The sequence below is a fragment of the Lagenorhynchus albirostris genome, chromosome 19, assembly GCF_949774975.1.
Source record: "Lagenorhynchus albirostris chromosome 19, mLagAlb1.1, whole genome shotgun sequence".
Classification (NCBI taxonomy): domain Eukaryota; kingdom Metazoa; phylum Chordata; class Mammalia; order Artiodactyla; family Delphinidae; genus Lagenorhynchus; species Lagenorhynchus albirostris.
In genome coordinates, this window is record NC_083113.1 from 21,626,224 (window position 1) to 21,759,831 (window position 133,608).

Consider the following 133,608-nt stretch of genomic DNA (forward strand, 5'->3'; position numbering starts at 1 on the left):
CTGTGATCTATAATATAAGCAAATGTTCACAGGCTGCAAAAGAAGGTACATTCACAGCCTGTTAAAAGCAGCATTTCAAGGAAAAATGGAATTTTCTCAAAGAAAGGTGTCCCCCTTTATAAGTTTCATTATGACATGAGGAAAGAACTACCATATTTCTTCATAATGGGCACTATCAGTATGAAAGTTTGAAAGCTGGAACATACATTTATTTAAAGACTACAACACTAAAACACTGTTAATCTGTTAATCACAAGAGGCAAATGGTTTTTTAAAAACATTAAACAAAAGACTCGGAGATCTAGGTTCCAGCATAGGCTCCCCTTTAGACAAACCCATTTGGATTATCTCAGACTATAAAATTAGGACAATATCTGTTTTGCCTACCTCACAGGATTGCTGTGAGGCATGGTGAAATAGTGTACATGATGGAGTTGAAAAGGACCAAGGAAATATTAGACCTCAATTCATTACTGTCATCAAGTGTCTGATTGTGCATTTAAAACTGCTGTTCCTAAACAGTATATCCCATGTAAGTACACTTCATGGGGTTAATAAGTAGAAAAGGTACCAAAGGAAACAACAAACAGAACATTAGTAGAAAACTCCATCAATCACCAAAGAGTGTTTCTGAAGTCCAGGTGGAGCCATATTTAGAGTTAGTTTTTATAAAATAACACAACTACAATAGGATTAGAAGTAAAACTAGAGCTTCTGTTCTCTAAGGAACAAACTTTCAGACTACTTTACCCAGCTCACCATTGGGCACACAGCATAAGCACTGCCTTTCTTATGTACAGACTTCTTGGCTGGGCTAGGGGCTGGGAAACTTAACATCGCTGCAGATGAGACTGCCTGTGAACTGTGGACTCTAGTCTTGTCCCACTGAAGACATAAAGGTTACCATTCTTTTCTATCCTTTCAATAATATTACATGACTTTTTTCATTGACTTGCAGGGAAAATCATTTCTTTAAAGCATCAATTGCATCAATGGCATCAATTGCATTATATAAAACAGAACCTCTCAGTCACATCATCTTATGAGCTGAAGCCTGAGAGGTTAAAGCATACCACATCTAATGCTTCAAGGAATTATAAAATGTTCCAAAAGGCCCCTAAGGGCTATGTGCCATGGTGGGTCTGTGGACAACAGCAAGGCCAAAGAATTTGTACATTTGTACATTTTCCATGGTGACATTTTCAGGGACCAATAAAGAAAAGCAAATTAAGAACGATAAAAATAGCTATTTTTTCTTGCCTACCATGTAAATTGTACTTATTTCTAATCCACACAAACTCTGCAAGCAAATATTGCTAGAAAACATTACAGATGAGAAAACCAAGACTCACAGTTAAGTGACTTGCCTGACTGAAGCACACAGACGTAAAATGGCAGCAGGGGATTTGACTCTAGGACAAGCACAACAGGGGTACACATACCCCTGCTAATACAGACTTCCTAAAGGGTACATGGCACAGTTCAGTTTTAGGGAATACTTAGACACTCAACTTCCATATGTGCTTTCATAAAACAGATCTGCCTGAGATGTCCTTCCACATCACAGAAGAAAGCCCACTTCTCACCCACCCAAGGCTTACAGAGGTGTCCAGGAAGTGTCCTTAATTGAGCCACTACTGAGTCACCCACACTTCCTCCCAGAAGGAGGTGCACTGCCTATACAATATTACTTTTTATGTTTAACAATTATTCATCACCATTTGTAATACTTGTTATTTTGATCAATTATTGTAGAGAAGTATGATAGTGTGATCAATAAAAGATTTGAACAAAATATTTTGTTAGGATAAAATTCCGTGGGTAAAGAGAAATGAATCCCAAGGAGTTAAAAAGAAACAATGTAAATTTTCTGACTCAAAGATAAATTTGTTCATATATTTTTAAAACATTTGGTAGTGGCTATCAAATAGCTGTTATCCACATTCCACTGTGTACACTCAAAAGCAATTTGAGGGGCTTCCCTGGTAGCGCAGTGGTTGAGAGTCCGCCTGCCGATGCAGGGGACACGGGTTTGTGCCCTGGTCCGGGAAGATCTCACATGCCGCAGAGTGGCTGGGCCCGTGGCCCATGGCCGCTGAGTCTGCGCATCCAGAGCCTGTGCTCCGCAATGGGAGAGGCCACAACAGTGAGAGGCCCGCGTACCACACACAAAAAAAATAAAAAGCAATTTGAGTTTTTACAAATTGAAAGATCAAATATCAATATTTATAATTAACTGGAAAATACAACCTTTGCAACTACTTAAACTTTGAGAAAAAAATTAGATGCCAAATTAAAAATATCTAAGGGGTAAAGATACTTCAGAAATTCTTTTAAGGAAGTACATAAGCAAAAAAGTTAGGCCACTGTAGTATATATACCACAGTTCAGAGACACAGAACGTGTCAATGGAATCAAACACTTGAAGAGATTATAACAGCACAGAAGAAACTAGAAATGGCCAATGCTTCTAGTTAACAGGAAGGCTCCAGCTCACCTCCATTAACCAATCTAGAAGAATCGCTCGCATTTTAGGCTGCAGAAGAGGGTGCCGCTGCATAAAGTGCTTATCCCTCAAGTATGTCTTTTCCTTGTTTAACATGATTTTCCATACTTCCTCTCTATTTGCCCAGCTACAAAAAACAAAAGCAAGCAAAAGACAGGTGTCAGTATGCATCCATACTAGTGAGGCAGGAGTGCACACAGGGAGTAAGAGATCCAGAAGGCACTCAGCAGTCAGCTTACTTCAGTACAGGCAGTGGCGAGGCTCTAGATGGTGTGCAACTCTGAGGCTTATACGCAGAATTCGGGTATACGAGCTCATCCTCTTCTTTGTCAGGTGTGGGAATCAAGGAACAGGGGTTTTCACAGACTGTATTACTGTCCCAAGGCTGCAAAGAAAGACACATTAAAAAAATGTTTGATGTAAACCAGCTGTTTTTACATTCATTGATTTGTCAAACAGCCAGTAAAACAGAAAATGTCTTCACGCTGGAGAGAAACCTCTAGGCCTAAGTCAATATTCTGGCCTAAATTAAGATGGAGATAGCACGGAAGACACAGAAATGACTCCAAGCTTTCATTTCATTTTGTCATTAGCTTAGGAGTCTATGCAGTAAAACCTAAGAAAACTACAGTCAGTAGCATTTTACCCTCCACATCATCATCCTCATATGAAGTGATTGAGCAGCAAAATAGACGCAGGAAGGGTAAGACAAAATGCAAACAGCTCTTACGTTACCAAAAAAACAAAAGAATAAAATCTATTGGCAGCTCAGTAAGACACTGAGCATGACTCCTAAAGTGTGTTGTGAGATTATTTGGTCACAATTCAAAGATTTGTTTTTTTTAATAAGTACAACTAACCTAATTAAATGTCTTAAAAGTGAAAGACAATTTCCAGTAAAAGCATTTACATAAGCACTCCACAATCACAAGTATAAAAAATGTAAACTGATTGCCATCTATATTTAAAGTCTCCCCATTTTAAAACAAAACCCACCAAATGTGACATCTTCCTTTGGTTGCAGGTCAAGCCAAAATTATTACAAAACGGGGACCTTTCCTTTTCCTTAACTCAAAATGAAACAAAAGGAGCATCTGCCTAGTTAAAACCGAATCAAGCAATAGTCACAGGATATATTAAAAAGTCTGTAGAGATAAAGCCTAGATATTCCTGAAGACCTCTAAAACCCACCCCAAAGCCTTGCAGAGTGATAAATGCTAATTGAATAAACCATCATTAAAAACCCAAACAGGGCTTCCCTGGTGGCACAGTGGTTGAGAATCTGCCTGCCAATGCAGGGGACACGGGTTCGAGCCCTGGTCTGGGAGGATCCCATATGCCGCGGAGCAACCAGGCCCGTGAACCACAACTACTGAGCCTGCGTGTCTGGAGCCTGTGCTCCGCAACAAGAGAGGCCGCGATAGTGAGAGGCCCGCGTACCGTGATGAAGAGTGGCCCCCGCGTGCCACAACTAGAGAAAGCCCTCGCACAGAAACGAAGACCCAACACAGCAAAAATAAATAAATTAATAAACTCCTACCCCCAACATCTAAAAAATATATATATACCTATTAAAAAAACCCAAACAATGCTTCTTTTAAAGATTTCAGATACTTAATTTAAGTCAATTTTTAATATTTGGAAAATAATGTCATTTTGCCATTTAACATTTTTCCTTTTAAAGCTACTCTATTATCTTACTCTAAAGGACTATTATTGATTTTTAAAATTATAAAATAGTAATTTTATTGAAGACAGGGCATGTTAACAATCCTGCCAGTATGGAAGCTCTATAAAAAGTCTGAGACTCTTGGCTTTTTTTTTTTTTTTAAAGCAGAGAGACCATTAATATTGACTAGAAAAGAGACAACGGAGAAGACTATATATGAACATAGAAACTTGGGCTCTAAGTGCTGCCTGGAAGATATGGGACAGGGTGGCTATCACAGCACACCGGTCACTTTCAGAGGAAGCCAGAAGCACTTTCAGGGTACTGAGAAGAGCAAAGCAGGATAAAGCTCTTCTCCATCCAACGTGCAAAGAATTGGGCATGCAAATTAACCATGACAGCTCTTGCCAACAGCTGTTGGAGAAGGGCAACATCCACTTCCAGTTCTAGTATCATGTGCTGGTAGTATTTCCTTGACTCAAAAAGGGTCACATTACAACTGCTTTAAGTTGCTCTTCATTCAACAATGAATTCTAGTTTTGAAAGCAGAAGCTGGTTGTCACCCTCTACAGCCACATGGCTGAAATAGCTGAGAGGAGGCTTTTGGAGATAAAATGGTAACATTTCCCTACCTGTAGTTCACAGAAAAATTGGGTGAACCACAAGCAGACAAATGGTTCCCAAAGTTGGCCTTTTAGGAACCAGTGGATGAAGCAGAATAATGAAGTCTGTATCATTTAACTTGAGTGTATACCATGTCTCAAAGAAAGCAAGATCAGTCTGACTTTAGGAAGGAACTGGGTAACAGCAAGACACCAACTTTTAACTGAGAATAAAACTACCTTATGCAAAATTATGTTCTGAGAAGTAACTAATAGAAATTCCAGGACTCCACTTCAGTAAAAAAGTTGGGTCTCATGCAAAAAATTGAACAACAAAAATGGATATATTAAATAGACTTTAGATAAAAGAGTATTATCTTCATTGAGAAAAACCTAAGGTAAGAATCAAAGGTTCCATGTGGTCTTGACGAAGCAGTTTCATGGAGTTGAGCATGAGGGCTACAAGTAGCTCAGAGCTGTTGAACAGGGCTGAACTATGATAACTCCAGAGAAAAATTCTGTGTAATTAATTGGCAAAAAGGTTGTTACCCCAAAATTCTAGCTTCATGAATCTACACAGAGAAATAACATAAGACATTGATTGCTCCATAAATGATGGGTAATTTTCAAGCTATCTACTTTGCAAAATGTGTAGAAACCTGTTGTCATTAATCTCTGAAAAACCATGAAAACGCCTTCTAGTGGGAAATAATATGGCTATTCATGTTATCACATCTATCAACTCTCTGCAGTCCAAGGATAGGACCAAAGCCCCACCTTAGGCACCCTAGGCACAGCTCAGGTTATCTTTGAGAACAGAAACTACCCTAAAACTCCAAGAAGTCAACAGGGACAGCTTTGCTTCATCCTAAGTTAAAAACTTCAATTCTGGGCTTCCCTGGTGGCACAGTGGTTGAGAATCTGCCTGCCAATGCAGGGGACACGGGTTCGAGCCCTGGTCTGGGAAGATCCCACATGCCGCGGAGCAACTAGGCCCGTGAGCCACAACTACTGAGCCTGCGTGTCTGCAGCCTGTGCTCCACAACAAGAGAGGCCGCGATAGTGAGAGGCCTGCGCTCCGCGATTAAGAGTGGCCCCCGTTTGCCCCAACTAGAGAAAGCCCTCGCACAGAAACAAAGACCCAACACAGCCATAAGTAAATAAATATACATTTTTAAAAACTTCAATTCAAAACACAGGTGGGAAAATAACCAATCTTGAATTTCACAAAGTAGAGGTCCATTTTAGTAGAAATCCACAAAAATTAACTTGCTTGGTTTGAAGTCTTTACAGGGAGAAAAAAGGAAAAAAAGGAAAGAACTTGGAATGCACTCTCTTATTTCCTTTCCTAAAGTAAAGTATTTCTTCTTCTAATACAGTAAGGAAATCATCAAGCCATTGTTCAATATTCAGTGGAACCTCCCCAGAAATACTAATTACTAGGGTCTTATGTGCAGTAACAACTTTTTACAAATAATGTGCCCCTCGACTTTGAAGCCCTTCACTCTTCCAAACCCAGTTGCTATGGCTGTTGCTCACTGCCCTACAAAGTGATGTGCTTCCACTGCTAACCTAATCAGGACCAGTATCCTCAGCTCAAATACTATTCCTGCTCAGCTTTTATCTGCTATAGCGTCAGAAAGCCTAATCAGCTAGTTTGGAGATAGGCTGCTTCCCCTACTAGAGCCATAACTACAGTCTCCAGCCATTTCTGGAGGCAGAGAGATAATACAAGCTTTTTCTGCTAGGAACTTCTGATATTATGATGATACCATGAGCATGTAAGAAATATGGCGGGAACTCCATGAAGGAGGGGCAAGAGAAATGGACTAGTCAATTTTAAAAATGTGTTGAGATGCACATATCATTACACAGAATGTCCTCCTAATACTCTGGTGGAGGACAGATCAAGCTCCAGGTGACAGTGACCACTGTAGGTAATTGCTGGATGGGCTAGAAGAACTTTCAGAAAGGGGGAAAAAGTTTGAAACATGACCTAAAGGGGGTGGGAGCAGGGACGGGAAGTCCTTAAGCACCATGACGAAGAAACACAAGTGTGGATGTGTGCTTATGTGTGTACACACAAACCCCCATCCTCACAGTTACCCAAAGAGCTCTGTCTCAGGAGCCCTCCCCGCAGTTCACCAGCCCACAGAGAGGCTGTAGGACAGACTCCGCCCCTGGCTTGCACAGGACTCTGGGTTACTTTCTTCCTCTAACTGAGTCTCAGTTTCCTCAAGGGCAAAAGGAGAGGACTGAGTTATGTGAGGTCCATTCTGGTTCTTCCAGACATCGGCGCATATTTGTCATCTCAGGGATGTCAGTCAGGAACACAGACCTTCCTGGAATCTCAAGGCTGGCAGAGGTCAGTGCCCACTGACAGGCACAGCGCTCAGTTGTATGGACTGTGGCCACAGTAAGAGAAAAAGCCTTCAGCAGAAAGCAAGGAAATATGAGACTTAATGTGACCCCAAAATAGGAGACCCTCAACTTAGACCTAATCAGAAAATGTACCTACCTGACTGCCACACTGGTGTCTCACGGTCCTGTCAATTTTGGCAACTTCTTCATCTGGATCCTGCAAAAACTAACATAAAACAACCCACACCCCAAGGAAACACACCAAACAGCCCAAAGACAAAAACACAGAGAGAGAGAAAAAAAAGAAAGCTGGTAAGGTTATGAGCACCATTTCTGCCAAACGCACCCCCCTTGACCCCCTATCAATATATATGTGGTCAGAACCCAGCCTGGTACCCAGGTAAGAAGGGGGGTGGGGGGGAATCCTCCCCCACCTGTCTCCTTTGTACTCACAACGGCCACATTTGCCTTCCTTTTCCTGGAGCGAACAGAGACATCGGTGCCGCTTTCCTCTTTCATGGTGCCGGGTTCCTTCCCATCCCTGAAAAGCCAGGATGGCACAGAGGTAAGAGTTCTCCCCAAATCTCGGCCCACCCCTCCCCCACCACTGCACACCTTCCCTTTCCCCGCAGCGGCCAGGCCACTCACCTCTCCTTCTTTTCCCTCGGCATGGCGCTGGGCGCAGGATCAGACCTCAGGCCTGGGGGCACGAAGCGGCAGTGGGGTGAGGACGGCCGGCGGAGGGGACCAGGGCCCGCCGGTCCGTCCCGGGCACCCCTCCCCCTCCCGCGCGGGCGGCAGCAGCGGCGGGAGCCTCCCGGGCCGGTCGGGAAAATGGCCGATGGGCCCGGGGTGGCCTGTCACCCGCGGCGCCGCCAGCGGCCGGCGATGCCGGGTCGGAACCCGGGGTGGGGGGGGGCCCTCGACGCCCCCCGAAACCCTCGCCGGCCCATCGCCTCCCTCGGGGCCCCGGCTGCCTCAGTCTTCCCCTCAACACCTCCCCGTAGCCTGTCCCTGAGTCACCCTACCGGGGCACCCCGCGCGGACGCCTCCAGGGACCCGGCGACCCGGCCTCGCCCCACCCCCACCCCGGCCCGGCCCGACCCGGGCGCTCCAGGAGTCCCAGCCTGCCGCACCGTCCGGCAGCCCGCGGCGGGGTCCTTACCCGAAGCCGTCTCCGCGGCAGGCAGGCGGGCTGCACGAGCCGAGGCCGGAGGCAGGAGGCAGAGGCGAGCGGGAAGCCGGGAGGCGGGAGGCTGCGGAGGGCCGAGCGCGCGGCGGTGGCGGGATCCGCGCCTGCCCCCACACCGCGCTGGCGGCCGAGCCGGCTGCTCCTGCGCCCGGCTAAGAGCGGGACATTTAAAAATCCCAGCGCGCGGAACGGGCCCCCGGCCCGCCCTCGCGCCCTCCCGCCACCCTCCGCCCCGCCCCGACCGGCTGGGAGCCCCTCAGCGGCCGCCCGAGGGCCCGGGCCCGCCCAGCCACCGCCCTCAGGACCGCCCCGTGTGGCGCTGGCCGGCCCCGGCGCTCCGGACCGCCAGGGGCGGGGCCAGCGCGGGGCGGGGCTAAGTGACAGGGCCTGCGCGCCGGAGAGGCGAGGCCCGGAGGCCGGGCGGGGCCTGCGCGGCTAGAGCTGCGGAGCCCGCGCGGGGCCGGACTCGTGGGCTGGCCCGCGCGCGCGGGGGGGCGGGGCCGCGCAGGCGGGACGCGGGGGAGCTCTGGCGCGAGTGCGGCGGAGGGGTGGGTCGCAGGGCTCCGGGGGCGGAGCCGAGCGGCGCTGGAGCGGCAAAAAGCCGCGTGGCCTGCGCGGGTGGAATGTAAACACGGCTGACGGCTGGGGTTCGGGCCCCGGCTGGGGTCTGCCAGAAGACCCGACGTCCGTTGGCCTCAGGCGCGCGCCCTGTCCCTCCTTGTACGTCCTCCCCGCCCCCGAGACGCAGAGTTCCGGGCCCTCAGTCGGGGCGGGGATGTGCCCAAGGTCACAGCGCCTGGTCACAGAGCCTAGAACCAGGGCCTCAGGCCGCCTGATCTGGGGCCCCCCTGGGGAACAGCTGTTACTCCTGGACGCGCGTCCATCCCTCTGTCCATGCGTGCTTGCGTTCATTCAGCTAATAGTAGAGCACCTTCCATATGTGCCCCTTCCCCCAAAATTCTTCAGAAGACCTTTCTGATTCTGGGATTTCACGCAGACCTCTCTAGCTTAAGTGTTTACATCGACGGGCCGCAAAATCAAATCTACACTCCTTGTCCTACAGGACTCCGCGTGGACCGGCCCTCAACCCCTCTCAGACCATTCCTTCAACCCCCTCCCTTCACAACTCTTTTGGCCACCCTGTGTCCTTTCTCATGTCAGGGCCTTGGAGTTTGTTGTCCCCAGCTCTAGCCCCTTCTGGCTGCTCATCCTTCCTGAGAACTTCAAGGTCTTCAGTGACCACTTAATTTAGAGCACCCCTCTCCCCAGGAGTTCCTGTTCACCTCATTGCCCTGCTGTGGTTCCTTCACAGCCCTTGCCACCATATGTCTCTTGCTCCTGTCCATGTTTGGTGCTCCGCTCCCTACCTTGTCTGTCTTGTTCACTGCTGTATCCCCCAGCTCTTGGCAAAGTCCCTGGAAGGGGGGCACTTAAATCTTACTTGTGAAGGAATGCTTGAAAAACACAATGACCAAGCCCTTGTGGAGTTTACAGGCTAAGAAGAGAGACAGGTATTGAACAATCATCACTTGAAAGTACCTACTGTACTAAACTTCTAGAAGAAGCATGTAGCAGAGGGCTCCTAAACACTCCTCAGCCCCTTCCTGATTTACAGTCCCAGTCTTGGACCTCCTCCCTCCATGACTGTCTTCTTGAAGTTAGAGACTAGACCTTATTGGAGGGCCTGACTTGTGTCATCCTCAGAGGTCCCTGCTAGCAGATTGTTGACCTTCCAGGGGCTCTGAGGTCAAGGCTGCTGAGATGACTTGCTCAGATTGGCTTAGGTAGGCATGGGAACCCAGGCTCCTGAATTCCCAGCCCTTAGGTAGTAACAATAACAGGTATCACAGACATTTCCAAAATAGCAGATTTGCCCTAAATCCTTCAAAGTATTATCTCAACTAAACTTCACAATAATCCTGTGATGTTGATACCATGATTGTCTTATTTCACGTATGGCATCTATCTACTTCTTAGGGTCATTGTAAGGATTAAGTGAAATAATGCAGATGAATTGCTGAGTACAGAGCCTGGCACATAATAACTATCAAATAAATGACAATTGTTTAACAATGATAGACAAGACAGTTTTCCATAGTGGTTGTAGCAATTTATACTCCTACCAGCAAAGAATAAGAATTCCTGATGTTCTATACCCTAGCCGATATTTTCGTCAGTGGTAAAATGGATAAGTAAATTTTGGTATATTCATTCAGTGGAATACTACACAACAATAAAAAGGACAAACCACTGAAACATACAGCAATATGGATGAATCTCACAGACATAATGGTAAGCACAAGAAGCCAGATACAAAAGAGTATTCCTGTGTGATGCCAGTTATTAGAAGTTTAAGAAAAGACAAAAACTGTGGTGACAGCAATAAGACCCCTCTGGGGTGGGGGTTCTGGGTACCACCATACACATGTTTCATATCTTGATCTGAGTGGTGGTTACATGGCTGTGTACATATATAAAAGTTGAATCACATTTGTGATTTGTGCACTTTACTGAGCATATGTAATACCTAAAAAATAAAATAGTTATTTTTTTAAAAAATAATTTAAAACAAAGTAAAGCAAGACTTTAACAATCCCTACCCACTCGGGAACTTCCAGTCTGGAAGGGAGGCAGTCATGTAGGTTGGCAGTTACAGTACAGAGTGATAAGGGCTAGGATGGGAAAATTCTGGGGGCTACGAATTCACGTGGAGTTAGGGGCAAGGGCATCCAATCTACTCCTGGACACTAAGAAGGCTGCTTGGAGGAAGCAGCCTCTAGGTCGGAAAGATGAATGTATTTGGCAGGAACAATGGAAAAGTTATGTCTGAGGCAGCAGAAACAGCCTGCACAAAGACTTGGAGTCTTCAGAAATCAGTGATGGCTACTCGTCTGGAGCAGTTCACCTTTGGCTCTTTGAGTTCATTTCATTCTGTGTCCAAACATTGACACAGCCTTGAGGGAGACTGTGCATTACACTAGAGGTGGTGGAACAGCTGCTGTGTAGGGAGGACAGCACCTGCCCTCTGCCATGAGACTTTGGGAAATTCCTTAACTTCTTGGTGCCTCAATTTCCTCATCTGTAAACTGGGTGTGATTTTAATTATTCCAACCTCCAGAGTTGCTGTGAGGAATAAATGTATTAATACCTATAATGCATTTGCTATAGTATCTAGCATAGAGTAAGTGTTCAATATGTATCAACAATTATTATTATTATTCATTAAAAAATTGGGGGCATTGGCTTACCTTCATATGTGCTTTAGGCCCTGATGATGGTGGAGGGTAAGGAACCAGGATACAAGCATTAAGAAGTAATCCCATGGGGGTTGCAACGGGAAAGTGCTTCCCAGATACGATTCCTTAACCCAGGGCCCCCAGGCAGCCTTCAGGGTCCCAGGAAACTGCCTGCTGACAGTGCCGGCCTATCAGGTGCACTTTCCTGGGCAGCTGGTGCATAACTGTTACCAGCTCCGTGCAGGCACCTCACAAAAGTTATGGAGCACTGGAGAGGGCTGATGAGGGAAGGTGTGGGCTGTGACTGGGAGTGGAGCTGGCCCAGGCTTTGCTCTCAGGCAGAGCTGGACAACTGTGGCTGCCTGGCTGAGCCAAAGCTGGGGGGTCTTGTGAGGCTACACACAGGAAAACCAGAGGAAGAGGGGTCAGACTAGCTGCACCACTGCACCGGTGTGGGCTGTGGCATCGGGGCCAGGCAGGATGAGCAGGACCCAGGGCCAAGGAACTGAGTGTGGGAAGGCCTCAGAGGCTTGGCTCCTGTCCTCCCGCAGCCCTGGGGATCTGTCTGCACAGCCTGCCAGGTCAGCCGGAGTCCCAGGCCCAGCCCACTCCCCAAAACTTGATTACTGTTCAGATCGAGCTCACACTGCTATGGATTCCGAGGGGGGAGATTAGCAAACCAATAGGTGGCCCAGCCCTGGCCTAACCCTCTCTTACACTGGAAAGCAAGTCCAGTCAACACTTTAGACAGAGGCTCTGGTTAATTAAAAAACTCCAGTGAAAACTAAAACCTTTAAACTGAGTATATGATAGAATAACGATGGCAGCTGACAGTTATGGATTCTGTCCTAAGCTGGGGGTTGCCAGGAACAGAGTCAAATTTGAAGACACTTCAAGGAGTGGGAGTGTGTGACCAGGTTGCTGGGGGAGGGGCAGTTATGCAGCAACAAGCAACCCCCCCAGCATGGGCTAAGACACAAGAGTGCTTTGTTCTGTGTCTGACCACCATATTCCCAGCTTTCAGCTAAATCGCCTCATCTTGGGTTTTCTGAAGGCAGGCACAGCTGCAGGACACAGAGCAGGGGCTTGGAAAGAGGAAGCCCTGGAATCTTTTTTCTGATCAGGGACTCACATTTTCCTTGCAGCACCACACTCTTGAACTTGATGGGGGAGGGGGACTTGGCCAATCAGGGCACTGCATTCCTGACTGTGTCATTGGTTCAGGGGTAGGCACGTGACCCAGTCTGGACCAGTGAAAATCCTCTGGAGTTGCTAAGCTGATGGGAAGAGGTCTGGAACTAGGAGGCCATCTTGCCACTCAGGGCGACCTTCCTTAGAGGGAGGTCCTCTGGGGGGGGGGCGGTGCACAGGGAAGCAGAGCCAGAGGAGAGGGGAGGCAGCCTTCTGATTTGTTGAGCTCCTGGATCCAATCAAGCCCAAGACCAGATTACTAGGAACTTTCTGGATGCTGGAGCCAATTATTCTCATGTTTATTTAGACAGTAGGGCTTGGATTTCTCATAACTTGCAGTCGAGAGAGTTATGGGTGTCACTTGTGCCCATCAGAGGGCCTCTGGTGGTCCCCTAGACCCGTGCAGGCCCTTCCTGATAAGGTCTGTAAATCCCCAGTGGCATGGCTGGCTGGCTGGCATGTGGTTCTGGTGGTGCCAGACCTGGGCCATGGTCTCAGTTCCCCAGGAATCCTGACTTCCATGGTATCTCCCTCCATCACTCGCTGATATCAGGCACCTAGAAATCTACTTGTTAATCAGTCTGGCAGCCTCGGGACCCCCAAGAGTAGGTGGGCCTGGGGTGCACTGGCTTGACTCTGCCCTCTAGGAGTTCCCAAGAGCACCTCACACCCTCTGGGGGCAAGCGGACACTAACTGAACAGGACTCACTCCTAACATGACCAGACAGAGGTCACAAACTGATGCTGGTGGGCCACAGAATACTAGCAAAAAGTTGAATTCTTGTACACGTGAGGGTTTCCGACTCGTTGAGCAACAGGATTATTTGGCAAAGTTGGGCTCACATCTGTGCAGGGGAACGGCATGCTGCTGACCTCTTTGGGTGGGGCAGCTTCGCCCTATGTCCATAATCCTTTAGGTATCAACATTGGCCACGTAGTTGCCTGACCTTGAGACCCTGCTAGGAATTCAGAGCTGAGCCAGAGCCTGCATAGCAGGGTCTTGGATGAGAGAGGTCAGGATTAAATAAACAAGAAGGAAAGAAGGAAGAAGGCATGGAGGAGGGGGTAGACTGGGATGAACCCAGGCCTAGAGGCCTGAGCATTCCCCAGAGCCCAGCACAGAGTCTGGACAGCCAGGTTTGCTGAATAAATAAGTGGATGGATGAATGGATAGGGGGCAAAGGTGAGAGGTACAGAAAGCCTTTTCCAGATGGTGACGGGAAGCTGAAGAGGCCGGGTGCATGGAATAGGGAGCACATTCTTTTGCCGCAGCCCATGTGGGGCTGGTATCAGGGTCAAAGAGGGCTCGGCACAAGTAACCTCCACGATCAAGGCTGGAGCTTCCCCACCTCCCACCCTCCCACACTCTCTTCTCTGTCTGAGAGCCTCTCTACCTTCAACCTTTCACTATGAATTATTTTTCCCACTTAAATCTGTTTATATGAAAAGGGAAACCTACTGTCCCTACCCTAAATGGAAAACCAGCATCACCAGCCACAAAGAGAAGGGAAGCATCGAAGTGTTGATAACCACAGACAGGACAATGTGAGGCAGGCCATGAGCCTGCGGCCTGATCTCTTTCTGTTTAAAACAGGAGATGACAGTATGGGTATGATTCCATTAATACCAGGTACTAGGGTGGTCAAATTCGGAGAGACAGAAAGTAGGAGGGCAGTTGCCAGGGCTGGGGAGGGGGGATGGGAGTTATTATTTAACGGGTACAGGGTTTCAGTTCTGCAAGATGAAAAAGTTCTGAGGATGGCTGGTGGTGGTGGTTGCACAATATTGTGAATGTAATTAATGCCACCAAATTAAACATTTAAAAATGGACAAGACAGTAAGTTTTATGTTATGTGTATTTTACCACATGTTTTTACAGGAGCTGAGCAGACATTAGAGAGGTTTCAAAGCCATCTCCTTCAAACTGAGCCTTTCTCCTGATTAAGCAGAACACGTGAAGGAGAATTGAAACGAGAGTGACTCACCATGTGACGTGGTATTATTTCAAATTAATATGTAAAACCGTGGTCAGAGGAAGAAAAGGGATAAGTAATGGGCCAGGGGTATAGGAAGGTGTGCGGAGGGACAGCCCCTCTGCAGTGCGAGCATTCTTGTGTCCTGCAGGAGGATGCCCTCGGTGGCTGCAGGCTGGCGTGTGCCCGTGCTGCGGAGACAGGGGTTGCAGCTGCGGGGTTCCTAGGTCAGCGTGATCTTGGGGAAAGCACTTCACCTCCTGCTGCCTCAACTTCCTCCTCTGGCCAAGAGGAGGTAAAAGGGTGGCCATGAGGCTGCAGCGAGGCACTGTGTGGGAGAGCACCCTGCAGGCTCTGTCACCTGGCTTCCACAAGCACCCCCCTTCGGCTCTCTCTGATCAGTTTTGGTGAGGAGATCTATGAATTTGGTTCCAGTGTCTGGGACGGTTAGTTGATCAAACTCCCTGTTTTCACATCCTTCATGATGCTGGACAGCAGAGGAATTGGAGATTGTGCCATTGTAGTGGGCCCATGAGGTGCCTCGTCCACAGTGCTCTTTAAGTGTCCGTTGACTGATTTCAGGGAGGAATTCTGTTCCAGGGGCATGTAGGTTGAACAGGCGTCCTGCCCTCAAGGTGCTCACCCCCAGTGGAGGAGAAGAACAACACACCTGTCATCACACAGCAGCAAGAGAAATGCAGGGGAGGGAAGAACCTGGCAGGAGGGGTCCTGGTCCAGCTCAGGGAGAGGAGAGGGGCAGGAAATGGAGTCACTGATACTGCCTTTCTCAAGGTCAGCAATGCCCTCTATCTTGCCGACTCCAAAGGGCACTTTCCAGGCTTCGTTGCACAGCCCTCTCAGGAGTGTTGGGCATGGTGGCCCACCCTCTCCCTCCTGCGAACACCACTGCCCTCTCCTGGTGTCCTTCCTCCTTCCCTGGCGCTCTTCCTCAGTGCCTTTGCTCCTCCTCTACTCAGGCAAAGGAGTTGTTCTCCCTCCCTGGGTAGTCTTACCATCTCCAGCTCACGCCTCTGCCCAGCCCACTGGACTTCTCCACTTGCCAGTCTCCCAGTCTCTCAGTGTAAGGTGCTCAAACGTGAACTCTGGTTATCCCCCCCCTCACCTGTTCCTCCACCTGGTGCCACCATTCACTCAGTTGCTTAAGCCACAAACCTGGTATTCATCTTTGATTTTTCCCTTTCTCTCATCCTCTGCATTGCATGCATCAGCAAACCGCAATAGCTCTCTGCCCCCCAAATATTTCCAACCTGTCTACTTCTCCCCTTCTCTACCCCATCCTGGACTGAGCCACCGTCTGCTTTCTGGACAGCTGCAGAGTCTCCTGAACTGCTTTCCCATCGTCACTGCCTCTTCCATGGAAGAGCTAGTCATCTCAAATTCACTTCCGGAAACCCGATCAAACATGCCCCTTCTGAAAACCATTTGTCAGCTCCCCACTGATTGCAGCAGCATCGGGCCCTGCCTGACTCAGCTCCTGATACTGCCCTCTCGTCCTGGGGCCCTGGGTCCTCTTCCCAGCCCTGCCTCTGCTCCAGCCTAGCAGACTCACAGTCCCTTTCTCTGCCACGCCAAGATCTCAGCTTCTTTAGTGTGTTTGCCCCTGTTCTTCACCCACTCCCCACTCTCCCTCGGTGACAGACTCCATCTCCTTCAATATCCCCTCCTCAAGGAGGCCTTCCCCAGCAACCCCACTGAAATTAGGTTGTCTTCATCGCAGGACAGGTACTTTCAGTTTTTTTAACTTTTTGACCACGCCGTGAGGCTTGCGGGATCTTAGTTCCCCAACCAAGGATCGAACCCGGGCACCCGGACTGAAAGTGCTGAGTCCTAACTACTGGACTGCCAGGGAATTCCCAGAACAGGTATTTTCTTTCTCACCTCTCGCCAGTTTTCTCTTGGCATCTTTTTTCAGTTTTGTTTTCTTAATTATAAAAATTTCACACATACACACAAGTAGAAAGATAATAGTACAATGAACCCTCATACACTTAGTCTACAGATTTAATAATTAAGATTTTGTCATATTTGCTTCAAGCCTTCAGCATTTTTTCTTTGCTGAAGTCTTTTAAGGCAAATTCTAAACATTATGTCGTTTCACTTTTACATGCTTGAGTATGCATCTTTTAAAAGTATGGTCATTTTCTTACATAACCACAATGCCAGTAACACACATATAGCAGAATGGACAATTCTTGGTGTTGTTCAATACTCAGTCTAAAATCAAGTTTCCCAGTTATCTCAAATATGTCTTTGAACCATTGGCGTGAATCATAGCCTAAACAGGATCCACATGCTGCATCTGGTTCCTGTGCTCTTTGTTCTCTTTACTCTAGAGCAGCTCCTTCTTTTCCACATTTGCCACAGAAGCCAGGTCAGCCTCCTGCAGGATCATTTCATGTTCTGGTTTTGTCTGTTTGCTTCTCCATGGAGCCATCTAACGTGTTCCTCTCTTCTCTGTATTCCCTGTGGGTGGAAACCCACTTACGTTCACATCTGTAGGTGATGCCATGTGCTTGCTGTGTCATCATCCCTGGAGGCCCACGGTGCCCTGCTATCACTTCTTGTGTTGCTGAGACTGACCAGTGTGGTCCGGTGGTGACAGCCTCCTCCCTCAGTCCTACAGCTTCCTGTCAGCCTTCACCTGTTAGTTTCATCCACTGATAAGTGTTTCCTGAATCAGTTATTTGATAAGGGTTTGCCAAATGGTGATTTTCTATTTCTTTCATTTCTTCCAAACTAGAGGCACACCCAGAGGGGAAAGTATGTGGGAGCAGTCCACTCTGAGGCAGGCAACTGGGGTGGGGGCTGTTGTCTGTAAAGAACTTTAAAAATAATGAAATGGACTAAAAGTCCTCTGCTCTTATCAATACCATGGCCTTGCCATCCTGAATAATGTCAGTGGTGGACCGCTTCTCCTCTAAGGGGCAGAGTGCACCTGCCCAGCCCCCCACGAGGTACATCACTGTTCCGAATTTACTCACTGGAGTCTTCTGTAAAGAAAATTTCCATATCAATTAGGGCTATTTGGTTGCCCTGACATACAGCTCATATGGTGGACATAAATGCTGAATTCTCTCCTTTTTTTAAAAAAAATTAATTAATTAATTTTTGTTTATTTTATTTTTGGCTGTGTTGGGTCTTCATTGCTGCGTGCGGGCTTTCTCTAGTTGCGGCTAGTGGGGGCATTTTCATTGCGTTGCACAGGCTTCTCATTACGGTGGCTTCTCTCGTTGCGGAGCACGGGCTCTAGGCTCACAGGCTTCAGTAGTTGTGGCACATGGGCTCAGTAGTTGTGGCTTGCGGGCTCTAGAGCAGAGGCTCAGTAGTTGTGGCACACGGGCTTAGTTGCTCTGCGGCATGTGGGATCTTCCCAGGCCAAGTCTCAAACCCGTGTCCCCTGCAGTGGCAGGCGGATTCTTAACCACTGCGCCACCAGGGAAACCCTGAATTCTCTCCTTTTAATTAAGCCCCATATTTTCGTTCTTCATAGCACTTGAGACATTTCATAATTGTGCGTTTGTTTACTTGCTTGGGGCCCTTCATCCTTGAGGAGTAAGCTGCACAAAGGCCCACAGGAGGCACTCAGTATTGACACATTTGAGTGAAAGATTCATAAATGAAGGCCAGGAAGGGTGAGCAGACAGTGTTAGAGGTGGGGTGGCAGAGGAGAGTGTTTGGGGAGAAGACCCAGAGGCTCCAGACATCAGGGCACATCCTGGGAGCGACAGATGTCATGTGTGTCTGGGGTCAAGGGTGAGGTGGGAAATGGGGAGAGCTGAGGCTGAGGGGGGCCCAGGAACAGGAGCCAGAGGAGTGCCCTCTCTGCCATGCTTCATGAGCAGCTGGACTCTATTCGAGGGACGTGGCGCCATAGAATCTCTGTGGCCACCCCACCAACACACACCTGCCCCATGGCCTCCCAGATGGAGCCCGCTCCACGGGAAGCACACACAGTACAGAGATTTGGTTGTGCTCTACGCTAGCTAGTGCTCGCCTTGCTCCTCTCTAATTGCTCTGTTTTCCTTCCACTTCACAAGTGGGTTGGCTAGTAACACCAAAGTCTGTTTTATGTACATATAGATAGCAAACACAAAATGTGTGGTAACGAGAGAGACTATAAAAAAAAAAAATGTGTGGTAAGCTGTGTTTCATCTTTACGTTACTAACACACAAAAGCAAGAAAGCTCCAAGTTAGACCATCTGCAATTCAGCCGAGTATGCAGCGAGCCATATGGTGAAAACATGAAATGGAAGACAACAGAAGCGCATCACCCAGCCTTCGTCTGAAGGCTCCCTTGGCAAGCGCCCTGCTGTCCTCTCTGAGGCTGGCCAGCCTTCATCCATCCATCCATCCATCCATCCATGCATCAAAGCTTCACTGAACTCCTGTCACATGCCAAGCACTGTTCCTTCACTAGCAATAGAGGAAGCATGACAGCAGAGATCTGTCCTCAGTGGGGAGAGAGGATCAGGACAAAAGGAAGTAAACCAACATGTGAAAAAGATGTTTCCCACCGGTTATAAGAGCTCCTGAAGAAGTGACTGGGTGATGGGACAGAGTGAGCAGAGCAGAGGCATATCACCTCAGCTACGTGGCTTCAGGAAGGTCTTTCTCAAGAAGAGATGTTTGAGCTAAGACCTGAAGCATAAGAAAAATGCAGCAAGTAGAGCTGTGGGGACGGTGTTCCCGGCAGAGGGAACAGTGTGTGCAAAGGCCTAGAAGTGGGAAAAACTTCAGTGCTTTAGTGGAACAGCAAGAAGGCTGGAGTATAGTGAGTGAGGGGGCGTGGGAGAGAGAAGGTGGAGGGAGAGAAGGCAAGGTGGCTGCTGTGGGGTCTTGCCAGATGCATGTAGGAGGAAATTTGGATTTTACTCTAATGCTGTTAGAAGCCCTTGAACAGCATCTCCTTTAAATAGGAGAGTGGTTCGTTTGATTTACATGTTTAAAGGTCACTCTGCTGCTGAGGAGGGTGTGGACATGGGAAACAGGCATATCCTAGAGCACAGGGACGAGTGGTCCAAGCCAGGCAAGATGGCAGCTTGACCAGAGTTGGCACAATGTGGTGTGGACACGGGGGTCAGATATGTTTGCAAATAGAGTGAGAGCAAGCTGCCCATCGCCTGCTGAGAATGCAGACCTATGGCCTTGGGACCCTGGAGGCTGACAAGGGCCAGACAGCGGTAGCTGGGCAGAGTGTGCTGTGAAAACAAAGCTCTCTGCAGGCAAGGTGCCCCATCTGTGTCATTCTTTGTGGAAGGCCTAGTTTTCTTTCCTGTCTCCTCACCTCTGTGGTCATAATCGTATGACCGCAGGCCATATGATTGACAGGCCATAAGAATGACAGGCCACTGTCATTCTTCTGGCAGGTGGAGATCTAGGGAGGGGAAGTGACTGCCTAAGACCACACAGTGACAGGGGCACCTCTGGAAGATCCTTCTTCAAGACTGCAGCTAGCCCTGGGGTGTCAGACTGCCCTTCTCAGGGCCCGCCTGGCTGTACTGCACTCCAGTTGGTGAAGGAAGGCTGGTCCTGTCCATACCAGCAAGACCCCACATTCGTGCCTAGCCCGGAGCCGCAGGCTTTTCCATCTTAGTTGTGTGAGTGCCCCTTTGCCTTATTCTAGGATAGAGGTAGACTGCATGCTGCAGTTTGGGTTCTACAGAAGCAGAGTTTAATGTGCAGAGGTGTGTTAGGGAGGCATGTTAGGGAGTGCCCTGGGGACCAGCACCTGGGGACAGGAGGGAGCAGAAGCAGGAGTGGGCAGGGGGCTTTGAGCTCTGGAGCTGCCGGGTGCTGGGCCAAAGCATCTGGAGCTTGCTATCCCCGCCTCCATCGGTGATTGCCTGGCAGGTGGGGCTGCGGCAGTCCCAGCCGACTAGGGCTGGAGGCTGAAGGCCCGCAGCACTGCCAGCAGCCTGGGCAACAGGACCTTCTTCAGAGGGGTCTTGAGCGGTGCAGCTATGTGTTCATCACACTTCACTAACTCAGATGTGGCTGATTTGTAAACCAGCAGTTGGGGTTGTGATGAAGTGTCATCTTCCTTTTCCTTAAGCAGGACTAGCCAGAGGTCCAAGGACATGAGCAGCAGACTCAGTGGGAGCCCCATTTACATGCCAGCAACTAAAAGAGCAAAGACAAATGCCCCTTCTCCTCCATCGAGCCAGGCCCTATTAGACACCCCTGGTCAATCTAATTCAGTTCTTCAGAAGCATGCACTGTGCGTCTCCCCAGTGTGCTCAGGGCTGTCCTTCCCTCGTGGAGTTGACAGGCTCGTGGTGCAGGGAGACATCAGTCGAATGACCATGCTGAGGACCACATCATGAATACTGGTAACAGCAAGAATTCCTGTTTTGGTGCATTGGTTGTATCATCTCAGCAAGTACGAGGTATAATGCAAGCACCATCAGCAACCTGATGCTGGTGTTAGCATTAGCCTCTCTTCAGATCAGGTCACAGCAGCCCTCAAGGCCACCAGCTAGGATGCAGTAGAGCATAGATACCTGCTCTGAAAGCAGGAATGGAGTTATTTGGAACCTGATCTGGGCTGGGGAGGCAGGAGAAGGGAGGAGGTCAAGAATGGCTCCTCTGAGGAGCTGGTGCTTGAGCTGAGAGGTAAGGGGTGAGAAGGAATTGAGGAGAAGGGAGGAGCTCCAAGTGGAGGGAAGGACATGGAAAAGGCCCTAGGGCTGGCAAGACCAAGGATCGTTTCAGGAATGGGAGGTGGCAGGGGCCCTGGTGTACTCAGGCCGAGATGCCAGCCACGGTGAGTTCTTCCTTCTTCAAACTGAGAGCCATGGGAGGCAATCAGAGGTGTGTCCTAGAAAGACTCCTTGAGCCGCCATGTGGAGAATGAGCTGAGGGAGCTAGGTGCTGGAGACTACTGTGATCATCAGGGAGCTGGTGGCCACTGGGGTCTGGGTATAGCAGGGCAGGCAGGAAGAAGCTGGATTCAGTGCTGTTTGGAGTAAGATCAACTTGGCTTGGGTGGATTTGTGGCGGGGAGCAAGGGTCCAGAGATCTAGTGTTCCTGGCCTGCAGAGCTGGCCTCTAATGACACCCTTCACTGGGGTGGAGAACCCAGGACATTCAGTATCTTGGGAAGTAACACAAAGGCAAAAGTGACATTTTCCCCTGACTTTTATATATCAAGTATATTAAAACAACAGAGGAATAGTGTAACGAACACCTAACTTCCACTTAGAATTACCGGTTGTTAATATTTCGCTACATTTGCTTTTCCTCATTCTTTCTGCACACACACACACACACACTTTTTTTGCTGTACAATTGCAGACAACATGACTCTTCACCCCTAGATATTTGTAACCCCTAAGATTAAGGACATTGTCCTCAATAAACCCAATGGCATTTTCGCATCTAAGAACATTAACAATTATCTCATGAGACCATTTGATACCTAATCCATGTCAAAAAGCCCCAGTTGTCCCCAGATTTTGTTTTTAACCAAGATCCAGTCAAAGTCCCCGCACTGTGTTTAGTTGTCGGGTCTGCTCTTTGGTCTCTTTCAACACAGAGCAGCCCCTACCCCATGCTCACCCCTTTTCTCCCCATGACTTTGGCTCTTTGACAAGTCCAGGCCAGCTGTCTTGTAGGACATGGTGCACTCTGGATTTGTCCGATGGTTGCAAATGTTTTGCCTTTTCTTTATAAAAGAGCTTTATTGAGATACAGTTCACATAGCATAGAGTTCACCCATTTAAAGTGGACAATTCAATGGCTTTTAGTACATTCACAGATAATGTGCAACCACCACAGTCAATTTTATAAAATTTTCATCACCTCAAAAAGAAACCCATTAGCTATTACCCTCCTAAGCCCCTCTCATTAGCCCTAAGCAGCCACTAATTTACTTTCTGTCTCTAGGTTTTCCTAACCTGGCTTTTCATAGTCTGGAATCATATAGTATGTGGTATTTGTGTCTGCCTTCTTTCACTTAGCATGTTTTCATCGTTCATCCATGTTGTATCATTCCTTCTTATGACTGAATAATATTCCACTGTATGGATATACCAGATTTTGTTTTGCGTTGTTTCCACCTCTTGGCTAGTATAAATAATCCTACTATAAACATTTGGGTACAAGTTTTTGTAGGAACATACGTTTTCGTTTCTCTTGGGTATATACCTAGGAGTAGAATTGTTGGGTCATATGGTAACTCTATGCTTAATCATTTGAGGACCTACCAGACTTTTCCCAAAGCAATTGCACTATTTTATACTCCTGTCAGCAGTGTATGAGGGTTCTGATTTCTTTACATCATTTTCAGTGTTCCACAATGGAGGCTTTTCTCTAGGCCCACCTGACTGTCCCCTCCTGCAGCCCCACCTCCCCGGTCTAGCCCTCCTCAGCCCCAGACCATGGAGGATGCAAATGGCGCACTGGACTGGATGGTACTCTTTCTTATTTTTGTAGTTTGCCAGATCCTGTGCTTTCCTACCACAATGTCACTCCATGCCCCAAAAGATCCTCAGGAAGCAGCCAAGGCAGAAGTTCTTAAGTTGGGGAAACTGAGGCCTCAGAGAGGTAAAGGTTGTGCAAGTGAGCCAGTGCCGGTTCTGGGCCTGCCCTCTGGATGCTGAGGCTGCTGCCCTGAAAGCTGTAATGGGTGGCCCTGGGGAAGGTGGCAAGAAGGAGGAGTTTCCTGAGAGCAAGTGAGCCCATCTTCCAAACTGCATCCTAGAGCCCTTTCCCACAGAATGTCTACCAATGCTCCTCACTGCTGCTTACCAAGAAGGTGCTCATGCTGTGGGGAGCCTGGCATCTCTGAAAGTGGCCAGGGCAGGATGAAACAGCCCATGAGCCTGGCCCTGAAGGCCGAGGGCTCAGCTGGCTTGAGGAAGCTGGGTCCAGCATGTGGATCGCAGGACCTCTGCTGGCTTGTCCAAACTGCAGTCCGGCCCCTCCCCTCAAGATGGTGCTACATCAGACTAGGCTGCCTTCCTGAGATGTCTCTTCCCCTTGGGCGGCAGTGTTTAGGTGTTTGCTCGCCCCTGACCAGGTGAGGCTAGAGCAGGCAGATGTTGACCCTGGCAGGGTCAGGCCCTCCTAGGGCCCAGGTCTCCCAGCCCACCACTGCACCAACTCTGCTACTTGCGAGCCAGATGCCTCTGAGAGTCTAACCTCCTCTTCTTTTCTCCCGCTGCTTTCTTTCCTGATCTGTGCATCTGTCTGTCTTCAACTGTCAACACCAGATTCAAGACCCGTTCAAATGCCACCCTCCTCCAGGGAGCCAGCCTCTCTTTGCTCTCCTCTGAATGTCCTGTGTGGCAGTACATCTGTACCTCGTTTTGACTCCTAGTGCTCTGTGCTCTAGGTGGCCTGTAACTTCTGGTCCTAACAGATACCAAGGTTCTCCTTGAGGATAGGACCCCAGTCCCACTCACCTCTGCCTTCTTTTTTGAATTGGTCGGAATTATTTTGGTTGCCAGTAACAGAATCTTAGCGCAAATTGGCCTAAGGAAAAGGATTTACTGATTCATGTTACTGAAAGGCTGGGGGCTTCAAGTATAGCTGAGTTCAGGACCCCATTTATCAGTACTGTGTCCATTTCTTGGTCCTGGTGTCTGGCAGGCTCTCCTTGGGTGGTGCCAGAGATGGCCAGCTTAGCTATCCCAGCAGAAGCCCCAGACTTGGTGTCCATTGATCTGGCTCAAATTATGTGCTCACCTTAGGATTGGGGGTGTTGCCGTGAACCAAGAGTGGGAGGAGGGGTGCTTCCCAAGGGAAATCCCAGCCATTGGCAGTCAAAACAACAGGAGCACCCTGGAGGTGATCCTCCCTGACTCCTTCCTCCCTCTCAGTGCCCCATTCAGGGGTCTGCACTTACTTACCTCCCTCAACCTAGTCCTGTCTCTACAGGCTTGGGCCCCGCCTTCTCCTTCTCCTCCCCTCTCCCTGCTCTGCCCTTTCTTTGTCTCCTCCTCTTCCTCCTGTGCCTTGCTCCCCACCACGCAGCAGGTGGCACGCAGCAGTGCAGCAGCTACCTGCTGGCTGATTCCATCGACAACACTGCCTCTTTTTCTTCCTTCATCCCCAAGGTTCCTGATGCCGAGTAGCTAGGCATCAGTCTGCCCCTTCTATTTCATTTGGGTCACCTGTTTATCCACTTGTCCACCCATCCAGGCATCCACCCATCCGTCTATCCATCCATCCATCCACTGGGCACGGAACGGCCGGGCCTTAGGTTAACGTGGCACATCAGGCAGGGTGGAGAAACAAGACAAATGCACACCCAGGTGTACTGTGAAGTGGGGACTACAAACTCAGGTGCCCGCAGGAAGTGAAGTAGGCTAGATGTAGGACAGCCAGGCCTGGTGCCTGCACGGGTATGAAGCCTCTCAGCCCACCAGGCTGATACACAAAATACCCCTCAGCCTGCTAATCGCCAGCTGGCTGCCAGTCTGTGACTCTGTCCTGGAGCTCCTGGCAAGAAGCTCCACTGGCGGGGGGAGGGAAGGGGGTGGAGAGCCCATGTGTTTGGGGCAGGAGTGGGGACACTAGGCAGGGCTTTCAATAAGAGGGGGCATTTGAACTGGGCCCGAAGGCTGAGTAGAGTCCACAGGCCCAGGATAGGGATTTCACAAGGAGAGGCAGTGGCCTCCTGTCGTCACAGTTCCTGGCCAGTGTGCGATTTTCATACACTCAGGGGCAGCCATTTTACTGTCCTCCTCTTCCCCACCCCCTCAACTCAGGACGAAGGTAAACAACTGTCTGTTATTCCTCTCCGCCTCTCTGCAGGCACCCAGTGGGGTTGTGGAGGAGCCACACATGCATGTGCGTGCACACACACACACACACACACACACACACACACAAATGTGAAGTCCTGGCGCAGGGACCTTGTCAGTTTGTTCACTGTTGCAGCCTAGAACTAGGAGTAGGTGCTCAGTTAACCCTTGTTAAATGAGCAAATGACAGGAGAAGGGTACCTATTGAATGAGTGAATGAATGTATGAATGAATGGGAAAAACAAGTAGGGCTTCATAATGGTTCAGGTTGGATGGACTGTCCCATCTCACACAATTCTTTTAAAATAATTATTAATTTTTAATTACAGAAACAGGCATGAATACATTCTCATAGTAAGAAGTATAATGCAAACACCACAGATAAGCCTAAGGCACCCCTTTCTCACCAGCTCCAGAAACCCCCTCACCCCAGAGGTAGATATGGTTGATGCTGTGGAGTGTTCCTTTCCACAGCTCTCTGCACGTTTGACATTGTGTGTGTGAGTGAGTGTGTGTGAGTGTGTGAGTGTGTGCGTGTGTGTGAGTGTGAGAGTGTGTGTGAGTGTGTGAGTGTGTGTGTGTGTGTGTGTGTGCGTGCTTGCTCCTGATCACAGTGTATGGCACCGTTTTGTAAGATTAAAAAAATAAGTAGAATCACATTGTGAGTGTTGTTTGCACCTTACTTTATCTTAAATGTACTTTCTTTTTCAGAAATAGCATTTCCGGAAGCTTCCTCTACAGGAGCGCACATCACGTGTTTCTCTCCCACTGCTATCGTAGCCTGAGCTTCCACAGCTTATCTAGCCACTCCCTTCCTGATGACAATTTAGGAGGTTCCTAAATACTTGTTCTTACAGAGAGAGCGTCAGCGAACTCTTCATGTTCCCGTGTCATTGCTGGCTCATAGGTTGGCGTGACTGTCATTTTCCTGACGATCCCAGTGGAAAGAAGGCCCCCTCCCTGCTGTCCCTGCCCACAGCCCGCCTGTTCTCTGAGCCTCGGTGTCAGTGAGCCCCTGAAAGAACAGGACTTGGAGATCCAGGAGCTGCAGGACCCGAGCACCAGTGTGAAGGGCCCATTCTTCAGAGGAGGGGTCCTCTGACTAGGTCTTGACTCAGGTTGGAGGTACTTTTCTAGTACCCACTACGTGCCAGGCCCAGGCAAGGCAACGAGACATCTTGGCAGCCTCATTCTGTCCATGGGGCTCCCAGTTCACTATGCCTTTGTGTCAGTGCTGGGCTGGAGGCCGAGGCAAGGACCAACGGAACTGGAGTGAGTGATTCCTCTGGGATCACAGAGGCTAGGCGCACGAGGGGTCAATGGTCGCCTGGCCCCCTCGTTTCCAGCATCTCAGCAACCTGATGCCCAGCTCTCACAGCTCTGGTCCTGGATGGTCCAGTGGCAGCCCAGCCCAAGCCCTCCACCCCTCCCCTGTCCTCTGCCCTCCCTTCATCCCGCGCTAGAAAGCATCTCTAATTCCAGTGGGCACCACTGTTTGCAGTTCCTCGGGCAAGCTCAGCACAGGTGCCAACTGTTATTTCACTCTCCCAGCTTCCATTTCCACAGCTCGGCACCTGCAAAGCCCCCCATTAGAGTCATGCCAACGAGAGGGGGCTGCGGCTGGATGTGTGCGTGCCCGCCTGCAAGCCCACGTGCCCGTCTGCCGGTGCTTGCAGGAGGCCACGAGGGAAATTTCCAGCACAAAGACCGTATGCCTGAGAGAGGGGGGAATCGCTCAGCAAACTTCAGAAGCGATCAAAATGTCCTTTCCATAAAGTCCCGGCTTAAAAAATGTTAGCAGGTGCGTATACAATAGCGAGTCAGTTGGGATGGATTACTATAGAATACCATTTCCGCTCATTCCAGATTATGAATTCAGAGCATAATTTTCTGTAAATTGTCATTCTTGTCTGGTAAGGAAAGCTAATTTTTTCCTCATATGGAAAAAAAACCCACCACTATCCTGGGCCACTGCTCCCTGGAACAGGGCCTGCTGAAGCCCCCATCTCCCTCTGGGACTGCCCGGATGGGCTGAGGCAAGGTCCCCCAGAGCAGCTGTGGCCAGCAGCATCTCAGGAGGTGTTCATTCCGGGAGCTGTCAGGGGGCCAGCCATGGGCTGGTGAGAGGACTCTGGCAAGAGAAGATAGACCCCTCATCATGGGTGCTAGGTCTTCTCTGGAAGAAGGGTGGAGAATGAGGGTGAGTTGCTCTGATGTGGTGCAAGTGAAGACGAAGGATGAGGGTGGGTGAGCAGGAGACGTGGGTGTCGCTGGCAAGGCATTGGAGGCTCTGTTCACCCTACGTTCTTTCTTCCCTCCCCCCTCCCTCCCTTCCTTTCTTCCTTCCCTCCTTCCTTCCACCAGTGTCTGTTTAGTGCCCAATGTGTAGGGCCCTTGTCCAGGCCCTGTGGTCACAGCAACACTAATGTCTTCTGTTCCAGGGGAGAAACAGGAGATTCACAAGGGGCGGTGGGAAGAAGCCATGGCTGCTGCCGAGAAAGGAAATCACAGAGTGACTGGAAGGGGCTGGTCACGGAAGGTCCCAGGGGAGGTGACAGCCAGGTGGGGTAAGAGGCATTCCCACTGTGCTCAGCAACTGGGAGAGTGAGGCCTGGAGGTGGAGCAGGCTGCTTCTAGATGAGAGAACAAGCCAGAGGTGCTGGAGCCCAGGGCAGGGCGGAGAGTGGAGAGACCAGGCTGGGGTCACGGCACCGGGCTGTTTACGATGTAAATGCGTGAGAACTGGATGGTTCTGAGCAAGGGAGAGACACGACCGGTTTCTGTTAGAAGCTTCCTCAGGCTGCTGGGTGGAAAATTGACAGTAGAGGGTGCTGTGGTGGGAGAGGGTCCTTCTGGCTGTGAGAACCACAGGCCCCTCACTGGACCGCTGGTTCTTAACCTTGGCCCCCAAGGCACCCTCGGGGGTGTGTGGGTGGCTTCATGCCAGCTGCTTCCTCTTCCTCTTGATGGAACTCACGGAAGGACAGTCCCTCCAGGGTGTTAGAACTGCTCTCTCTATTGTGATGGCAGGGGAAAGCTTGGAGCTTATTCTAGTATAGACCCCATAATCGTCAAGATTCATTCAGATAAAAGTGACAGAACCCTGAGTCAACAGGCTCAACTGAAAACGGAAGGAACATCAACAAATTATTGGCTCTTGCTATCAAAAAGTCTAAGAACTTCAGGCATGGCTGGTTCCAGGGGCTTGATTACTATTGACAGGACTCTTTCTTCTTTATCTCTGCTTTCCTCTGTGTTGGCGTCATTCTCAGGTAGGTGATCCCCAAGTGGTGGCAGAGATGCCATCAGCAGCTCCAGACTTAACCTCCTGTCAGCTGAGGAGAGGCATTTGCTCAGATGAGATTCCTTTTGGGAGTCCAGGAGGTAAAGGAGAACAAGGGGTGCTGCTTTGGCTGGAGTTGGAGGTGCCCCTTCTGCTTACTGCCCTTTTCCCCTTAGACTCGGGCTCTGGAGACCACACCTGCAGTCCCTGCCTCCCCCGGCATCCCATCTGTCTGCTCTGGCTCCCTCTGCTGCTGACCCTGAAGATCCTTCCCAGCCCCCTCGCCCGTGGTGGGGGCCTGGGCCAGAGCAGCCTCTGGGCATTGCACACACACCCTGCTGGGGTGGGGGAGGGTGGCCCTGGAAACATAACATGCTCCTACCCCACGGGGGACCAGGATCCTGTCACAGGGCCCTCATATTCACATGGAAGAGGAGGTTTCATATAGGGAAGTTCACTTCATCCATCTCCCCATTAAAGTGTACACCCAGAACCCCCATCCTACTTCTGCCCCTAAGATGCCAAGAAACCACTGTGCTTTTTCAAGTCAGACCAGTGTGCTCATCAAGAACACAGAATCTGGGCCTCCCTGGTGGCGCAGTGGTTGAGAGTCCGCCTGCTGATGCAGGGGACACGGGTTCGTGCCCTGGTCCGGGAAGATCCCGCAGCTGGGCCCGTGGGCCATGGCTGCTGAGCCTGCGTGTCCGGAGCCTGTGCTCCACAGCGGGAGAGGCCACAACAGTGAGAGGCCCGCGTACTGCAAAAAAAAAAAGAACATAGAATCTGGGCATAGATGACCTGAGTTGCTAGCTGTGTGACCTTGAATGGGTTCCTTAACCTCTCTGAGCCTCAGGATCCTCATCAGTGAAGTGGGGATAGTAATATAGGGCTGTTGTCAAGACTAAAGTAGCAAAGAGGGCATCTGGCACATAGCAGGTGCTCCATACACATTAACTATGATCATCATCAGGTATGACTGATCACAGGGCCATGTTGGTCTGGGGTTTGGTTGAAGAAACTGATTCCAGCCTTTTCAAACCAAAAAGGGCATCCCTGGAGAAATCTGACTTCCCAAACAGACACTCCCTTCCTTGTTGTATCTCTCTCAAGACTCACAGCCCTGGACTTCCCTGGTGGCGCAGTGGTTAAGAATCTGCCTGCCAATGCAGGGGACATGGGTTCGAGCCCTGGTCCAGGAAGATCCCACATGCCGTGGAACAACTAAGCCCACGTGCCGCAACTGCTGAGCCTGCGTGCAGCGAGCCTGTGCTCCACAACAAGAAAAGTCAGCGCAATGAGAAGCCTGCACACGGCAACGAAGAGCAGCCCCCACTTACCACAACTAGAGAAAGCCCGCGCACAGCAACAACGACCCAACATAGCCAAAAACAAAGGAATAAATTTATTTAAAAAAAAAGAAGAAAAAAAAAACTTACAGCCCTGAAAACAGGCATGTGGTCTGCAAGTCTAGCTCAAGCCATCTGTGTACACAAGTGGTGGGTGGAATCAGGTGAGGCCACCTTGGTCTCCATAGTGTGAGGCAGCAAGAGGCAGGCCAAGGGAATGGCCCTCTTGTTAAGACTATACCCACGAGGAAATTCCCCTAAAAGGGCAACTTTCAGGAACAGCTAGAGACTAGAGACCCAACCCCACACATGTACAGTCTGGGCTGTTTGATTTAAAAGTCACATTTTTGTTCACTACTCAGCTCCTGCTGGCACTAATGTGGTGAAATGCAGGGAGTGTGGGCGGGGAAGCCTAGGGCTTGGGTGCTCCAGGGGCTGGCCAGGCATCCTGGCGTTAGCCCTGAGAGTCCCACCTGTAAAACGTGTGGGTAGGGCCAGGCCTTCGGAGCAGTAAGATTGCCTGAAGTCAGGATGATTAATCAGCGTCACACTTGGAGTCCTGGCTCCATCTGCCCCCATCGCTGAGCTACAGGCTCCGGGGCACTTGGTAAGGTACACTGCACAAGGAATGCGGGAAAAGGCCAGCAGCAGGCCTGCCAAGGAAGAGGACAACTCCCACCTTTGTCCTGGAGCATTTAGACTCTGGGGGAGACGGCACTGAGGCTGGCCTCGTCAGTGTACCACCTTCTTTCCATCCCCAAAGTGGGGATGAGACCCCTTGCTCATCAGCCACTGTGATGCTGTAAGGGTCCCACACCACATGCTCTGAGCATCATTAGAAAAGACATCGGGACAGCCGAGGTATTATTACTATTATTATTGACCATAGAATACTCGACAAATGATTGCAGATCTGCAGGCAAGGAGGAGTCTTCCTTCCTAGGGAGAGGTTTGAGGGCTGGTTTAAGTCTTTTGGAGCCACAAACCCTGGCAGAGGGAGCCGGCTCCATGGAAGCCTTCAGGAGCAGAGCTGTTCGGGGCTGAGACGTCTTTGATTACTTACATCTGTTTTTATGGAAACTTCTGGGAGCTGCAGAGGGGAAAGGGAATAGCGCAGACGGCAGTGGCCTCCTCACCAGATTGTTGATGGGGACTTGCCCTCTTGGCTTCCCTGTGCCCTGTGCAGATTTGGCCCTCAGTCTGCGGCAGGAGTTATTAAATGCTAGGAGCACACGGAGAGCAGGATCGAATCACAGAAGAGGAATCAGGGTTTTATGCCCCTTGGTTTTGCGCACTAAAAGAAAATATCCCTGTTAAGTGCGAAGTAATTGGCTCCTATAATTGGCGTGTGGTGCTTCCTCTGGCCTCTTGGTGGGCTGGGAAGGAGTCAGAGGCCTATCCACTGGGCGGCAGAAGTCCCAAGGCCCCCGAACAGAGTGCGAGCCCACGCAGGCCCACGTGGCTGATGAATTGCTTCCTGGGGCTCTGCTCTCTGCCTGCTTTGAGGAGGCTGCACAGACCTGCCTGCCCATCAGCTGGGGCTTCTCACCCATCAGCTGGGGGGCTGCCATCCTTGCTCCCATTTTCATGTTGTTGCTGCAGGAGGGCTGCGTCCTGGTCAGGCTCTGCAGGACACAGAGAGGCTCTCCTCCAGAGAGGAGGCCTCCACGGGCTGACAGGGTCTGCCCAGTCCAGTCCCGACATCCTGGTCATGGTTGCACGCGCTGTACACAACACCATCTGGCCAGAACCCATTCTGCACTCATTCACCATGCATCTGCGCCGGGACTGAGCTAGCCCAGGAGGGCACCTTTTCCCAAGAGCACCAAGCCAGCTAGCAGAGACGTGGTTCTGATGTCTGGTCCCCTGACTATAGTCCCCACGGTACAGCTGCACCCGAGGATCCCCCCGCCCCAGATATACCGCAGGGCCTGTGTCTACACCATTCCTACTGCTGTAGCTCTCCTGTCCTCTTCCTGTGCATATGAGTGCTTCCCACCCTTCGAAGCCCATGCAAATGCCCCCTCCTCCTCTAAGCTTTTCCTGTTGTGCTTTGCCTGTTGCCCCCTGACTCCCTTCTGGAAACAGAACCCCCACACACACACATGCTCTTTTTGGGGAATTGCTGCTTCCTCACCCCAGCCTCACGGGTCTGACAGAGGCCACAATCATCTTGCCTGTCCCCACCCCACCCCTGCAGCCGCTGATTGGTCCCAGGTGGTCACACCACCCAAGCCAGGTCACTCAGAGCTATTCCCTGGGCTATTTTGAAACTGCAGCTAGAACAAGGGATTTGGTCCTTTTGTGAGAGGTAAGGATATGAGAGACTGCAGGGGCCTTGCTTCCTTCCCTTGCTGAGGAGGCTGACCTTGGAGACTTATGAAAACGGAAAGATGAGGCAGTCGTGGTCCCTCAGGCTGGTCCCTGGCTCAGAAATCTCTCCTCTGCTGAGGTCCTGTCACCGGACATGTAAGGGGCTAAGCAACGCGCTCTCGTGGTTCGGGGTGTCGTGCTTACCCGAAGATTGTGGGCAGCCCGGGCTCCTGAGAGGGGTCTGGAGGAAAAGTGGGTCAAAAGATGTAGAAGAGTGTGGCCTCAGAAACACAGCCCCTCCTCTCCCATCCAGAGAGACCACCGTAGCCCCCAGCTTCCCCTCCCACCCCTTCAGATGGGCACAGGCCAAAGCAAACCATTAGAAACAGCCCACAGAATCTTCTCGAAAATTCTCAGGGCCATCCATTCAAGAGTCAGGCTGGAGCAAGGCGTGTGGCAGGGCCAGCTGGGCTATGGGCTGTGGGCCTGTGAGGTTGGCCCACTGTGGGTGTGGGGACTGTGACACAGGGGTCCTCATCCTCCCTGTTCTCTGATCCATTTCTGGGGAGGAAGTGGCAGGAGCAGTGTTCTGGGTCCCTGAAACATTGGTGATGCCTTGGCTGTGGTGCCCAGGAAATGACCACGAAGTGTGGGGTGCTGAGGCTCAGGCCCTCTAGGCCCAGCCAAAGTGGGTTCAGGTGATGGCTCTGCCACTTACAGCTCAGTGTGAGCTCATGCAAGTGTTTCCCTCTCCCAGCCTCAAGGTCCCCAGGACAGGGGCAGGGGCAAGGTTTTGTCAGGATGTGGGACAATGCCAGCCCCTCACACGCACCTGTTCCTTCCTTCAGGAAGCAGGTGCTAGGCTCGCAGCTTTTGCCGGTTCACGTCCAGATGAGCCCTCCACATTACCAATCAAATACCCCAAGCCAGAGAGGTGAAGGTTCTCCGGGGGAAGCCCCCCCAGCACCCCAGCCGTACCTGGGAGCCACAGGAGGACATAGCATCATCTCCCCCATCCCTGCTTCTGCCGCGGAAGCTGCTCCCAGTGCCACCCGCCCCTCTGAATTGGATGGAGCTGTTGGAAATTACAGGCTAAGCAATATGTTGAAAAGTATCCAATTGTGTCTACAATACAGCAGATGTCTCCATTGCCTCATGCAGAAGTAGCGTCAGAACTTTGCTCTATGGCAGCGGGACCCTGGGAGGAGCCCTGTGTGTTTATAAAGTCTGCAGACTTTGGGGCGCTTCCCGGCAGACACCCCCTCTCCCACCACAGAGTCCTGGAATCTCAGAGCTTAAAGGGCTTTCTCTCCCACTAAACATCCTCCAACAGCTTCTCACAGGTCTGGGGGTAATACCCAGCTCCTTTCCAGGACTCCTGCTGCCCCCTCCCTCTGCTCTTGTGGACTCCCATGCTCCAGACATGAGAACCTTCTTCTAGAACAGGCCACACTCATTTCTACCACAGGGTCTTTGCATTCGCTGTTTCCTGTTGGAAGAGCTCATCCTCCAGATACTGGCATGCCCGACGCTTTCTCCTCATAAGAGCCCTTCCTGATTTAAAAGAACTGCCTCACCCCCCTCCCCTCACTCTGCTTTATTCTCATCAGACCATTTTTTTCTACCTGCTTTCCAAGCTTTATTTAGGTGTTGGCCATTGTACCCTTGCAGTCAGACGTGGCCTCTGTGACAGCAGGGGTGGGTGCACCCTTGTATCCCCAGCTCAGCAGCTGTCCCCTGCGTGGAGAGAACTGTGCCAGGCAGGGACAGGGCTCTGGCACCTCTGATAGGGCAGTCTAGAGTCTCTGCTGTTTCCTTCCATACCGCTCGCTCACTGCTTCCTGGTGGAACCCATGGTGTCATCTAGCAGCTCCAACCTGAGCAAGAGCTGGGCTGTCCCTGCCTGTCTTCTACCCTGGACAGGCCTGCAGAGACGTGGGTGCAGAGGCAGGGTGCTTCGGCCTTCACTAGGGGTGGAAGTTGTTCTCGCTTAGCTGGTAGAAGTTGCCCCTTCCTGGGGTAATTCTCATTCGAGAAACATACTTCTTTTAATCTAAGTAGTTCAAGTGGGGCTGTCCCCATGGCCCTCCCCAGTTTCAAGATGAACCTGTGATGTAGACCTTGCCAGTCACAGATTTCCTTTCCCCTGGATATACGGTCAGCTCTGTGATGGTCATGTGATGCAAACTAAGACCAACAAGAGCTTTCATTAGCACTGTCTGTAATCGCAGTTGTGATAAGTGTTGCTATGGAGAAAGGTGGGGTGTGATGACAGCCCTTAAGGGGAGATCTGAGCTGCTCTGGGGAAAAGGGAGCATGTCAGGGAAGGCTTCCTATGGAAGTGAGCTTTCAGATGAGACCTGAAGAATGTGCAGGATTTACCCTGAAGAGGGAGTGAAGAGGATTCCAGACAACAGCGAGAATAGCATGTGCAAAGGCCCTGAGGCAGGTATGAGCACATAAAGACTGGTGTGCCTGGGGTGTGGAGCATGGAGATGGGAACAAGGAAAGACTGAGAGGTGGATGGTCCAGACCCCACAGGGCCTTGTACTCTAGTGCAAGGTCTCTGGGAAGGCCCTACAGGTTTAAAGTATGTGTGTATTTTGAGGGGTGGAGGATTGGATTTGCCTTTCTGGCTCCTGTCTGTCCATGGCTGCTATGAGAAGACACTTCTGAACTTCAGCCTTCAAGGAGATGAGCCAAGACTGCTATGGCCCTGAGCGTTCTTCTAGGGTCCATGATCACACTCCAAGACCACTGACCAAAAGGTTCCTTTTACTATCTTCTCTGGCCCTCCCCACCCTTTCAACTCTCAGCCACCTTTCCTCTTACAGTCACCAGAATCAAAGGTGCCAGGCAGCTGGGTTCTCCATGAGGGGTCCAGGACGAGGGGCCCTTAGCAGAGCTGAGGCAGCACTTCCTCTTTCCACAGAAGACACACTCCACCACTCCACCCCACCACCCACTCCCAGGGGTGTGGCTTCCATAGCCATCAAAGGGTGAAGTAATCTCACTGTACCATCCTTACCCAGGCCTCAGAGGCCTCACAGGGCTGAACTGTATGTGTAGGTGAATTAAAATTTTTCTAAACTAGAAGAGGAGGATGGAGAGGGGGAATGAAAGGGAACAGTAGTGCTGAGGTTGTATTGACCTGGGGGGAAGCCTGGGCTGCCTCAAGGAGGAGGGCCCAGCAGGTGGGCAAAGCTGCAAGGGGCAGACTGCACAGGGGACCATACAGAGGGTCAGCACCAAGAGTTATCTCTGTGGGGCTCCCTTTGGAAGCCTGAGCAGAGAGGCTACCCCTTGTGCGGGACACAGAGCAAGTTACTTAATCAGGGTCATGTGGCCCCTGTCCCGGACCATCACTGGCTGGAATCCTTGTGCTGAGAGCTGCATAGACCTTCTGGGTGCAAGGATATTTCATCTGGGGAAAGAGAAGAAAGGCTTCAGCCTGGGCTCCAATAGTGGAGTGAGGCTTGTGGTCAGCTCTGGGCACATTCCCTGTATGAGTCTCCCAGGGCTGCCTTAACAAATTACCTTAGAACAACGGACATTCATTCCATCACACTTCTGGAGGCTGTCAGTCCAAAGTCAAGGTGTCAGCAGGGCCATGCTCCCTCTGAAGGCTCTTGGGGAGGATCCTTCCTTGCCTCTTCCTGGCATCTGGTGGCTCCCCCAAATCCTGCCATTCCTTAGCTTGTAGCTGCATCTTCCCAATTTCTGCCTCTGTCTTTACGTGGCCTACTTGCCTGTGTGTGTGTGTGTCTCTCTCTATCCAAATCTCCCTCTCCTTAGATTCAGGGCCCACTCTCATCCAGTGTGACCTCAGCTTTACCTGATGACACCTGCAAAGACCCTGTTCCAAGCAAGGTCACATTCATAGATAGTGGGGGTTAGGACCTCAACACATCTTTTTAGGAAACACAATTCAACCCACCATGTTCCCCATCCAGAAACCTTCTGTGTGGTCCAGGCAGGAGGTGAGTCAGCCTCCGTGTTTACTGAGTGAAGCCATTTTGTTGCTATTTAAACCTAATTGAGCAGAATGTACTAAAATTGAAAAAGCATGCACCTGTGCCGCAGCATTTGCACCTCTCGGTGCCCGCGTGGAGGGGACCTCTCCCACACATGCCAGGAGGCGCCAAGGCTTCTCACGTGGCAGGCTCATGCACATGGACAGTAGAGGCAGGGCGGGTGGACTCGGGGCCCTCACTGCGGGGTAGGAAGGAGCACTTTCACGCCTCCTGGCCTGGTACTTACTGCGAGGATTATTCTGTGTGCATAGATACATGTATGTAGGTACACGGGAGCAGTGCTGGGACAGACATCCCCAAAGATACCAGCATCGGGGTGAGGGAAAGGAAGAACAGGGCCTTTAGCCGTATTTATGATATTTTTATTGTTCTACCTGGAGAATGTCTTTATAAATAATTTAAGAGAAAAACCATAATCTCCACTAGCCACGGCAACTTCAGTTCAGGCTCTCCCTTCTCTCATACCCAAGGGCTCCAGAAACAGTCTTGAGTTCCAGATCTCCCGACCACAGGGTCTTGAGCTCCAGATGCATGAAGGAGGGGTTTGAAGAGGGGATAGGGACAGGCCCAGGCAGCCATGGCACATACAGTGTGCCCTGGAGGTTGGTCTCCGTTTTTCTCACGAGGCTGAAATTGATCTTGCAGCTTTTGTGTTCCTGCCCCCTGAGTAGAGGCCACCCGAGGGTCAGGAAGTGCAAGTCCTACAGGCTGATATGAGAAGGGGGCGTCCACCCCTCTTGGCTTCTCAGCTGCCACAGCTTGGAAAGAGCCTCACAGTCTGCTGCTCCAGATTATTCCGATTGTCAGCTGCAGGGACAGACAGCCTGGAAGGTACGTGGCCTTCTCCGGTGGCTGCCCTGAGGTAGTGTCCACCTGATGCTGAAGGAATATTTCACAACTATCAGCCATGTCGATGTGAGTTTTCATGACTTCGACACTTTCCATCCCAGCTACAGAATTTGAATCAAGAATATCTCATCTCCAGAGTTCCCTGGGCTAGTAGCTAGTTTAATCTAGTTGTGTAAAGTGCAGGGAAAGACAGCTCCTCTGATACTCCAATAACCAGGACTCCCGGTTCACCAGCATGTGTGCCCATCCACAGGACCATGAGGATAGACTTGTGACCCCAGGAATCTGCAGGCTGGTGGGGCATCTTCTGAGTTACCGACAAAACATTTAAAGAGTTCCATATACATTCAGGAAACTATTACTTACATCACTAGTGTTTTTGAAAATGGTCATACAATCCAGTGGCTATGCCGTACCTCAGAGCCGCCAGCTGTTCAGGCAGACGTGGGCAGCAAGGTGGGAAGAGAAGGGCACTCTCGGTGTTACCTATGCTCCAAGGGTACAAATCGTGGCTGGTTACTTGAAGGAGCCTTAGGTTCCTATCTGACAAATGGAAACACACATTGATTATGTTGTGAGGAGTCAATTAATCCAACTACAAATAAGAATCAAGAGCATCGTATGGGATTAATATATACACATAACTATATATAAAATAGATAATCTACAAGGACCTACTGTATAGCACAGGGAACGCTACTCAATATTCTGTAATAACCTATATGGGAAAAGAATCTGAAAAAGAATGGATATAAATATATGTATAACTGATTCACTTTGCTGTCCACCTGAAACTAACACAACATTGTAAATCAACTATACTCCAATATAAAATAAAAATTAAATTAAAAAAAAAGTGCATCAACCGAAATGGCCCAATCCTGGCATTCAGGTGAAATGGGGGATGGGGCGTGAGTGTGTGTGGGGGTCACGTGTGCTCCTGTACATTTGTATGTGTCGAAGCTTAGGGGATGTGTGTGGGTGTGTGTACATTGGGGCCAGTTTTGGGGGGTTGGTGCTTGTACATATGGCAGTTGTATTAGTCTGCTCGGCTGCCACAACTAAATGTCACAGACCAGGGGGCTTAAACAACACATGTTGATTTCTCACAGTTCTGGAGTCTGGAGGTCGAAAGTCAAGGTGTAGTCAGGGTTTTTCCTGAGGCCTCAGTCTTTGGCTTGTAGCTGCTGCCTTCTCCCTGTGTTTTCACGTGGTCTTTCCTCAGTGCGCATGCATCCCTAGTGTCTCTCGGTGTCCTAATCTCCTCTTCTTATAAGGACACCAGTCAGATGGGATCAGACACCTCACCCCTTAGTTTAACTTAATCACATCTTTATTAAAGGCCCTATCTCCAAATACAGTCACATTCTAAAGTACCAGTGTTAGGGCTCCAACATGAATTCTGAGGGTTCAGTTCAGCCTGGAACAGAGGTGCTAGTTGTATGTGTTGGGTTGGTGTGTATGTGTGTGGGGATGGTCAGTGTGTGGCCTTTGCTCCTTCACCACCACCTCCACTCCCTGCTGCCTCTAGTTACAGGAGCTGCTGTAAAGAACAGGGCAAATGCCTTGATTATCACCAGACAAGACCCTTTTGTCTCAACTGGGATATACATTGCTTTATTTTCTTTGAATTTAATTTAACTTTGTGTAATGTGACTCTGGGTACCCATCCCATCTGCCTGTGAGAAATTTTCTGTCCTTTAGGAGCTCCCTATCCCCCAGCATCATGTAAAGTGTTTGGTATCTTACATGAACATTTGGGGGTCCCCTCTAGTTATGCCGAGATGCCTCCTGCTGGCCTTGGGGGTCTCCACCACTCTCTTGGGCATGGGCTTTTGGGGGCTCCAGAGCAGCAGGGCTGAGGCCCAGCTGTCCCCTCCCCTCCCCGAGGTCCATGGGTCTGGAAGCTGAACCCCGAGTTTGCTCCCCCACCTCTGTGCACGTGGGGAATGAGTGGTCCCGCAGCACAGCTCCCCACATCGGGGGCGGCAGGGAGTGATGGGGACTGCAGCAGACTGCAGAGGGCATGCTTCCCTGCCGCCTCAGTAACCACCAGACGTCCGCAGGGCGCTTGCGGGCTTGGCCCAGCCCAGCATTACCACATCTTTTCATTTTCTCAGATAAGCAGGGAATCTTTAATTTTTAACATAATTTCTCCCAATTTTTAAACATTGTCAGCTCTTGCAAATTCTTTTAAACCATTGTTTTACAACAAACAAACATGTGCCAAGCAGATATAGCCTTGACCCAGTTTTTCCCACTGGGGGAAGAATTCAAGTCCAGGGCCTGGGGACTCAAGGGGGTTTTTGGTTGGGGTGGAAGGCTACACCCTTCTTCAGAAAGAATTTATGAATATGGGATTGAGACCCAGGACTCACCCTAAGGAGCTTTCCTGTCTCCATACACAGGATGCGTAAATGCTGAAGACAGGGAGCCTTTGGGGCCCTGTTCATAGACCTCCTGCTGTTGCTGTTGTGTTTTCAGAGCAGTGGCCCCAGTGGATGGGAGAGAGGGTTGATGGGGGTGACGGGGGGTTCTGCCTTTTCTAGGCCAACTGGAGCCCCCAGGTGCTGGGACACATTACACTCCCCCGTCTGCTGCACCACTTGCGGGCTGGGGTGGAGCACGATCAAGGACTAGAATCTAGGACTCCAGAGTGGGGAAGGCTATAGGATGGCCCCAAAGACGTGATGCTTGATGTCACTGTCACCCAGTTTAGCTCCAGGCATGGCTGCTGCTGGGCCAGCCGACCCACTGACCTCTCTATGTCCTGTCCCCACACCACACCTCAGCCACCGGGCCTTCATGCCATTCCCAGCCTATGCTGAGCATCTTCCAACCCCAGACCTTTGTGCTTGCTGTTCCGCTGCCTGGAACACCCTTCCTCCAGATCATCACACGGCTGGTCCTTTCTCCACATTCAGGAGGTATCACCCACAGAAAGTCCTTCCCTAACTTCCCTCCCCTCCCTATCGGTTACGTCACTTGTGTTGTCTTCATAGGACTTAGTGCTTTACAAAAGGATCTTTTTTATTGTGGCCTCCCTACCCCTCGAAGTTCAGCTCCATTCAGGGATCTTGGACTGTTTCGTTCACTGCCCTGTCCCCAGTGCCTAGAATAATGCCTTGTACATTGTAGGTACTTGATAATTATTTATTCAGTGAATTATGCATAATGGATGGATAAATGGATGGGTGGGTGGATGGATGGACAGATGGGTGGGTGGATGGATGGATGGATGTGTGGGTGGATGGATGAATGGCTGGTGGATTGTGGATAGGTACACTGACAGAGAGAGAGAGGGAGAGAGAGAAAGATGGATGGGGTTGTGGGGTGAGCTAGGTTGAGAGAGTGGCCGTGGCAGCCACGTGTAGGGGTCCCAGGCTTGGGACTGTGATGGACAACAGGACCGCTGTTCAGAAGCTGTGCTCCAGCCCTGAGCTGAGCGAGCTTAATGCTTGGGGCTTGGTCCCAGCCCTGTTGCTCACTCACCAGCTGACTTCAGGAAAGTCCCAGGGTCCCCTTTGGTGTCCACAATTTACAGCACCCCAAGCTTCCTTCCTCACAGGATGGGGGAGACTCAAAAAAGACCTACTCTGTGGCCACTTTGGCAAGCCCAGAGTGTCTGCCTGGAGACACGTATGCCCAAGGAGGCAAGGGCAAGGATGTTTGTGGTAGGTTTGTGCACGACCAACAAATGGAAACCGCTTAAATGTTCAGCTGCTCAAAGTGGGATCCCCACTTGCTGTTGGGCACTGGGCAGCAATCAAAGACCTGCCAGCCCCTGCGGTACCTGTGTGGGTCTCAGAAAGGCGCCCCTTCTCGGCAGATGAATTACAAAGAGGCATCCCTGCCTCTGTGCTGACACAGCCAGGTCTGGCCAGGGAGCAAGGCTGATATTTAGCCCTCACTCGCCCCTTGCTTCAGGGCACTATGTGATAATAGTCCACGGCAGGCAAAGAAGTACCTCCAAGGCACAAGACTGGGGAAAACGGCAACTTGGGGAACAGTATGCACAATATGGAGCCATTTATAGCTGGAAAAAAGCCCCAGAAAACAATTTCTGTGACTGCAAATCTATCTACTTTATCTGTCTATCTATCTGTCTATCTATCTATCTATGTAAATGCATAGGATAAAGGTCCGGTAGTGACACCCCAAACTGGGTAATAGCAGAGACGTCTGGGGTACTATGAGGTTGAAGGGATCTTAGCTTCACTGCCAAGTTCAGGTATCAACCAGGTGCTTAAACAATAATAACACCCTGAGCCCTCCCCAGCCCCAGGTCTTGGTAGCTTCTGGAAACAGAAGTCCGTGCTGAGCATTCAAATGACACCACAAATGTCACTCCTTCTCAGCTAATTGTCAGGAGAATTCTGTAGCTGCCTGTGAAGATGGAGGAGCTCTGTTACCATGAGCTGTAGGTGATTATATGAAGTTTGTTTGGAAGCTGTTAGAAATTTGCTGGTAATGATGCTTTGGTGAAAGAGGCTGTTTTTAAAAACACTCAGGAAAGTTGCTGAAAGTCACATTCATTATGGGAAAGTGAAAACCTAACATGTGGCTGGTGTTGCTGCAGTATTGGCACTCCCTGGGGTGTCACTGCATGGGGCAGAGTGGGTTCTTCCAGCCTTCCTCAGGCCAAGGCCCTTTGGACAGGAGTGTGGGACAGTGGTGACAAAATGAGCCCCTGGCACTCCCCCCACCCGAACCCCACTGCTGCCCTGGAGACACGGGGGAACAAGACAGACCCAGGCCCACCGTGGTCCACTCTGACCCTCCTTTATCCCTCTCTCTCTGTCTTTTCACTTACACGACAGTACACAAATGTATTCTTCTAGGAAATAAAGTGAAAATATTACCCATAGGATTAAAGTTCTCTTTGACCAGCACCCAAACCCCCCAGGGTACCTCTGTCATCAGTTTGACTTGTGTCCTTCCAGACATTTCCCCGCATTTAGAGCAGGGTTTCTCAACCTGGCACTATTGGCATTTGGGGCCGATGATTCTGTGTTCTGGAGGCCATCCTGTGCTTTATAGGATGTTTAGCAGCAACCGTGGCCTCCACCCACTAGGTGCCAGTAACAGCTCCTGCCCAGTGTGACAACCAAAACTATCTCCAGACATTGTCACATGTTCCCTCGGGGCAAAATTGCTCCCCCTTGTGGCCCTAAAAAGTTCTTTGCCCAATTCCCAATGTCTGTAGAGGTTAGGTGTGTGGAGTGGTTTGCACACCTACAAGCAATGCTCTGACACCAGCTGGGTGTCCTACAATTTAACTCAGTTCTGACACCATCTACCCGGAGATAGCATCAGATCCCACAGGGTAAGGGTTCAATCCCACAACCCCCCACTTCCTCCTGCCCCCTCCCCCCGCCCACCCGCCACTTAGTATGTCAATCACAAGTCCAGGCTGTCACCTGTGCTTCTGACTGACTGGCTATAGATCCAAGGTTCCCACGACCTCCTCCCTGGGTTTGATTAATTTGCTAGAGCGGCTCACAGAACTCAGGGAAACATTTTACTTACTACATTACCAGTTTATTATAAAACGATATAACTCAGGAACAGCCAAATGGAAGAGATGCACAGAGCAAGGTCTGGGGAAAGGGTGTGGAGTTTCCCTCTGAGGGAGCCCTTCTCCCTGCATCTCCACGTGTTCACCAACCCGGAGGCTCTCTGATCCCGAGCCCATCCTTTTAGGGTTTTTATGGAGGCTTCATTTACAAAGGTAAGATTGATTAAATCATTGGCCAATGGCGACTAATTCAACCTCCAGCCCCTCTCCCCTCCCTGGAGGTCAGGGGGTGGGACTGAAAGCTCCAACCCTCTAATCACTTAGCTGGTTCCCTTGGCCATCAGCACTCACCCTCAAGTGACCTAGGGGCCTTCCAAAAGTCATTCATTAACACAACAAAAGACAGCTTTATAGTTCTCCACACTTAGGAAATTTTAGGAGCTCTGTGCCAGACAAGGGGAGAGATCAAATATATATTTCTTATTATAAATCACATTGTCATAGAACCACTGCCCAGATGATTGGTAGTATTACTTTGTGGGATGGTTTTGTTTAAAAGAAAATTAATAAAAAAAACACAGTCTTGTAATGTGCATGTCATTTTTCAACTGTTTCCCAGCCCAATGGTGTGTCAGCACAGAGAGGCATACCTCATGCTTCTTCACTGCTGTATCCTGTTCCCTCACAGGGACCTCGCACTGGCTGTTTAACCAACCCGCTCTCAACATCTAGGCTCTTTCCAATCATTCACTTTTATAATAGGGCTGCAGTGAGGTTATTGCATGGGCCTCTGTTTAAGATTTCTCCAGGTAGCTATGAAGAGTGAAACTGCTGGGTCATAGAGCATGTGTGTTTAGAATGTTTAAATATTCCACAAATTGCATCAGAGAGGTACCAATTTATACTCCCACCATTGACATGTGAGAGTATTTTCCCACGTCCTCTCCAAGACTTGATACTATCATACATTTACATTTTCATCAATTTAATGGGTAAAACATTGTATCACATTCTTTCCCCCTTTCTTTTCTGCTCAGCTAGTGCTTGCACAGTAGTTTATTTGCACGTTAATCAGCTCTACACTCATACATTTTAGGCTCTCTGCTGGGTTCTGGGGCTATGACACCTAGAAAGCAGAAGCAGTTCTTGCTGGAGACAGGTCAGCACAGAGGCCAGGGTCAGAGTCAGGGCCCACTTCCCTGAGGTGGGGTTGGGGAGAGGAGCATGTTCCAGGCCAGGGCTGGGAGGTAGTGGAGCCTGGTGCCCTGGAGCGCTGCGACTCGTGAGTAGGGCAGGAGCTTAGGAAGCACAGACATACGTGAGCAGCAAGAGCCCAGGTCCCGAGGGGCTTGCAGGCTGTGCTGGGGACCACAGGAGCCTCTTAAGAGTCTGAGCCAATGGGGTCAGGCACAGATGAAGCCAGAGGGGCACAGGTCGGGGCCACTTGCCACTGAGTGTCTGAGCTGCTGGCCATGCCCATGTGAGTTTCCTGAGGCTGCCTAACAAATTATCACACACTTGGTGGCTTAAAATAATTGAAACGTAGTCTCTCAGTTCCGGAGGTTGGAAGTTGGAAAGCCAGGTGGCAGCAGGACTGCATTCCCTCTGATGGTTCTAGGGGAGAATCGCTCCAGTCTCTGCCTCTGTCGTCACGTGGTCTCTTCCCCATGTCATCCTCTCTTCTGTCTCTTATAAGGACACTTTCCATTGGATTTAGGGCCTGTCCGGTTAATCCAAGATATCTCCTTATCTGGGGAGCCTTAACAAAATTACATCTGCAAAGACTCTTTTAACAAACAAGGTTGTGTTCACAGGTTCTCTGTCTTCTAGGGGAGCCATATTCAACCCAGCACAATGCCCACTAGGGCTGTGAAGCCCGCCATGGGGCATGTCCTGCCCTGCCTGTGCCCGGCAGTGGGGCTGAGAGCGCAAGGAAGCAGCAGCCCAGCCCTCAACGCTTCCTGTCTAGCTCAGCTGACCCAGGGAAGCAGGGCAACCATCTCCCTCACAGCCCAGGCTGCTTGTTGCCAGGTGGGGATTTGTCAAGGAGCACTCCAGGCCTTTAAGTGAAAAGGCTAGATTTTTTTACATGGTTTCAAAACTTTTAAAAACACCAAACAAACCCTCTGTGGCCCGGCTCTGTCTCCCAGGTGGCTGCTTGCTCTTTCTGTCCTAGATAGAGCTTTACATTGTACGCCCCGCTTATACCGGTCAGGCTAAGCCTAGGCCCCTGCTGAACTGACACCACCCCTACAGGGACAGTTTTATTGTTTTCATTTCTCAGAGTAAGCAGTGGATGCTCAAATGTGAGGTCACCTGTCCAAGGTCAGGTCAGGTGGAGCTGGGATTTGAACTCAGGCTGCCTGATTCTCAAATCATTGGGTTTCAGAGCAAACACCACAAGACAGTTGAGAATTCCTTGGCAACTTCCTTGCTGAGTAATGTGCTCCATCTGCATCCCTAATCTACTTCCTCTAGGCTCTGTGATCCCTTGTCCATCTAGTCACCGTCTCTGAGCCTTAGTTTGCCCAGCTGCAGTGTGGGGCTAATGTTCCCAAGCTTGCCCACTGCATAGAATTCTTTGGGGGCTCCCAGAGCTACAGTGCCCGAGGAAACACCTTGAAAATAGCCTGCGCTGTACATGGAGAGGGAAGCAGAGTCAGCTTGCATTTAGGGTAGCTCTGTCCTCGCTGTTCCTGTTACTAATCCAGGGGGCGTTAAAGGTTGCAGCACTGATATTTTCTCATCCTCCTTGCCTAATTTTCTCAAACATCAGGCAGATATGAGGAAAGCTGCATTTTCAGATGCAAATTTTTCTCTGAACCAAGGAAACTTTAAAACCACCATGAATGATAGAAAGTACTTGACAATTTCTCTCAGAATCTTTCATTCTCTGGGTTAGAATATCGCACGTGAGTTATATGTGTGTGTTGTGTGTTGTTTTAATCCTGCTATCATGAGCAGCAGGTAGCAAAATGTTGATCTTGAATGTGTTAGTAAAACAGCATACATTTGAATATTGGCTTTTTCTGCCATCTGTACCAGTTGACACTGTTTTTCATACGAGCTTATTACATTTCTTGTACAAACATACTTTTGTGTGTCTCTGTTGATTTATGCTAGAGTTGCTCTGGTATTTGTGTTAAAATAACATTTTAAAACTTATAAAATATTGCTATTTATTCCTTCCTTGATTCTTTGCCACTTGACAAGCGCTGGAGCAACTTACGTTTCCCAAGGACTAAGTTTTGATTGTGGTTCTCTGGTGGGGACAGTGGGCTGGGAGGGGTCAGCCAAGATGGCTCAGGTTCAGGCCGCTGGGCACCCTATGGTGCTGGACTTACCAACCCCCACTGGGTTCGCTGGCTCTAGATTCTCCAGGGTTATTTCTAATCCCTAAAGGAGAAAAAGGAAGGCAATGTGGTGGGTCTTCCTAAAGCTAAATCTGCTCAGAAACCTTTTAGTCTTAATTCTGTCCTTCTTTCCTTTCAATGTCAAAATTTCCTTTCTTTGCTGAATTGAAGGCGATCTTGGATTGTAGTTTTCTTTTCTCTCTCTCTCAAATAGCTTTCCTTGGCAAAATCATGAATTTTCCAGTTGGTTTCGGGGGTAATTTTACTGGTCTGTAGAATCCACAAATCTCGCCACTTGTGCAAAGCAGAGGTAGGTGCTGAGGCCCTCTGCCAGATTCACACTCTGCAGAGGCAGTGGGTGGGGCTGGGGCTGGGGTGAGAGGTCTGGTCCTCACCTTCCAGGCGGGGGTTGGTTTACTCTGTGACGCTGGAGGGCGCCTGCAGCTGGCTGGCATGTAGATGAGGCATTCTGCCACTCTAAAAAAAATCTGTGCAAACTGCCACAGATGGGAGGAAGAGCCAATATTCAGACTGGAGGCTGTTTTGCTTACACGTTAAAGATTAACGTGCTTTTACTGGCTGCTGCATACTGTAGCAAGATGAGCTTTTTTTTCTGAAAAAGGAGAAGCAGCAGCAGCCAGCCAGGGTGGGTGTGCTGGGAAGCCCCTTGCTGCCTCCTCTTGCGCCCAGAATGCTGAAAAGCAGCCCCATCTCCGACTCTAACGCCCTTGCCATTTGGCTCAGAGACACTCAGCCTACCTTTGTGCCTTTACCTAGGCTGTGCCTCCTTCCTTCCGGCTGGCGGATTCTAGTACCCTTTTATTTTTTATTTTTTATTTTATTTTTTGGCTGCCTCACTCGGCTTTCAGGATCTTAATTCCCTGACCGGGGATCAAATCCGTGCCCCCTGTGGTGGAAGTGCGGAGTCCTAACCACTGGACCACCAGGGAAGTCCCTCTAGTACCCCTTTATTAAGGCTCAGCCCAAATATAACGACGATACATACGCCCATATATAATGATGAATAGAGCTAAGATTTATTACATGCTGACATCCATGCTAAGCATTTCCCTGCTTGGCCCTGCTGAATCCCCCAAGAGACACTCCAATCGCCCCCACTTTACAGAGGCGAAAATGAGGCATAGAGAGGTTAAGTAACCTGCCCGGGGCCACACAGCTGGGAAGCGGCATTTGAGTCCGCACAGAGCGGTCCACGGTCAGTCTCTAACTCCTACAGCAAAGCTCAGCTGCTCCTCCCTGCTCCCAGCCTCTCACCCCCCACCAGAATGACCCTCCCTTTCCTGAGCCCCCTCCCATAGTCAGCTCACATTCTTATCCCAGGGGCAGGGGTGCAACACTTGCCTCTTGCTTGACTCCCAGACTGAGCCCAGGGACAGAGCAGGGGCTCCGTGCTGCTTCATGGGTTGAAATAGGACTCTCTGTGAGGAATCTAATTTTAATGTTTTGCAAAATGGAGAACAAGGTGGGGACCTGGTCAGGGAGGTTTAGCACCTAACAGAAGTGATGGCAGAAAGCCTGACAAACAGAACTGCCAGCTCCCAGCAGGCCAACGTGTGTGAGGGCGTGGGGTGGGGGATGGCTCCATTCAGAGGTCTCGGGTCCAGTCCTAGTTGTTTCCTTCTTGAAGATGCTATGGGCTCTTCTTGGAATAAGGGCCCTCTCTGAGCCTTCCACCTTCTTTAGGAACCCCTGGGCTGGGTGCCCTCTGATGGTCAGCGGTGGTAACACAGCTGACCTCAGCTCCAGGACGGCTGGGACCTGGGGTAGGTGGGCATCAGGCAAAGAAGGGCCTTCCAGTGGGGAGAGAAGGGCCTGGTGGAGAAATGAGCACTTCCCCCTACTCTCCCCAGGCTGCCCACTGGGGAGTAAAGCCCCCGACAAGCCCATCCGCTGTGCCCTCTGTGGGTTAGGGCCATCCCTCATGGGGCCAGTGGTAGGTAATAGGCCAGGCTAGGACAGGGGGACACTAACGGTGGCTCTTTAGTGAAGCAGAACCAGGACCAGCCCTTGGAGATTCAAGAATGCTGATGTTTGGGAAAGCCCTCCCCACTCATGTCCTGGGGGCAGCCCAGGTGGGAAGGGATGTAGCAGGCGGTAGAGTGCTATGCAAACCGGCTAATCTGGCTAAACCAGGCCCCTACCACTCCCTCCGTGCATGGCCTTGTACGAGTTGGAGGCTTGGTTTCCTTATCTGTGAAATGGGCACACTGGTGATCTCGGAGGTCACTCACTGCTTTGTGTGTCTAGACTCAGATTTCAGTGGACACCTCTCTCTAGGGTGATTCTGGCAGGGCCCAAGTCTGGTCTGAAAGGGGGAGACTGCATCTGTGGGTACAGCAGGGCAGAGTGGCCATGTGAAGGCCCACGTGCCCTGAGGTAAGGACTCAGCAGGAGGAAGCCTGGAGCTCCCCAGAGCTGCAGGCCCCAGTCCTGGGATCTGACAGTGTCCCACCATCTCCTTCACGTACCCGATGACAAACATCATTGGTGGGCTTTTGTCCTAGACTGACTGTAAGCTGCCCCTGCATCCAGCAAGTTGCCTGCACACAGTTGGGGTTCAAGTGAGGAATCCTGGGGAGTGAGGAATCTCAAAGTCATCCCAGGCAAACCCCTGCCCAAAGAGACCATGGGGCCCGCTGCAGGGCCCATTCCTCACTCTCCCTGGGTCCCTGACAGAGCAGATTTTGAGAACGAGTGTTTCACAGGTCCTCACCCAGAGCAAGATTATAAGCGGAGGCCATATACCGCATGTCTAAATATTTAAGTTATAAGCCAAGATGAAAAAATGCTAAAATAAGATGTGCTCTACCCCCCTGCTTTAATGCATATAGCTTCACAAAGACCTGGAAGGCCAGGTTCCACTTTAGAAATCTCAGGCTTTGGGGCTTCACATTGGAGCATGGCAGCTGGGAGAGCGACCCTGACTTGCCTCTCACCCACCCTCCACTCTACCCTGTGTTCTCCCACTTATGTGTGTGAGGGCTGGGGAGCCTGGGTGTCCCAGTGCCGACCGTCTCTCCCACAGACATCCCTGGGGCCGAGGGCAGAGCTTCTCAGCCTGGACCCTACTGACATTCTGGGCCTGATAATGGGTTGTTGTGGAACCATCCTGTGCATTGTAGGATGTAAGCACCCTACGCTCTCAGCCTTTAACCACCAGATGTGAAAATCCTCCAGTTGTGAAAATCAAAAAATGCCTGTGGACACTGCCAAACGTCCCCAGGGGGGCAAAATCACTCCTCCCACCCCCTTGGGAACCACTGACCTAGAAGCATGCAGCCCTGAGGCCCACTCAGGCCAAGGGCCATCTGGGCAGGGAGTCCCAGGGTGTGGTCAAGAAGGGGCCAGGCTTTGGGTGGACACACCCCCCTGGCCAGGTAGAATCCTCGCCCTGTGGGTAGGGGCAGGCCCCCACCCCCAGCAGCCTTCCCGGGTCCTAGAGAATAAGTGACTCCCTCCTCCCTGACTGCCTGTGGGGTCTTTAAGGCTGTGCAGCCCCCAGGTCACCCCTCAAGTCGGCTCCTGACCTCACAGAGATCCCTGATTCCTCCAGTGATTCCCCAAAGGTGACAAGTAGCTAAGTTTTGGCAGTGCAGGGGGAACAAGGCTTATTCTGATAGTTCCAAGTGCTTTGCATATGTACTTAGAAAAAAATTATAGCACTTCAGGCCTATGGTTTCACTTGTATCCTAGGGAGAGGAGGGAGTTTAGAAGTGTTGATTTCCTACTGGCCAAAGACGGTGCAATGTGAGTATCAGTAAGAATAATGGCTGCAGTGAATTGAAACCAATGAAGTATTCTTAAATCAGTGACTTTATAATGACACTTAAAACAAAATGAAGCCTCACGGTCGCCGTTGGATAGGTTGAATGTGCATTAAGGTTTGCCCGGAGTGTGCTGATTTACACCCATTGCCCTTTTACTTGATATCCTAGTTTGCACAATAAAGTCACGATAAATTATATGGTCATCCCTGCCTTTGCCAGATGCAGGCTAACTAAATCATTATTTTGAAAACTGGCAAAGTGAATGGATGCAGCATTATTCTACCTTTCCTCTCCAAACTGGACCTCAGGAGAACCAAGTAATTTTTGACATAACAGGAGCAAATTCAGCTTCACAAAGCAAATAAGCTCAAGAAGCCCAGTCCCTCCTACTGATGAAGACACACTGAGGGGCCAGCCCCAGTGGGGGCCGCTGAGGTTGTACAAGACACTGAGTGCCCCTGCAGATGCAGCTTTGCAGGAGACACGTGCGCAAGGGCCTTCTAGTGCCTGCCCTCCCCTCTCCCCATGCTGAAACTCACAGCTGTAAAGATGAGCTTCACATCCTTGGATGTAAGGTCACACGAACAAACTTAAAAAAGACAAAATGTAAAGACCAACATCTGGGCCCCAAACCCAAGTGTGTGACACAGAGTGGAGGACATGCTTCGACACACAGTCATGTGTAAAGTGGAGTGCAGGGTGTTCAGCCACAGCAGCCAATGTGGGGCTACAGAACAAGGACTGACAAGAGAGCCAGTGCTCCATTTGGTTGCATTAAAAGAAGCACAGTGTCTGAGACAAGGGAGACGAAAGCTTTCTCCCTGCTGGGTTCCTCAAAGCATGGCTGAAGTTCCGGCACAAAAGGTATTCAGGTCCTGATGGTGTTGACGTTATGGACGAGGACTGAGGAATGCTGGAAGCCGGCTTGCCCCCTGCCCTACCCCTTGCACAGAGGGGAGCAGAGAGAATGGGAAATGAGGAGCTCCTTTGGTGTTAGCTGAGACAGCCCAGGGCCTTCACAGAGCTCTGGCCTTGCTACCAGGCGAGGGGGTGGTGAGAGGAAGGAAGGGGGTGTGTGGAGGGAGTACATGCCTCCAGGCCCCCTTGGTGGAGCCTCTGAATTTGTTTGCTGGGGCTGCCATAACAAAGTGCCACAGGCTGGGTGGCTTAAACAACAGCAATTTATTTTCTTCCAATTCTGGAGGCTGGAAGTCCAAGATCAAGGAGTCGACAGTGTCGGTTTCTCCTGAAGCCTCTCACCTTGGCATGGAGATGGCCTGAGTCTTCATACGGTTGTCCCTCTCTGTGTGTCAGTGTCCAAACATCCTCTTCTTATGAAGACACCAGTCATCCTGGGTTCTGGTCCCCTAATGACCTCATTTTAACTTAATTACCTCTTGAAAGCAACTCTATCTCCAAATACAGTCACATTCTGAGGTACTGGGGGTGAAGACTTCGACATATGGATTTTGGAGGGGACGCAGTTCAGCCCTAAGCCAGCCCAGGGACAGGCCTGTGTGGAGAAACTCACCTTGTTTCAGAGAGGGAGACCCACCGCTGGGCACTGCCCAGCCCACGTTCTTGTACAGCCACAGCCCACCCCCAACCACGTTACCCTGAATGTGAGGCAGGTCCCCCAATATGTCCTCGTCACCAGGCAGGACTGCGTCTGGGAATTTGCTCCTGTCGTGTTCTGTGCCCAGAGCCCCGGGCAGCATCCTCTTCTCCACGCTGTTCCTCTCCTCCAGTCGGTCCCCGCGTCTGTGCACGTTGCCTTCTGGGTCACGTCAGGACCAGTCCCAGGACCCCAGCAAGCCCTGGCCCCCAGTCCAGCCCTTGCTGCCTCTCAGTTGCAGTAGGAAGAGGTCCGGCATTGGGCAGCCCCAACTCTGGTCCTCCGGGCACTGCGGGACTGTGGCTCACCTGGCAGGTGTCGCCATCCCAGTCAAGGTGCCATGGCCTCGCTTCCCTGCCTATCTCCTCCTCTGCCGGCCAGAACCCGAGCGAGGATGGCTCTTCCAAGCCCTCTTGTCAGGGCCACAGACGCAGGCCCACCTGGGGTGTGCGGGGCCCAGGTGTCGGACCCCCCAGGAGCCAGGCCTGCTGGAGCGCCACTGCGCAGGCAGGGCCTCAAAGGACTGAGGCTCCCATGGGCCTGCCAGCGACGGATGGCGTCCGCACCCTGAGCGCCGTGGGGAGAGGGCTTTGCTTTGATGAAATGTTTGTTGGCTTTTTTTTCTTTTTAATGTTCAAGCTGTCAAAAAAGTATGTTTGCTGGGTTTGGAGGCTTGTTTTGCATTGTTGTTCTCTTGAGCAACACTGAAGGGAGGAAGCGCCTGCCCCGCATGGATGGGATGGCAGGCTGTGAGCCGCGGGGATGGCGGGCTGTGAGCCGCGGGGCGGCCGGCGCTGCCAGGGTTGGCTGCCTGGGCTGTGCTGATGGAGCACAGCCACCGGACTTGAGGGACCGGGTGTCCGTGCGTGGCCCCCAACCTGGGCCTGGTGACAGGGTGTGACGCGCAGGCCCGAGCAGAGCCCGCAGTGCTCGGCCTCAGAGTGGCCCCGGCCTCCTGCAGGCAAAGCCCCGCTGTGTGGGCATCGCCTCATCACTGCTCTCTTTCTGGCTCCACTTGCATCCATCTCCCTACTCCGTGTGGCACCTGGGCTTAAAGTGACACTTTGTGTCATCAGCTGTAAAACACACCACTGATAACACCAGATTTGGGAGAACCAGGCACACATCGATCCTAAGATACACTCTGATATCAACATTTAAGGGGGTGGGAAGGCGTTTATAACCAGAGAAATGTGATAATAATCTCTTTGCTCAAGGCCCCACAGCCAGGTGGCCGCAGAGCTGAGAGGATACACTGCTTCCTGCCTGTCCCAGCAGCCCCACAAACTCCTTCTCCTTTATTGAGGATGCTGCTGTTAGAAGGCAGGAGAGTTAAGATTGGGAAGACTGCTGACCCCCGAACTGGAGAAGGGGGCAGACATGCAGGGCCACAGCACCCAAGCCCTGCCCCTATGCTGGAGGTGACTGCACTGCTGGGACGATGGCAGGCCTCCTGGGATGGTGACTCCACTCTGGGCCCTTTGTCCCCGGCAAGTGGACATCTGCTGGTGTGGGCAGCCCCAGGGTCCATGCCACCCTCACACAAGGGCCTCACTTTCTCTTCCTTCTCCATTTGAATGGGAGGGGATTTTAAAGTCTGGGGCCGCTGCAGCAAGACAGGCAGCCTGTGTGAGAATGGCCAGGCAAGCAGAGGGAAGCCAGGAGGTATTAGGAAACTTGATGACATTGGTGGAGTTTCTGGCCGAAACTACCTGAAGCCAGAACTTCCCCAGAAATTAGTTACAAGAGCTAATATGTTTCTTTCTTTCTTTTCTTTTCTTTTTAAAATTTGCTTAAATGTCAGTTTTATTTGGGTTTTCTAACTTGCAACAGAAAATATACCCACCAATACACTGGATTGGATTCCTATGCTCTGCCTGAATCTTACTGCAACCTGTCTCAGCTTCCTCATCTGTGAAAGGGGGTTGATAGCAGAGCCTACAACGTAAGTAGTTTGTTGGGACAATTAAATGAGTTAATACTTAGAAGGACTTAGAAGAATGCCTTGGGGCATAGTAATTGCTACAGGAGATTATCTGTGATTGCTGTGATTATATTATCACTGGCTGCTCATGCCCTCCTGTGGTTCATTCAGCCCCAGACAAGCCTAAATTGGTCTTAGGCCTCACCTCTGGAGCCAAAAAAAATAGAGAAACCCCTGGGCTGGGGCTTGTTTGAATTTCCAGTAATTTATCAAGAATTGAGAGCCAGATTTCCTCTGGGAAATATTAGTTCTTAGGTTTACAAAGTGCCTTGGTTGTAAATATCCATAAAAACGACAATTTGTTGGGCCATATTTATTCTTAAGCCGGTCAAAAGTTCTTAGCACGTCTGACTGTGTAAATCTGCCGGCTCCGGAGCCCCCTCGTGCTCTCGGCGTGCCCTCCCATATGCGCACGGGCAGGCAGGACACCCCACCCTCAGCAGGAATGGGGCACCTGCCTGGTGGCTGAGTCCTGCAGGCAGAACCAGGGCAGGCTCTGGCCCAGTCAGGGAAAACCTCCACACGGAGGGGTCTCCGGGGCTGGGAGAGCAGGGGACAGGCCAGCTGGATCCGACTGCTTCGTGGAACGGCGTGGAAGAAGCCAGCCTTCCCCCTGTGGCTGAGAGAGGGCTCACGTTGACTCTTACCAGAGTACCTCCTGAGCAGCAGCCCTGTGGCTCCGCAACACCCATGTGCTTCACCTCCAGACATCCTCCTTCCATCCCCCAGACTGCCTTTGCCTGGCTGTGCCCATTGCCCAGAATGCCCTCCTCTCTCTGCCTGTGCTCACTCGGCTCGCTCCCTTCTCTCTGAGCTGCCCGAGCACTAACGATACCACTGAATATTTCCTCCTTCTTTCCATGCACGAGAACCAGCGTAACCTCCTTGCGGCAGGGCCTGGGGTTTAGATCTCTCGGCCCTCAGAGCACCTAAGACAGACCTGGGCATGCAGTCTGTCACCTGGTCATACTTTTTGTTTGTCTCTCCGATGATGATGAAAACCAACAGACAATTACCAACAAACAGGTATTGTCACTATTTACTGCCTGCCCAACATGGTAAATTCATTTAATCCTGATTCCATTTAACCATCAGAGGCTATGGCAGGGTTATACTCATTTTGGAGATGCGGAAACTGAGGCTCAGAGAGACTGTGACCAGCTAGTGACTAGTCAAGCTGGGATTGAAATGTGGGGCTCCATCCTGCCCAGCTTGAAGGTCTTCCTCTGTGGCTGTGTGCAAAAGGCTAAAACAAACAGAGGAAATAGTTCCTGAAATGACTTGGGTAATTCAGGAAGGGAGGGCTGCTGTTTAGGAAATATTTAGGGTTTGGACTGTAGTTTCAGCCCTCTATTTGAGTGTAGACATGGCTCCTGAGATACTGGGCCAATTTCTAGATATTGATTTCTGCCTTGGGAAATACTGAGTTGTATGAAATGCAGAAATCATATAGGCATCTGTAAGCAACCACTGACACAGGTGCATGCACACAGCTGGCATTCAATAAAGGCTTGTACATAGTACTGATCAGTGAGTGACCCTAAGGCCCATAGCTCCATGTGGACTCCCTGAAAACAATGCCCAACCACGTCACAGGGCATCCATCTCTTCTTTTGATGGGGTGGAGGTGCAGGCGGGGTTTTTAAGTGCAAGAAAGAGATCAGAACAAAAAGAGCACTGGGGGCACAATTTCGGTGGCCTGGAAGGAAAGCAGGATAAGTTGGATACCAGCTTTCATAGCTAAAGACATCGGGGATGGGGGAAAGGGCCTGGGCCCCCTCCCGTGTGTGAAATCCTCACCTTTCCAGGTAAGCACTGCCTGCTTTCCATCTGCCAGATTGCTGATAAATCATGACTTCTTCCTCACACATAGACACTCTCTGCATTTTTATTCCAAACATTTAACTTGCTGAGTTGACAGAAAGGCTATAGATTTCCCCCCAAATATCCATTTGCCTTGCCATTTATCTACTTCGATCTGAAATACAGAACATGATGGGTGCCCTAGGTAAATCACGCATTTCCTGTCTTCCGAAATGGGTTTGCAAACGCTTATTTCATGCCATTACGATTTTTCTGTTTCTAACAGTAAATCAAAAAAGTATGACCCATTCATCCACTTTAAAAGTAATGCCTTTCTTATGCGTAATTACACATAGCCAGTGGAGATCTGTGTGTGTGCACTGTAAATCTACTCCTTTAAAAGGTTTCCCCTTAAGTACATTGGTGACATAAATTGGTGTAGAGCAAATTTATTTATTTAATAGGTTTATTCTTTTAACTGGTCTGATAACCATTACTGTTCACTGTTTGGTTTGGGGCGAGGAGGGAGTTCATATTAATTTATCTGATTTATTTCTACGGCAGATATTTATGTAAAAGGTTCCTCTGGAAATAAGGGTGAGTGTAATTTATTGGTTTAGCAGGTTTATTCTTAACTGGCCTTCAGGCAATTGGCACGGTATTCACAGAAGCCAAGAGTCTCTTAAAATAATTGAAGTAAGTAAAGGAAGTGCAGCTGACCAGATGGGGAGAATTTTGGAAGCCTGCATTTAGAAAAAACTTTTCCTAAATACTAAAACAAAAAGAGCACAAGTCACAAAACTGAAGTGATTAAGGAAAAAAAGGAAGGAAAGAAGAGAGAAAGGAAGGAAGGGATGGAGGGAGGGAGGGACGGAGGAAGGAAGGAAGGAAGGAAGGAAGGAAGGAAGAAAGGAAGGAAGGAAGGAGGGAGGGAAGAAAGGAAGGAAGAGAAAGAGAAAAAGAAAGAGTGAGCATGTCTCAGTAATAAGATCCCCAAAATGTTTTGGCAAATTGAAGATAAAATAGAATCTGCTAATCAGGCCCATGTAAACTTGTTCACTTTTGTAAATCTTGTTTGTAGCTCCTGATGGTGTTGGAGTGAAAGCAGACAGGCCCAGCTGGTGGAGGCGAGGGAGAGAAATGCTGAATTTTTAGTAGTTCAGGTTATTTTTAGGCATTTAAGAGTATCTTTAGCTTCCCAGTAAATGAGTCCATCAGAAGGCTGTACATGAAATAATCAGGATGTAAAAATACAGAGCAGAAATCAGAGGGTCCCCGACCAAAGTGTGCAAGGCAGGCCCCTCCGCCCGCACAGGCCAGAGGAGCTCACTGCCCCTTCCTGACCCAGGTGGCCAAACCCGCCAGGAGGAGGCCACAGGGGCAGACACACCCCAGGCACAGGCTCACTGCCTTCACTGCTCTTTCTCTGTCCTTGCTTGAGGGACAGTGAGCTGGGACTAGAGGCCGGAGATCAGTGACCTTCTAGGAAATGGGAACTCTGTCCACGGGGACGGGGCTGAGAGCTACGTGGATGACTGTGGCCTGGAGCTTACCTGGGAGGGAGTGGGCAAGGCTGGGCCGTCACCATCCAGAACGAGCCTTTCTAGATAGGAAAGGGCAGGTGAGTCTTGGAGTATCTTTGGACTCCAGAAAGACCTGTGAGGTCCTGAGGTCCTCTTCTCCCGAGGCCCTGCTCAGCAGAGGCCCAAGGCCCTCCCGAGGCCCTGCACCAGCAGAGGCTGGTGACCAGAGATGACCTATTGGCTGGGCCCACATTTTGACCCAGCCCATCTGTTTATGAAGAACTGAGTGGCACATCAGAGCCTCAGTTTCTTCCTGAACCCCTGAGTCTCCCCTAGGAACGCAGGCCCTGTGCCTGCTCCTGACTCAGTCACATTCCAGAAACACTGACACATCCTTTATAAAAGAAAGAAATATTTAAGCATGTGATAGGCCCTGTGCTGGCTTAGAGATGACACACCTTTTTCAAACTGTGCTCAGTCCCTGCCCCTAAAGTGGGGTCCATGCCCTGGGGGAGATGAACAGACCAACAGTGACGAGGTGGGAACATTGTGTCATAAGCCAGCCACTATCAACCTCTTTGAAGCATTCATCCACCCATTTCTCCCATGACCTAGAGGCTGGTCGTGTGGTAGGTGTTCTTTGTTGAATGTTGAGTGATGGACAGAGCCAGTGAGGCAGGCAGGGCGCAGAGTGGCATGCCCGCTTCACAGATGGGCAAGCAAGGGCATGCTAAGAGCTGTGCAGGACCACCTGCAAAGGGCCCCGGCCCAGCTGCCCAGCCCTGCCCTGAGGGCCACAGATGCTGCTGCTTGGGGCCAGCCTCCACATCTCTTCCAGGTGGCCTGGGACAAGGCTCGGCAGCCTGCTGCGTCCCTGTACGTCTTCTACCTTTATTGCCGCCATCTCGGCCGATGTTCCAGAGCCTTGGGGTCCTGTGCCTGGTGACTCCTTAGGGCAACAGAACAGCTGGCTTCCTGAGCAGGCGAGCACGCTGGGAGGGCCCTGAGAACACAGCCCAAGCCTTCACTGCAGTAGGAGTCAGGCTTGTCAGTGGGCATGACCTTCAGTGTTAAGACGGTGAGCAGAGGCCTGGAGGTTTTTGTCGGTAGCCTGGACAAGGCTCTGTGACCCCCAGGCCCTTCCCTGTCTGCCTGCCTATGTTTTAAAATCCACCCTCCAGCCTGTACCATCATGGTACCACCTGGTGGAGGCCTGGTCGTTTTCAGAAGACAGCTTCCAATTTCTCTCTCTCTCTCCCTTCCTCTCTCATCTCTCCAGTATTCCTCTCTCTCAGGAATCATGTTGTTCTGTTCAGCAGCTTTTGTTCTAAGTGTGGGCATCAAAACACCAGGCAGGTTACAGCCACCACCAACAAAAAGGAGACATTGTTATGGTCCCACTCGCCCCCCCACCTGACCCTTGGCCTGACCAGAGGCCACTTTCAAGCCTGTTAGCAAGCCTGGGCTGGTCAGATTCTTTCCTAAAGTCAGAGAATTGACAAGACCCCCAGGGTCCTGCCCTGTCCTGCTGAGGATTTAAAGGGGATGTTCTGGGTAAGAAATGACGAGCTTTGCCAACTTGACAGCTCTGCGGTGGTTTACTGTCTGTCTGCCTTACATGTCTACTTTCTTGTTTGAGGAACAACAACAGAAGGGATTGTGTGTTCTCAGGACAGTACTGGGGGAGCCGGCCTGGCTCCCCGCGTGTGGGTCCAGGTGCCCCCGTGTGCTCAGGGAGCCACTGTCAGGGGCGGTCAGCCGAGGGCCAGAGAGCCCCTCAAGAGAGACCCAGCAGGGGCCTCCCCAGAAGGCCGCACCTTCCAGCCCAGTGCCTCTGTCCTCGGTACCATCGCTCTGACTGTTCCCTCTGCCTGGACGCTCTATCCAGATCCTTGCACGTCTCCTTGCTGTCATTTGGTGCTTAGTACAGGTATCACCTCCTCAGGGAGGCCCTCCTGGACATCCTGCCCCAAAGTGCCTTGCTCTCTCACCTTATTTTCTTTTCTTCCCTGCCTGTATCATCATCTGAATTATTCTTCTCTATTCCCGCCATCTCCTCTCTTGAGCAGAACCTGGGCTCTGTGACAGCAGGGACGTTTCCCTGTCGTTTCTGCTCAGAACATTAGTGAGCACAGGGCCCAGCACCCACAGCAGGAACCTGGTAGCCGTCTGTGGAATGAGCAGGATAAAGGAAACACTCGCTCCAGAGGCCAGCCATGCTGAGCCCACAGGTGAGCCAGGAAACCAGGGCTCCAGGCCATGGGACCTGGACAGCTACACAGATGACTTCCCTCCCCGGTCCTCCCCCCAAGAGATGCTTTCCCAAATTACGCTGATAATTCCTCCCTGAAAAAAATCTAGTTAACTGAAGGATAAGGTTTGAGTGGAGGGTAGTTTTTAAGACTTGTTTTCATCGTGGTTGCCTTACTTCTCTAGTCCTCTGGTCTCTGAGTGCTCAGGTCTCTCTTGCTCCATGTCTTTCTCCACGTGGCCGCCTGCGTCCATCCTCTGACAGGTCGGCCAGCCCTGGTCTCCCAGCTGGTTGAACCGGCCGAAGCAGCCAGCCTTCTCTTCCTTCTCTTTCTTCTCCTCCCCTAACTGAACACAGTTCCTGCCCAGCCTCTGTTCCTCTCTTTCTGGTGAGAGCTCCCCAGCTTTCCTGGGGAAGGAAGCCCTCTTTCCACTCCCAAACCATGCCCTGGGGATCAGTTGTCATATTCCACACCCCGTCCCAGGCCACAGTGAAGGTTTTGAGGTGCCACAAACTGGGCCCATGAGAGGGAGGACCCCAGGATTTGAGCTGAAGCCACAGGAAGGGGCTCTGGCCTTGGCCGTCCTGGGTGTTGGCGGCAGAGTGGGGCTGTGGCACAGGGAGGAGGGTGCCCAGCAGAAGGCACGAGGCCCTCAGGCAGCCCAGCCTTGGGCTTCAGCTGCGACGGGCAGCGAGCTTCCTTCCACGCTCGAGCCGGCTCGAGTTTCACGTTCTGCCACTTGCTGCCAAAAGCCCCAGGTGGACATGTACCTCCCCTTGTCCCATGCCCTGTGCAGACGTGTCCTGTAGACACAGAGCTCCGTGGTCCTTCAGCCATTCCCCAGAGGGGAGAGACCTCCCCCAACTTCCACAGATGTGCGGAGTGATTGTACCCAAGAACTTCGGTGACCTCGGCCGCCCATTTTAGGCAGCAGCCATGATCTCACACACACAGAGCCTTGCCAGACCCTGGACATGGCTGTGAGGATGTCCTGAACCCTATAGGTGCCCAAGGGAAAACAGTCCAGAGACCTCAGGACAGAGAAAAGGATGCGTGTGGGCATGAGGAGGAGTTGGGGGGCTAGAAATCACCCCACACCCGGGCCCACCAAGCCCTCTGGCCTATGAACCTTCCCCTACCTGCATCCTACTGTCTTCGTCAGCCAGGTTATCAACGTGGCCCCGGGGGAGGCAGTGTGACTGAGACACCACCAATCAGGCCCGCAGGTTCCCCACATCAATCTGCGCTGATGGCAGCGCGCACATCTTTGTCTGGGTAGAGGCTCATCTTCACACTCTGGAGTGTGGAGGTTAAGCATTTTAAGCTGCAAGTATTGTTATCCATAATAGTTGGCAAATATTTTCAGATTAAGCTAAGTGCCAAACTCTGGAATTATGTCAGTGAATCCTTCAGCTTTCCATGATCATTATTCTTGCTTTGTTCTTACGCTGGGAGGTCCCCAGAGCGGGGAGGCCTGTGCAGTCTGACCTCCCCCCATTGCAGGAATCTCCTCACTCCTTTCCCAGCCCTGGACAGTGTCCATGCATCCTCTGCTTGGACACCTCCAGGGATGGGCTGCTCACTACAGAAGGGCAGAAAGCATTGCACCGTGGGGCTGTTCTGACTGGCAAGTGATGTTTCGGGTGACTTAGCCCAGGCTGCCAATCACGTGTGCTGATGGCATGCACTCACATAGTCATTCAGCAAACTTTCCTCGCTCGTTTACCAGGTGCCTGACCCTTTGCTCAGAAGCAAAACCCTCTGTTCAGAGCACGGACCCTTGTTTGTGAGAAGCTCATGGCCTGGGGACACAGACAAGAACACGCTCAACTCTTGTGCCAGACAGAAGAGGGGCACGGAGGGGCTGGGGAGTGCAGAGTAAAGAACTGGGGACACTGAGGAAAGCCTCAAGGAGGCAGCATGGATCTGTGGAGTCGGGAGTGATGGTTCGAAACTAGGGAACCCTCCTCACAGATGGGGACAGCCAAGAGGGTCCCTTGGCCCAGAGCTTAGGCTGCTTGAGCAGCAACGTGGGTCGGGGGGAAGGTAGGGGGGTGAATGCACTGAAAAAACAGGCTGAGAGGTAAGGCCTTACCATGGTGATTGACTGCTGCCTTCTCCTGGAGATCCTCTGCGTGCCAGCCTCAGTGACTCCCCGCCCTCCCAACGGCCCCCCACCCCTCAGGTCCCTCCTTGCTCTAGAGCCAAACCCTACACGACAGATCCCACAGCCCCTGCTGTCCTCCCCAGAACACGGCACGTCCACCTCCCCTACGGCTCCAGCCCAGACCCAGGAGTCACTCCTGATGCCCCTTTCCTCCCAGCCCCTCGTCCAAACCATCACCGGGTGGGTGCACCCTATAGCATGTGTCTTGTGCCGTGTCGGCTCTCCTCCCCACCCTGCGGCCACTGTGCCCTAAGCCTCCCTCATCTCTCACTCGACCAGACCCCTAGCCAGTCTCCTGTCTCTGTCAGCTCAGGCTCCCACAACATACCACAGGCCAGGCAGCTTAAACAATAGAAGTGTATTTCTCACAGTTTCTGGAGGCTGGAAGTCTGAGATCAGGGTGCCAGCAGGGTTCATCAGCGTGTGCCGCAGCAGGATTCTGGCGAGGACTCTCTTCCTGACTTGCAGATGCCACCTACTTGCTGTGTCTTCACATGGCAAAGAAAGAAAGAAGGAAGGAAGGAAGGAAGGAAGGAAGGAAGGAAGAAAGAAAGGAAGAGAGAAAGAAAGAAAGGAAGAAAGAAGAAAGGAAGAAAGAAGAAAGAAAGAAAGAAAGAAGAAAGGAAGAAAGGAAGAAGAAAGAAAGAAAAAGAAGAAAGAACGAAAGGAAGGAAGAAAGAAGAAAGGAAGAAAGAAGAAAGAAAGAAGGAAGAAAGAAAGAAAGGAAGAGAGAAAGAAAGAAAGAAAGAAAGAAAGGAAGAAAGAAGAAAGGAAGAAAGAAGAAAGAAAGAAGGAAGAAAGAAAGAAAGAAAGAAAGAAGAAAGGAAGGAAGAAAGAAAGGAAGAAAGAAAGAAGAAAGAAAGAAGGAAGAAAGAAAGAAGGAAGAAAGGAAGAAAGAAAGGAAGAAAGAAAGAAAGGAAGGAAAAAAGAAAGGAAGAAAGAAAGAAAGAAAGGAAGGAAGGAAGGAAGAAGAAAGAAAGAAAGAAAAAGAAGAAAGAACGAAAGGAAGGAAGAAAGAAGAAAGGAAGAAAGAAGAAAGAAAGAAGGAAGAAAGAAAGAAAGGAAGAGAGAAAGAAAGAAAGAAAGAAAGAAAGAAAGAAAGAAAGGAAGAAAGAAGAAAGGAAGAAAGAAGAAAGAAAGAAAGAAAGAAGGAAGAAAGAAAGAAAGAAAGAAAGAAAGAAAGAAGGAAGAAAGAAAGAAAGAAAGAAAGAAGAAAGAAAGAAAGGAAGAAAGAAAGAAGGAAGAAAGAAAGAAAGAAGAAAGGAAGAAAGAAAGGAAGAAAGAAAGAAAGGAAGGAAAAAAGAAAGGAAGAAAGAAAGAAAGAAAGGAAGGAAGGAAGGAAGAAAGAAGAAAGGAAGAAAGAAGAAAGAAAGAAAGAAGGAAGAAAGAAAGAAAGGAAGAAGAAAGAAAGAAGGAAGAAAGAAAGAAAGGAAGAAAGAAAGAAAGAAAGAAAGAAGAAAGAAAGAAGGAAGAAAGAAAGAAGAATGGAAGGAAGAAAGAAAGGAAGAAAGAAAGAAGAAAGAAAGAAAGGAAGAAAGAAAGAAGGAAGAAAGAAAGAAGGAAGAAAGAAAGAAAGAAGAAAGGAAGAAAGAAAGAAAGGAAGGAAGAAAGAAAGGAAGAAAGAAAGAAAGGAAGGAAGGAAGGAAGAAAGAAGAAAGGAAGAAAGAAGAAAGAAAGAAAGAAAGAAAGAAAGAAAGAAGAAAGAAAGAAGAAAGAAAGGAAGAAAGAAAGAAGAAAGAAAGAAAGGAAGAAAGAAAGAAGGAAGAAAGAAAGAAAGAAGAAAGGAAGAAAGAAAGGAAGAAAGAAAGAAAGGAAGGAAAAAAGAAAGGAAGAAAGAAAGAAAGAAAGGAAGGAAGGAAGGAAGAAAGAAGAAAGGAAGAAAGAAGAAAGAAAGAAAGAAGGAAGAAAGAAAGAAAGAAAGAAGAAAGGAAGAAGAAAGAAAGAAAGGAAGAAAGAAAGAAGAAAGAAAGAAAGGAAGAAAGAAAGAAGGAAGAAAGAAAGGAAGAAAGAAAGAAGGAAGAAAGAAAGAAAGAAGAAAGGAAGAAAGAAAGGAAGAAAGAAAGAAAGGAAGAAAGAAAGGAAGAAAGAAAGAAAGAAAGAAAGAAAGGAAGAAAGAAAGAAGAAAGAAAGAAAGGAAGAAAGAAAGAAGGAAGAAAGAAAGGAAGAAAGAAAGAAGGAAGAAAGAAAGAAAGAAGAAAGGAAGAAAGAAAGGAAGAAAGAAAGAAAGAAAGAAAGAAAGAAAGAAAGAAAGAAAGAAAGAAAGAAAGAAGAAAGAAAGAAAGAAGAAAGGAAGAAAGGAAGAAGAAAGAAAGAAAGAAAAAGAAGAAAGAATGAAAGGAAGGAAGAAAGAAGAAAGGAAGAAAGAAGAAAGAAAGAAGGAAGAAAGAAAGAAAGGAAGAGAGAAAGAAAGAAAGAAAGAAAGAAAGAAAGGAAGAAAGAAGAAAGGAAGAAAGAAGAAAGAAAGAAAGAAAGAAAGAAAGAAGGAAGAAAGAAAGAAGAATGGAAGGAAGAAAGAAGGAAGAAAGAAAGAAGAAAGAAAGAAAGGAAGAAGAAAGAAAGAAGGAAGAAAGAAAGAAAGGAAGAAAGAAAGAAAGAAAGAAAGAAGAAAGAAAGAAGGAAGAAAGAAAGAAGAATGGAAGGAAGAAAGAAAGGAAGAAAGAAAGAAGAAAGAAAGAAAGGAAGAAAGAAAGAAGGAAGAAAGAAAGAAGGAAGAAAGAAAGAAAGAAGAAAGGAAGAAAGAAAGAAAGGAAGGAAGAAAGAAAGGAAGAAAGAAAGAAAGGAAGGAAGGAAGGAAGAAAGAAGAAAGGAAGAAAGAAGAAAGAAAGAAAGAAAGAAAGAAAGAAAGAAGAAAGAAAGAAGAAAGAAAGGAAGAAAGAAAGAAGGAAGAAAGAAAGGAAGAAAGAAAGAAGGAAGAAAGAAAGAAAGAAAGAAAGAAAGAAAGAAAGAAAGAAAGAAAGAAAGAAAGAAGAAAGAAAGAAAGGAAGGAAGGAAGGGAGGAAGGGGAGATCAGGGTGCCGGCAGGAAAAGGGGGCTGGCACCTCATTCCCACCGAGGTGTTTGCTGAATTCAGGACCTGCAGGCCCAGCAGAGGAAGCGAGCTGAAGATGTGTTCCTGGGAGCCAGGAGCTTCTGTGGACCCAGAGATGGAGTACAATCTTTCTCTAAAGGTGGAAGACGCTGGAGTGTCCTGAGAAGTGGAGCAAGTCTGCAAAGAAAGATGTGGGCACACGCCCACCTTAGTTCCCTGAAGCCCTCTGAGAATGGGGACCTCAGCAGGTCCTCAGACACCAGGGAAAGGGACATGGAGGACGAGGAGGGTCAGGGGGGCGTGCGATGCATGCGTAGGTAGAAGACAGCCCTTGTGGGGCAGAAGGGATCCCAGATTGCCCCTCAGAGGGAGGCTTTAGGTATAGAAGGGGCCAAGGTGATGTTGATATATTGTCCACTATAGAGACGCCCCAAGGGATTGAAAGGAGAAACTCAACATCAAATGGCTGAAGGCAGTACTTGGTAAAATAATTTTACTTTGTACATTCATGAGATGAGATGCCATAGAGAAGTAATCACAGACACAAAGCTGCCAGCCCAGAGCTGGCAACACACAGTAAGTGGTGGCTCTCTTGATCATCTCCAATTTCAAGTACTGACATAACTTTTAAAAAATTCTTCCATTTTTATAGACAATTCTTTTAGAGCAGTTTTAGGCTCACAACAAAATTGATTGACGGTAGAGCTGTCTCCTTTACCCCCTGCCCCTGCATGTGCATAGCCTCCTCATCAGCAGCACTGAGGCCAGCGTGGCCCATTCGTTACAACTGATGAACCTACACTGACATCCTTATCACCCAAAGTCCATAGTTTACGTTAGGGTTCACTCTTGCTGTTGTACATTCTATGGGTTTTGATAAATGTATAGTGACATGTATCTACCATTAGAGTATCATACAGAGTATTTTCACTGTCCTCAAAATCCTCTGTGCTCTGCCTAGTCATCCCTCCCCTGCCCCCCTTTTAAAAACCACTTTTTAAAAAGCCCCAACCTTCATTTAACACTCCTTGTTTTGAGTGTTAAGAATTGAGGAACTCCCAGGAACCAAGTAGGAGGATTTTGACTACATAATTTGAACCGTTAGATGAGAGAAGCCACTTGCATTTTATGAAAGTCTCCGCTTCTCTCTCCTATCACGCTCCAGCAGAAAACAGAGGCCATCAGACCTAAGGGTCCCTGATTCCAGTTAGAATTACAAGGAAACTGGGTGAATGCTAAACTTCCTACCAACTCCTCAGGAGAAAAGTCTCCTCCACTGTTCCACATCCCTGAGGCTCAATCTGCTTAGAGAGAGGAGCCCTCCTGACCAGAGAGGTCTGCAGCTACACAAGGGAACAGCACACACACACACACCCCCACCACCAAAACAACTTTTTTTTCTTAACACCAGAGCCTCTCCCGGCCACATGCCAGCATCTTGGTCTAAATGTACACCAATAAAATGAACATGGAATGCAAATAATTTATGAGGGAAGGTTGAAAATCTTGACAATGATGAAGGATTTCATGAAGTTCATGAAAATGATGGTGGAGAGTTTCTGGAATCATACGAAAGCCTTTGAGCATATGACTAAGTTAGACCAGATAAGTACCAAAAGAAAGAAAATCGACAAGGACGTTGATGTGATAGGAATTCAAAAGAGAATTATTTGAATGTCAAATAGTCGAAGCCTCACATATTTTTAGAAAAATGATCTTTTTGCGATTGTCCTGTGGAAGTCAAAAGTAAAGGATGCGGTATCATGTCATCATATACTTTTGCCAGAAAAGCATTCTACCCCTAAAAGTAAAACAGTTATAAATATAAAAGTTGTAAATAAAATGTAATAAAATAAATATATAATAAGATAAAACATAAAAGTTATAAATAAAAATAGTTGATTCATTCTTTGCCCTAAAATTTAGAGAGCATAGTGGAGGTATAATCTAGATCTTAGTTTAAGTAAAATATTGAAAATAAACTTATTTTCAATAGTTGATAGGTTCAATTTTGAAGATAATAACCAAATCATGTTTTGTATTTATTTTAAGTGGACTCTTTTTGGGCTTTTTGTCCACTTCTAGTTCCCAGCGAACAAAGATGTTCCATATCCGCTATATGGAAGAGATATCTATCTATATCCAAGAGATATCCATATCCAACTTATGGATATGGATGTCCAAGAGATATCCATATCCAAAAGAGAACATATTCTTCTCAAGGATATGTTGTTTGTTTTTTGCTTTTTACTATAATGAAACTAATTTATAAATGATTTGCTAATTAAAATTATTAATGCATTCATTACTAACTTTTATTTTGAAATTATCTCAAACTTACACAAAAGTTGAAAAGATAAAACAAAGAATTCCTATATATCCTTCACTCAGATTCTCCAAATGTTTTCGTACTACCGCATTTGTTTTATCATTCTCTCTTGATAGATAATTTCCTTCCTGAAACACTTGAGAATAAGTTGCAGATATAATTCCCTTTCTTCTTAAAAATTTCTGTGTGTATTTCCTAAAAACAAGGACATTATTTTATACAACCACAGTTCAATTATCAAAATCAGGAAATAACCACTGATTTGGTACTGTAATCCAATCTATGGATCTTATTCAAATTTCACCATAAGTCGCTGTATTTACCCTGTGGGAACCTACTTTACATGGGCAACTTGACTGGTGTTTTGGGAGAAGTTCCAAGGAGATGGAAAAAAATCCATTCCTATATTCATCTATCCATCCAACCAACATTTACTGACCCCTTGCCATGTGCCAGGGACTCTGTGTTTGTGTGTGTGTGTGGCGGGGGTGGTGGCCAGAAAGGATTCCTACATAGACACTGTCCTTAAAATGACTTTTTAAACTAAGAATCAAAATATGAGTAAAATAATACCTCAGGGTTCTCCATCACAATGTAGCCTGAACAGCACAGGGGTACCCCATTATGACATTCTGCCAAGACGACCTGTCAAGCAGAGCAGCAAACACTGATGTCCCAGTGAGAAGTGACTTACATGCCAACGGTAGGAGGTAAACTTAGAAGTATTCAGGGCGCTGCCACATTGGCAAGGTTTTCAGAGGTCCCACTGGTCTGGGACGGGCCAGACATACCTTCTAAGGTAAAGCACACGTAGCAGAAATGTCGAGTCATCTACTACCAAGAAAGAAACACAGTGCTAGGTGCACCCACCTCCTGGGACTTTAGGAGCTGCCCACTTGGTAATATTTCTCCAACCCACTTATCAGAGTTCTGAGGGAGCCCAGAGCCAGAGAAGGCTCAATAACAATCTGCTTTTCCACTCAGGTTTACCATCTGGCAGAACTGATGGCAACAGACTCCGTACCCACTACGATGGATAAGGATGCCTCATCGCGGCTCTGGCAGGCCCCATGAGGAGAGTCACAGTGTAGACCTTTAGCATTCTGGAGTAAGGCCATTCCTTCTACTGCAGAGAACTACTCACAGCTTGAAAACCTGCTTGTGGTGTGCGTGCGACTGGGTCCTGGTAGAGACTTAGTGCCTACCCCTAGGAGAGTAGTGACTGATATTGGAACTGACCATAGTGAGCTGGGCATTGTCAGGCCCATCGAGTCACAGACCGAGAAGGCACAACTGCAATCCATCATGCAAGATGATGCATTTGGGATCAGGCCCAAGGAAGTCCAAGGGGAACATACATACAAGTTACATGAACAGGGGGCCTAGACCCCCCATAATCATTTATCTCTGATGCAGTGACACTTCCCCCTCAGCTCACGCTGTGGCCTGCTATGATCTGAATGTTTGTGTTCCCCCCAAATTCATACATTGAAATCCTACCCCCTAAAGGTGATGGTAATTTGCAGGTGGGGCCTTAGGCAGGTGATTAAATCATGAGGGTGGAGCCCTCTACCACGGGATTAGTGCTCTTTTTATAAAAGAGACACCCCTCCCAGCCCTTTCCACCATGTGACAACACAGGGAGAAGTTGGCAGTCTGCAACCCTGAAGAGGGCTGTCACCAGACACTGAATCCACTGGTGTCATGATCCTGGACGCCCCAACCTCCAGAACCATGAGAAATAAATGTTTGTTGTTTATAAGCCACGCAGTTCAGTTCAGCAGCCTGAAAGGACTAAAATATGGCCTTAAGGGCATATGACAGGGGAGCGGGAGAGGTGTCCCCATGCCCAGCGGAACTAAGAGTAACTGCTGCCCTCAGGGCTGGAACAAGGGTGGCACTCATCTTGGGTGAAAAATTCATCAGTAGTCAAGATAAATAATATGTTAATATAATATTTAAAAAGTCAAAAATAATGCAAAAAAATCCATGATGAGCAAAATATCAAAGTTTTAAGTAAAGACAGGATCAGTAACAGCGCTCTGCTGAGCCACACTGGAGCCTGAGGCAAAAGGAAAATCAGTGATACTGATCTGTGGAAATGGGCACGAGTGCACCAGTCTTTGGACTTATGCAAAGGCCCCCTAGAAAGCATCTTCTGCAGAGGAGGCATTCAGCAACTAGGTAGACAAGATAATGCGTCCTATGGATTCAGCATCAGCAACCTTATGCTTGGGCAATAAATAGTTCCATGAATGGTGTGGCCATGGTGGCAAAGATCGGGCTATGCATGGGCCTAACGTCATGAATTCTCTCTTATTAAGGATGATCTGGCTACTGCCACTGCTGAATGCCTTACCTGCCATCAACATAGACCAATATTGAGTCCTCAATATGACACCATTTCTTAAGGAGACCAGGCAGCCACTGGTGAGAAGTTAATGACATCAGATCCCTCTACCATAGAGGAGACAGTGATTAGTTCTCACCACCTACTCTAGATAAGGATTTCCTTCCCTACCATAGTGCATCCACCAGCATAACCACCCAAGGACTTACACACGCCTGGTTTATTGGCATGGGATTCAAGCAACATTGCCTCAAGCCAAGGGATCTGTTTTGTTTCACAGCAAAGGAAGTAGACAATGGGTTCATGACAAGTTTCATCGAGAAGCAGCTGGCCTAATAGAACATCAGAATGACCTATTTCAGGGCTGTGTGAAGGTGAAACCTTAGGGACAGTACCCTGTATAGTTGGGGTGCTATCCTCTAGACTGTAGCATGTATGCTCTACCACACATTGGTCCTATGTTTCCAACACCTGAAACATATAGGTCTGGGAACCAAGGGATGGGAGTTAGATTGGTTCCCCTCCCCATCGCTCCCAGTGACCCACTGGAGAAATGTGTGCTTCATGTCCCCACCCTGGTTTGGGCCCTGGCAAATGAGCAGTTTTGGTTCTCGATGGGAGTGGAGGAGTGGAAGGAAGGTGGACTCTTCCACTAGGGGACATCACAAATTCCACTGAACTTAAAAACATAACTACTGCCTGGTCACCTTGAGCTTCTCATGTAAGTGAGTCAGAGCCGGGGAAAAATAGGAGTGATTCAGACAACTGGATTTCCACATGCAAAAGAGTGAGGACAGATCCTGTACCTTGCACAATATACAAAATTTGACTCAAAATGGATCAATGGCTTGAACATAAGGGTTAAAACCATAAAACTCTTAGAAGAAAACGTAAGGGTAAATCTTTATGACCTTGGATTTGGCAGTGAATTCTTAGATATAATGCCAAAAGCATGAGCAACAAAGGAAAAGATAAACTGGACTTCATCAAAATTTTAAAATTTGAGCATTAAAGGACATTATCAAGAACTTAAAAATATAACCTATGGAAGGAAGAAAAAATTTGCAACTCATACAGTTAATAAGAGTTTAATATCCAGAATATATAAGAACTCTTACAAATCAACAACAAAGACAAACAATTCAACTGAAAAATAGGCAAAGGACTTGAATGGACATGTCTTCGAATAAGATAAACAAATGTCCAAAGCACATGAAAAGATGCTCAACATCACTAATCATGAGGGAAATGCAAATCAAACCATAATGAGATACCACTTCTCACTTGTTAGAATGGCTACCATTAAAAAAAAAAAGAAGAACAAGTGTTGGCAAGGATATGGAGACACTGGAACCCTTGTGCACTGTTGGTGGTGATGCACAACTGTGGAACTGCTATTGGAAACGAAGTACAGTGGCTCCTCAGAAAGTTAAAAATAGAATTACAATCCAGCAGTTCCATTCCCAGGTATATACCCCAAAGGATTGAAAGCAGGGACTCAAACAGATACTCGTATGCCAATGTTCTTTGCAGAATTATTCACAATAGCCAAAAGGTGGGAAAAACCCAGTATCCATCAACAGACGAATGGATAAACAAAATGTAGTACAGACACACAGTGGACTATTCAGCCATAAAAGGAATGAAGTTCTAATACCTGCTACAATATGGATGAACCTCACAAACATTACGCTGAGTAAAATAAGCCAGTCACAAAAGGACATATATTTTCTGATTATATTTATATGAAATATCTAGAATAGGCAAATTCATAGAGACAGGACATAGGTTAGCAGTTACCAGGGATTGTGGGGAAGGGGGAATGGGGAATTGTTGCTTAATGGGTACAGAGTTTCTGTTTGGGGTGATTAAAATCTTTTAGAAATAGTGATGATTGCACAACACTGTAAATGTAATTAATGCCCCTGAATTGTACACTTTAAAATGGCAAATTTTTTTGCGGTATATATTTTACCACAATAAAAATAAAGGCTGTGATTACAGTGTGATCCTGCTTATCATAAAGAGATAGAGTTGTTGCTCTACAGGGAGCGCAGACCGGGTACATCTGGTCTCAGGGGATCCACTGGGTGTCTCGGTGAGTCTGTGTCCTGCAATAAAGGTAAATGGGCAATCACAGCAGCCATGGGCCCCAAGACAGATCAGCTGAGGACTTAGAACTCTCAGTGGTGGAGGTGTGGTCACCTCACCAGGCACACAGTTTAGACAAGCTGAAGGCTGGCCAAGAGGGAGGGAAGTCTAGGATGTCTGCTATGGAAAGGAGATAATGACTATCTGTAACAGCTCTGGGACCATCCATTTACAGTAGAGATTTTGGTTGGCCCTCGCCTTGAAGACTTGGTGACAGATTGGATTTAATGCAGGGCATGAATGGATCTGACTGGTACAAGGGATGGACTGTATTAGACATATCTTGTGCTCTGCTCCACATCCTCATGGCTTCAACTCTGCTCCAGCTACGGCTGTGGTGGATGGTCTTGGGCAAGCTTCAGGTTACCTGGTCCTGACTGCACCTTGCCCCAATTGTGTTTTTGCTTTTGGCCCCGGGGTTTCCTTAATGCTGTGGCATGCAATGGCGGAAAGACCCCATTCAGCCTGCACCCCACATGTGCAGCCTGGAAGTACAGGAAATTAACATTCCCTGGGAGTTGTCAACCAATGTGGGGCAGGCAGAGATTTCTGAGAGGTCTTTTATATGTCCCCACAGGATCCAGTCCTGGTTGCCGACAGCAGTGACCAACTAGCCTTAATAATGCATCTCCCCCTTCCCTGTCATTTCCTCTGGTTCCTCATTCCTGTTCCTGGGATCCCCTCTCAAATAAGCTACCTTCCTCCAAGTCTTTTTTTTTTTCAGGTTCTGCTTTTGGGAAGGACCCAGGTAAAGACAGTGTCTCCAAATCTGACTTCCCCTGGAAAATAACTGAAGTCCATGAGTGGGATTTCTGTCTGTGTCAGGCTTAAAAGGATAAAAACATAAAGTACTTAAAATACTTGGTGTTTATCATAGAGACCAGGGTTCTGTAACTTTCAGCCAGTCTTGAAATTCCATGTGATCACCGGGTACACAAATTTATCAAATTGAGAACATATAGAAAAATTTCATCATAGCATAAATAGTGAAGACATAGGTCATTTTCAATGTACAGTTCTAAGTGAAATGCTTAGTTTGTTAGATTAAAAGCGGCTGTGTTTGAGCTCTCCCAAGTGCCAATGGTTCCTAGATTGCCTGACCTCTAGCACCCCCTAGTGGTATCTTCAATTCATGTCCTGAGCTCAGCACCGAAGTTTGACTTCGGCAAAAGCTGTTAGTGGAAATTTGTTACAGGAGAGGCTACTTTTCATTGTTTTTCTCTAAGGAGAGATCATCAGGTGTTTGAATCTTTGGAGAATAAATGTGTTCCACCTCTTTGTTTAAAATAAAATTTCAGGCTTCCCTGGGGGCACAGTGGTTAAGAATCCTCCTGCCAATGCAGCAGACACGGGTTTGATCCCTGGCCCGGGAAGATCCCACGTGCCGCGGAGCAACTAAGCCCGGGCTCCAAAACTACTGAGCCTGCGCTCTAGAGCCCGCGAACCACAACTGCTGAAGCCCGTGTGCCTAGAGCCCGTGCTCTGCTGCAACAAGAGAAGCCACCGCAATGAGAAGCCCGCGCACCACAACGAAGAGTAGCCCCTGCTCACCGCAACTAGAGAAAGCCCCCGCACCGCAACGAAGACCCAACGCAGCCAAAAAAGAAAAAAAAGTCATGTTTTATGCTTTGTTTCTCCGGCAATTAATTGCTGAGTGTCCCTGTGGTCTGTAGAAGACACCATGCCAGATCATGAGGTTTCAAGTGAAAATGCAACACCTTCCCAGGATGAACATGAGGAAGGGTGTCAGACCAGTGTCCAAACAGGTGTTTGCAAGGAGACAGATGCCGCTGTCTGCCTTAATCCCTCATCAGAATTCAGCATCCTACCTGGCTCAGGAACAGATACAGGGAGCATATGCTCTCTTTATAGTTCCCCCCACAATCGATTTCAGTGCATCTGTACACGGTGATGTGAACTATCCTAAATGTCTTATAAAATAAAAAGACACCTTTGCCTTAATCAGGGCTTAGCAGCTTTCAAGGCAGTTGAGTTAAGGCTTTAGCACACTCCAGTGGGGTTGATTCTCATACACTTCGGGTAATTCATATGCATGAGAAGACATCATCATTTTGGGTGCAGTTCTGAAAGGAAGTATTAAGGGCGAGAATTTGATTTTAAGTGATGGGAAGAAATAAAAAGGTGTGAATTTCACTCCAGACTCTGCAGAGGATGAAAGAAGATGTTATATTTCTGTTTGAGGAGTTGCAAATCACTCCAGAATGCCCTCTGAACTTCTTCCTCAGTCCTCCTGTCTACAGAATGGCTGGGATTCACTCAGTTGTGCCACCTGTCTGATAAACAGTCTTTGAGAACAGACAATCTTAGAAAGCCCCTAAAGTCACTGCATGGACAACAAATTGTTTTGCAAAGTGACAGTACACCAGAAGATCTCGAAAAAATGTAATCAGCAGTCTTGTGGGTATGTATGTATATCTAAGTATAACCAGAATGAAAAACTGCTATTAAAAAACCCAGAAATTTTGTGCCTTCTAAAGAGAAGGGGGAGTGTAATTCATTACGGGAACAGAGTAAACCTTTATACCCGTGGCTTCCCTCCATCTAGAAGAATGCTGGGTATGAAGCCTCAAATTTTGACGATGCTAAAGGTAAGGCCTTAGTTCAGAGCTTTGGACTCCTAACTACTGAGGCCTGGATGAGCATGTTACTGACATTGGCTATGGGAACGGGAGTCTAGGAAGAGTGTGGAAATGAGTTGAGGCTGGTCCATTGGGAAGAGAATAGTAAGAGACCCAATAAGCTGAGGAGAGCCTGGCTGGGCCCCAGTAACTGTAAAGAATCCGGATGACTCAGTATTCCCTCTCAGGCCACTTGATGGACCATGCTGTTTCATGTAACTCTCTCTGGAGGCTGCAAGTCAAAGTCTGCAGCACAGAGCAACTTGCATTAGAGATGCTTTGGGGAAGTTGGTGGGAAGCTCTGGAATTCCCTGTTCATTCAGTCCAGGGAAGCTAAGCAGGAAGAGGGCTGCTGACGCAGGAGCTGGGAAGGGAGGCTAGGAGAGGGGCCAGGAAGAGCCAGGCCCCAGGGACTTCTGCTCAGGAGAAATGGAGTTTGTTTTCACCACACCTATCAGCAGTCTCTAGGATTCAGTGCTGCTGTTCTACTGTCCGTGGATTGAGAGCTTGAGTCACTTTTATTTATTAATGGGTAACTTCCATTAAGACTGAAAGACTTGGGGAACCAACAGGCTGATAACTATTAAATAATTATTACTAACAGTAGTCATTAGTGAATACCAATTACATACTAGTCATTCTTTAGGCACTAAAGACCCAGGAGTAAATAAAACATAGTTCCTCTCCTATGGCTCTCACATTCTGGAAGGGAGAGTGTTGTATACATGAGGGGTGGTCCATGAGGGCTGTGATGATATCAAAAGTCCATTTTATCTAGGCTGTTATTCTACTAAAGGTTTGGCTTGCAGCCACCTTAATGCAATGCCTGCGTCATTGGAGATTTCCAATTTGGGGAGGACCAAGGTATACAGACTGCCAACCATGGCATTCAGGGCTTAGTGTCCTTCCTGAATCCCCCAGGTGACAGCACTGCCTATAGCATTATAGCCCTAATTGCCATGTGTTTGTCTCCTTATGTCTCCTCTCTCCAGAACGTCAGGGAGCCAAGAGGGGGATCTTGTCTCCCTTGACTACTGCTCTATTCCCCAATCTGGAGGTGAGGCCAGCACTGAGAGGACCCTGAGTCCATGTTTATTGCACAGATAAACCGGCTGTGCAATAAACACAATAAACTGGCTGGGCTGACATGGAAGACCATCAAAGGTGATGGACCATTTAAGTTTGCATTGACAAGAAAGACAAATAAGAAATGTTGGCTTTAGGCATATAGTATTCTCCTCCAGACCCTCAAAAAACCCCTGCCGAACAATATCAGTGATAATCACTTGTGGTAACCAGTCTCTAAGATGGTCCTCAATGATCCTCCAGTGCTTGTATGTGTACCTTTGTGTAATCCCCTCCCATATTGACAAATGCTGGACTGCTTAACCAATAGGATGTTGAGAAAGTGATGGTGTGTAACTTTCAAAGCTAGATCCTAAAGATATTGTGGCTTCTGCTTTGTTTCTTGGATCATTGGCTCTGAAGGAAGCCCACTGCTTAGTTATGAGAATGCTCAAGCTGCCCTGTGGATAGGCCCAGGTGTCAAGGAACTGAGGCCTTGGAAATGGACTCTCCTGCCCCAATCAAGCCTTCAAATGACTGCACCCTCATGAGAGACCGCAAGCTAGAACTGTCCAGATAAAGCACTCCAGAATTTTGTGAGAGATATTAGATGTTTATTGTTGTCTTAAGCCACTACGTTTTGAAGTAATTTGTTATGCAGCAATAATAACAAATACAGTGATGTTATGCTGCTCCTGAATCCAACTATTGACACTTCCTCAGTCTTATGAAAATTTTAGAAAAGGAATTTTAGAAAATATTCTCCTTTTTAAAAGTTGCAACATAAACCCTAGTAAACAGTGTGCTTAGTTTGCAAATACCACTTTAAGAGAAGCCCTTTAACCGTCCAGCTCTTTCTGACCACATTGCCTCTGAGCCCCTCCTACATGGAGATTCTGGAGCTTCCACCGCAAGAAAGGGAGGCTTAAGAAAGGAGAGGGCTGATGTTCTAGTTTATTCCCCCTGCTACGCGGGACAGCCAGAACAAACGAAGGGCGTCCTGGGAGTTTACTATCCGGCTCAGCAGACAGGAAGCTGGGATCTGGCCAGCGGGAGAGCTTCCCTTTGCCCACTGTGCACCCTGCTCAGGAAGAACTATCTCAATAATAAAGGAAAGGAAGCCATTATTTAATATAAATAAAACAAAAACTCGGCCATAATTCATTTGTTTTATTTAAAATGGAATGCAAATTACTTGATGAAACTGAGCAAAAATCAGCCCGGTGAAAACAACGGGCATTGTTGGGAGCGCTTCCCATTGGTCTCAAATCCACACACGATATTCCAACCGAGCTGCACTGCTTCCCCACCGCGCGCACCCGCGGGCCATGCCCTTTGTCTGCTTGCTCTGTTTGTTGCTCAAGCGGAGCCAGCACGGCCCTTCCCCCCGCTGCCCCGCAAAGATTGGCCCCGGGCCTTTGTTTTCGGGGAGGAGCAAGGCACTGGGTGAGCCGGCGTGCCGCCGACCTGGGCCCGCGCGAGTGCGGGCGCCGATCATCCCCGCGCGCTGAGCATCCCTGCCGCGACCCCGCGCCCCGCTGTCTGCCGCATTATCGGAAGGCGCTTTGCGCGCATTGTGTGGGCGGTGTAATCTCTGAGGGCTCAGGAGATGCTTTGAGGAGCTTACTTGGGTGGAATCTCTTGTCTCGCTCTGATCACTCTCCACTAGCTGCTGGCACCGGCAGGGCCTTCACCAAGGCGTGGGCCTGTGATCCCAGCCAACGTGGCTGTCTCCCGCCTTGGGCCGCGACAGCAAAGCGTGATGGCAACTGAGGAAGGCAATCCTACGGCGGGGATTTCGACCAAGGAGAGGCGAGGGCCTAGGACCTGGCACCTGCCTGAGCCTCGGGCAGGGGAGGGGATCCCTGGTAGAAACGACTACTGGGTGCCCTCTCCGCATGCTTGAAATCCTAACTTACAGAAACTGCCAGAGATAATATATGTTTATCTCCCCAAACCATCGCCCCAAAGTCTGCCTTATCAGGGCCTGAACACTGAGGTGAATGAAGCATCATTTACCTGAGGTCCACAAGCGGATAAGCATTGATGGGAACACAGGACAAGTCTCTGCTTGCTTAACAGAAATGTGGCCCAGCAAAGGGGCCAAATGTGTGCAAAGCAGTTCCCTTTCCTCACCGGTTTCCATCCTGAAGTCAGGATTTTATTCCCACAAGGCAGTTGACATTTTGCAGTGGACAGCCACACTGTGGGATGGGAGTGGGGGGAGGAGAGGAGGTAAGACCCCAGAAACCCCATCTCCCAGTGCCTCTGAGCCTCAAAAGAATGCTTTGAATTCCAAAGTCCCTCTCTTCTGGGAGCTCCAAACTACCTGATTGTTTTCTACGTTGGAAGATTCCCTAACAGTCTCCTCCCTGATTTTCTCCACGTTTACTCTGTGTGTGTGTGTGTGTGTGTGTGTGTGTGTGTGTGTGTGTGTGTGTGTGTGTGTGTGTGTGTGTGTGTTTACCCACCTCCCAGGCTTCAAAGGCATTCAGCACCCAATGCTCAGCACCCCCACCCCCAGTACCCTCCAGGGTCTCCTCCCTTCCCTGTTGGAGCGTGTGCTGTGGGAAGAACAGAGGCTGGGAAACCAAGAGGTTTAGACCTTTGTTATGATTCTGTTACTAATGCCATAACCATGGCAAATCCCTTCCTCTCTCTTTCTTGGGGAGCCTAAAGAATCATCTAGAAACCCAGGAGCATGGATGAATTAAGGTCTTTCTAGTTAAAGACCATGACTGGAGAGCCTCTGTTTTCCCCAGGGCCCAGGACTTGTCCCTCCATCAATAGTTCTGGACTCTAAGCCGGGGAGTGTGCTCTACCAGGGGCACGTGGAAATGATGGCTAAACTCAGAGGCAGGTCCTGATGGTGCTGGACCTGTGCACAGATATTTTGGGACTTTTCATAGTTCTTAAATCCTACAATGTGGACAGGTCCACTGGGTCTAGAGCTTGACCTGACGTCTGAGATTTCAGAATCACCTTGCACCTGAGGTGGAATCTTCCTATGGGCCAAAACCATCACGCTGGAGCCAACAAACATGCTTCCAGACCCCAGCTGGGGGTCTGAGGCCAGTAAATTTATCAAGAAAAACTTCAGCCCCCATTCTTCTCCCCCAGTGGGGCCACCATCTGAAATAGGCTATTACCAACTCTGTGCTTGAAGTCTCAACTTCTCTGTTGTCATTCTCACTAATATTATTTATTCCTTCTCAAATATAGTTTATTAACTTTATTTAATACAAGGGCTCTGGGAATTTCTTCTGCAATAATAATAAAAGTTATGCAGTGCTGTGGACTGAACTGTGTGTCCCCAGATTCATGTGTTGAAGTCCTAACCTCCAATGTGACTGTGTTTGGAGATGGGGCCCGTAAGGAGGTAATTAAGGTTAAATGAGGTCATAAGGGTGGGGCCCTGATCTGATAGGATTAGTGTCCTCATAAGAGGAGATAGTAGAGAGCTTGTTCTCTCTCCCTGAATGTACATAGAAGAGGTCATATGAGCACACAACAAGATGGCAGCTGCCTGCAAGCCAAGAAAAGAGGCCTCAGAATGAAACCTATCTTTGCCAGCACCTTGCTCTTGGACTTCTAGCCTCCAGACTGTGAGAAATAAATTTCTGTTGTTTGAGCCACTCAGTCTGTGGTATTTGCTACGGCAGCCTGAGCAGGCTAATGTATGCAGATATATATAGAACAATCTAGATGGCATTTAAAAAAAAAATTTCTGTGCACCACACGCTAAGAACAAACAAACAAACACCAGGGGTAACTTTTCATCCACAGTATGTACTGGAGCAAAAGAACACATTCTGCCATTGAACAAAATCCCCAAAAAAGTTTAAAAAACCCAAAAAGCTCAAAGCACCATTAAAGTAAAAACTACTTGGGAGAAAGAATTTCCATCCTATGAACAATTTGAAATAAAAACTTCAGAATCATAATAGTGACTCTACCATAATTTTCTGTAATAAAACATCTATTATAACAGATATGGCAATACAATAAAAGTCCTATTGTTCCAGAAACTGTATTATAACTGAAACAGGGTAATTATAGAAATACTTGCATGAGAATTGCATGTTCAACAGAACCATTGAAAATCATTCTTCTCAGACTGAAAATAAGTCTTCTGGGTACAGAAGAACTCTTCAGTGAGATCTGAAATGGAAGACAAGGTGGATTAAAAAAAAAAAATCTTTTATAGCAGCATAACCTTCCAAAGCCTCCTCAGGGCCATCTGTAACATGTCTCCAAGGGCCCATCCAGCTCTGAGTTCCACACATTTTTTTGGAATACAAAAATCTAATAGTAGATTTTGAAGTAGGGCATCTCTATATTCTTTCAACAAACAGATTTTAGGGTGAATCTCAGTTCTATCAAGTTCATTTTGTAAATTCTAACTTAGAATTTCTAGCTTTTCAGAACAGCTGACCCCTGGAACTTTCTGCAGAAATCTAATCGTATGTTGAAGGCATTGCTGGTACTGCCACTCCCCCTGCTTTGTGGTTTACAAAGCACTTTTCCACACTCTTCCTCATGTAGTCTTCACAGTAATCCCAGGTTGCTGAGAGCGGGAATTCTTATCCTTATTTTATAGTTGAAGAAATTGAGATTATCCGGATGAAACCAGGGACAGGGAGATTTGTCTGGAAACAGTATTTGCACTGTAAGCACATTGTTTTTACTTAGCTTGTCTATTTATTTGATGTGGCTTTGGGGAAACCGACAAAAATGACAGAGGAGTAGGGGGCCAGAGGGCCTGCAAGCATCCCTTGTCACCACTACTGACTTCTAATGTTCCATGCCAAGGAACTTGTTACTTGAAAGTCTGGGGACCTGAAGGAGAGTCACACAGTGGTGATGGTGGCTGAGGGACCCAGGGAGTGGGCCAGGAGGAAATAATAATACTAAGCATGACAATGAGGAGAGCACACACTCAACACCATGGCAAATATGTAGAGTGGTGCTAAGTAATGACTAAAGGGACAGGATAACCATCTACAAATATGTGAAGGATGTAAACAGCAAGGAAGAAGATGAATTACTTATTTAGAAGAACAATGATGAAACCCAGGAGGAGCTCATTACCAGTCCCAAAGCCACCTTGTCCCTCAACAACCCTTTCGGAATTAAGCTCTCCCAAGACTAAAGGCAGGCGGCTAGATGGTCACCTGTATACAACAGGCTCGACACAAGGCATGGCTGAGAGTGGTATTTTTAGCATGCTTGCAGGTACCATGTGCATGCTGTGCATGCTTGGATAACAATCATCATAGCTGGCATTTTCTGAATAACTGGTGTTATGGATTGAATTGTGTCACCCCCAAACATATGTTCAAGTCCTAACCCCCGGTACTTATGAATACATCCTTATCTGGAAATAGGGTCTTTGCAGATGTAGTCAAGTTAAGATGAGGTCAGTAGGGTGGGCCCTTACTCCAATATGACTGCTGTCCTATAATAAGAGGGAAATTTGGACACTCACACAGACACACAGGGAGAACATCATGTGACAGAAAAGGCAGAGATGCAGCTGCAAGCCATGGAACACCAAGGATTGGTGGCCACAACCAGAGGCTAGAACAGTCAAGGAAGGATCCTCCCCTACAGGTTTCGGAGGGAGCATGCCCTGCCAACTCCTTGGACTTCTTTTTTATTTTTTTAACACATTAAAAACCGTTCACTTTTATTAATTAACAATGGATTAATTGTGGATCTTCAATGATCCTCAATCAAAATTCAGATTATAAGAATTCAGAAACATTCTTGTTCCTCTGATATAATGATCTGAGAATCGTGATTTTTATGGTTTACGTAACAGAGCTAATTATTTAGTAAACAAAGATGTATATTATTGTTAGACAATAAATTTCCCTTTTGAGCCACCCAGTTTGTGGTACTTTGTTATGGGGCCCCAGCAAACTAATACACCTGGTATGTGCCAAAAAGTGTGTTGAACACTTCACAGGCGAAAGGAATGGAATGCATCCTGGGGGAAGGACTGGGAGGTGAGGAGACCTCCTTTGCCTCCAGGGCTAAGGACTCAGAAGTCCTTTCAGCCCCACATGTGCTGGACCCAGCATGTGGGGCTGAAACCTCTCCTGACCCAAAACCTTGGCTCTGTGAGTGCCTTGGGACAAATGACTGTCTGCGAGGCTAGATCAAGATCCCCAGGAATCCTTAAGCACCAGACAGACTATGGTGCTTCCTTAGAGGTCATTTCAAATAAAAAGAACACGTTTTAGTTTTGAAAATGACATCTGGTTTACTCGTATGCTCTTATTAAGAGATTGCAGGGGTTTATGTGTGTGTCCTGTGCTTGGATCATCCAGCCCTGGGTCCGGGTAGGCTTATCCTGAAAGAGCTGCGAAAGTGGGGAGCTGCCTCACTCATCCTCTGGAAAAGGGGAGGATGAGGGCGCTGGCCTCAGGGGACCCCACCTGAGTTCTGGCTCCATCTGGCTCTTTGAACAAAACCTAGCACCCTGGGAGATTGTTGGGCCTATCAGGAAGAGGGTGCATTATGAAGGCTGGGGTGGAATTGAATTTCCTGCCACTCTGGGCATATGAGGCTCACATTTGGGAATTGGAGGTTCATTTTCATAACCTATGATGTAAACAAGAATGATCTAGATTCCTACACATTACCTCCTTTAACCTTCAGAACAATCCTATGAGACAGGTACTATTATTACTGTCATTTCCCAAATGAGGAAACTGAGGCACAGAGAAGTTTCCCAAGGTCATCCAGCCAGACCTTAAGACTATAAGCATTATGAAGGCACTAGCTGGATGCTGGGTCAGTACACAGTCACCACACCAGGATGGAGACCCCACTGTGCACCTCATTCATGGGACCTCCTCCACTTCGCAGGAGGTCCAGCTGCCATTATGAGAATGTGGTACCATGTGTTATATTTATGGGCTTTGGTGTGTGCATTTTATGACTTTATTCATATCAGAATGAAGTTCCCAAGTTGCTGATGGGTTGTATGTTTGCATGACTTCTTATAGTTAACCTTCTCTAGAGGGTCCCCACCTTGAAGTTTCTTTCCCTTCCAGCATCTTTCCTTCCCCACTATCCTCTCCTCCCCATCTCTGGGGAAGTGAGCAGGCCCAGTTCCTTAATGTGCTGCCAGAGCGAGCTGCCTGCAGAGGAACAGGAGAATCTCACCCAGGCCCATGCCTGGAGACACCCCAGGGAGTTGGGCTATTCTTAACTTTGGTTAATTTTCACTCTTGAAAGTTACCCAAACTCATACAAAAGCTCCTATTCAGGAACAAATGGGGTTATTTCACTGTGGCCAGGGGAACTCTGGTTAATGCTTTAGGCCCTTTCTCACAATGGGGACAGAGGGGAAACAGAAGTGACAAAATGATGATAAAGAATACAAAGTTTCAGTTAACTAAGATAAATAAGTTCTAGAGATCTAATACAGAATAGTATCTATAGCTAACAATACCATACTGTACACTAAAGTTTGCTAAGAGGGTAGATCTTATGTTAAGTATTCTTACCACATCCCCAAACACAAATCATAATAATAATAAAGGGGGCTGGACGAAACGTCCAGAGGCGATGTCTGTATTTATGGCCTTGATGGTGGTGATGGTTTCACGGGTATAAATTCATCCCTAAACTCATCAGGTTTTGTATACATTGAATACGTATAGCTTTTTGTATGTCAGTCATACCTCAGTAAAGTGAGATATGTATCTATATATCTATAGTTCACAAACAAACATACCCATAGTACTTACCCATTAAAAAAAAAAAGAAAAGTAACAAAATTGTTCTGGTAGTGTGAAAGAGGCTCACCCTCTGGATGCCCACAGCACCCGGGAAAGCAAGGCAGAGTGCTGGTTACAAGCAGGGGCTTTGAGGCAGGTGGACCCAAGATGGAGTCTGGACCTTGACACTCACTATCTTGGCGGCCTTGGGTAGATCAATCTCTCTGCGCCTTGCTGCCTCCCTTCTCCTATCTGTAATATGGCAGTGGCAACCATGCCTATGTTGCAGGATTGCTGTCAGGATTGAGTGAGACAGTGCAGTGTAAGCCCCCAGAAGTCTTTTTCAGATTTGGGATGGTTCCAGGCCAGATCTTGTCTGAAGGCTCGGAGGAGATGGGGGGAAGCCTTCTCCATATGCCCCCTAAAGTAGTCCCTGGCCCTTCTGTTACCCACCACCCTCAGCCTTTGCACCCTCCCAAGAGCCTCCCCAACCTCAGCTTTGCCCCGAAACTGCACTTCCTCTTCCCTTGGAACCCCAGGAGCAAAGGTGGCGCTAGGCCTTTGCAAAGCCCCAGACCCAGATGCCGCCGGTACCCGCGCTGCGGCCAGCTGGTGTTTGACTCTGCCCCGAATATTCACCGAATATTAATTCAGCGCCTTTACTTGTCAAGGCTGCCGTGCTCTCTCCCGCGCCGGAAATGGGGGGAAGGGAGGGGGTCCTTAGGTCCTGAGCGAAGGGCCAAAGAGTCTCCCAGGAGGGCCCCAGGCTTGAGCAAGGTCCAAGGGAACCTGGACCTAAAACGGATGTGGGCGGGGTGGAAGGCAGGGGTGCGCGCGGCCACGGGGCCCCAGCGACCCCACTCCAGGTTCCGCATCCGGCAGGGCCGCTCCCGGAGCCGGGCCTGGGCCGAGAGCGCGGCGGCGGCGGCGGCGGCTGCGCGACCAGGTGGGTGGCGCCCCGGAAGGCCCAGCGCTGAAGAGCCGGAAGGCGGGAGGGTGGGGCCTGCGCGCCGGGAGGGGCGGCCTGGTGTCCCTGCGCCTGCCGGCCTGTGACCTCGCGGCGCCGCCTCCGCAGGTAAAGGGCTCCGAGCTGCTGGAGCCGGGAGGGGGAGGGGCGCCCGGAGCGGCTGGCATGCCAGCTGGTCGCGGGCCTGGCTCTCCCGTGCTTGGCGCACGCTCTTCGTGCATTCATTTTCCATATGGAGAATCGGGGTACACGGAGGGCTGTGTGTGCGTGTCACCTCCTGCAGGAACTCCTGTGTGTGCGTGTGCCCGCGCGTGTGACTTCCCGCAGGAACCGCGGTGCGTGTGGCTGGTGTTATATCCGCAGGGCGGAGCACCCTTGGCCTTGCCCTCTGGGAAGAGAATCTGGACGCTAGTTTAGAGGTGATCAGGAAGGGATGTTACTGATTTAGGGGCTGGGGGAGATTAACTTTGTGGGGACTGGTAGCTTCTTTAGCCTTTAAAACAAACAAACAAAAGAAATAGGAATATTTTGAGAGGGTGTGAAGCGACTTGCTCATGGGCCAGGTAGGTAGGTAACGTGTGCTCTGCTAGGGTCCTGCTCGGCTCTGGCCTGCGTTGCTGCAGATGGCGGCCCCAGTGTGGCTTGTGCTTTTGATTTTTCAGGAGAAATCACAAGTCTGAGGTGTATGTGAAATCTCTTGATTTTAAAATTCTGGCAACTAATTCATTTTTAAAAAGTCTGTGGGCTAATCTGACAATGTTTGCTGGTGGGATCCAGTCTTTGCCCTGGGGCATGGAGAGGTGGAAAGACACGGTTTATAGGAGCCAGTGGGCACACTGGAGCTTTGTAAATTTCACTAGCAAAGTAGAAAGTACTGAGGATTGCAGGTGGGCAGCATCACTCTGATTCTTAAGTGGCCCTGCTTTTCTAATTTTTAAAAAGAGCTGTGTGCATGGAGGTCTGTGTTAGCTCTGCAGCCTTCCTCTCCTCATCTCTCACAATCTGGTCCACCTCAGAAAGCCAGGCTATAGTCTCAGGGACGGGCTCATCTCCCTCTCCCCCAGATCCCTGCTGTAATCGGCAGACCAGCCTGGGTGCTTACAGGAAACCAGGGCTTCACGTTGGCATTTGCCTTCCCTGTGGCTGGCAGATGGGCTTCCTGTGACCGGAGCCTGTTTCGTGGACAAATCTGATTCTGAAATAGGTGTGATATGGGGGGAGGCACACTCCCGCCCCATTGAGGTCTGTCCCCATCAGAGTGCTCCTGTCTCCTCCCTCCTCACCCACTTCTCTACTGCTTACAGACAAAGGCAGCTGGAGTGGGAGAAGGAGAAGCAGGACCGGCTTCCTTCCTCAATCTGGCAGCCCTGGAGAAGTTGGGAGGCTGAACTTTTTAGCAAGGGCTCAGGAGATGGGGCTGCAAACCTTTCTTCCACAACAAGAGTCTATTGATGCTCTAACTTCTAAAATGATTCTTACAAGGAAATTAAACCAGCATTCCCTTGGATGGAGGCAGCCACAATGCCACCTCTCTACCCATGGTGTGGAACCATTGAACCCAGCTGGAATCAGGCCACTTCCTTGCCTCCCCTCCCACACACCATGACACCTGCTGGCTCTCCAGTCCTACAGAGCTCTGGGCTTGTGCCTTGTGCTGGCCCAGCTGGGCTAAGTGGAGGTTGGAAGTGGCATTTGCACAGTGATGTCTCATTAGCCCCTGTGGGTTTCGACCTAAAGTCATTCAGAGCAGGTTGGAAACTGTTTTTTTGGTTTTTGTTTTGTGGGTTTTTTTAATAGACAGTAGAGGGTGAAATGGGTATATATCTATTTCCTTCCTCTTTTACATACCTTTTCTTGCTGTGCAGAAACCGTTTCAAGAATACAGATCCATAATTCTGCAGAAAACCTGTTTTAGGAGTGGCATCCGGGCAGAATACACTGGCCTAGAAGCCAGACTTGCAGATCAAGCATGGCAAGGCTCAAGGTCTTCATGCCTCTGGGAATGGGAGGCTCATTGCAGCCTCCAGAGGGTGCTTCATCTCCCTTTTTTCAGCATAAGTGACAGATAAAAAGCTGGATATAAACCAGAGCTAAGCTAGAAGGTGACTAGATATTTTACAGGAGGATTTTTAGCTTTTTGAAAGGTTTTACCATGAAATTAATTCCTTTGGTTATCTTAATATGTACTTGAAATTAAACATTTTGTTTGCATAGTTTTACAGGACCATGGCTTTTGGGTAAATCAGGTTACTCTCTCTCCCCCCATTTCTGAGTGCAGTTCCTTCGCTGTTATTAATGCTATAATGTTATCTTGACAGTTGTGCCTGGAAAATTCTTGACCTCTGGAAGGGTGGAAGGGGGCTCTCTTGCAGGGAGGAGGAGGGGGCATGTGCTCTGTCTACACGTGGTCACCACTGGTGAGCAGAGGGACCTGGAAGCTAGCAGGCATTTTAGCAGATCCAGGACACTTGGGAGCCAGAGCAAGGACAAACACACTTGAATTCTCCTCTAGTCCCTTGGGCAACCCTGCAGGACTGCCCCTCCACTGCCTCTCACACCCCTGGTGAACAGACACATCTGGCGGATGCCTCTTTGCATTTCTGAACTCAAGGACTGAGTAACAGACGTCAAACATCTTGAGTCATGCTCTCATAAGACTCCTGCTGTCCAAAGTGAGGGCAGAAGATCACCTGAGGGTGCTTGTAAATACAGAATCTCACCCTGCCCATAGGGGCCGTGTTTAACAAGATCTTCAGTGACTCCTATGCACTGGTGGAGAATCACTGATGTCAAGAATATAAAAGGAAAAGAGGGGAAATTTACAGGGGCTGGAGCACAGGATCCCTCTTACCTCTCCTGGGACTACAAAGACGTTCTGACTGGTGATACAGGAGATCCACAGATTTGTTCTAAGGGCTGAGAATTCTCTCTCGGGATTGGGAGGGTAATTTTACGTTAGAGACTAATTCTGGATTATCCTTGCGTTTAAAAAAAAAACCTCATCTATCCAAAGGATATTGAGTAATAGAGTCTGCTCCAAACTTCCACAGTCGAGTTCCTTTAGTGAACGTTTGCATGTCTCAGCCTTAAATGAAAAGGGGAGTGTTGGTGAGAAAGGAAAGTGCCCACCGAGCCTTGGGTCTAGCCGAAGCTGGAAGGAGAATCACCTGCTCATTGCTGCTTTGATTTTACTTCCTATCCTGCCAGGTGGCCCATCAGTGCCAAAGCTCTCCATTCCCACCAGCCTTGGGGCGGAGCCTGACCTGCCCTCACCCTTGCCCCTGCCTGTCCTTTTCCTGCTAGTGTGGCAAACAGTTTCCTGACCCCAGAGTATTGTTCTAAAGGTCATTGTTCCAAAGTACACCCATCCATCTGTCATCTGTCCATCCATATGCAAACCCCTGGAATTCTTTGATTTATTTTATTCTCTGGTTGTTTCATCTTACTACATCATCCTGTCCTTGCCTTTGATGTCTCATAAGTAGAACTGGATTGACTCTATGAGTGGTTGCTTATAGAAGCCAGTGGTGTATGTTAGGAACCAAACGTTTATTTAGAGCCATCATGTCTGAGAGTCTGCAGTGTTCCAGACTCGCTCCAGGCACTTTGCTTCCATTCTACTTACACTTTGCAAGAATCCAGCCTATAGGTGGTTTATCTCCATCTTACAGGTGAAGAATCTGCCATTCTGCTCAGGGTCATCCAGTGGGTGAAGGCTGTGCGGTTGCAGAGTCCTGTGCTTTCCCCTTCTCTGGCTTGGCGTGGGCAGAGATGCCCTGTCACACAGGAGACGACCAGGGGCTGGGACTTTGTGCACTCGGCCAAGGTTTGTGCTCGGGGATTGCCTGAGCCAGCTGCAAGGCCCTGACGCAAGAGAGCTCAGACTTGCCTCACTCGTGATGAACTGGTGGAACATGTGGCCAGCGTTGCTCCTTAACCTGTTGTAAATCAGAAGTTAATCAGAGGGCAGAGAAGACCTTTCATCCACCCTGCTGATTCTGTCTGCTTATTAACTGAAAGCTGCCCTGCTTTCTCTTTGGCAAAGGACTTGGCACATGACTGGGGAGTGCTGTCATCGTGCATACAGCAGAGGTATTGTTCTGTACCAAAAATGGGGAACCTTCCTTAAAACTTTAGGAAGAGCAACATTTGGGTAGAAATATGCTTCACTCATTAAAACTCTCCTTTGGAATGCTTCCTTCAAGGTCTGCTGCAATGCCCGTCGCGGTGGAGGACATCATGAGGCTGCTGTGCTCCGTCTCTGAGGAGAGGAAAATGAGGGCGGCCGTCAGGCACTCCGGGAGGGGCGCCCTGGTCACAGGGGCCGTGGCCTTCGTTGGTGGTTTGGTGGGCGGCCCACCAGGACTAGCCGTTGGTAAGTGCAAGTGCCTCACAGGGACAGTGCAGTTGTTGGGAAAAAAAGACCTTTGAAACTTCAGAGACCTCATAAAAGCCTCTGTCCTGTGTGAGAAGTTTGTTGAGTTGAGGTTGCTTCTGTGAAATGATCTTTGGGTACATAAGTCGTCCTGTTAAAAACACAAGCTTCTGTGTGAATGTCTCAGAAGTGCAGGGCTCTCTCAGATGGCATCTGTCATGCAGACCTGGAGGACACCTTTCCCCCCAGGGATGTGTCCTAGAGTCTGAAGATTTCGGGGTGTCCTGGGTCCCTTGGACAGTCTCCCTCCCCCCATCACCATTACACATCCAGAGAGGAAGCTGAGATTTGCCAGGCACCTACTGGGGGCCGATGCTGTAGAGCCACTTTACATAAGCTCGTTCCCAGAGCGCTTCCCCATTCTGAAAGCAAGCAGTCCAACGCAGGAAAAGCAATAAGCTAACTCGTGGAGTGATCACCCCTGTCCCCTTCTTTTACCACCTGCTTCTGTTTGGGAACCCGTTTCTGGCAATAAATGAAACTTTGGCTGATTTTCCCATCATTCATTGTTGCTAGAATGAAGTTGCTTCCTTTGGATTATGAACCGGAAGAATTCCTCTGTGGCCCAAACCACAGGGCTAGGGGTGGTGTCAGAGAGCTGGCTGCTGTCCAGGTCTGACTTGAGGAGGGGCCAGATAAGGCCTCCCTCGAGGTGCCTCAGATGGACCCTGCAACACAGGGGCATCGGCTCAAGGCATGGTCTGCTGCATTGGGCTCAGTAAATATTTACTGAATGCCTCCTCTGTGCCAGGCAGCCTGTGGTGGGATACAGGGCCTGGGAAAGCTCACAGTCTGGTGGAAGTCCTTTCTGTATGGCTTGCAGTCTTCACATGAATACAGGCTGGAGAGGTGACTGCTTTTCTGCTGAGGTTGGTTTCTGTGTCCCAGCTCACCAGTAAGGCTTCCTGCTCTGTTCTTCCCTCTGGTAGCAGGATTGACATTCAAGGACACTGTATTAAGCTGAGCCCACACCGGGGAGAAAAATCAGCCTGTGGGTGGCCCCAGACCTTCCATCTATGCATTTCCATTTCCAGACTCTGTGAATTAGTGAGTCTTGACTTCAGCTTCTTGCCATCCAGGAAGTAGCCCGTGAGGGAGGAGACAAGGCCATTTCCTTCTTCCTCAGTGACATCCTATATCTTTGTCCCACCCCATCTAATGTGCTCAGGGAAGGCTAGCTGGGATCATTTATCGTATAGCTGTGCCCAAATGCCATTTTGGGAGGACATATTTTATTCAGATTGAGTAAAAGCTGGTAGAGAACAGGATGTCTGCAAAGAGAACCCCAGGGATTCGCTACTTGCAGCCCCTGGTCATGGGCAGGAGCATCATTTTACCCAGAAAACAAAGGAATTTTTTCTTCTCCAAAGACTTGGTAATTTTCTGGTCAATATTTCCTGGCGACTTTTTGCATTAAGTGCTGCTCTAAATCAAATATTGATGTTCTCACAAAGGTTTAGTGCAGATGAGTGCAACTCTTATCAGCTCTTAAGTGTTTCACTGGTGTCATGGGGAAAAGTTCAGTAAAACTTGTAAATGACTGGCCCTCCCTCCCTAGAATGCTCCTTATTTTCAGACTGGGGGGAAGCTGTCTAAGGGCAGTGTTCAGCCTCTAGGACATGAGGCTGGCTGGTCCCCAGAGAAGGTGTGTGCTACCAGGTGCCTCCATACTTGGTTTCCTGAGACAGTGCAAGATTTACTTACTGTTGGGTGAGTCCAGCTTGCAAATGGGTTCTCTGTGGCCTGGGCTGCATTCTTTTAGATAAACTTTTTATTTTGGAATAATATTAGATTTACAGAGAAGTTGCAAAGATAATGCTGAGAATTCCCATATATCTCTCACCCAGTTTCAGTTCCTATATTACCAAGGCACACTTGTCAAAACTAAGAAACCAACACTAACATTACTATTAACTATTCTTCAGACTATATTTGGATTTTATCAGTTTCTACATCCATGATCTTTTTCTGTCCCAGACCCAGCACAAGACAGTACATTGCACTTAATTGTCATGTCTCTTCAGTCTCCCCAGTCTTGTTTTTTTTACCCCACTTTTTTTTATTCTTTTCCCATATAGTCCATTACAGAGTATTGAGTAGAGTATCCCTGTGCTATGTCCTTATTAGTTTTCTGTTTTATATATACTAGTGTGTATATGTCAATCCCAGTCTTCCAGTTTATCCCTCCCCCTTACCCCCTGGTAACCATAAGTTTGTTTTCTACATCTGTAACTCTTTCTGTTTCGTAGATAAATTCATTTGTACCTTTTTTTAGATTCCACATATAAGTGATATCATATGATATTTGTCTTTGTTTGACTTACTTTACTCAGTATGACAATCTCTAGGTCCATCCATGTTGCTGCAAATGGCATTATTTCATTCTTTTTTATGGCTGAGTAATATTCCATTGTATATATGTACCACATCTTCTTTATCCATTCCTCCGTCGATGGACATTTAGGTTGCTTCCATGTCCTGGTTATTGTAAATAGTACTGCAATGAACATTGGGGTGCATGTATCTTTTTGAATTATGGTTTTCTCCGGATATATGCCCAGGAGTGGGATTGCTGGATCATTTGGTAGCTCTATTTTTAGTTTTTTAAGGAACCTCCATACTCTTCTCCATAGTGGCTGTACCAGTTTACGTTCCCACCAACAGTGCATGAGGGTTCCCTTTTCTCTACACCCTGTCCAGCTATTATTGTTTGTAGATTTCTTGTTGATGGCCATTCTGACTGGTGTGAGGTGGTACCTCACTGTAGTTTTGATTTGCATTTCTCTAATGATTAGTGATGTTGAGCATCTTTTAATGTGCTTTTTAGCCATCTGTATATCTTCTTTGGAGAAATGTCTATTTAGATCTTCCACTCATTTTTGAATTGGGTTGTTTCTTTTTTTGATGTTCAGCTGCATGAGCGGTTTGTATATTTTGGAGATTAATCCCATGTCGGTTGCTTCATTTGCAAATATTTTCTCCCATTCTGAGGGTTTCTCTGGTCTTGTTTTTTACCACTTTGATACTTTTGAGGAGTACTGGTCAGGTATTTTGGAGAGCTCCTCTCAGTTTGGGTTTGCCTGATGTCTTTCTCACGAGTAGACTGTGGTTATGGATCTTTGGAAAGAATACCGTGGAGGTGCAGTATTGTCACACATTTCAGGGACATATGACACCCAGAGGACCTCCCTTGTGATGCTCACCTTGATCACCTGGCTAAGGTCATGTCGCCAGGTTTCTCCACTGCAAAGTTACTGTTTCCCCTTTCCATACTCTACTCTTTTAAAGAAAGTCACCAAATCCAGCTGGGCTGCGTCTTTTCAATATCTGATTGCCGATATTTAAAAATCAGGGCTTCCATGGTGGTGCAGTGGTTGAGAGTCCGCCTGCCAATGCAGGGGACACGGGTTCGTGCCCCGGTCCGGGAAGACCCCACATGCCGCAGAGCGGCTGGGCCCGTGAGCCATGGCCTCTGAGCCTGTGCATCTGGAGCCTGTGCTGTGCAACAGGAGAGGCCACAACAGTGAGAGGCCCGCGTACCACAAAAAATAAATAAATAAATAAAAATCATAAGACTTTTAAAAGATACATACTTGGTATTCCATGTGGCAGCAATTGGCTGGCGTAGGGTAGCCATGTCTCCTTTAGACAGCGACCTGTCTCTCCAGGTCACCACAGTCCCACTCAGCTCGCTTCACTCCTTTCAGCTACCTGCCTGACCCCTGTAGGCACTTGAGTTTGAGACCCCTGCTCTAGGACATCTTCCTGTAGCAGACTGCACCTGACCTGGTTAAATAGAACTTTCCATTGATACAAGGTCTTCAAATTCCAAAATAGTGTGCTTTAACTTTGATAATAATAAATTGACATTTAAAAATAATGTTTGTGCCCTTTTGGGGTAGCAGAAAGAGAAGTAGTTGAATACATTAAATTTGTTATTTATCATCATACAACTTTGGAGGGGTTGTATGAAAAACATTGTTTCAAGAGAAAATACCTCCTCATCTGTCTGCAGGGTCCTTTATAACCACGTGGTTCCACTGGAAATTTCAAAGTTCAGAGCTAAGACTCATATTAGCCATCCAGCCTCACCACTGAGATGGTTCTCCCTGATAATGCATTTGCTTCTCAGCCCTGTTCTTTGAGATGAGAGAGATTTTTATGAGAAGCATGGAAACCTTCCGCCCACGAAGAGGATTTTAGTTAGCACAGCTCTCAGGAGGGGAGATGCTTTGTGTTGCACTGTGAGCGCAGAGCTTAGGGGAGGGCATGTTTGGGTGTCAATTATCTGAGCCAAATCGACCAAAGGCCACGTCAACCTTTGCCCTCTGCCCTCCTGGCGGAGCAGGCATGAAGCCAAGCCCATTCTGACCTGCTCATGAATGTGCCCACTCGTCACAACGGTAGATGTGAACTCAGCGAGAACCTGTGACTATCGTTTATGAATATAAATGACCGACTAATTGAGTCCTTCCTGTTTTCTAGGGGGGGCCGTCGGGGGTTTGTTAGGCGCGTGGATGACAAGTGGACAGTTTAAGCCAGTTCCTCAGATCATAATGGAGCTGCCACCTGCCGAGCAGCAGAAGCTCTTTAACGAAGCCACTGCCATCGTCAGGCACCTGCAATGGACGGACGCCGTGCAGCTGACCATGCTGGTCATGGGCAGTGAGGCCCTGCAGCAGCAGCTGCTGGCGATGCTGGCCAACTACGTCACCAAGGAGCTCCGGGCGGAAGTGCAGTACGACGACTAGGCCTCTGCTCCAGGAAGCGGGGTCCATTTAGATGATTCCCCCCGACTCATGGAAGGTGACTGGGGAGCTGCAGGAAGCCCCACATCATCAGAATATTACCCTAAACTGTAGCAAAATCTCCTGCTGGAGAGGCTGGGGCTGTGCCGTTCTGGAATTATTTGAGAAGATGCCGTGTTTTGTGGCTGTGTGCACCTGTGTGCCCTGACAACCCTTCAGCTGGGAAGCTGGTGAACAGTAAAGCCGTGACTGCTGCCACGTAGTGGCAGTTTTCTGAATCTACTCTCACTCACACAGAAGCTGGAAGAAGGTCTTCACGTTCAGCCTTCTCATCTCATCATGTGAAGATGACACCTGTCCAGGCAGCCGTTGCAGGACCAGCCTTCCTTTGGGACCTTGGGGCTGTCCCCTGCTGGAATCATGTTTACCTCTTGAATGCCCCTTCCTCACCCAGTGACTTGTGAGTGGTCTCAGGGAGGGGGCAGTCGGCCTGCTGAGTGAAGCCACAAACGTCAGTGGCACCCAGCCCCTCCCCCAGTAGCTGCCCGACTGGGCTCTCACCCTCCCAGGGGCTTGCTTTCCCCATCTGAAAAGTCATAGTAGTTCCTGAGTTCTGTTTTTTAAATTAAATATTTTCAGTAAATTATTGCTCTTTCTGAAGTGGTAGAATCATAAACTTTCTCTAAGAAATGAGTCCACCCTAAGTTTCCCCTAATATTGTTTTTGCTTTGCTTTCAGAACCACAGTTTGACAAGTGTCATCAAACTACAATAAATGTTTTCTGAACAGTCCTTTTCTCCACCCATTTGTGTAAAGTATCTCTGACATTTGAAGTTGTACACATGGAGCACAAGGGAAGGGAAGGTGTCAGATTTGTGACTTTAAAGAAGGAATGAAAGCTCCGGATTCCAGGGCCTGCGACCTGACTTTCCAGGCTGCTGTGGTGCCTTGTGCTGCTTGTGAGCACACACTGCCCCGAGCCTCCCTGGCAGCCACAGGATGTCCCTTGGGTCCCAGGAGCCTGGAAGGAAGCTGCACTGTCCTCCCTGCTGAGCAGAGTCAGTATCCCGCACCTCTGTGTGTGTAAAGAAAACTTCAGGGCAAATTAGAACCCAGGGTGATTAAGGAAGGAGCAAACTTTTATCTCAGAAAAGTTGCTCTTTTTTTTAAAATAAATTTATTTATTTATTTTTGGCTGTGTTGGGTCTTCGTTGCTGCGCGCGGGCTTCTCACTGCGGTGGCTTCTCTTATTGCGGAGCACAGGCTCTAAGCACGCGGGCTTCAGTAGTTGTGGCTCGCTGGCTTCAGTAGTTGTGGCTCGCGGGCTCTAGAGCGCAGACTCGGTAGCTGTGGTGCACGGGCTTAGTTGCTGCACGGCATGTGGGATCTTCCCGGACCAGGGATCAAACCCATGTCCCCTGCACTGGCAGGCGGGTTCTTAACCACTGGGCCACCAGGGAAGCCCAGAAAAGCTGCTCTTTATCTGGCCTTATCTAGCACACATCAGGTGCCCTTTACAGGCCACACTCCTGGGGTTGATGAAGCCACTTTGGACATTTGCACTGTTTGGGTTGATGGGGGGCAGGGTGGGGTCCTTTTAGATGATTATCCTGACTCATAGAAGGTGACTGGGTTGTTATGGGGGGCCCCACCAATTCAACTCGTGTGTTGGGTCCTACTCTGCCAGGCCCAGGGGACACAGGTGGTCCCAGCTCAGAGGTCCTGCACCAGTGTCCCCTGGAGTCCCTTCCCTGGCCTGCCTACCTTTACCCTTGGGAAAACCACTCTCGGGAGGAGATGGCCTGACTCCTGACCAATTTGGGGTCAGATGAAGCAGGCCTTACAGAATAAAGTCACTGGCCTAGCCAGGTCCTGGGTGACTTGTGGTAGACTTTGGGCCCAAGAGGAGTCCAGGCCTTGAGTCTCATCTCCCTCAGGAGCTGAAAGCACTTTCCTTGCTTTCCCCTCACACTCTACTCCCAGCAACTGTGGCTTTAGTATTTCTGCATCTTCTTTGAAATTTTTTCATTTATTTATTTTTGAATAGGTAATACAAGCCTGGTACAAAACTTAGAAGACATCAGAAGATACAAATGGAAAAGGAAGGCGTCCTCCTATACTGACCCCTGCTCCAGCCCCCTTTCCAGATACAGCCACTATACCAATTTCTTGTATATTCCTTTAACTCTGTTTTTAGATAGTCATTGAATGAATAGTATTCTTTTATTTGTCAGTGTTCATTGCTGAAAACAGAAAAATTCAGAAAAGTATAATGAAATAAGAACCATTAAAAGTATCACCACCCATGGGACTTCCCTGGTGGTCCAGTGGTAAAGAATCCACCTTCCAATGCAGGAGATGAGGGTTTGATCCCTGGTCGGGGAACTAAGATCCCACATGCCTCCAGGCAACTAAACCCGTGTGCCACAACTACTGAGCCCGCGCATCTCAACTAGAGAGCCCACGCGCCCTGGAGTCTGCACGCCACAACTAGAAAGAGAGAAAACCCACACGCCACAACTAGAGAGAAGCCCGCCTGCCACAACGAAGAGCCCACGCACTGCAACGAAAGATCCCGCATGGCACAACTAAGACCCAGCACAGCCAAAAAAAAAAAAAGTGTCACCACCTAGAAAGCCACTGTTAACAAATTTGGCATATTTTGTGCAAACCTTTTAATACTACGTATGTGTATTTCTAACATATTTGCATCTTTACTGTTTAGACCTTTTTGAACACTCTTACCAATTAACATTAAATAACATTTGTGATGTATTTTGAAATCTCTTGTAAACATGTGTAATGGCTTTATAATATTCCACTGCACTAAACCATATATACATACCTGCTGTAGTGTCCTTTCTAGGTTTTTACTATTATAGTGCTGCATTTTTGTGAACATTTTTGTGTGCATATGTTATGCACACAGAATATGTTCATATTTTCGATTATGATAGTCTGTAAGATAGATTCCTCAACGTGAAATTGCTGGATTAAAAAGTATGTAATATTTTTTAAGGCTGTCGTTCTATTCGGTCAAAATTCTTTCCAGAGGGGCAGTATCAATCATTTGCTCTCCCAGCAACAGGTTTTGGGGGTGCACATCTCATCACATCCTCACCAAGAAATAGAATGAGAGTGCCTTAAAGCTCTATTAATTTAATGGGTGATTACTGACATCTTGGTTCGAGTCATTTATCTTTGGATTATGAGTGGGGTTGACAAGGCCAGGGTGACCACCTGGCGGCCACCTACCCAGGCGGTGCTGAGAGCCCCTGGGCCCCCATGGCCCAGGCCTAGCAGAGAATGAGGGGCCCTGGCCTGAGCAGAGGGCTGGCGGGGCGGTGGCGGCTTGTGGCCAGGAAGCAGCAGGGGAGTGCCAGCAGCGGGAGCCTAAGGAGGCAGCTGAGGAGGGGGAGGAGGAGGAGCCTTGGTGGGGGACCCAGTAATTATACAAAGAAACCTTCTGCTCTGGGCCGGTTATTAACCTGCTTCGGTGTTGACGCGACAGTGCTGAGTGAGATTTTTCCAGACAGATGGTGTATTTTTAGCTAGAACGAACTTTTCTATTTTTCTGGTTTTTGGAAGCAGACACCGGGGTGTGTTGCAATGCGGGAGGACTGGGGCTCAGGGTGTGGAGGAAGGGTCCTCTCCCCGTTACGTATTGAGAGGTGCCATCTAGTGGGGAAGCGGGTGCACCCTTTCTCTTCTTCCCTCTGGGCTGGGCCTGTCGAGCCTTCTCTGTCTCCAGCCAGGCCAGGATGTGGCTCCACAAGGATGATGTTTTGTGAGTTCCCCTTGGGAGGGGGCTGGGGCCTTCCTGAGATTTTTTTCTTTTTTTTTTTTGCAGTACGCGGGCCTCTCACTGTTGTGGCCTCTCCCGTCGCGGAGCACAGGCTCTGGACGCACAGGCTCAGTGGCCATGGCTCACGGGCCCAGCCGCTCTGCGGCATGTGGGATCTTCCCCGACCAGGGCATGAACCCGTGTCCCCTGCATTGGCAGGCGGACTCCCAACCACTGCGCCACCAGGGAAGCCCTTTCCTGAGGTTTTAATAAGCTATGAACAGAACATCAGCCATGTCTGCTGCAACCTTTTTGTATATAAACCAGAATGTCTCTCAGTCCTGAACAATCAACATATGGCAGTTAAGCAATGCCAGGATTCATCTAAACCACACAGGGAAGAAGGACTGTCTGATATATTTTCAGTTTGTTGGGAGGAGATAAATGGCTTTATTCGCTGGAGGTGGCATCTTGGACCATTATGATGACAGCGGGTCAGGAGGGAAAGCTTGGGCCTGGCCGGCTGCATCGCAGCCTCGGGGCTGCTAAGGTACCCCAAATGCTGGCAAATAGAGGAAGTTAAAAAATGTTTTTCTAAATTATTGAGCTGGAGGCTATTTAATTTTTGTGGGTTTTAAGGGGAGGACTTTACTCGTTCTCATTTGCAGTTGAACAAATGAAAGGATAGTATCTAGGAGTTATCTGTTATACACCAATTAATTAGTATTAATGAATACACATGATCAAACGCAAAGCTGGCAGGGGGGCTGTGGGAAACCAATGTATACACATACAGACACTCCACTGGAGAAAATACATAGTGATACAGTCTTTTGGGAGAGTGATTTAAAGGAAAAAGTCACAGGAACCATAAAATTGTATATACTTTCCAGCCAACCAATTTCACTTCAGGGAAAATATTACAATAAAATAATTCAAACAGAAAAAAGATAAAGATATTCATAGCACTGCTGTTTATGACGGCAGGAAAAAAAGGGAAACAGTTCTGATGTTGAACAACAGGGAAATAGTTAAACTGTGTATGTGGGCAATGTAATGGAACACTAACAGCCAATTTTAATAAGTAGTAAATGGGGGTGGGTGGATGAAAGTCAGTGGAATTGCTCCATGCGCATGATTTGCCTTACAGCAACTTCATACTTATGTGCTTGGGGGGAATAAAGAAAAAGACAAGCTGTAACTAGTGCTGGTGACCCCAAGGGCTTCCAGTGCCCCAAGGGTGTGGCTCAGGGGAAGCGGCACAGGTGGATGAGAATCTCAGAGTGTGGGCATCTTGTGCCTGAGGGGATTCTAGTGTTTTAAAATGTGAATTACTTACCTATCCGCAAACCAGGCAAGAATCAGCCTGGTCCCCAGCTCCCTGGGGCTGCTCCTCCCAGGAACTGTTCAAGGCCACGTCACGAGCAGCGTCCTCACAAGCCTGCCCCTACAGAGGCAAGGTCCCACTGCAGCGCAGGGTTCCAAAGCACAACTCTTAGGGGTGTTACATGTGCCGCCTGACCAAGGCAGGAGGGCCAGCCATGCTGGGAGCTGTTTGGATACAGGGTCTTCTCTCTAAGGTCTGTCCAACAGAAATATAATACAAGCCACAAACACAATTTTAGATTTTCTAGTAACCTCATTTTTTAAAAGTAAAAAATAAATTTAATAGTATACTTTAACCCAATATAGCCAACATATATTATCATTTCAACACGTAATCAATAGAAAAGAGTATTGAGATATTTTCCAAATTTTTATATTATCTCTTCGAAACTCAGTGTATATGTCACAATTACAGCACATCTCAAATCTGACTAGCCACGTGTTAAGCCATGTGTGGCCAGTGGCTACCACGTCAGGCATCACCACTCTGTAAGATACATAACAGAAGACATAAAGATGAAAGATTTTTCTTTTCCCCTTAGGTTGCCAGTGATATAGACATGTCCCTCTAAGGACCAGGAACCTCTTTCTGTCACTTCTCTGTTCTGAAGTTCAGCATCTGGGCTTGTTTGTGGTCCTTGTTAGAGGTCAAGATCAGGTTGGATGGTGCTATGGACTGAACTGTTTCTCCCCCAAATTCATATGCAGAAGCCCTAACCCCCAATGTGACAGCATTTGGAGATGGAGCCTTTGGAAAGTAATTAGAGTTAGGTGAGGCCATGGTGTGGGGACCCCCATCCCCACAATGGGATTAGTGCCCTTGCGAGAAGAAACACCAGAGAGCTCTCTCTCTCTCTCTCTCTCTCTCTCTCTCTCTTGTCTCTCTGTCTGTCTCTCTCTCTGCCATGTGAAGACAGGGAGGAGAAGGCCGTTTGCAAGCCAAGAGCCCTCACCAGAACCCAGCCATGCCAGCACCCTGATCTTGGACTTCCAGCCTCCACAACTGCGAGCGATACATGTCCATGGTTAGGCTGCCAGTCTGCAGCGCTTTGTTATGGCAGCCTGAGCAGACTGCGGCAGGTGGGAAGCTGGGAGGGGGAGGCTTACTGGGGACCTCCCAGATCCCTGTTCTCTAACCTGATTTAGGGGCAACAGCATTTTCTCTCTGCCTTAAGATGACAACTTGACCTGGTGCGTGGGTGAAGACCCTCCTGGATGAACATCCTCAGCACTAAGAACCAGCCTTGTCCTTCTGTCCAGGCACAGGTGGCCCTCAGAGGCCTTGGAGGATGGCACCCCTTAATCTCTACCCCCTTTCTGCCTGCACCTGCCAAGCTGAGTGTGGCTAAAGAAAACACCTGTCCACAATGACTGGTCTCACTCAGCACCGCTGTGTGTTCCTAGTTCACTTCCTCTCCCACTGCCTCTCCTCTCCTCAGCTCCCAACCCTTCCTCCTCTGTCTTCCCTCAGGTCATGACCTTCGTTCCCTGAGAAAAGGAATTAACTAGAAGAGAATGTTCACTCCCTATATCTGTGCCCATCTTTCCTCCTGGTATTATGAACCGCCCTTGTTCTTGACTCAGGCCAGCCCCTCCACTGGACACCAGATCCCACCCCCTCCCTCCTGAGGACACTGCTCCAGTCATTTTCCTCCTTCCCCCTCATCGCCACGTCCCCCGCTGCACAGACCTGTCCCATCAGCGTGCACATGTGCATGATTTCTCCCATATTAAAAAAACAAAAATTTCAGCAAGGGTACCAGGAAAATTCAGTGGGGAAGAATTGTCCTTTCAACAAATGGTTCTGGAACAACACGTAAAAAAAATGAAGTTGGATGACCCCCTACCTTATAACATATAAAACGTTTTAACTCAAAATGGATCATACACCTAAATGTAGGCGCTAAAACTATGAAACTCTAAGATGAAAACATAGGAATAACTCTTTATGACCTTGGATCAGGCAATGGATTCTTAGATAAGACACAAAATCATAAGTGACAAAAGAAAACATAGATAAATAGGACTTCATTAAGATTAAAAACTTTCGTGTTCAAAGGACACCATCAAGAAAGTGAAAAAACAAGCCACAGAATGGGAGAAAATAATTGCAAATCATGTATCTGATAAGGGACTACTATCTAGAATATATAAAGAACTCTCACAACTCAACAATAAAAAGACAAATAACCCAATTTAAAAATGGGTAAAGGATTTGAACAGATATTTCTCCAAAGAATATATTCATGGCCAATAAGCATGTGAGAAGATGCTCAACATCATTAGTCATCAAAACCCCAATGAGATACCACTTCTCCCCTATTCAGATGGCAAAAATAAAAAAGACAGTAACAAATGTTGATGAGATTGGGAAGAAATTGGAACATTTATATGTTGCTGTTGGGAACGTGAAATGGTGCAGTCACTTTGGAAAACAGTTCGACAGTTCCTCAAAATATTAAACAGAATTACCATATGATCCAGCAATTCCACTCCTAGGTATATACCCAAGAGAAACTGAAAACATATGGCCACACAAAAACTTGTATACGAATGTTTATTAGCAGCATTTTTTACAGTAGCCATAAAGTGTTAACAACCCAAATGTTCATCACTTGGTGAATGGATGAACAAAACGTGGCATATACATTGTATATAACATACGATGGAATATTATTCTGGAATAAAGAATTATATTATGTGTATACTGATATATGCTACCACATGGATGAACTTTGAAAATATGCTAAGAGAAAGAGCCAGTCACAAAATACCACACATTCTATGATTCCATTTATATGAAATGTCCAGAATAGGCAAATCCTAGAGACAGAAAGCAGATCAGTGACTGCCAGGGGCTTGGGGACAGGAGGAATGGCTGCTCATGGACATGGGGCTTCTCTTCGGGGTGACAAAATGTTCTGACACTAGATAACAGAGACGGTTGCACAATCTGGTGAATATACTAAAAACTACTGAACAGTATACTTTAAAGAGGGAGGGTGGATTTTATGCAATGTGAATTATATCTCATTAAAGCTGTTTAAAAAAACTCTCTTTGGCACTGCTGCCCCCTCTAGCCACCACCCCATTTCTCTCTTTCTCTTTGCAGTGGAATTCCTCACAGGAGTTTTCCACACTCACTGTCACCAGTTTGTCTCTTCCCCTTCTGGCAGGCATCTGCTCCTACTACCCCACTAAATGATCTCCTGTCAAGGTCACTGTCCTCCACGTTACTAAACCCAGTGGTCATTCTCAGTCCTCATGTTACCCGACCCGTGGGCAGCATTTGGCCCAGTTGACCACGCCTCTCCACTTGGCCTCCCCGACCCTGTGCTCTCCTGGTTTCCTCTGGCCTCCCCGGCTGCTCTTTCTTGATCTTTGCTGCTTCCACCTCCAGTCCTGACTTGTAAACACTGAAATGTCCAAGGTTCGTTGCTTGACCCCTCCTCTCTCTCTCCCTCCCTCTCTCTTTTTATTGAGGTAAAATTGGTACATAACATTGTATAAGTTTCAGGTATACAACATTATAATTCAACATCTGTGTTCATTACAAAGTCTAGTTACCATCCATCACCTTACATTTGACCCCCTTCACCCATTTTGCCCATCCTCCCAACTCCCTTCCCCTCTGGTAATCACCAGTCTGTTCTCTGTGTCTATGAGTTTGTTTTGTTTTTTTGTTTGTTCATTTGTTTTGGGGGTCTTGTGGGGTTTTTTGGGTTTTGTTTTTAGATTCCATATACAAGTGAGATCATACCATATGATTTTTTTTCTTTCACCTTCCAACTTTTTTCACTTATATTATCCTCATGGTCCATCTATGTTGTTGCAAATGGCAAGATTTCACTGTTTCTCGTGGCTGAGTAGTATTTCATTGTATATGTACACCACAGCTTTATCCATTCATCCATCGATGGACACTTACATTGCTGCCACGTCTGGGCTCACCCCTTCTCTTTTTTTTTTTTTTTTTTTTCAGTACGTGGGCCTCTCACTGTTGTGGCCTCTCCCATTGCAGAGCACAGGCTCTGGACGCGCAGGCTCAGCGGCCATGGCTCATGGACCCAGCCGCTCAGCGGCATGTGGGATCTTCCCGGACCGGGGCATGAATCCGTGTCCCCTGCATCGGCAGGCGGACTCTCAACCACTGCGCCACCAGGGAAGCCCCCCTTCTCTCTTCTATCTACAGCACCCCCCTGGGGCTCTCATCCTGTGCACAGCCTGCTCACTCACTGAAGATTCCCAAGTGTGTTTGTCAGCTCAGACTTTCTTCCTGAACTCCAGTCCCTTAAATACAACTGCTCGCTCAATCTTCCCAACTTTACATTCCAAAACTGAGTTCCTGATACCATACTCCCCACTCCTCAAAACACGCACAACAAACAATCAACAACAGCAAAGCAGCTCCTCCTTCAGATTTCTGGATCTCAGATACAAGGGGCTTTATGCCTCCAGTTGCTTTGACGTCTTTCTTTCTCTACATTCTATATCCATCCCATTAGCAAATTCTATTGGTTCTTCCTTCAAGTATATCCGTAATTTAATCTCTTCTCAGCACATCCACTTGGGCCCTGGTCCATGCCACCATCATCTCTCCCTCCTCGGTGATCTCCCAGCTGCCCTCCTGGCCCTCTTAGTCAAGCTCATGGCAGCCCGTGATCCTGCTAAAAGATGAGTCAGCTTGTGCCACCTCTCAGCTGAAAGCCTTCCCATGACTCCCATTGTCTGACTCCAGAGAAAAACCAGAGCCCTTACAGTGCCTCCAGGCCCCTACTTCACCTCCCTCCCCATTACCCCTCATCTCCTTCATCTCTTCATCTCGGGCCACTGGCTCTGCCCCAGCCACACTGGCCTCCTCCATGCTCCTGGACCAGGGCAGCGACCTTCCCACCCCAAGGCATTTGCACTTGTTTCTTCCCTCTCCCGAATATCTGCCTCGTTTCCTTCAGGTCTTAACTTAAATCCACCTTTTCAGTGAAGCCCTGCCTGGCCACTGGATCTGAAACTGTGGCTGCCCAGCCCTCACTGTCCCCTACCCTGCATTGTTATCATCTACAGCACTCAATGCCTACACATTTACTCCATTACAGACTTTTTTTCCCAGATGATATAGAGACCATCTATATCAAGAAGAGTGTTGAGATAATCTTTTCAGAAAACAAAAGTAAAAGCACATCAGCAGAGCTGAACTGACAGGGGACAGGCATGAGCATCTCCAAATAGTGTGGCCCCTTTTGGTTGGAAATCACCCTAGTGCTGGAGAAGACACCAGAGATAGAGTATAACATACCTTAAAAAATTGTATTTGCCTGTCTCTCTTCACTATAGTGTGAGCTCCAGGAGGGGAGGGATTTTTGCCTGATTTGGTCACAGCTATATTCCCAGTGCTTGTAGGTACTCAATCAATACTTGTTGAATGAATAAACAAAAATTTAAAAGCTAGCAGGCAGGTTTTCTCCCATTTCATTTTGCATCCCATACGCAGGCTGACTGCTTCTCGCAGGCCAGGCCTAATTCCCACACCATCTCCATCTCACATATCCACTCCACCCAAGTGCGAGAGAAAAGGCAGCCTCCCGTGTGCCTGGTGAGGCTGGCTCCAACGTCAGCGCAGTGTCTGAGGCCTACGTTCCAAGTAACCTTCCAGAATGACAGCAGTGGAAAGACAGACAACACCAACTGCTGGTGAGAATGTGGAACGACTGGAACCCTCATCTGCTGCCGGTGGGGTGCCAATTGGTTTGCCTCCTGCTGAGAAATGCTGGGTAGCATCTGCTAAAGCCATGTATACATCTCTCCTATGGCCCAGCAACTTCACTCCTAGTTATGTGCCTAAGAGAAATGAGGGCTTACGTCCACCAACAGACATCTATAAGATTGGTCGTGAACGCTCATTCGTTGATAACGCCAACTGCAAACAACCCAAATGCCTGGCAACAGAATGAATAAACAATTGTGGAGGGTTCCCAGAGTAGAATACTCTACTATGATGAAAAACAACAACCACATCACCCACAATGACAGAGAGGAATCTCACAGACACAATGCTGAGCAAAGAAACCTGAACAAAAAGATACATACAGTGTGATTCTATTCATGTTGTCGAAGAAAAGTTAATCAGTCGATCTAAGAAAGAAATAGAAAATTTCATTCGAACCAGACTGAGGATTATAACCCAGGAAAAGCCTCTCAGAAAGCTCCAAGAACTGTTCCACTTGTTAGAGATCAAAGCACAGTTACAGAAGTTTTTGAGACAAAGGGCTGTGTATTAAATGACATATTGTTGACAGTTTACACAATCCAGATCTCTGAGTACAAAGCGAGTAGTGGGTCATGGGTCATCATGGCCCCTTGCAAGATTAAGAAAGAAGGTTATCGCCTAAAGAGTTGTGACCCTTGATGAGATTAAGGAGGAATGTTATCTCCTAAGGAGGTCTGGTTAATGCAGATGCACAGCGCACACTAAAGGGAGGAGGTCCAAATGGGCAGAGAAAAATTTTACATTAAAATTTTTCTTGTCTTGCCATAAAGTATGAATTTTATTTCATCAATATGAAGTTTAAAAAAATAGGAAAAAATCTGTGGTGATAGAAAGCAGAACATCAGTTACCTTTGGAGGCAGGTACTGCTTGGGAGGGACTGAGGGAGCCTTCTGGGTGCTGGAGATGCTCTATATCTTGATCTGGGTGGTGCTTATAGGTGTGTGTGAGAGTGTGCAAAGTCTCACTGAGCTGCACGCTTGAAGTTTGTGCACTTTTCTGAATGAAGGTTAGACCTTGATAGAAAGAAAGAAAGGAAGGAAGGAAGGAAGGAAGAAAGAAAGAAAAGAAAGAAGGAAGGAAGGAAAAAAAAGAAAGAAAGAAATAGAGAAAGAAAGAAGGAGAGAAGGAAAGGAAAGGAAAAGAAAGAAAGGAAGGAAGGAAGAAAGAAAGAAAGGAAGGAAGGAAAGAAAGAAAAAAAGGAAGGAAGGAAGGAAGAGAAAGAAAGGAAGGAAGGAAGAAAGAAAACAAAAGTCCCAGAGTGGTAACCCAGACAGATGACTGCTCTGTCTTATATCCGACCCTGTGCTAATTTCATCCTTGTAATGCTCTGAAGACCTGTTGATTTTCCTACCTGCTCACTACTTGACCTTTGGAGAGGAGGTCGATGTGCCGAATTACCTAGGACCTAATCCTGGAGGACACGGGTTCTTTCACAAAGTATATCCTTGAAGAACTTGGTCTCTCCGCATCAGTGCTCTCCTAACTTGAGGAGGGCTGGGCAGGCTTTGTTTCCCCCAATCAGATTTTCATCTGAATTATGTTTGTTCCTCCACTCATGTGATAATCAGCTTGTGAGACAGACTGCCTGAGTGAGATGTCGCATTGTTTTTGACTTGAATAAAGGAAACAATCACTGTGAATGTTCTGTTTACATATCTTGGAGCTGTTCATCATTGGGTGGATTTCTCCCTAACTGAATTGAAATCTGCACAGTGTCTTGGCAACAGCCTCATTCTGGGTGTGAATCTGGGCCCCAAGACCCTCACCTGGTCCCTTTCCCTAGACTCCTTGGTCCTTTGCCCTGAGAGCTGGTCTGAGACCCCCGTCACATGACTCAGGACCACTCCTCTCTCTGCGCAGGTGGAGGACCCTTGCAGCTCTCAGTAGGTCTCCTCACTTAGTCCCATGGTTGCACTGGTTGTCCAGACTCATGTCCTGTGCCCATTTCTAGAGCCAGGGTGTAGGTGAGTCAGCTGCAGCAAAACATGTGGCTAAAGGTAAGGAAGAGGGCTTCCCCAGGGGCATGGGAAAAACACTCCGTGATCTCATTTTCTCTCATGTTAGTACCACACTCGCAGCACTTCTGACACCAGATGTGCGGGGGTTCACCCCACCCGCCCCTCCCTGCACCAAGCAATTCTCTGTGACACCGACTGGATGTCCTATAATTCAATTCCATTCTGGCACTAACTGGTGTTGAGGGCTTAGTCCCATAAGACTGCCCCCAGTTCAGATGCCAATCCCAAGTCCTAGGTGGTCACCTGTACTTCTGACAAACTGGCTATAAATCAGGGTTCCTGTGACCCCGCCCCTCCTTGGGTTTGATCATTTGCTAGAACAGCCCACAGAACTCAGGGCAATACTTGTTTACTTGTTTGTTATAAAGGATATAATAAGGAATACAGATGAACAGCCAGATGAAGAGATGAGTGGGAAGGGATGTGGAGCTTGGGTGCCCACTCCGGGCGCACCACCCTCCCAGCGCCTCCACGAGCTGAGCAGCCTAGAAGCTCTCCCAACGCTACGCTTGTGGGATTTTTACGGAGCTTCCATCATGATTGATCATTAACTCAATCTCTCCCCGTCTGCGTGGATGGTGGAGGTGGGGGCGACTACAAGTTCCGAGCTTCTAATCGTGGCTCAGTCTTTCTACTGCCCACTAAGTGTTGCTTCATTAGAAAAAGAGACACTGCTGTCACCCAGGAAGTTCCAGGGGATTTAGGAGCTCTGTGTCAGAAATGTCCCTGTGCTCTTATCATTTGGGAAATTACAAAGGTTTTAGGAGCTCTGTGCCAGGAACTGGGGGCAGAGACGAATATATATTTTTTGTATTATTTCACACCAGGGAATACCAGAGTGTGACCCCCCGAGGGAGGAACATGCACTCAGGTGAGCCACGGGTGCCCACCACCCCGTGAACTCGCTCCAGCAGCAGGGGGTAGGGAGCAGTAAGCAAACTGCTGTTTCCAGGTGAGGACACAGCATGAGTGCAGAACAGAAAGAGCACGGGGATCCTGGCCCTGTCCTGGGGTGATGATCTGCACACCAGCCCCACTAAGTGCTGGGCGCCCGTGAGCCCTGCCTCCGCTGTGGCCCCCCAGGCCCCCTCCCTCTCACTGATTGCCTTTGCTTTAACTCTGACTTCTACTCCAGCTCAGGTGTTGGGGAAAGAAATTGTCAGTTAGTGGCTGGTCTTAGACCAAGCCTTACGGGTTCTTCCACTTCCTGAGGGGGGGGCGGTGGGGACCCCAGGAGCCTTGGTTGAGATACAAAGGAAGGCATTTTGGCATTTTAGAATGTTGGTAATTTACAAACGACTTAAAGTTTGTGTGTGTGTGTGTGTGTGCGCGCCAGAATCCTGGGACCCTGATTTCCTCAGCCCTGGGCATTGCTGTGGGCAGCCAGAGGACCCTCTGTACTGAGAAAGAATGGGTGGCAAGGATGGCTGGCCCCAGGCCCCCACTCCCACCCCTCCCTGCTTGGGAGCCACGGTGGGCAGGAACCGGTCTCTGGAAAGCCTGTTCTTTGGGGTCAGAATTTCTGGCAGGATCCCTAAGCTGACGTTCCAAGGACTGAAATTTCCTCTTGTTTTTGCCCAGAAACGTCTGGCTCAGCCTGCCCTCCCTCTGTCCCCCCCCCACCCCCGCCTGCCTGCCTGCCTTTCTGTCTTTAGTGTTGGAACATTCCGGTCAGAGCTGGGCTCTGTGGTGTGGAGAGCAGCCAGCAGGAGATGGGATCTGGCCACTGCTTCTCGTGCGGCACTGACCCTGACTCGTGTGTCGGGGACACGCCTGCCCTGGGGGCCTGTGAAGGGGGCGGGGAAGAGCCCCAAGAGCCTCCCGTGGGCTTCACTCTCCTCTCCTTCCTGCGTCCTCACTGTCTGTTCCTCCCTTGTAGACTCATCCAAAGCCAGTCTGAGGCTTTGAGATGGGGAGTCCAGGAGGGGAAATGAGGAGGCAGGCCGAGAGGGGCTGGAGGTGTCTGTGTTGGGGACGGGGGCGCCCTGCCTGGTCCACGTCCAGCTCCATGGACTTATGTGAACTGCTCCCTCCAAGGCCCTAAGGAAGCTCCTTCGGTGCTTCAGTGCACCACAGACTCCCTCAGTTCGGACCTGGGTGGCCTGGAAGGGCAAAAGGGTGGGGGACGGGCAAGGGAAGGGCCAGAAGACACCCCAGTGTCTGGCTAGAAGGCCCGAGTGCATGCGCCAATGCAGGCCAGACAAGCAGGTTAGGCCAAGCCGATGGGGGCAGTTGTGGCCGCAGGGGTTGTCCTTGTGAACCCAGCATCTTGCCAATGGCCCCGGGGAGCTAGGGGAAGTCACAAGGCTACCTCCCCCTAGAAGAGAAGCATCTGTGGAATGGCCAGGGGCACTGGGCCTGTGCTGGGAGCTGTGGGGGCCGCAGATGAATGACGACTGAGCTGCCCCCTGCCCTTGAGCGGCTCAGACTTGAGGGCCAGCTTTGATGGGCACAGGCCCACTCAGGCACCTCTGGGAGGACAGGGTGGGGAAGCTGGAGCAGGGCTGCAGGTGCTCTGGGAGCATAAATGGGACAGCCATGCTGACCTGGGGCATCCTAGGAAGGCAGCAGAGTGGAGGTGGCAGCTTCACAGGAGGGCTAAGTTCATGGGCAGAGGTGGAATGGCGAGCACAGCGATAGCAAGTAGCCCAAAGAAGCCCAGAGCCTGGGTTGGTTGGTCTTAGTGAGGCAGACCCCCTCCCCCACCTCTGACCCCCACCCCACATTCTGCCCTCTGAGCACAGGTCCCACTGAGTCTGCTCAGGGCTGAAGCAGGGCGCCTAGGTGGAGGGCAGGATCCCTGTCACAGCTGCAGGCCTGGGCACAGAAAGAGGCAAAGGCCAGGCGGTGAGCACTGAGGAGGGAGGCTTCAGGCAGCCCAGAGCCTGCCAGCCAGGTGCGAAAAGCCCCAGACACAGAGGCGGCCCCTCCCCTGCCCACAGCCCTCAGGAAGGCCACTTCCTGCAGGCCCAGGGCAGAGGAAGCGGCTGCTTTGCTTTGCAAGCATGGCCTGAGAGACCCTGGGTCCTGGCTGAGAACTGGGTCAGCCTTGCACCCACTCCCACCCTGCCCAGTGGCTGAGCCCGAGAGTGGCCCTGACCCGCCCTGCAGCCTCTTTGTGGCCGTGTCCCAGAGAACAGGCTGGGGCAGGAGAGAGGCCAGGCCACCAGAAATCCTCTGATGCCAACCTGGATGCCATCCCCAAGGGAGCCACTGTATCCCTGCAAACAGGTGTGATGACACCTTTCCAGAAAGCTCTGCCTGGGTGGGTGGGGGTGGATGGGCACTTCCTGCCCTGCCTGAGAAGGCAACAATCAGTGTCTTGGGGGAGGGGCTGGTCTCCAACCCTCCAGAAAGAGGCCAGGGTTCTCATCCAGTGCCTTGACTGGGGGCCCCAGGAATGAAGCCCAATTTCCGTTTCCTTGTCATCCCCTCTGCCCCAGTGCCCCCAGCCTATTTCTTACTTGATTCATTTATTCAGTCAACAAATTAATGCCAGGGACAGGAGGGGATGGTTAACAAAAAGACCCAGACTCCCAGGCCTCATGGAGACTACCACCCTCTATGATAAAGTCCTGCCCTCCTCTGAGGCTCAACCAAACACCACCTCCTCCAGGAAGCCCTCCCTGATCAAACAGCTGTCCTGAGGGCCTTAGGATGGCCTGTGTGACCTGGGTCTGCCTCTGTGGGACCAGTGCACAGATGGGTCTCAGTAAGTGGCAGCCACAGACCCTATCAGCACCACTACCCGCCATCATCATCATCCAGGAGGGATAAGATTCCCTGGGTCCTGTGAATCCTTTGCCTGCCTGTGGCAGAAAGCACCCAAATGTTATCAGCACACATGCAGTGGGCCCTATTTAAGAAAACTCAGCATCTAAAAATCCCAACAGACAAAACTGGTGGGAGAGGCCTGAGGAGGCCTTCCCTAATAGCTGAGTCCTGTAGGAACATAGCACCCCTGCCTAGGAGTTGGCTAAACTCTAAAGGGAGGCTTGCCTGTCAGTCAGTCCCCAAATGCCCTGAGGTCGCCGTTGTGAGTTGGCTTTCCACCTCCAGCAACTTCAGACTTCCGTCTGGGCTGATTCCAGCAAGGGTGCCTCAGGCAGTGCTAAGGTGGTAGGGGCTCCACAGTGCCCCTCAAACGCCTGGGCCTGATCCTCAGACCCTCGTCCATCTGCCGCTCTGAGAAGGAGGGGCAAGGCAGGCCCCTCCCAGCGTCCAAAGCCTGTTAGCAGGCTTAGCCTCTGGCAGGTACGCGGAGTCCATGCCCAGCTGAGGGGAAAGATTCCTGGGTGATGAACAGGAGTACTTGGCTGGCAGGACAGTTGATTCTTGTGCCCTTACCAGGCCTTGCAAGTGAAGCCCCAGGAGGGACTGAGAGGACCTAGACGCAGGTCCAGCAGACAGCCCTTCTGCCAGACCTTAAGCATCGTCCTGGGGGAAAGGGAACATCCACAAACAGCCAGGCATTGATTCAGCCTGAGAACTCCTGACCTCCTCCACGTGTGGGACAGCATGGTGGCCAAGGGCAAGGGCCAGCCACGTGGCCCTGAGGGCAACTCCAGAGTCTTGGACAACATGTGCCACTGGGTAGGTGGGGGAGGAAAGCACAGACCCGTGTGGCCTGGCTGGGCAGCAGGCTACTGCTAGGAACAGCCGGTGGGGGGAGTGGGCAAGTAGGGTGGGGGGTTGTGCGTGAGGGGGGTGGAGTCAGGACCTGGCCTGACTCTCGGCCCAAGCCAGGCTGACTAGGTTGTCTCTGAAGGGAAACAGACCCGTAAGGAGTAGAGATGGGGTCTCCCGAGGCAGCGCCTTCCCTTCCTGGGCCCACATCTTCCCTTTCAGGAGGTCCTGACTCCTCCGACACATTCCCCTCTGTGCTTCAGCAGTCAGGGGCCTGATCACTGCTCCACCTCACACGCTGGCCCAGGGCAACATTCCGCCCGGGGCGCTTCAGAGGGCACCATCTGCTGTCATCAGAGCGTCCTGCAGAACAGGGCAGGGGCCAGCCCTTTGGGATAAGCTGAGGGCAGCCAAGGCTTGCCTTCTGCCATCTACCGTGGCAGGCAGATGTGGCCTTAGTAAAGCCTAGGCCACCCCTTGGGGATCCCAGGGGGAGCAGGAGGCTTCACGGCCATCCTCCCGCCTCAGCCAGCTGCACACAGCCGCCGGGGCAAGCTCCTGAAAGCCTGCTAAAGGCTCCAGTGGCTCCCGGTGCATCCCACCTGCCCCCACCACCTCTCTGGCCTCAGTCCAGCCAAGCTGCTCCAGAACACATGGGCTCCTCCCCTCCTTGGGGCCTTTGCACTTGCTGTTCCCCCATCTGGAGTCTGGAACGCCATCTCCCCAACTGGCCTCACTCACTCATTCTCACTATTCAAGGAATGCTGCCCTCCTCCCGCACCCCGCCATGCCCGAGTCCATGCCCCCATCACAGCCCACGCCAGGCCCGATGCCACCCACTTCTGTGCCTCTTGTGCCAGGCTGTATATTCATTCGTTGAGAGCCGAGAACTTGGGCATCTCACTCAGGCTGTGTCCCCAGTCCATGATGCAGCACACAGCAATGAGTGAGTCTGCGTGAATGAAAGCCCTCCAAAGGTTGTTGGCCACGTGAGCCCTTGAGTCCTTACAGGCCCTTAACGCCTCAGGGCTCAGGGAAGCTGCCGCCCTGTCCCAGCCCTGGTGGCTAGGGTTGTGAAGGAAGCAGGTCTGAGGGTCGAAGGCTGAGGGCCGAGCCGGCACCTGTCCAGCCCGAGTGTGGAGGGCATGGCCTCACCTGCCTGGGGTTCTGTGCCGTGTGCCCCTTTGGCAGGTAGCTGTGGAGGCTGCCGGTGCCTGGAATCAGGTATGGAAATGCTGTCTTCTGTCCAAAGGAACACTGTCCTGGTGCTTCTACTCCCCGTTTACCAGGCAAGGGAGGTTCTAGGGGAGTGGGGCAGTGACCAAGAGGCCAGTGGCTGGAGCTGGGCACTCCGTGCCTGGGCACCAACCCTGGGTGAAGGGATAGGACTGGCTGGCCCGGGCTTTCACGCTGATCTGGCCTCAGTAAGTTGCCCTGCACCCTGTTACCTGCCTGCCCTGAACCCTCTGCCCAGGCAGAACTGCCTGAACCAGTTTGTGTGGTTCAGGGAGGCCAAGGACTCGTCAGTTCTTGGAAGCACCTCTGACCCTCGCCACCCAGTCCCTCTGCCCTGAGGGTTAGGCCACAGGCAGGCCCTGGGTGCCACACTCTGCCCCTCCCACCCTCCCTCACACAGGTGGCTCCTGTCAAGAGTAGGCTGGAGTGTTGCCACCCCTTGGAGCCCACCTGGCCTGCTGAATCAGAGTTAGCATTCAAAGGAGATTCTCAGGGTTCTGTCTGCAAGTGAACGTTTGAGAACTGGGCCGGGAGGACAACTGTTCACCCAGGGACTGGAGCTGATGGTGGGCTTTCAGGCACTGAGCAGTGTGGGCTGGGGGCAGCTTTCCTGGCCCCAAAGTCACCACTTCTGACGGTGATCCCCTCTCTGCCCAGTGGGCTCTGGCCAAGGCCAGCCAGGCGACGGGGGGGGGGAAGACTGGTACAGGAGACTGTCCTGAAGGACCACAACTCTGTGGCCGGGTGTGGGCCAAGCATCAGGTGGCTGCCATTCAAGCTCCAGCCCCAACGCACACTAGCTGAGCATGGCAGGTTGCTGCACTTGGGACCTCCCCACTCAACTGCACCATCCTCGGGGGGGTGGGGGGGGTGCAGAGCAGGAGGCCACATGGGAGAGCTTTAAACCTGGAAGGTTCATGGAGAGCTGGACAAGCAGCTCCTTGTTTCCTTTACTTGCTGTCTGGCTGTTTAGATAACTCACACCAAGTGAACAGGGCTGCAGGTGCTAGGTTACAGTTACAGCGCCTGGATGGACGGGGCTCTGTCCCTGGGAATCAACCACGGTGTGGTGCAAACATCTGACCCCACTGGAACTGCCAGCATTCTCAGGAATGCCCAGAGTGGTGGACAGTTGTTGACATTTGCCACCTAGCATGGTTTCAGTCCTCAATCACAGAGGTGTGTCTGAAGCAAGAACACTCCTGGACTTTGCAAACACATGAGTCAATAAACTTTCTTTTTATTATTAAGTCAGTCTGGGTAGGGTTTCTGTCACTTGCAGTTAAGAGTCCTAGCACAAAACACTGCTTTCTCCAGCACAGGGAGGGATGAGGACAGGACTGCGAGGCATCAGACACCTGGAGGGAGGTGAGACTGGGCCAGAGGGCTTGGCAGGCCACTCTGGACCACGGGGAGCTCAGGCTGCAGTTCCTGGGCCTGGCGGGCCCCACAGCATGGCAGTCTCTTGCCTGGCTCTGGGTGAGCCCACATGCCTGCCTTGACAAGGCCCAGCCAGCCAGGCAGGTGGGCATCAGCAAGGCAGGTGGGCAGGCACTGGTTTCCTGGAGGCCTCTCAGGACCCACAGTCTTTCCTGCAGGGGGGCGGGGCCAGGTCTGGGGATTCAAGGCCTCAGAGAGGAGGGGACCTCACTCCAGTGCAACCTTCTCTCTGGCCCCTAAAGCTTCCTGAGTTCGTCTAATTCAAGGGATCATCTGGATCAACAGCTCAAAGGGCCGAGAAACGACATTTGTTCCCAAGAGGCCTAAGTATTTTGGGTTTGCTAAATGAAAAGGTAATTACCTGAAGTGGAACTAGAAGGACGCCAGTATCCAAAAAGAGGCACTGGGGGTTCAGAGAAAAAGAGCCACTTCCACTGTGCCCACCACCCCGTGGGGTAGGGTCCCATGGCGAAGGGCCCTGCAGGGTGCCGGGCAGCTTGGGGAACTCTGCCCTCTCAGGGGCCCGGTCAATGGCATCCGCTTGGATGCCGAAGTGACTAGGGAAGCCCTCCCGCATGTCTGCAGACCCGGGGTCAGCTGTGGAAGGACGACCAGGAGACTCCCGAGGCGTAGAACTCCACGCGGCTGGGCCAGTCACCATCCCCACTGCCTTCCCTGTCCTCGTCTGAGTCATCGTCGTCTCCACTGGACGCTCCGCAGACGGCCCCGGCCAGGTAGGCCGGCTGCCCGGCGGCCCCGGTGCCCAGCTCCTCCGCCTCCTCCTGCCGCTTCTGGGCGGCCAGCTCGCGGAAGCAGAGGCTGCAGACGCGCAGGGGCTTGGGCGAGAGGCGCGGCAGGAGGAAGCGCTCGCGGGAGCACTCGGCACAGACCACAAAGCCGCATTTGCGGCAGTGGTGGCGTCGGGTGAGCGCCGAGAAGCGTGTCTGCGTGCAGCGCATGCAGATGTCTGTGGCTTTGTCGGGGATCCAGGGCGCCGCGTGCTCCGTGCTGGGCTGGAGACCCGTGGCCAGCAGCTGCCGCCGCACACACTCCTCGATATGGCTGATCCACTCCTGGCGCTCGGTGGCGGAGGCGGCTGACACCACGAAGGACTTCTTGGCCGTCTTGATCATCCAGCGGTTCTTGGCCTGCAGGGTCTCGGGCAGCAGCTCCAGCGTCACCTCCTCCAGCGGAATGATATGCTGGCTGCGGTACTTGCGCTTGTTGAGCACGATGCTGCCGTACACCAGAATGTCGTTGAAGAGGAAGAAGATGCGCGGTTTGGCCTTCTTGCGGCACTCCTTGGTCAGGACGCCCTCACCCAGCAGCACTCGGCCCGGCAGGGCCAGTGGCTGCCCCGATGCCCCGAAGCAGCTCTCAACAGCCGCGATGCGCTGGCTGTTGATCTCCGTGTTCGCCAGGTAGTCCACCATCTTCGGCCACTCGGCTGTGGGAGGAGCAGCAGAGGACGCGTCAGCTTACTCAGACATGGAGGGGGGCGGGGGTGGTCAAGACCACCCCCTAACCCCCAGCTCACCAACCCATCCGTCAGACAACGCACTAATTACCCCACTGCAGGCCCAGACGGCCACTCAACCAAGGAAACTCGCTGCCCCAGAAAACGACCCTTAGACAAGGAGTTACTGGGAGGTGAAGGGGGAACCCCCCGCCCCAGTGAGGGGCGTGTGGAAGCCAGCCCGGGATAGGAAGGCAGCAGTAAAGATGTGTGACTGAGAAGTGGGGGCTCGAGCCCCTGGGGAGCCTTGGAAAACAGGGTAGAACAGGCCTCAACACCATCCACCCAAGGGGCAAGGATACTGAGCCCCAACTCCCTTCAGAGGCTTCCAGGAGCACTGACTACCCGGCACTTTGGGCCTGCCCCAGGTGGAAGGGTGCAGGTGCATGCACGAGGATGGGGAGTGCCAGGCAACGGGGTGTCTGCAACCCCAACCTGTCAGTGACCCCCCCACCCCACCCCCCATCTACCAAGACAAAGCATCGTAGACCCTGCAACCCACTCACTCAGCCCATGAGCCCAGTGGTCACCACCATCATCATCACAGGTACCACTGCTGAGTGCTTCTTCCATGTCAAGCATGACTATCTCATTTAGTCCTCACACCAACCGTAGCAGGTAGGTCCCCCCTTGACAGGAGGAAACTGAGGCTCTGTTAGTAACTAGGCAGCCTGGAGCTTGCACCCCTGGAGACGGTGCTGCTCAGAGCCTTCCCCCATGGGGCAGGAGGCCTCTATCCTCCTCTGCCAAGCGCTCCACGTGGTAGCCCCAGATCTCACCTGGGCCCCCTCTGCTCTGTCCATACCCATTCCCTTTGACCCACCAGACTCACAGCTTTGAGGACACCCAAACACCGCCGACCCCAGGGCAAGCCTGCAGTCCCAGCTCTCCCCTGAGCTGCCCCCGTGACCTCCCACCAGCTCCTCTTCTTTTCCAGAAACAAACCACCATTCACCTAGTTGTTGAAGCCCCAAATCTAGGACTCCGCCTTGAATCTCCTCTTTCCTGTACCCCCATTCAACCCATGAGCAAGCTCTATCATTTTTCTGTCTCACGCTTGGCCCCAGTCTGCTCACTTCTCACCACACAACTCCACCAGTGAACTGACAGCAAGGCTACCTCCCTTTCAGAAAGCATCTCTCTGACAACCCCAGCTCAGGCAGCTTCTCCCCCTACCCAGGACAGGGTCAGCAAACCATGGCCTGAGGGTCAAATCTGGGTTCATGTATAAGGTTTTATTGGAGCACAGCCACATCATTCATTTACAATTGTCTGTGCTGCTCTCCTGCTGCAACAACAGAGCTGAGAGCTGTGACAGAGAACACATGGTTACAGAACCTAAAATTTACTCTTTACAGAAAAAGTTTGCTAACCTTTTCTGTAGGATGTTACCCTGTTTTGCTTTTTCTTCACAGGACTTACCAGGACCTGATATTTTCTCGTCTATCCATCATTTGCTTGCGTGTTTTCTATTTCCCTCACCCACTTCTAAGCTCCATCACAGCAGGAGCCTTTTCTTGTTCACTGCTGTATCCCCAATGCCTGGAACAGTGCCAAGCACATAGTAGGTGCTTCGTGCGTGGCTAGTGAATGAACCAAAGCTCCCTAGGGCCCACCACAGGAGGAAGGAGCCAGCACCTCCTATCTCTGAAGAGGAAGCAGATGAGAGCTGACCCCACAGCCGCTGCTGCCGCCACCACCATGTGCGCACAAGTGTACAGGCACACACAGCACACCCCTGGCCAAACTGATCACACACGCAGAGTTTCTGGGTCACCACACTGCAGTTCCGTAAGTCAGGCTACCTGTGGGAAGCTGAAGTGTGGCCAGCGCAGGGGCTGGATGCATTACACAACAGGGGTGCTCGGCCCCGACTCACGCACCCCTTGCCCCTTTCAGACCACAAGCCATCCTGAGAAGTGCTGTCCACACCACCTTATGTAAGAACCACTATTTTTAGGCTGCTGATCTCGGCTGCATGTTGCAAACCTAGCTGATTATGGGTGACAGCCCTGGGCTATCCTGCTAGGACCAGTCACTGCATCCCTGCTGTGGACAGTCTGGTAACATTCCAGAGGCCACCCCCAGGACGCCTGGGCTGGGTGCTGGGCCCCGGGATGGGCTGAATGAGGGCTCCACTGGAGGAGCTCAGAGTGTAGCAAAGGAGGGAGAGGCACCAAGAGCAGTGACTTTGGGACCTACAGCAGCGACAATGGAGATGCCTGGCAGAGTGGAAAGGGCAGAACAAAGGGTGAGCTGGGTGCACTCACACAATGGGCTACTGTTGGCATTTACAGTGACTCCACCCGATTCACGTGGGTCATCGTGGAGCGACAACAGACACCAAATGCTGAGTGGAAAAAGCAACCTGCAGAATGGTCTGTATGACACCATGTATGCAGAAATTACGCAACATTTAAAAAGTGTTCAAGAACTATATCTGCGAATAAAAATGGGTAGGATGGAACCTCGCACCCATAAGGATAGCTGCTATCAAAAAAAACAGGAAATAAGTGTTGGTAGGGAAATGGAAAAGTTGGAACCCTCCTGCACTGTTAGTGGGAATGTAAACTGGTGCAGCCGCTATGGAAAACAGTATGGAGGTCCCTCTAAACATTAAAAATAGAACTGCCATATGATTCAGCAATCCACTTCTGCTTATTTATCCAGGAGAATTGAAAGCAGGATCTCCAAGTGGTATTTGCACACCCATGTTCATAGCAGCATTATTCACAACAGCGAAGAAGTGGAAGCATCCCAAGTGTCCATTGATGGATGAGTGGATAAACAAAAGGTGGTACAGACATACAATGGAATATTATTCAGCCTTAAAAAGAAATCCTGTCACTTACTAGAACACGGATGGACACTGAAGACATTATGCCAACTGAAATAAGCAAGTCCCAAAAAGACAAATACTGCATGATTCCACTAATATGATGTATCTATAGTAGTCAAATTCATAGAAACAGAAAGTAGCAAGGTGGTTACCAGGGCTGGGGGTGGAGGAGGAGGAAGAACGGGGTCCGGGCGGGGGCTGTGGTGGTGGAGGAGAGCTGTTATTTAATGGGTACAGAGTTTTGGTTTTGTAAGATGAAGAGAATTCTGGAGATATTTCAAAACAATAGGAATATACTTAACACTACTGAACTGTAAGCTTAAAAACAGTTAAGATGGTTTTCAAAAAAGATAGATACAAACCAAAATCAGAAGAAAATTTTATTTCTTTCATTTAAAAGAAGGCAGCAGCAAATGTGATAAAATCCCAATACCAGTCAGTTCTGGGAAGTGGGAACATGAGCTTTTTCTTTCTCTTTCTAAATTTAAGGTCCTCAAAAAGAAAAGAATTACAGTACAATGTCTGGGTCAAGAGCTCTGGGCTCTACTGGCCTCGCAGCGGGTCACCAGGCTGGGCCTCCCCTGACCTCACAGCAGCAGGGCCCAGGCTGCAGGACATGCCAGGATGAACATCTGAGGACGGAATGCCACTTGCTCCCTCCAATACACCTGGCAGCCACCTGGCAGAACTGGGTGAAAACCCAATCTTGCAGCCACACGCCGAGGCCTAACACATTCAGCACTGAGCAGACAGACTTTATGTGGAGAGAAGAGCAGATGCCCCCCACAGTGGGTGAGCTCTGGAGGCAGACTTGCCCAGGTCCACCTCTGACTAGATGCTACCCAGGTGGGCACCATGGAGGAAGTGAGGAACAGCGCCCAGGGAGGGGAGAGCTTTGGGCAGGGGAGGGCCTACAACGCTGTCTCCCCGTCCCTTGTAGGAGGCCCCAGGATGCCCCACACTGCTCTGTCCCTAGTCACAGGTTTACAGACCCCCTCCAGGCCCTGTTGGCGGCAAAACATGGCGCAGGAAGGGTGGGGAGTACCTGGTGACAATGAAAGGGGTCTGGGCTCTGAGCTGACTCCACACACTGACTGGGGTAGTGGGAAGCCTCTTGTGCCCCCTCCTCTGTGGGCCTGCAGCGAGTACCAGCTGGGGTGAGGGGCCGGGCAGACAGCATCCTCCTGGGGGGCTCCCCCACATCTGCCTACCAGATCTGCCACGACCAGAACTTCACACCTGCTATAACATGGCCTGGAGATTTTCTTTTTCTTTTTTTTTGACCGCCCCCCTCACTTCTTTCCCTCACCAGGGATCGAACCCGCACCCCGTGCAGTGGAAGCGCGCAGTTTTAACCACTGGACCGCCAGGGAAGTCCCTTGGAGATTTTCTTGGTAGATGAGGCAGCATCCCCACCTCCCCATCCCCCACCCCTCCCAGCAGATGGGGAATCCTGTTCTTATTGTTCTCACTAGGGAAGTGAACCATCCTCCCTTAGAACAGGGGAGGAGAGAGCTGAGCCTGTGCCCACTCCTTTTGGGGCCGCCTGCCCCAGGACAGCCTGTGCTGAGCCCCATGTGGTACCCCAGATGCTGACAGAAGGTGAACACTCTCGAAGGGCCAGTGTCTGGGAACAGGGAAGTAAACAGACCTGCTCTTTCTTGCAGGTTTTGGAAGGAGGGCAGGCTCCTGGGCTGGCCTTCCTGAACACAAGGGATCCCACCACCTGAGCTGGGCCAAAGGTGCTCTCAGTGAGTGAGCCATGCCCTAAGTGTCACTGGGTGGCCAGGGTTCTGTGCTTGACAGTCGAGGTGTCACACATGATCTACACCAAGAGTGGCAAATCTATATCAAGTCTGAACAACTGCCAGTTTTTCTAAATACAATTTATTGGAAAACAGCCGCATGCGATGGGGACTGGCTTGCAAAGCCTAAAATATTTACTATTTGGCGCTTCACATAAAAAGTTTGCAGACCCCTGATCTATACCACCACATGCTCTCAAATGCATAATTCAGGGACTTCCCTGGTGGCGCAATGGTTAAGAATCCGCCTGCTGGCTTCCCTGGTGGTGCAGTGGTTGAGAGTCTGCCTGCCGATGCAGGGGACACGGGTTCGTGCCCCGGTCCGGAAACATCCCACATGCCGCGGAGCGGCTGGTCCCATGAGCCACGGCCGCTGAGCCTGCGCGTCCGGAGCCTGTGCTCCGCAACGGGAGAGGCCACAACAGTGAGAAGCCCGCGTACCGCAAAAAAAAAAAAAAAGAATCCGCCTGCCGATGCAAGGGATACGGGTTCGAGCCCTGGTCTGGGAAGATTCCACATGCTGCGGAGCAACTAAGCCCGTGCGCCACAACTACTGAAGCCTGCACTCTAGAGCCAGCGAGCCACAACTACCGAAGCCTGCGCGCCTAGAGCCCCTGCTCTGCAACAACAGAAGCCACCACAATGAGAAGCCAGCTTGCCACAACTACAGAAAGCCCGCGTGCAGCAATGAAGACCCAATGCAAACATAAATAAATAAATAAATAAAATTTATAAAAAACAAACAAAACAGTTTCAGTGTGACTCAAAGCGTCCATTTTCCCACCTGCAAAAGGGGCTGATGACAACTCTCCCCCTGCACAGCTCTTCAGGTGTTCAGGGAGAGAGAAAGGGAAGGAGATTCCAGGTGACTGCAGGCTGGGAAGGAACTGCCACCTCTCTCTGGGCCTGCCTCAGTTACTTCCTCTGTGAAATGGAAGATTAAGCCCGGCCCTGTTTCCTTTGACAGCTCCCACCAAAAGTCACAAACTCACACGCTTCAGGGGCCAGGCGGTTCCTAAATGAGAGAGGCCAGCGAGCACCTAGGTCACGGGGAAGGCGCTTCCACCCTCCCTCTCTTCCCTCCTTCGCTGGGGCAACTATCTCAGCCCACTTCTCCACACCCCGCAGACTGGGACCGACGACGGCGTGAGTCAGGAAACCCTGAACCATCTCCGAACAGCGGGAGCGCTGAGATCCCTCTGCCCCAGGGCTCAACGCCCACGGGCGCCTCCTGACTTTTTCCGCTCTCACGTCGCGCACACCCCGGGGGCCCTGCCTCGACCCCGGAGACCCCTAACCTGTTTTCACCCCGGAGACCCCTTACCTGTTGTCACCCCGCTATCCCTGGAGCCCCTGCAGACCCCGCCCCGCCTCCAGCCCGACCAGCCAGTAATAAGCGCCCTGCTCCGCGCCTCTGCTCGAGGCCAGAGTCCGAGACGGTCCTGGCTGTGCGCCCGCCCCGCCCCAGCTCCGGGGCCATATAGTCGAGGCGTCCCGGGGAATTTGGAGGCGGCCGGCCGGCCGGAAGCCCGCCTGCTCTGCTCGTCGCAGCCCGGCCGGGGATCCTTACCTCCTCGGCCTGGGCCCCGCGCGCCCCGCCCAGCAGCCTGCGTATCAGACCCCACTCGGCCGCGCCGCTCCTCTCGCCCTCTGGGGATAACCCCAACCGCCCAAGCCGACGCGTTCCAACTCTCCCCGACACGCCCCTCGCGGCAGCTCCGCCAATTGGAGCCCTGGCGCGCGGCGGGGGCGGAGCCTGGACTGCAACTCCAGAACCACAAGTTCCCGGGAAAAGTGCGCAAGTGGAGCGGCTAGAGTTGGAGTGCGTTGTGTTGCGGCCCTGCTGCGAGCCAGGGCTGGGCGGGGCTCGTTTGTAGCTCTCTCCCGGGGTTGGGTACCCCGTCTCAAGCCCCCCGGTTTCCCTTTCCGACGACGCGCTCTGCCCGCTGGCTGTTCTCGCCAGGCAGCAGACTTTGAACTCGCCGGACTGGGGCCTGTGAGCCAGGAAAGGGGGAGGGGGGCTTTGGCGTTATTGTGCCTTCTGCTGCCTCTGGCGGGATTCCCTGCTGCTGGCTGGCATAGTCCTCTCTCAGAAATAGATTGATAATCATAATATGAAAAATCAGTGTTTTATCTGTTTTATGTTTTAAACTTTTTTTAGTGAAAACTTTCAAACATACATTGAAAGAAAGAGACTAATTTAATGGACTCCATGTACCCATTACCCAGCTCCAACATTACCAGCAGGTTTTGTCCCCCTTCTCCCTGCGCCCAACATACCACCCCCCACTGCCGCTCCCTGGCCAGCAACACTGAAATGAAATGAAAGTCCAAGCCTCACCATCACCACTCCTCGAGGGCTGTCTCAACCTCCCTCTGGCCTCCTCTCAACACTTCATTTCATACTAGCTTCTTCCTGTTCCTCAAAACCCCAAGGTTGTTCTCACCTCTGGGCCTTTGCACTTCCTTTTTGCCTCCAGATCTTCCCATGGCTGCATTTTTGGCATTTAGATCCAACTCAAACTGTCCCCTCCTCAGAGGCTTCCTGCACCCCATCACCCTCATCTACCTAACTCCGTTTTACTATTTTGCAAAGCACTTCTCTCAACCTGAAGTCATCTGATTAGGTCGCTTGTTTACATGTTCATGGACTATCTTCCCCACCTAGGTAGGCTGTGAGCCCCGTGGGCTGGACAGTATGCAGCTTGTTCATTCCTCTCTCTCTCCAGTGCTGAGAACTGAGTTCAGCGTTTAGTAAATGTCTGTAGCAGGGATGAGTTTGTCTTGCCAAATAGGGGAGACCTGGGCACTGTGAAGAGGGGCTGGCTCAGTCCAGGGCAGTGCCTGCTGGGCCAGGACCAAGGCAAGAGACAACAGCGGGAGAAAGAGCTGACCCAGCTCCAGGTGCCTGGGTCCAGACCTCTGACTCTGCCCAGGGCTGGGGCCTGAAGGGCTGGTGCTGGGAGGCATGAGCTGAACAGGGGTGACCCGCTTTCCTGGGTGGTGTGGGCAGAGGCTGTGAGGTGGGGCCCGGTAGTGGGGATCTGCCTATCTCAGCCCGAGTGGAGGGGGGCTGGGACATGGGCGCATTGCCACAGGGCAAGGGGCTGGGGCAAGGGAGGAGAGAGCAGGGAGAGGCTAAGAGAAACAGGAGGGGTGGATAGGCAAGTGAGAGGGCCACCAGCTGTGACCTTCGAGAGTCCACATCCCCCCACCATGGCATCCCCACCTCCACCACCTTCATGGTTATTACCCTCACCCAACATAAGCCACAGCCTCACAAATGTATTTAAACGTTTATAAAATGCATTGCCAATATTTCGTCTTGAGAGATTACAAAAAAATTTCAGGATTTTCAGCTTCTCTTATATCAGAGGATTTGAAAGATCTGGTCCCCCATCTCCGCACAGAGCTGTCCCCTTTAGATGGGGCACGTGTTCTCCCACTAACCACAGTCCCCACCATTCTCCGTGGTTTCCCTCTCACCCCCCGTTTACGCATTTATGTACCTGCAGTTGAATAAGCATTTGAGCTTATGAGTTCTGATGGTATACACCAGACAGAGGGTGGGGGAGACAAGACCCCAAGATCCCAGAGGCTGAGTTATAACCAAGGAGGTCAGTTGGGACACTGAGACACTGGGAAATGCCATCCCAAGTGTACACATGCTTGTTGCCTGGGGTGGGGGAGATGGAGAGGGACTTTGAGCTTAGCCTTGTAGCCCATGTTTTGTGACTGCCTCAGTGCCAGATCCCCTACCTCCCTAGCAAGAGGGGCCTTCTCCAAGAAGGCAGGCCCTGCCTGGGGTGAGGTGGCTGTAGGAAGGGAGCTGGAAAGCCCTGTAAACAGCTCTCTGGCATCTGACTCTGTGCTTGGCACAGAGCAGGTGTCCAGGAAAAGGAGGCCTTTTCATGATTCTGGAAAACCAGAGAGAAGATACACAGCTGTTGGTCCTGGAGTCAGGAGACCCCCAACTAGCCTTTTCTCACTGCTGGTCCAGGGCCCACTGGGGCCTCAGTCTCCTCATCTGTCCTTCCTTCCAGTGCTGATATTCTATGGAAGTGGGTGGAGCTCCAGGAAACCCCCTGGAGGCAGCACAAGCTCTGATCCTCTAGCTGTCCACCCCTTCCCACCAGAGACCAGCCGTGGGTGGAGGGCTGAGTTCCTCCAAATAAGAGGAAAATCTCGTGACTCAGGGAAAGGCAGAGGTTGAGTCAGCCAAGCCACAAGCTGTGGAAAAAATGAAATGTCCCTGAGGCTTTTTCAGCTCCTCGGGTAAGGAGCCCTTTCTGAGGGAAAGCTGGCTCATAGACTTTGGAAACCAGGCTTTCAGGAAAGCACCAGTCTCAGGGTTTTCAGGTTAGGGGTCCCGGCAATCACCTCTGTGGAAAATGCTAGGAATTTTTATTGGATCAGTTCTTTTTTTTAAATTTATTTTTGTCTGCATTGGGTCTTCGTTGCTGTGCGCATGCTTTCTCTAGTTGCTGCGAGCGGGGGCTACTCTTTGTTGCGGTGCGCAGGCTTCTCATTGCGGTGGCTTCTTTTGTTGTGGAGCACAGGCTCTAGGCGTGTGGACTTCAGTAGTTGTGGCACGTGGGCTCAGTAGCTGTGGCACACAGACTCTAGAGCGCAGGCTCAGTAGTTGTGGCACACAGGCTTAGTTGCTCTGCACCATGTGGGATCTTCCCGGACCAGGGTTCAAACTATGTCACCTGCATTGGCAGGTGGATTCTTAACCACCGTGCCACCAGGGAAGTCCTGGATCAGTTCTTAAGTTCGTCTAAGTGCCAAGCAGTGTGTGCTACACACTTCACCTCATCTTATCTTTCCCCAGGCTAGACCTGTGATTCCCAGCTTTGGGCTAGAGAAAGTGAGACAGATGCCAAAGCATCTAAGGGTGAAGTATTGAGACTAATGCAATACTTTCTCTCACTCTTGTCTCAGCAAGAGTGAGAGAAAACAGAGTGGGCAAAATAGTATCAGTTGATGACCTTAGGTCAGGGGTCAGAGAAGGATCACATGGTACATATTCTGGGCTTTGGGAGCCAGGATCCCTGTGGCAACTACTCAACTCAGCCATTGTTGTGCAAACAGGGCATAGATAGTGTGCAAGCACGCGGCAAACGTCACACGCGTCTGACTGTCCTGTCATTTTCATGTGTTGTGACAGCTTCTTCTGAATTTTTTACAACCACTTAAAAATATAAAATCCCTTCTTAGTTCACGGGTTGTACCAAAACAAGCTGCAGGCTGGAGTTTGCTGAGCCCTGACTTACAGCTGTTCATCATACTTTTCCTGCAACTCTTCTGTCTATTTGAAGATATTCAAAACAGAAAGTAGGGAAAACAAATAAAGTAAAAAAGGAAACAGAGGCCACCCTGCTTATAACAGGCAGATTTTGAACTAGTCAAGTTTCCAGGATTCTCCATGCTGCCTTCTTTATCAATTACACACCTGAGGCTGAGTCTCAAAGCCATGGAAACGTGGGACATTGGGGAAAGATTTCTGTTCAAACGGTTACAAAGATTTGTTTTAAAGGAGGACACCTGGAATGTTCAGAAACTATGATTTCAAAAGAATATCTCTCAAAATTTTTGGATTTGGGATTGCTGAAGTATTGGATTTGAAACCACAACCACATCTACCCTCTGCTAAATCATGGAACTGGAACTGCAGTGGCTTCCCGTCGCTCCCTCTGCAGTGTCAATATTTATACTGTTCTTTGTCTAAGTTTACCCTGTGTTTGTCATTCCAAGTCTGCACATCCTTTTCGTGTTTGTGGACATTATTGTGCCTGTTTCTCATCATGGGTGTCTCCATGAGGCTCTGACTAGGCCAAAGGGGGAAAACAAGAAAGACGAAAAGAAACGCTGCCCTTTGAGAAATGCTTCAGGTGGAGGGAAATAAATGCTTTCATCTCAATATAGTCTTCACAGTGATTTAGACACACCTACCTTCTCAAATAGAGCAAAGCTAAGAGGCCTCTGACAACACTGGTTTGACAAGGTTCCATCTGCGTCATTCATTCATTCAACAAACAGTTCCTAGACGCTCGTTTTGCCACCTCGAGCAGCGGATGCCGTGATGAATGAGGCACTGTTTCTGCCCCTGAGGAGCTCACAGTCAAGCAGGAGGCAGACCTGCAAACACAGGCTTACCCCTGAGGAGCGAGAACTGCTTACCGAGAGCAGAGAGCAGAGGTCATCTCTGGTGAGAACCATCTTGTTGGAGCACCATTTTGGCATTAAAAAGTCAGCGTTTGGGGCCTGGCTGGCAAAGAACTCTTCACCAGCTGCATGTAAGTCAAGAACAAGAATTTTAGGGGCCAGGAGCAAGCAAGCTGGAGAGAGAAAAATGCCTAGCTCATGGTGTGGGAGAGGGCCAGGGGAAACTCTCTGGCTGAGGAGTGTGACTGGGAAAAGTTTCAAAAGGCAAAGATGGGTGATATTCCATTTTTAATTACTTGCTGAGCTACCCAAGATGCCCCACATTTTTGGCCATTACCCCTCAATGCTTCATAAAATCCACACCCTCGCTGGTGGGAAAGTCAATTGTTCTATCCAACCTCCATGATGGGCAATGCAGCAACATCTGCCACAGTGAAAGATGCCCAGACCCTCTGTTCAGCTAGTCCACTTCTAGACATTTATTCTAGTGCAAAAGGGTATATGCTCACATTTATCCATTGCAGCTTTGCTTTCAGTAGGGAAACAGTGAGGACAACCCAGACAACCATCAATAGGGGACTGGTTAAATAAATTATGCATGCAGTGAAATGTTTCATCACACTTAAAGGGAAGAAGGCAGGTCTTTATGTCCTGATGTGGAAGGATTTCCAAGATATATTGAGTGAAAAAAGTAAGGCGCAAAAGTAAGTGTGGGGCTTCCCTGGTGGCACAGTCGTTGAGAGTCCGCCTGCCGATGCAGGGGACGTGGGTTCGTGCCCCGGTCTGGGAGGATCCCACATGCCACGGAGCGGCTGGGCCCGTGAGCCATGGCCGCTGAGCCTGCGCGCCCAGAGCCCGTGCTCCACAACAGGAGAGGCCACAACAGTGAGAGACCTGTGCAAAAAAAAAAAAAAAAGTAAGTGTGATTTCCTGTGTAAGTGTATGAAAAACATTGCTGGCAGAATTCACAAGAAACTGGTGACAGTGGTTGCCTGTTGAAGAGAAAATGAGTGGCCCGAACACATGGGAGGGAGACTCACATTTTATACCCTTGTGGTATTCACACCCTTATCTAGTTCCCTCCCACATTGGACAGAATGAACCTGTGTAACCAATAGGATATCGTGGGAATGACAGTGTGTGACTTTCCAAAGTATGTCATAAAAGACACTGTGGCTTCTGCCATGCTCTCTTGGATCACTGGCTCTGGGGGAAGGCAGCTGCTTAGTCGTGAGGATGGTTGAGCAGCCCTGTGGAGAGGCTCATGTGGTGAGAAACTGAGGCCTCCTGCCGACAGCTTGCCAGTGTGTGAAGGAGCCAGCCTGGAAGGAGATCGTCCAGCCGCAGAGAAGCCCTGAGGTGGCTGCAGCCCAGGCCCTCATCTTAACTGCAACCTCCTGGGAGACCTTGAGGCAAGACCATCCAGCTAAGCCACGCCCCAGTTCCTGACCCACAGAAATCATGTGGTATAATAAATGCTTATTGTTTCAAGCCAATGAATTTTGAGATAATTTGTTAGGTAGTACGGGATAACTAATGGATCTTTTTAACTTTGTACCTTTTGCATTTGTGCATGTCCAAATAATGGTGGTGATGATGATAATAATCATAATTATAGTAATAACCTAATATACACTGTGGACTTTGTGTGCAATAATTCAGGGATATTACCATTGGGTAGATACGGGGTGGAGAGATGGGAACCACTGCATGGACAGTGAACCCTGGACTAAGAAGGGACTCTACTGGACTGCTCAGAGAACCTGGCTTCCAGGTGTGTGTGTAAGGGGTGGGGGCACTTGTGCAGGCAGTGGAAAGCCCTTAGGTGCAGAGGTTTCATACTAGCTGCATGCAGGCCCACAGACCCTTTTTGCTTGGCTAGCACTTTGGATTTTAAAATCTGAACTTGACACCCACCAGAATTGCTAAAATTATAAATATTGACAGTATGAATAGGTGATGATATAGAGCAACTGTACTCTCATGTTGCTGGGGGGAATATAAATTGGTACAACTACTTTGGAAAACCATTTGATAGTGTCTACTAAAGCTCAACATATGCTCTCCTACAGCCCAGAAATTCTACCTCTAAGTACATATCCAGGAGGATTGAGGGCACATGTTCACCAAAATAAATGTTCAGGAATGTTATAAGAACGTTATTCATAGTAGCTCCATAATGAATACAACCCAAATGTCCACCAACAGTCAATGGGTAATAGACAATGTTGTATTCATATAATTGGGTACTCCTCAGCAATAAGAAGAATACTGCTACACAAATGAAGGTGTATCTCATAGGAATGAATCTCCCAGACCCAACACTGAGTGAGGGAAGCCAGACAGAGAAGGCTACATACTGTATTATTTGAATTTCAAAAAAGGCAAAACTAATCTACAGTGGTAGAAATCAGGGTAGTGGCGATCTAGGAAAGGGCTGGTATTGATTGGGAAAGGGTAGGAAGGAGCCCTGTAGGGCTGTTTTATAGAATTTTATTTATCTTGATCTTAGTGATGATTCCAAATGTGTATATGTATATAAACAGTTCACTTAAGTGTGAACATAAATCTTAAGATTTATGCTCTGTATTGTATGTATGTTATACCTCAATAAAATAAAATAGAAGTAACTTTAAAGAAATCTGCGCTGAGTGCTATTAGAGGGCATGCACATCCTGGTTCCCCACAGGCTCTCTCCTTCCCAGCGTCTGGACTCTGAAGGCTGAGGGCAGTTCCTGCAAGACGTGCCCTCTACTGGTGCCTCTCCCGGAGGAGTAGCACTGGAGTCTGGGTGGGGCGGGCAGCTAGGGACAGAGGAGAGCAATCTTACTGGGATTTTCTTCCCTACACTGTGCCCAGTCCCCTTACAGTGGAGGCTGCGTGACCACCTAGAGGGGTGGGATAGGGAGGGTGGGAGGGAGGGAGACGCAAGAGGGAAGAGATATGGGAACATATGTATATGTATAACTGATTCACTTTGTTATAAAGCAATTATGCTCCAATAAAGATGTAAAAAAAAGAAAACGCACGTGATATTGTGATTTATAATAAATATATATTTGGTCGGACCCCTGTTTCTGGCACAGGGCTCCTAAAACACTTGGCATTTCCTAAGTGTTGGGAGCTATAAAGGTGTCTCTTGTTATGTTAATGAGGTGACCTTTGGGACACACCTAAGTGTGCAGGCAGGTTGCCAAGAGAACAAACCGCTGGGAATAGAGGGTTGGAACTTTCAGTGCCCTGCCACCCCCCCACCATCCCATATCAGGAGAGGAGAGGGACTGGAGATTAAATGTCTCCAGCAGCCAATGATTTAATCAAGCATGCCTGTGTAATGAAGCCTCCATAAAAACTCAAAAGGACTGAAATGGGAGCGCTTCCAGGTTGTTGAACACGTAGAGATTTGGGGAGAGTGGTGCCCCTGGAGAGGGCATGGAAGGTCCCTGCCCTTTCCCTATACCTTGCCCTGTGCATCTCTTCCATCTGTCTGCTCCTGAGATATATCTTTTATAATAAACCAGTAATCTAGTAAGTAAAACATTTCTCTGAGTTCTGTGAGCTGCTCTAGTAAATTAATTGAACCCAAGGAAGAGGTGTTGGGAAGCTCCCATCTACAGCCAGTCAGTTGGAAGCACAGGTGACAACCTGGACCGGCGTCTGAACTGGGGCGGGTGGGTGGTTGGCAGTCCTGTGGGACTGAGCCTTTAACCTGTGGGGCCTGAGGCTATCTCCAGGTAGACAGTGTCTGGATTGGATGCAGAGTATTAAAGCACTGCTCAGCCTCCAGCTGCCTGGTTAACTGATAGCCCCAGAAGCTGCTTTTCTGGTTTCACTCCTTTCATGCCAAGGCCCTACTTCCTCTAGAGACTGCTCCCAGCCACTGTCTGAGCATGCAGGGCTGAAATATTGGTCCGTTCCTGTGAGATGTGGGATCTTGGGCAATGTCTTAGTCAGTTTGGGCTGCTATAACAAATTATCATAGACTGAGCTTAAACAATAAAAATTTAGTCCTGACAGTTCTAGAGGCTGAAAGTCTGAGATCAGGGTGCCAGCAGGATTGGGTTCTGGTGAGAACCCTCTTCTGAGTTGCTGATGCTGTCTTTTCCTTGTATCTTCATATGGAGAAAGGAGAGAGCTAGCTAGCTCTCCTGCCTCTTCGTGTAATCTCATTCATGACCTATGTGCCTCCTAAAGGGGGCCCATAAGAATTAGGTTTCCATGCATGAATTTTATAGGACACATGCTCAGTCCATGACAGGCCGCCCTGGATCAAGGATTCCCTGTTGGCGGGGTACATTTTCTTGGAACTGCACTGAAGTTTGAGACTCTATGCAATTCTGCCTTCTAACCAGGTGGTAGACTGGCATGGTAGTCTGCAGGCTCTCCCCACCTTTTCTGGCTACCTCTTCTTCTTCCTTCACAGGTCTTCCTTCTAGTACATCTCCTGCATGTCTGTTCCTGTCTTGGTGTCTGCTTCTTGGAAGACCCCAACTAAGACACAGATTACCAGTGGTCTCTTTTCCCACTACTCAAGACCCAATCTCCAGACACTTTTAAACTGTCTAGACATCCTGCCTCTTCCCTCCCTCTATTTCCTGTCTCCCAAACCCTCATCTCTCTCTTCCGCTCCAGCTGAGGTGATGGTAGAGCTTTAATTCATTCTCTCTTTACATCTTAGGGAAGTTTTCTTTTTCTATTTATTTATTTAAATTTATTTTTAGATATATATTTTTTTGATGTGGACCGTTTTTAAAGGCTTTATTGAATTTGTTACAATATTGCTTCTGTTTTATGTTTTGGTTTTTTGGCCCTGAGGCATGTGGGATCCTAGCTTCCCGACCAGGGACTGAACCCTCACCCCCTGCATTGGAAGGTGAAGTCTTAACCACTGGGCCGCCGGGGAAGTCCCTCTTTTTTTAATTAAAAAATATTTAATTTAATTTTAATTGAGATATAATTGATATATAACATCAGTGTCAGGTGCACAACACAATGATACAATACTTGCATCGAATTGTGATATGATCACCAAAATAAGTCTAGTTAACATCCATTACCACACATTATTACAAAATTGTTTTTCTTGTGATGAGAACTTTTAAGATCCACTCTCTAGCAACCTTCAAATATACAATACAGTATTGTTAACTATGGTCACCATGCTGTGCATTACATCCCCAGGACTTTATAAATGAGTTTGTACCTTTTGACCCCCTTCACTCATGCCTCTGACAACCACCAATTTGCTGTACTCTGTATCTATGAATTTGTTTGTTTTGATTCCACATGTAAGTGAGATCATAACAGTATTTGTCTTTCTCTGACTTATTTCACTTAGTTTAATGCCCTCTAGGTCCATCCATATCATCACAAATAGCAAGATTTTTTCCTTTTTTTGTGGGTGAATAATATTCAATTGTATATGTACATACCACATCTTTACTCACTCATCCATTGATAGACACTTAGGTTGCTTCCACATCTTGTCTATTATAAATAATATTGCAATGAACATGGGGTGCATATATCTTTTTGAGTTAGTGTTTCCATTTCCTTTGGATAAATACCTAGAAGTAGAATTGCTTGACCACACGGTAATTCTATTTTTAATTATTTGAGGAACCTCCATACTGTTTTCCATACTGTTTGCTCTGATTTACATTCTTACCAACAGTGCAAAAGGATTTCCTTTCTCCACATCATTACCAACTCTTCTTATTTCTTGTGTTTTTGATGATAGCCATTTTAATGAATGTGAGGTGATAAATCATTGTGGCTTTGATTTGCATTTCCCTGATGATTAGTGGTGTTGAACATCTTTTCTATCCATTGGCCATCTGTATGTCTTCTCTGGAAAAACATCTATTCAGATCCTGTGCCCATTTTTTAATCAAATTGTGTTTGTTTGCTATTGAGTTGCATGAGTCCTTTATATTTTTGGATATTAACTCCTTGGCAGATATATGATTTGCAAATATTTTTTCCTGTTCAGCCTTTTCATTTTGTTGATGGTTTCCTTTGCTGTGCAGAAGCTTTTTAGTTTGATGTAGTCCCACTTGTTTATTGTTGCTTTTGTTGCCTTTGCTTTTGATGTCAAATAAAAAGAGTCATCACCAAGATCTATGTCAAGGAGCTTACTACCTATGTTTTCTTCTAGGAGTTTTATGGTTTCAGGTCTTACATTCAAGTCTTTAATCCATTTTGAGTTAATTTTTGTGTATGGTATGAGAAAGTAGTCTAGTTTGATTCTTTTGTATGTGGCTGTCCACTTTTCCCAACATCATTTATTTATTTATTTTTTTTGCGGTACGCGGGCCTCTCACTGTTGTGGCCTCTCCCGTTGTGGAGCACAGGCTCCGGACGCGCAGGCACAGCGGCCATGGCTCAGGGGCCCAGCTGCTCTGCGGCATGTGGGATCTTCCCAGACCGGGGCACGAACCCGTGTCTCCTGCATCGGCAGGCAGACTCTCAACCACTGCGCCACCAGGGAAGCCCCAACATCATTTATTGGAGAGACTGTCCTTTCCCCATTGTATATTCTTGACTGCTTTGTCATAAATTAATTGACTATATATTCATGGGTTTATTTCTGCACTCTCAATTCTGATCCATTGATTTATGTGTCTGTTTTTATGCAAATGCATGTCATAGTGGATTTTTTTGTTTGTTTATTATTTGGTCACGCTGCTTGCAGGATCTTAGTTCCTGGACCAGGGATTGAAGCTGGGCCCTTGGCAGTGAAAACTTGGAGTCCCAACCAATGGACAGCCAGGGAATTCCCATAGTGTTCTGATTACTATAGCTTTGTAATATAGTTTGAAATCAGGAAGTATGATGCCTTCAGCTTTGTTTTTCTTTCTCAAGATTGCTTTGGCTATCAGGAAGTTTTCTTTAGACAGAAAAATCATCTCTTTTAAGATGCATTCTATTCCTGTTTCTTAAGAAAAACTACAGCAGCATCTTCATAAATGCCCCATGAAACCTCCCTGCTTAGACTCCTGAAAGAGGAGGAGGAGAAAGGACAATGTTTTCAACAAATGATGCTGGAATAACTAGACATCTATATGCAAAAAATGAACCTTGACCTACATTTTATACAAATATTAACTCATAATGGATTGTTGACCTAAATGTAAAATGTCAAACTATAAAACTTTTAGGAGAAAACAGAGAAAATCTTTGTGAGTTTGGGCTAAGCAAAGAGTTCTTAGATAGATACCAAAATCATGCTCCATAAAGGAAAAAATGATGAATTGGACTTCATCAAAATTAATCTTTTGCTCTGTGAAAGACAATTTTAAAATAAAAAGAAAAGCCACAGACAAGGGGTAAATACTTGCAAAATCACATACCTGACAAAGGGATATAGATCAAAAATATATAAAGAACTCTCAAAACTCAACGAAAAGGAAATAAATAGACCAATTAAAAAATGGTCAAAATATTCCAGTAGATGCTTTACCAAAGAATATATATTGATTGCAAATACACACATGAAAAATACTCAACATCATTAGACATTAGGGAAATGCAAATTAAAACCACAATGGGATACCACTACATAATTATCTGAATGGCTCTAAAAACCAAACCAGAACAAAAAAAAATAATACATAATAATTCTGGATGCTAGTGAGAATGTAGATCAACTGGAACTTTCATACACTGCTACTAGGAATGCAAAATAATACAAAAACTTGAGAAATAGTTTGACAATGTCTTAAGAAGTTGAACATACTCTCACCTGTGACCCAGCAACCTAATTCATAGATATTTACTCAAGAGAAATAAAGACTTTTTTTTTTTAAATGGAAGGCATTCAAGTTTTTTTGTTTTTTGTTTTTGCAGTACACGGGCCTCTCACTGACGTGGCCTCTCCCGTTGCGGAGCACAGGCTCCAGACGCACAGGCTCAGCGGCCATGGCTCATGGGCCCAGCCGCTCCGCGGCATGTGGGATCTTCCCAGACTGGGGCACGAACCCGTGTCCCCCGCATCTGCAGGCGGACTCCCAACCACTGCGCCACCAGGGATGCCCCTTTTTTTTTTTTAATTTATTTTATTTTTGGCTGCTTCGGGTCTTAGTTGAGGCACATGGGATCTTCGTTGTGGCATATGGGATCTTTCTTTGTGGCACGCGGGCTTCTCTCTAGTTGTGGCATGCGGGTTTTCTCTCCGGTTGTGGTGCTCGGGCTCCAGAGCGTGTGGGCTCTGTAGTTTGCGGCACGTGGGCTTAGTTGCCCCTCGGCATGTG

At 49.3% G+C, this 133,608-nt stretch overlaps 3 protein-coding genes across 10 annotated transcripts in view; 1 reads left to right on the forward strand and 2 right to left on the reverse strand.

Annotated features, from left to right (window-relative positions):
- Positions 1-8,536, reverse strand: part of CCNE1 (cyclin E1) — an 11,313-nt gene extending 2,777 nt beyond the window's left edge. Inside the window, exons 1-6 of one of the 2 annotated variants that reach the window (XM_060130197.1) lie at positions 8,304-8,536; positions 7,787-7,838; positions 7,592-7,679; positions 7,296-7,355; positions 2,746-2,891; positions 2,498-2,633 (exon numbers count right to left, since the gene is read on the reverse strand). In XM_060130197.1, the coding sequence (XP_059986180.1) occupies positions 2,498-2,633; positions 2,746-2,891; positions 7,296-7,355; positions 7,592-7,679; positions 7,787-7,809 (453 nt within the window). In that variant the 5' untranslated portion in view covers positions 7,810-7,838; positions 8,304-8,536. Of the gene's footprint in view, positions 1-2,497; positions 2,634-2,745; positions 2,892-7,295; positions 7,365-7,591; positions 7,680-7,786; positions 7,839-8,303 lie in introns of both variants that reach the window. The other variant, XM_060130196.1, reaches the window with a different exon arrangement.
- A 75,054-nt stretch (positions 8,537-83,590) lies between these two features.
- Positions 83,591-93,564, forward strand: C19H19orf12 (chromosome 19 C19orf12 homolog). 2 transcript variants are annotated; one of them, XM_060130577.1, is made up of 3 exons: positions 83,591-83,698; positions 87,796-87,965; positions 92,511-93,564. In XM_060130577.1, the coding sequence occupies exons 2-3, from the start codon at positions 87,806-87,808 to the stop codon at positions 92,774-92,776; spliced, it is 426 nt and encodes a 141-aa protein (XP_059986560.1). In that variant the 5' UTR covers positions 83,591-83,698; positions 87,796-87,805; the 3' UTR covers positions 92,777-93,564. The 2 variants fall into 2 exon arrangements, with proteins under 2 accessions (XP_059986560.1, XP_059986559.1); XM_060130576.1 differs by lacking the exon at positions 83,591-83,698 and adding an exon at positions 83,767-83,925.
- PLEKHF1 (pleckstrin homology and FYVE domain containing 1) lies at positions 86,811-121,103 on the reverse strand. Of its 6 annotated transcripts, none has more exons than XR_009537029.1 (3): positions 120,759-121,103; positions 97,897-98,139; positions 86,811-87,528 (listed from the first exon to the last, which is right to left on the reverse strand). XR_009537029.1 is itself a non-coding variant. In XM_060130574.1 (3 exons), exon 3 carries the CDS (start codon positions 114,459-114,461, stop codon positions 113,622-113,624), a length of 840 nt encoding a protein of 279 aa, XP_059986557.1. In that variant the 5' UTR covers positions 114,462-114,475; positions 119,973-120,203; positions 120,513-120,659; the 3' UTR covers positions 112,809-113,621. The 6 variants fall into 6 exon arrangements, 3 of the variants coding, with proteins under 3 accessions (XP_059986557.1, XP_059986556.1, XP_059986558.1); XR_009537030.1 differs by lacking the exon at positions 86,811-87,528 and adding an exon at positions 93,936-95,016; XM_060130574.1 differs by lacking the exons at positions 86,811-87,528; positions 97,897-98,139; positions 120,759-121,103 and adding exons at positions 112,809-114,475; positions 119,973-120,203; positions 120,513-120,659.
- Positions 121,104-133,608: the final 12,505 nt, after the last annotated feature.

What these genes read in the sequence shown, in the direction of transcription:
- PLEKHF1 (XM_060130573.1), bottom strand. Translation starts at nt 114,461, where the DNA reads ATGGTGGACTACCTGGCGAACACGGAGATCAACAGCCAGCGCATCGCG.
- C19H19orf12 (XM_060130577.1), top strand. Translation starts at nt 87,806, where the DNA reads ATGCCCGTCGCGGTGGAGGACATCATGAGGCTGCTGTGCTCCGTCTCT. An exon ending in CCCACCAGGACTAGCCGTTG is followed by an intron (nt 87,966 to 92,510) that starts GTAAGTGCAAGT and finishes CCTGTTTTCTAG; the next exon opens with GGGGGGCCGTCGGGGGTTTG.